This window comes from Larimichthys crocea, chromosome IX, assembly GCF_000972845.2.
Source record: "Larimichthys crocea isolate SSNF chromosome IX, L_crocea_2.0, whole genome shotgun sequence".
Lineage (NCBI taxonomy): Eukaryota > Metazoa > Chordata > Actinopteri > Sciaenidae > Larimichthys > Larimichthys crocea.
The window spans coordinates 1,385,312-1,507,207 of record NC_040019.1 but is presented as its reverse complement, the minus strand read 5'-3'; the positions used below and the strand labels follow the sequence as shown (position 1 = coordinate 1,507,207).

Below are 121,896 nucleotides of genomic sequence, written 5' to 3'. Positions count from 1 at the left end.
GCTGAAATAAACATGTTCAGATTATATTAAGGTTTAAAATTAGGCAGGATTAAGAGCGTGGACGCTTTGATTGACAGGTATGTGTCGTTACAGGTGGTTTATTTTAGCACCCAGGCGTCGTTCAGGAAAGATTGGGATCCGCAACACGTAAATATGAGGAGGTAAACGGCACTGTGCTTTCAGCTGACCTTTGACGAGCAATGCAAGTATCTAGACACGAAGTTTAATTAAGACGTCTGAATCATGCTCTGTAACCCCACGTGGAGGTCAAAGCGGCACGATGTTCCATTAAATCAAACAACACAGTCGTTACTCTGGTTGTTTAGTCTGAGGCAGGCCGCTGGCATCAGAGTGTGGACGCTTTGATTGACATGGTTAGATTTAAGCAACCAGGCGTCATCCAGCTCGCCTCAGGTTCGCTGATATTTGCCGATTTCTTTAGAAAAGGCAGGACTACCAAGAAGGCGGCGGCCAGTTTAAAACAGTTCTTCGGAAACCTGTGGGTGACGTCACGGATACGCCGTCCATTGGCCAAGATTTTATTTTATTCAAACCAGACACAAAAACAAATTAAATTAAAGACTTAATCATGCTTTAGACTTTTTTTCCATGATTAATTTGGACAATTAGAACCACATGAATGAATTTATTGACATTTATCTGTACTTCTCATCTGTATATCACATTCTTACTATCTGACCCAACTTTTCTGGACACGTGGACACAAACTGTATCATTTTTGTAGTTTTCAGATATTTAAACCCGATCCGAAGATTATTTGGGGTTTCTCCTTTCTCTACCAAACCACAGAAAGCGAATAAAGACTCTTGAAGTGCCATCCACGTCTCACTGTTCAATACCTGTACTGGTGATGCAGCAGTGTATTTAAATATTCTCTTTAAACATGCCCTGTGACGTGACCTCGATCCAGATAAGTAGCTATAAATGAATGGATGTATTAACCAATTAAAAATAACTTTTGAGTCAACTCTTTGAGTCAAAGAGCTTCCTTAGCAACAGTAGCAACAGTTTTTATTCCAGGTTTGACGTTGCAGACTTAAAAAGTGAACTAAATTCAAAGCTGAAGACTTTTTAACACCTTTAATAATCAACATTTTTTATATTTACTGTGAGTTTCTTTGTAAAAAATCTGCTCCTGGGTAGTAAAAGACGTCAACAATAACACACAGTCCTTTGTGATTGCAGAGTATACGCTGCCATCTGCTGGAGCAGAGGTGGAACTCGCACAAAAAGAAGTTCTCACACACTTTTTTTATCAAACTAACATTTTTTATTTGTATTGAAGGTTGCACAGCATCAGATCCTGTTTTATTTTCTATCAAAATAAGTAAAGCAACATTTAAATATGAACTCAGTGGCATTAGTGGCCTCCAAATGTGATTGGTTGTACAGTAAATATAACGTATATTCATTAGGATGTATCATTTTATATAATTTAATCTGGTCGATAACTCGGTTTAAGATGGAGGAGTTGAATTCAACATTACTTTGAGCGGCCTGATGCCTTCTATGTGCCTTTGACGTGTTAGATTAATTCTCATGATGTTGATGATACAGATGTTTACAGATGTTTGGTCCCTTTAACACTTGTAACTGTGTGTTTGTTTACGCTCGTCTGGAAATATAATCACACGTGTGTCAAACTGGGACGACTACACACACACACACACAAAGAAAAAAGACGGCTAATTGTTTCTTTGGTGTAATGTAAAGTTTGTTTCTGAATCACCTTCAGCGTGATTGTCTTTGTGTGTGTGTTTTTTTGTGTTTTTTTAGTGATTAGAGGATGAACAACGAGAAGTTCACGACTGATGACGAGACTGGAGGTGGGGTGGAGGGCGGAGGAGATGAGGTGTAGACGAGGACAGGTTCACCGGTCTATGATCGCTTTTTTCTGCTCTCGAAGTTTCTGAAGTTGGCCGGCCTGATTTTCATCTCTGCAAATCCGATCGAGTGTTCGTGGCCCCTCCAGTGGAACCAGTTGATCCCCTGTGGAAAGAAAATAAACTGAAAAACACAGATCATCTTTCCCCACACACACCAAACATCTGACGATTCACAGAGACCGAGGGTGATGGAAACATCTGATTTGTTTCTTTATTACAGCGAAAGGTGACGAGTCAGCAGTTACATAATGCTGGAGGGAGAGAGTGGGAAACATTTGATGTTGATCACTCGCTTTGTGTTTTGGAAAATATTACAACAGATTCCGAGATATAAAAGATCCCCGTGGGTCGCACGTTTATCTCTGAAGTAAGCGTGATGGGACGTGTCAAATATTTGGTTAAAATACTGTTGAAGTGTCAGAAAGCTTCACGGAAAATATGAAACATTTCTTGAGAGTACGAGAAGCACGACTAGAAGATATAAAACCCTACAAATAAAACAAAAAAACGCTGAAAAGTTCTCAAGTGTACATACCTTACTGTGACTGCTGTCGCCGTATTTCCCCATGAGGTTGACACGATGACAGTTTTTATACCAGAAGGCGCCTTTGTAAGACAGGGCGCAGTTTGTGACGGCGATGTCGTTGTCGTTGTCGTAGGTGGAGAAGGGTCGGCCCTGGTGGTAAATCATGGAGTCACCTGGTGGAGAAAACACACCACGTGTTCATGCAGGTAAAACATGTGAGCGGTTAGATTAAGTGAAGCTGCCGTAGGAGTTCAAATCTCATTTTCTTGGCAAAAGTTCGATGAGACGAATCAGCGTAGCTTAGCACAAAGACTGGAAACAGAGGGAGCACCTAGCATGGCTTTAAAGACTCTAAATCTCGCAAATTATCAGATTATGTCTCGTTAATTTAACACAGAAAATGACAACACTTGGTTTTGTTTTAACAAAAGGCTTCGGTGCCAGACTGTTTCTTGGCCAGGAGCAGTTAAATTCCTGGAGTCTCTGTGAATTAGAAAAGTCACTGCACCCCGCCAAGAACCCCCTGACTTGGTGTTTTTTTTCCACTTTGGTTGTTATACAGATTAAACAAACTACATATAAAGTGTTAATCAATGAGCTTCAGAGGTGGGTTTTGTTACTTTTGGACGGAGTCGGTCTTCATGCTAAGCTAAGACAGACGTGAGCGATTGTTTTTCTCATTTATCGGTCAAATGTCAAACTATTCCGATGAAAGCCTGGACGGCATCTAATCAAAGCTTGTATTTCAAAAAGTACATGCCCCTTAGCAAATAAGATTTATTGTAATCTATGCACATACATGACTTGTATGTTACGTTCATTAATGTATACGCTGCAGTAAGGAGCTTTGAACCCAGACGTCCAGATGGCAGGTTGATGTCGAACTAGCCCTTTAAAAATAATACCGACCTGCTGTTCCACTGTACGCTCCGACGTAGACTTTGTAGCGTGATCTTGGCTCTGCGATCGTAAACTTGTCGTACTGAGCGTAGGCCGATTCTGTGTTGTCTCTCAAGTCCACTCGTAGCTCATAATGGCCAGAATTTGTGATTTTATGGAGGTTGGAGAGACCTGAAATAATTTAATACGTGTGAGTCGGAAAGGGAGTGAGTGAGAGAGAGAGAGAGAGGCGAATAAGACGAGAAGACGAGCGATCTTACCCAGCCAGAACTCATCATTCATGTTACCGAAGCCAGCGGTGTAGTTCTTCCAGTTCCTGTAGAATTCCAGCTTTCCATTCTGGCGTCTGAGGAAAACCTGAAGAGGACTGACTGTCATGAGTGTCACGACAGCTTCACGATAATCATAACAAGCGCAAGGCCGTTAGAAAAACCAGCCGTTGCGTAACCGTTTGCGATCGCATCCCATTTATAATGGGCCTTTAATTGGATTCCAAGCAGGTCGATTTACTCACCATCCACCCTCCTCCATCTGTGGTCATGTCACAGTAAACCTGGAGGGGCTGGCTCTCCTCTCCGCCCACGTAGATGGTGTACAGACCAGAGGTCGTCTCTCCATTCAGCAAAATCTGAGCACAGTCCTTGGGCCGTTTGTACAACTGTCCAACTGGAAAGCACACATTAAAAAGAGATCATCCGTTTGTTCTCTCTCTTCATTTACGTTATATAAGAAAAGAAGCATATAGAGTGTGCGGCGTCGTGCGAGAGTAAAGACCTTGGAAGGAAAAAGGAGGTTTTGAAAAGAGCGAAAGGGAAAATAAAATCCTCCGGGAGCAGCGCCGACAGAATGAAAAATAAGCACAGGTGATCTAACTGGAATATCAGATTAACCGAAAGGAATTTGCATCAGAAGCAGTCATATATTTCTAACGTGCATCTGGACCGACTGTCACGGCTAAGAAGAGTTTAGAGTTACTAATCGGATGCAAACGTCGCGCGCTCGCAGGTGTTTTTGTCCTTACTCGTAGTGAAGACGGTGTTGACGGGACGACTCCTCTGGGCTCCGGCGATGGCCTGAAGTTTGACGCTGTACTCCGTCGAGCCAGTGAGCTGAGCCATGTTATAAGAGGACGCCGTCGAGCTTAGCATCACCTCCTGAAGCCATGGACACACATAAACACAAAGTATTTACAAAGAGTGAGAGCATGCTGGAGGTTTAACCACATTACACTTTCCAAATGTCCATATTCATTGGAAAACAGGCTTGACACGAGTAATTAAAAAGTTAATTAATCTATTTTTACTTCTATTAATGATACACAGGACATAACTGAACAGTTAGTGCCCAAAAAAAGAGAGTTTACTGTTGACTGCAGTTCAGAATCAGAGCTCAGCTGGTAGAAGAGTTGTACTTCTAAAACTGCACTTCCTAATATTTACCATCTTATGTCGCGTTTAACTAATCCTGGAGGCACATTACCTGCCTAAATGTGACTGTATCAGACGGATAGTGACACAAAAAGAAAAACTTTAATGTATTATTTGGATTATTTCAGAGATTTGACACTTTGAGAATCAGTGAATTGTAGCGTACTTTGGTTTTCCATGTTTAACCCCTGAAAGCTGCAGGTTGCATGAACTAAAATCATTACTGATGACCATTTTCCAGTGTCAGTGTGATGTGAGGATTACTTTGACAAGCATTTTAGATTTGATATTAGTCTCCAGCTGAAAATGCTTGTTAGTCATTTTTATCTTTCATAGATTTAGTCAGCTTCTACTCAAACTGTGCATTTAGTTTTCCTTCCTGCCGAAATATAAATAGTGTCTACAGCTCTCCATGAGGCTGATCCCTGCTGAGACCAGCTAGACTCTCTCTTTTCTTGGACTGTACATACCCTGATTATACCATCAGCAGAGGAGAAGGTGAGCGTGTAACCGGTGATGGCAGCCTGTGGAGGCCTCCACGTGAGAGTCGCGCTGTCGGTTTGAATGTTAATAGCTGCGAGATCACGAGGGGGATCGACGTCTGAAAAGACAAAATTTATCTTTCTTTAAAAAAACTGCAGCTACAAAACAAGAATCGACACGACTTCAGCTTCAGGTCGCCTCTCTGAGCTCACCTGTGGTGAATTCAGTAACAGCAGAGTCGCTCTTTTGAGTTTCTTTCACAGCGTGTACTCCGACCGTGTAGTGAGTTCCTGGAACCAGAGAGCCCATCTCGAACTCCACTATGTTCCCAGAAACATGCTCCACCATGGGGGACGCTGTAAGGCAAAGCACACACACCCCATCAATAAATCAAAGTCGCTCACACACACTTTGTGGAAGCAAAGCAGGACAAATGACTTTCAGAGGTGAGCTGCTTCTTGTTTAAATGAATGAATAAACACACCTGAATCAGCGCTGTAGGTGATCACGTATCTGTCGACGGTGGCCACAGACGGTTGCCACAACAACAGGGCTGAGGCATCCGTGACATTAACTGCAGTCAGGCCCTGAGGTCTGTCCAGAGCTGAAAGGCAGAGACGGGAACACGGCGTCAAGAGAAGCAGCTTCGATTCAATTTTCTAGGAACTGTTGCATAAGAGAAGAAGAAGGAGGAAGCCAACCTGTGGTTACGGTGTCGGTGCTGGGGTCGCTTTCCTCCAGACCCTTCACAGAGCTCACAGTCACCTGGTATGTTTTGCCGGGGACCATGCTGGGCAGCAAAGCCTCAAACACGCTGCCGTCCACAGTCACCATCAGTGGGTTTCCTGCGGGGAACATTAAAAGTTCAGTCTCTACAAGTTAACTTTGTGATTGGCGTTGGTTTTACAGGTATTTTGAACTCCTGGTGGCGCTACAAGTGAAGAGTTATTGGAATTCATCCTCTGGGGATTGCGAATGTCGCCAAAAACACTCTCACAATCACAATTCGCCTGATATTTGTTGGATATTTTAGTCTTGACTAAAGTAGTAAACCCAAGCAGCAACTTCTGCAGCTGTGCAGAAGTGACAAAACTGCAGTTCCTCCAACGGCCACTTGATGCTCGCTCAATCTCCATAAGTGTCTATATTAAAATGTCCCAACTTCACAGCAGAAATAAGAATATTTACATAAACAGTTTCAGTTACAGATGGATTGTTTGAGCACCCTGTGGTCATTCGACCTGTCTCAGGTCCGGCAAGGCAATTTTTCTTAGCCAGGAGGCGGAAGAGGCACGACAGTCAACATGGTGGCGACCAAAGCGAGATTCTTTGTGCGGTCAGTGGTTGGACCGAATGACCACAGGACAAATGTTTGCATCCATAGAGGTCAAAATTAATTAAATTAAACCATAACTGAAATATTAATTTAATCATAAACCAACCAAAACTCAATTTAAATGTAAATACAAACAGCAGTAAACAACTCTGACGGAGCGCTTACCTCCTTCAAAGGGCACGTAGGTGATTCTGTAGTGATCCACCGGAGAGCGAGGCATGGACCAGTGAACTACAGCCGAGGAGTCAGTCACTTCCGAGAAGTGAAGTCCCCGAGGAGTGCTCAGGCCTAGCAGAGTGCAAATGGATATGCGCAGACAGGAAAAACAGGAGGAGGAGGAGAAAAAAAGAAGAAGGTGAATTAGAGTGAAGAAAATATGGCCAATAATAAGAGAAAAAAAGAAAACTATGAGCTCGGAGGATCCAAATTAAACTCCAGAAATTATGCTTCCCAAAAGACCATTTTCCATTAGAGTCAGAGATGGAGTTAAGCCTAAAGCAGACAAATAAAGATGATTAGTGGGACTGTGGGTTCCCTGAAAACAGACGTCGCACCAGAAATCAGAAAGTTTAGTAGTTAGTAGTACTTTGTTTGTTTTTTTATATACCTGTCTGAACAACGCCAGTAATAGGTTGGGAGCGTTGGTCCAATGTGACACCATAAAGCTCGATTTCATACTCAGTGCCACTCATGAGTCCAGTTAAAACCTTGGTTCGTTCGTCGCCGCGGACGCTGAACTCGTGAGGGTGAGCTAGTCTTTTGCTGTCTCTTATTTTGATCACAAATCTGTCAAACATGTCTTCATCAGAAGTCCACGACAGACGGAAACCGTCGGCCGTGATGTCCGAGAGAAAGAGATGCTCCACCTCCGGTTCGGCCTCTGGTTAGACAATAGAGACATAACGTTGCAGTAGATTTGGTGGTTTTCCCAGCAATTCATTCATCAACTTCTGAGAGATGGCCAAAGAGTTTGGAAGTAATCAGCAATCAGGCAAGAAGGTTTCCAGGTGGTAGACAGGGTTAGATTCCAGCCTGAAGGCCTTTTTTTTTTGTCCACCACCTCTGATCTGACATGCTCAGGCGTCCGTTAGTGTAAATCACGGGATATTAAGGCATAAGTCTGGAGGGAATTAAAGAAGACAAGATGCTTTTTGTAAATGTTTATTTATGTCGGTCAACAGGGTCACACTCCACTCCAACGGATCTGTTGGATTTGAGCAAACACCGGTTGAGACGAGGTCCCCATGCGTCTTCGATGCATTCAGTGCATTCAAAAAGGTAATGAAACAAATGAGATCAACTGACATTTCATGCTCAGAATGTCTCGTTGATCTATCAGTGTTTTCCCATCATCTGTAGTTTTTTTTTTTTAGCCAGATCAATGAAGATAGCAGCATGATAACTTTAAAAAGATGTCCGTAGACATGATACGGTAATCGTATAACGTCCACGAACATCCGTGTAGCACCAATCAGACATCTGAAGGAAAACACATTTTAAAATATGAAAACAAACATATGTTCGCTCATATTTTGGGAGGTAAGAAGAAACAAGACGGGAGCTCCACATCTCTTCCTCCCGGTGACGAAGCTGCATACAGAGAAAAGTGAGATCGTTCTGGAAAAGAGTTGTTATAAATCTGAGTTAGGGTTAGGTCACAATACTGAGCTGAAGCCTCACCGTCCAAACATGGCGTTAACCAAAATTTGTCAATTCTCAAGCTCATTTCTAAGATATATTAAGACGTCTGTGAGTGTTCTCAGTCGTCCGTTTCTTGAGAAGAGTTAAATCTGGGGCAACAGGACTTTGTGAAGACATTTCATCTCTTATCCAAGAGACTGGCGGGGACATCCAGGTGTTTAGCCTTGGTGAGATGGTTAACCAGGCCATTGTTCACATCTGGTTTGTTCGGGCTCCTCGTTGTTACGACTGTCGTCCATGTCGTTAAGGTAACCTAAGGTATGGTTCAACGACGGTCGTAAAAGTCATCTGAGTACAGAAGGACAACAGTCGTTTAGGTCACCCTAGGTCAGGTTGAACGACGGTCGTTTAGGTCACCTAAGGTCAGGTTGACGACGGTCGTTAAGGTCATCTGAGGGCTGACTTTAAAGACGGTCGTTAAGGTCACCTAAGGTCACCTAAGGTCAGGTTGAACAACGCTCGTTAAGGTGATCTAAGGACTGATGTCAAAGACAGTCGTTAAACGAAGGTCTGTTTAAACGAAGGTCGTTAAGGTCACCTAATGTCAGGTTGAAAGCGGTCTTGAAGGTCACCTGGGGTCATGTTGAACACCTGTTGTTATGGTCACCTGAACTCCAGGGGTGGACGGCAGTCGTTGTCAAAATCGTGTTGCCTCTTCTAAAGAAACATGGAGACAACTTCTATAATTCGATGCATGAATATCAAAGATCTGCCATGTTTGGATGGTGAAACTTCAGAATCGGATCATAAAGTTTAATGATCATATATGTACAGTAGTTGCAACAACAACAAAACAAAAAAAAAAGGAATTGCACTTTTAGTACGACGAGGGGCCTTGCAGCGCACTGTGAGTGGTACCTGTCACAGCCACTGTAGTCAGAGGCCGAGAGAGAAGCCCTGACTCTGACACCCCGGTCAGCCTGACCTCATAGCCTATGCCGGTGATGAGGCCCCAGATGTCCAGGTGACTTTGGTTTCCTGGCACAGTGAACTCCTGAGGCTCCAACAGCCAGCCAGAGTCTGTCACCACTATGTGAAACTGGCTGAAGCCGCCGCTAGAGGGGGCTAATTCCTCCTGCTGCTGCAGCTGCTGCTTCACCTCCCACGACACACGGAAGCCGTAGGGGGTTATGTTGGAAATGGTCAAGTTTTCCACTTTGGGCAAAGAAGCTAGAGGGGGTTGGAGGGGGGGTTTGATTTTTTTTGTGTGTGTGTGGGGAAGGGAACACATGTGGGAGGGGGGAACAAGAGTAAACAACCAAGTGTGCAATTATTGCAAAAGCAAATCATAAGATCTGTTCTTCCTGTGAGGTGAGTTAGATATTTAAACATGTTTAAAAGAACATTTGATCTGAATATCTCCAAAATATTTAAATTTAAAAGGCCAACACACACCAAAAGCAAATGTGGCATGCATCATGGTGCTTTATATTCTTCTACCGCAGACAGAAATTGATGCAACCTCTCTTTCCTCACCCAAAGGTTTTTATAAAGTTTGAAGCTTCAGGTCAGCAGCCACAAAACCAAAACAATACAGAGGTAGTATTTCCAACAATACGGCAAAGATGCTAGAAGACTACATCACAAGAAGTGGAGACAAGAACCTGACGTAGTAACCACCATTCTTTAAATATAAATCATCTAGTGCCCGTTAGTCGCACTGAACCTTAATTCTACAATGACGTTAGTCCAAAATTATCACCGGATGTCTTCTACAGACATTCCTATGGGTGAATGTCAAAAAAAAGCTTATAAATAATGGCATCTCTTCATCCAGTGGTGGAAAGTAACTAAATACATTTACTCAAATACTGTACTTAAAGGACCAGTGTGTAGGATTTAGTGGCGTAGTTGCTGATTTGTAAACCAGTCGCCTCACACTCGCCTTCCAAGTCTGTTAAGAGATCCTAAATCTGACACACTGGACTTTTAACTGAGGTACTTTACTTGAATATTTCTACTACTTCAGTCAGAATGTAGTCAAATAAACTGCCATGTATTGCAGACTAAAGACATTCAGGTATATATAAAGTACTTAAAGTGAGCTACACTTTTACATGCTGCATCATTAAAGTGATGCATCCTGCAAAATGTGTACTTTTACTTTTGGTACTTTTTTTGAATGCAGGACTTTTGCTTCTATTCTTATAGTGTACTACTTCTACTTTACCTAAGTAAAAGATCTGAATACTTCTTCCACTACTGTCTTTATTAGACTTGGAAAAGTCAAAAGTCATGAGATAAAATAAATCTACAACCTAAAATTTGATGCTTCAGACCTGATACATCCCAAACAGGTAAATCGTGTTGCGATATTCTGCCAAATTCACGATAACTCTAACAGGACAAAATCTAAAAATTAAAAAACCTAACTCGGTCTGACCTCTTTGGGGACTCAAAGTGTTTCATGCACCAGACTGTGAAAACTGTAGCCGCTAATGATGCATGTCAAATTTGCTCTTAATGCGTTTCAGACCTGCAGAGAACATTATTGTTTGGAGTTGCAGGACATTTTGAGTCAAGGTTTCCCTAAAGTACTTTAAAACTGATGCAGAACTTTACAGCTACAAGTGAAGAGAGTTTAAGACATGAGTAAAATACGTAGTACCTGTGACAGCGTGGGCTAACAGAGAGGGTGTGTGGCGCCCGTGAGAGATACCGTACAGTTCAATATCATAGCCTGTCGCATCCATCAGGTTAGAGATCGTAATGTTACGGGCTTCACCGGGCAGTCTGAACTCCAGCGTGTCAGACTGCTGCTCAGGGTCACTGACCCGGATAACAAAGCCATCAAAGTGGCCCGACACTGTGCTCCAGGACAAGCTGAGGTTATGTGGGCTCACAGATGAAGCGGTTATGGGCCCCAACTGTGGGACATCCTCTGAACAGAAAAAGAAGATGGCTTTTCAGTTATGTTGTGCTGATAAATCACAAAGAGTTTGCTACATGCAGTGTCAAAAAATGCATGTAATGAGATACCTGTTGTAGCTACATCAAACAGGGGCTGTGTGTTCTGGCCACCAGCGCTGGCGTACAGCTTTATGTTGTACCTTGTGCTCGCTTTGAGCCCGGCCATGACTGTGGAGCGCACGTCTCCTGGCAGAGCGCGCCCCATTGCCTGCGAGGGCAAAGCAGACTCTCTGACTTCTACTATAAAGTTATCAAAAGACCTCTCTCCTGTCCGCCACGACAGAGAGAATCTGTCTGAGGTAATGTTAGAAACAACTAGCCTGGACAAATCAGGCTCTTCAGCTACAGGGGGGAGAGAAAAATATAAAATATATTCATTTATGGAAGTAGAAAGCATGTATTTGTCCAGTGTATGCAGACATGCCGAGGTTAGCTTTACAGTGCAAATAATGACCTTTTCTACACTGCGCGCACAATTAAAGGCAAAGAGTATCTTGACCTCATCGTCATTTTCATGCATATTTTCCAACTGCAAGCTTTATAAACTTAAATCCTGATTGGATAATGAGGGAGGGTCTAAAGCGATCAACAATCAAGCTGTGCGTAATTATTAGGCAGCTTCTTTACCTCAAACAAACAAACTGGGCCAAAAAAAAAGAGATTTAACAGGTTCTGAAAAGTCAAAAATTGCAATGGGATGCAGCAGTCTTGAAGAAGCTGAGGTGTGCAAATACGGTTGCAAGAAATGTGTGGAAGATGCAAGTTAACGACTAAAGACTCGAGAATGAATTTGACGTGAAGCTACCATTAACCTCCAGTGCACAAGGTGTTCATGGTCCATGTAAGGAAAACTGAAAAAACACGACCACCACTGAACAAAACTCACAAGTTGAAACGTCAAGATTTGACCAAGAAATATCTGAAGACAGATTTTTCAAAGGTTTTCTTGATGGACCAGATGGAGGCTCATGGTTGGAGCACTAATATTATAATAAGTATATGGATCATTTGAGGTTGAAGAAGGACTTAAAATCAACTCCCAAACATACTGCCAGTTTTTAGAAGACACTTTCTTCAAGCAGCGGTACAGGACAAAGTCTACGTCATTCAAGAAGGCATTTATTTTAACGCAAGACGTCACATGCATCCAAGTACTCCACTCCTCACCTGAGCTAAACAGGTTGATATTCTCCAGAGAGAGCCAAAACTCACTTTTCCTTTGTTATTAACTTTCTAGAAATTAATTAATTAAATGAATCGTCAGGAATACGACTCGCCTAATAATTGTGCACGCAGCGTACGCAAGACTAAAAGACAAATACACAAAATCAAAAGTACCTGTTGATGCAACAATACTGACAGCACTTGTTCTGGATCCCTTGTATGTCCCATAGAGGTAGGCTACATAGTCAGTGCTGGGCCTGAGCCCTGTGATGTGATGGGACTTTACATTGCGGGATATGTTATATTCCTTTGGCTCCATCAGCCAATCAGAATCAATTATCTCCAGGATAAAACCATCAAATTCTCCTTCAGTGCCGTTCCAGAAGATTGAAAAGCTCTCTGGCGTTAAGTTTGAGATATATAGTTTGCCAACCACTGGTTGATTCACTAAAGAGAGAAACCATTATTAGATTATCATCAGAAACCATCTTGCAGAACACAAACGGATAGATGTCATGTGTAAAAAGAAGCTGCTCGGTTGAATTTATCATAAAAATGTGTATAATGTTACGGGGCACTCACCACCACCCACTTGCAATTCCTGATAGTCTGAGTAGCTCAATAAAAGGTGAATTACATGCATATATTTGCATAAAAACGCACAATTTCTAAACAATCACACCTATTTCTTTTAGCAGAAACATGATATATAGATGGGAAAATACACCTTTATAATAAATACGGCTGCAAGTTTAAATGATTTAAACTCTGAGAGTTGATTTAAATGTGAAAATGTGGCGACGGAAAGAACAAAACAGGACTTTTAAAAAAAAAAGTCTCTTTCATGCTCGTTTCTATGTCTGGATATTGTTGCGTTTCAAAGCAGGATAGAAAAGAGCTACGGAGGAAGTTTAACTTCAATTTTATTTTTTTCCATGCGCTGATCAGTTTGCATGCAAACATGCAGCAGACAATTTAGGCATCATCCAGATGTAAAAACAAGTTGGCGTTAACTGTCAAACCTCAGATTGTATTATTAGCGTTTTACCTTGATTATGACAAGAAGATTTAATCATTTGCCACCTAGCAGTTCAGAAGGGAAATGAGGAATATTTACTTTGGTGTTCTGTTGCAAGTAAAACGTATGAAACTATCACAGACTAACACTTTTAAAAACGCATCCATCGGCAAATGATCCCCCTCGAGGTTAATCGATTATGCGCTGGATGAGTGTTGTGATGGGATGAAAATGAGATGCTGTCACGCTGTCATGGTGTGACGGGCGTGTGAGGGTGAAAAAGTTATTGGTTTGCTTTTGCAATCACTGCAGCACATCAGCGTCAAACCTCTCACCGCGATGCAGGGGATGGTAGAGGAGGCGGGAGGGGGAAGGGAAGGGAAGGGAAGGGGGAGGCTTCATGCATGTTTGGTAACTGGGATGGAGGTAGTTTGAGGGGAGGAGGAGGAGGAGGAGGTGAACATTTGAGGGGGCGTTTGCTCGGCTCAGTGATGCGACACGGGCGCCCATCACCCTGCCCTCTCTCAGCTAGACAGAAACAGTGGCTGGAGGGTAAGGAATGGTTCATGACATGTTGGTTAAGATGAAGCAGTGACCCCGTGGGGTCAGGGGGTGTTGGACAGTGATGACAAAACAAGAAATTAGGGTTATTATGTTGGTCTCGTTTCATGCAGCGAAGAGGCGTGGACGCTCGACAGAGAGTCTAGTATGTGTCTGTGTCTGCTACACAGATACCGACTGAAACAGAAAGTTAAAAACCAAAAAAAAAGGAAGGAAGGAAAGTTTAGAGGACAAAAACGCTGCAACGCTGCAGGTCGCAGGTACCTGTGGTGGCTTCAGTGTACACGGGTTCAAGGAAGGAGCCCTGATACATCCCAAACAGGCCCACCATGTAGCTGGTGTTGGGATTCAGCCCGGAGATGACCAGGCTGAGAGCGCCTCCCGACAGAGTGAGGTTCTGGCTCTCTGCGAAATTCTCCAAGTTTGTTACCTCAATGACAAAGCTGTCAAATTCCCCACCCGAGGGGCTCCAGGACGCAGTGAAGCCATCCCATGTAATGTCAGAGGTGGTGAGGTTCATCACCATGGGCTTCAGCTCCTCTGGTAGATAGACAGATCAGAGTGGGGTCAACTGAATGGCAAGATGGATTGTAAAAATTACTCTCACAGAACTTAAAAAAAAATAAAAATAAAAAAAGCACACATGAATATTCATCAACATAAAAAGAGCAGAGTGTTTGAGCCAAACTAATTATCCGATATTTGAGGATTGAAGTCAGAAAAACACGAAATAATTCAAGAGATTTATGAGAAAAAAAAAAGGCAGAATATTTTGAGGGAGAAAGTTTAAAACTTTAAATTACTAAAAATCTCTTTTTACCGTTTTTTTAATGACTATGAAACTATAATAATTACAATTTTATTCTAACTTAATTTTATTTAATATTTTTAAATATTAAAACTTGTTAGAATGTTATTCATCTTATAACTTTAAAAAAATATATTATATGTTATAAAAAGACGATTTAAAAAAAATAAACTAAATCTTAAAAATCTTGAAATATTGACTTTTTTAAAAATAGTGACTTTAAAAAAATATGACAATACACTATATATATTTTAAGATTTTATGACTTTTTACTCATAATAATACACAAATATAACTTTAACCTGAAAATATATTATATTATTATGTTTTTTGCATAAATATATGATTTTATTCTTACTTATTCTGACTTTGATTGATATGAGTTTTTATTTTGAAATATATATTTTTAAACAGAATGAGCATACATACATTTTCTCTGTTTTCTGGTGATAAGTTAATTTGTTGACTCAAGATCTCACATTTATTACGTTATCTGCTAATCCCGTTATCGTCAGATTTGTTATTTAGACATAAATAACTCAAGAATTTATTAATGTATGATCTCTTAGGTCTTCCGTAATTTTATATTTATTTATTTATTTATTTGTGGCCCTAACACTCTGCTGTAAATCAGAAAATATGGGATGAAAGATGTTAAATAAAACATCAACCGTCTGTTTTGTATTTGAACATGCAGCCATACTGAAACATACAGATGAAGATGTGAAGATGATGATGGATGCCTACAAAAAGAAATACTTGCTCCATGTACCTGCAGTAGGAAAAACTTTGAGAGGTAAAGATCGGTTCCCTTCCACCAGCCCATGTAACGTAACATTATATTGTGTCGAGGGGGACAAACCCTCCGTTTCCTCCCTCACACTTCCTGGCGGTGTGGTCACGTGAGGCTGTGACTCCCCTGACGGAGTACTGACCTCCACCAAAAACAGGCTTACATTAGTGGAGGTAAAATTGACCGTGAGGTCGCCCAATTCATCCAGACTCGAGCTTTCGGGCTCAGCGCCAGAGCTCATCGGGCCAGTGTCAGAGCTGGAAGGCGCCTCAGTGTTTAGAGGACGGAGGGGATCTGGGGTTTGTGCTGCTTCAATATCCAGAGCAGAGTGTGGGGTTGTTGGGGCAGCTTTGATGCTCAGCGTAAGCACATCTGGAGAGGTAGGCGTTGGTGCTACAGTGAATAAAAGCAGGTTAAAGAGTGAATTTGTTACCGGCTCTGCGGACGACTGAAAAAAACAAAGAACCTGTGGAGAAGAAGCTGGGTTAAAAACAACAAACAATCTGCACAAACTTCTGTCTTTGTCTCATTCCTGTGAAGATTTCATCATTTTCTCAGCCCCGTTTTTTTTCCAGGATCACGGTTTAAAATCATCAAGCAACAGCTACGAAATTAATGACACTCGAGTCGGTGCCATTAATATTTGAAGTTTCTGCGTAGTCCACCAGAAGTGGAAGTACACAGTCGTCTTCAAATAGACGTTGAAGCCATGCACAGCCACTTTGTTCTCTAAAAAGAGGCCGCTGAGTCACTTGTTTGACATGCGAGTGACGTATGTTTTTATAATTCTCTCCGACTGCTAGAGACTCATTTAATTGTGAAGATTGGATTAAGGATGATGAATGATGTGGATGGAATTAGTGGGCGCAGGCTTTTAGGGAGCAAAAATGGATTCACTGAAAAAAAAAAATCAAATGCAGGAAGAAAATCAGGACAGCAGACGCCGAGGTTCGTATCTCAAAGTGTTGAAGAAGCGCCGCCGTATGAAGTCAGTGTGTTCGCTACAGTACACGGCAGCAGGTAAACCTAAAAACTAAATTAAAACAGTGCAAATGTTCGCTATATTTAGAATATTTCCACCGCTTTACTTTGAAACCAGAGAGACTGAAACGTTAATATCGATCTAAAGCGACTAGACAAAAACATTAAGTTTAACTCCCTCGATCACTTTCCTCAAACGTCCACCTGAGGCTGGCTCCAGAAGTGAGTCAGTCTCCATAAGTTCCCATGTTAGACAGCAGAAATAAACATGTTTACAGCCTGGTACAAAAAACAGTTTTGGTCTCTGTAGCTAATTTCCCCGTTCATGACAACTGTACTGAGGGTGAATTTATATACAACTCACCTGTTCACATTATATTAAGGCTTAAAGTTATGCAGGATTAAGAGCGTGGACGCTTTGATTGACAGGTGGGTGCCGTTACAGGTGGCTTGTTTGAGCAACCAGGCGTCTGCTGATCTTTGCGTCAGAGGTAAAATTACTGTTACTGCCGATATATATTCAGCTTCCCGGCAAAAAGGGCACTCTGACGGCAAGTTAGAGCGGCGAAAATATTCTTAATATAACTCACACGTGAGCCGATGATTGATTTTTTTATTATTTGGTCCATAGCGGTGCTTAGCTTCGAGTTTCTTCTGTCTGTTTCTCCAAACTGGGGACGAGCCCAACAGCCGTCGACTGCAGGTAACACACTAACTATGGAAAAGTACGTCATACGACCCCGCTTCAATAAATCTGAAGCCTTTAATGGCTCATGGAGGACTTGGATTTCTTCTTGCATTTGAAATTCAGAAAGCAACATTCTGCCACAGCCTTGTATTGATGACAGGTGGGATGAGGTGAATATACAATCATCTCTGTTGGGCTCCATTCGTCATGCCAAAGTTTTAAAAAGTGAAAAATATTCTTTGCTGGATTGGACTCGATGAATAAAATAACCAGCATGCAAATCACATCGAACTCGACCTTGATGAAACAGAACAGATTTCCACATTTCCAGTGGGAGTCTTATACCTGTGACTGCAACAGCTTCAAGTAGCGCAGATCTCTGGCTACTCGTTACTCCGTAAAGTATTATCTGATACTCAGTCGATGCCTTCAGGCCTTCGACTCTGGAGCCAGTGGCATCTCCAGGAAGTCGGACCTCACTCGCATCCCCCGACCGCTGAGCGTCTTTATATTCTACGGCTAAACTATCATAGACACTGTGAGCCTTTAGTCTCCACGAGAGGTCAAATCCATCGGGCGTGACGCCCGAGACAGTCAGCGATCCAAGCTCATCCTCAGGCTCCGTCCCACCAGAGGGCTGGGACCCAGAGTGGGGCTCTAAATGCACAAAGCTAATGACATTGTCCTCCGAGCCTGCGGGAGTCGTTAGATCGCGGTCGTCTGTGTCAGCTAAATAAAACGTGAAAGAGGCTACGAGAAAAAACAAAAAGAAAAAATAAACAAAAAAAAAAATCAAGAACATTTAGGTGGAAGTGCATCTCAGTTTGTTGGCTGCAGATTTATTTCTAAGCCTCAGATCTCTCTTAATAATAAATCTAAAATTCAACGTTACAATGAAGAATATAAATACTTAACTCTCATCTTACGTGTCATATTGTGTTTTATCCTCCTGAAGACGAGTTTAATAAAGATCATATTGTGGTGAAATAGTTCCCTACCCACCTGTGGAAGCAGAAAGGGCGACATGTGCGCTCCTCTTGTGACCCCTCTCTGCAGTCAGAGTGATCATGTAGCTCATCCCAGGACTCAGGTTGGACAGGACATGAGTAGTCGCCGTCTCCGGGATCACCACCTCCTCGTACCGGCCGTCTTTGGAGTAGTACGTCAGCCTGTAGGCGCCGACCTTAGCCTGGGGCTTCTCCCACCTCAAGGTGAGGGAGGTCTCCGAGGAGTCGACCTCTTTGAGGTCTCTCGGTGGGTCGATATCTGACGGGAGACGGTGAATTTCACACTCTGCTGTTTGTAAAAAAAAACCCTCTCCTCGCTTCTGCTGCACGCTCAACACAGACCGTAAATCACTTTCCACCCCGTTAGTTTCACTTCGTCACCCGATTTCTATCAACAAACTCGAGCCTGTGTACATTTATGAAGGGGGTGTTAAGGATGAGTGTTTGGACAGCTGCTGCTCGGCTGCGTCGCTCACCGGTGGCTGCATTTGTAGTAGCAGGCAGACTCTCTCTCTCATTCTTCACGGCCGTCACGCCGATCCCGTACTCCGTCCCCGGCTTCAGCCCTGCCGCAAAGAAGGAGAGAAGGAAACTCACCACATGGTACGACTGACACAAGCTGTGTGTGGTCGCATTTGTTTGTCCCGTACCGGTGATAGTAGCCGTTGTGGAGACTCCTGGTCCTCTCGGGACCAGTTCTTCACCGTGAGTCGCTCCAGAGATGGGACTGTACTTCACCAGGTAGCTCTCGACATCAGCTTGACTGTTGGTCCACTCCAGAGTGATGCTGTCGTCGGTCTGGGACATGGCCTGCAGGTCCGTGGGGGCATCCAGGGCTACGGTAAACACATTATTTACAATAAAAACACACACTGCATTGATTATTTCAGCTGAATCTGCATGCACTGCTATCAGACGACTACCTGTAGTGAATGTGGTGGTGACGGGGTCACTGGTGGCGTCTCCACTCTTGGAGATGAGCGACACTTTGTACTCTGTGTCCGGCTTCAGGCCGCCAACGCTGTACTGCTTGTCTGGGGGGAAAACGTCCACGCTGGTTTGGTTTGACGGGTCGGACGCGGGCCCGTAAGACATGGTGACTTTGTCCATAGGAGCCACCGGCTGAGACCAGCCAATCAGAGCGGAGGAGGCCGTCACATCCTTCACCTCCACCTGGCGGGGGCCGTCGATCTCTGGGGGTGGGAATTCAGGCAAGAGAGGAAAGGGTGAGTCGTAGTTAAAAGTGCTGACGTCATGTCGTCTGCATCAAATGCTGGACTATGAAAGAGTAAATGTTCACAAATATTAAAAATATGAACATTTATGTCCCTCCCAGGATAAATCTGGTGAACCTGTAACTTTTTATTCAGCATCTTTGCATCATTGGTTGGAACCAAAGCCAATCGATGAGCCGGGCTCTCTTTCTTCCTAGTCAGTGCTTGTTTTGGGCAATACCGCCCCCCAAACGAGCAGCTGTGCTACCTGCATGCCGTCCAGCCTGCTTTCAAAAGTCGGACCCGGACTATCCTGGTGTGAAAGCAACATTACGGGGCTATGCAGGACCATTTCTTCACAGATCAATCTAAATTTTCAGCAACCAGAATGTTGCATTGGTCCTTTTTGAAGCAGAGAAAGCGTCTGGAAAAGTCGTCCTCAACTAAATCAAAGATTTAATAGTGAAAGGATCAGTGTGTAGGATTTATTGACATCTAGCATTGCTGTAGTCATCAGTATTTAGTGGAAACTCCGTGGAGACTGTAGATATAAAAGTCTCATTCTGAGGTAACAAAAACACAAAGATTCTTATTTTCAGGTGATTAAACACGAACAAAAACAGTTATGAATATTATATTTCTGTCATAAACTCTAGCTCGAGTCCCCTAAATCTGGACCTTTAAACTCACAGAGCCAGTATCGGTGTTTTTTTAGTCCTTTGTACTGTACATAAAACAGTCCTCACAAGACAAAGCTCTCACTTACATGATATAAAACGTGATTCCCTTTCACTCCGACATCGCGTTTACTACCTGTGACGAATCTCCCACGTCCACATGTGGAGGAGACATCCATCGTTTCTCCGTGTTAAAAGGACCTCAGGGTATAAAAGGGTACGAAAGGTTTAACCTCACTTATATCGTTCATTTCTGGGAGCTGTGTCTACTTTCAGCCTACAGAAATAAATGACATCAGCGCTGTGGTGTGATACCCCCGGGAGTCTATCGGCTTGTAAATGCCTTTTCCATGCACGGTGAAAGTTGTTTGGCCTGGGAAGTATTTCACCACGTAACGTATGGACTAACACGGCAATAAAAGTTTGAGTCAGCAGAGGAGAAGAGCTAAGTGCTGCGAGATTTAGTAAAAAGTGAAAAAACTATTAGATAGTCATGCTCGGCCGAGGTTCAGCGTGTCTGAGTCATTACTCTTTAGGTAAGCTCTGTTGTGGAAAGCCGGCAGGGATTTCCTGCCGTTACTTTTCTTTTTCATTATGGAATTTCTCTTCTCGACTTTATTTGTACTTAGAGCCCAAGTTAAGTTTTGTTTCTATCCTAACAAACTAATCGCTGCCAGACAGAGCAAGGAAAATGACACGCCATCTGAAATGGATACTGAATGTTTTTAAGACATTTATGATCTCACAGCTTTAAACTCACTGGTAGTGACTTTCTTGGATGTTTGGGGTCCTCTGGTGTTGTTTTTGATAATGTTGATGGAGACTTCATACTCTTGTCCTGGTCCAAGGCCCGACTGGAGAAACTGGTTTTGACTGGATGGCAGGGTGCTCATGACTTTTCCATTTTCTTCTTTCTGCAAGGACACATAAAGCACAAACTGAATAAATGTCAGACCATCCTGTTTAACATCTGCACAAAAGAGGTTGTAGAGTACTGAGTGGATAGATCACAAACACGGTTAAGCAAAGTCCTGCGTGTCTCTGATTTGTGCTGGATCGCTACGGCTCGGCATAAAGACTGGAAACCGAGGTTTGTACAAAGTTTTTTAAAAATCTGTCTGAAGCTCTCGCAAAATGAGATGTAAAAACCGAAAAGTTAGTTATTTAGTCGTGAGATTATGTACCAGATTATTTATTGACAAACTTCTCATCGAACTCTTGGCAAGAAAACAAATAAATGTGTACTGACTTATCTTCTCACTGCGTATGCACGTATTTGAATTAAAGAAGCTGTCCGATTATTTTAACGTGAAGTTATTATTTGTGTAAATAATCAGGTTTCTCCTGCAGAAAGTTAATCTTCTGCTACTGATAAAATAAAACACAAGCTGTGTTTCTGATTTCCATGACACACACACACACACACACACACACACACTTATGACGTGTGTGAGAGCTGTTGTGCACGCCCGATTATTACAGAATTAACATGGAGGTCAGGAGAGGACGGCGTTTTTAAAAACTCTGCAGTAGCTGCAGAAGCCTCTGACTTATCAGCTGGCACAGTCATTTCCTCTCAGAAGAATTATTGGCTCGGAGTCTGAGCAGCATTTTCACCCGCACGCCTGACATCCAGACTTGCCCTCGCTGAGATTTTCCATATGTCAAAGCAATTTTAATGGTTAGCACTGAAATAAATCCATGTTTTGCTGAGGCTTCCAGTAAGCTGGCATTCCTTATCGCCTCCCACTTTTTCCGCCCGGTCGGTTAACAAAATCCCGGGCAAGGCTTCAGAGGAGATGGGCAGACTGACCGTGTTGCGGAAATAGATCTCCCAGCCGTCAAAGGTGATATCCAGCTGGTCCCACATCACCTCCACCGAGGTCTCTCTCACCGATTTGAATATTAAACCTTCTGGTTGTGGAAGATCTGCAGGAAAAATAATCAAAAATCAGTTATCGCCATTCGTTAGCAACGTTATAAACAAGCATTCGGACGACCGTGAAGCACCTGTGGCCACCCTCGCGCTGACAGGAACACTCCTCTTGTTGCTCAGCACAGCGTACACATTGATCAGGTACTCCATGCCAGGTTCAAGCTCCTTGACGGTGGCAAGCGTTTTGTCTCCCGTCACGGTGAACTCCTGAAGAAGTCCACCGGGAATGGTGGGCACGTACGTGATGAGGTACTCCGTTACCAACATCTCGTTTTTCCAGGACAGGTCCACTTTGTCACTGGTGACCTCGCCAACCGTGAGATCCTTTGGAGGAGACACTGGAAAAAAAAAAAAAAGAAAGAGAGAAACATTTGCCGAGGGTGTTGTCTTGGAGAGTTTCTCATACCCTCAATGACTGGAGTGTTCACCACGCAGAGCTAATGCAAACTCCAGAGACACATCTGGTCGTGGTGTGAAGAACTGCCAGAAAAGTGCGAACAAATCACAAACCGAACCTCTTTTATATTCACCAAAATAGTTTCTCTGGAGATGAGTGGTGAGTGGAGCTCGAGAATAGAAGGGAATGACATCACCCTGGACGTGCTTTTATCTAGTTAACACATGGAAAATGTCAGAATCGGTGAAAGTCATTTTTTCTCTTCTTACCTTCTGAGCAGTCCTCTCCGATGTACCCCTCATCGCAGACGCACCGGCCGTCCACGCAGCGTCCTTTGTCGTGGCAGTCGTTGAGACAGCTCAGCTCTGCGCAGCTTTCCCCTTCGTACCCGCTCTGACACGAGCACCTCCCATTGATGCAGCGGCCCCTGTTGTTGCAGTTGTTTGGACAGGCGACCACAGAGCAGTCGTCTCCAGAGTAGCCCTCCTGACAGACGCACTTGCCGTCGACGCAGTGACCCCGAGTGAGGCAGTCATTGGGACAAGCTTTCCGACCGCAGTCTTCGCCGGCGAAGCCTTCGTCGCAGACGCACTGCCCGTCCACGCACCGGCCCTGGTTTTGGCAGTTGTTGGGGCAGCTCAGCTCGCTGCAGTCCTCGCCGGTGAAGCCCGCGTGACACACGCAACGTCCTTCAATGCACTCGCCACGGCCGTAGCAGTTTGAGGGACAGGTCCTGATGCGGCAGTCCTCGCCGGCGAAGCCTTCCTCGCACACACATTGCCCGTTAACGCAGCGTCCCCTATGGAGGCAATCGTTCGGACAGGAAAGCTCCGCGCAGTCGTCTCCCTGGAAGCCGACATCGCAGGCGCACTGTCCGTTGATGCACTGGCCTCTGTTGTTGCAGTTGTTCAGGCACGCCAACTGGCTGCAGTCCTCGCCTTGGTACCCCGTCTCACAGATACACATCCCGTTGAAGCACGAGCCTCTGCCGTTACAGTCGTTGAGGCAGGTGAGCTGGGAGCAGTCTTCTCCGCTGAAGCCAGCGATGCAGGCGCACTTTCCATCCACGCAGAAACCCTTCCCGTGACAGTTGTTGGGACAGGTGCGATCTCCACAGTCGTCCCCGGTGAACCCTTCGTCGCAGAAGCAGGTCCCATTCTCGCAGCGTCCGCGGTCGTAGCAGTCTTTGGGGCAGATGATTTCATCGCAGTCTAAACCGGTCCAGGGTTCATCGCACACGCAGTACCCGTCGTCACAGCGGCCGCGGCCTCTGCAGTTGTTGAGGCATGTGGTTTCAGAGCAGTCATCGCCGAAGAAACCATCGGAGCAGACGCAGACGCCGGCCACACACTGACCGTGAACCCCACAGTCCACGGGGCAGTCCTCCAGCGCGCAGTCGTCTCCGGTGAAACCTTTAGAGCACTCACACTTTCCGTCGACGCAGCGGCCTCGGTCGTGACAGTTCTTGGGACACGCCGGTTCAGAGCAGTTGGGACCTTTCCAGCCGGGCTCACACACACAGCCGCACGTTTCAGCGCTGTAGTTTCCGTGACCGTTGCAGTAAGGTTTAGTTCCCACCTCACCTTTGATAGGAGAGTAAAGACAGAGAGTTTTGTTATAAAAATCAACAATAACACACAGATTATATTCCACAAAGCTTTCTAACGGAGACGACGAAGGCGTGGGAGAGTATTTAGTTGGTTGCAATCTGCAACTTCACCTCTAGGTGCCACTAAATCCTACACACCGGATCATTTTAAAATAAAGTAACCGGTTCAAGACCAAAGCATGGAGGGTGGAGTGATAGCTGTTCACCTCCTGGGAGCTGCCGAGCTGAGCAAGGTACCGAAAACATCACTCCACATTTGTATGTCTATAAGCCCTTTGTGTGTCTGTGTGGTAGTTTTGTAAAAAACATGAATTTCCCCATCGTTCGTCCTTCCTCTTAATCAAAGTTTAATTTTTAGTTGCCTTTCCTGGAGGTGATGTGCCAATATTTCTTCTCCTCTTTTCAAATCTTAAAGCTGAGCTGAGCTAATCAGCTGCTGGCTTCATCCTTTGTTTTGCCTTCAAGTTCGGTTACAGAGCCAACTTGGGTTTGTCTCTTGGAAAGAATAAACTCTATTACATAAACGCTGTTCAAGCCCAGAGATTCTTTTTTTGAATTTCTTTTATTTATTTTTTGGACCTTCTGAGTCTCCAGTAGCTCTTCACCTTTTGTTGTAGTTACATCCAGATTTATAATCTGGCCTCGGACTTCCAGACCTCCGACAAATATCCCAAAATATACATCTGTTCCTTTGAGTGCATCCTCCGGTAACGGTTCGAGTCTTACTCTTACTGACATTCAGGGACTGAATGGGGCTTTGTTTGGCTCAAATGACATGCCATGACAGAGTATCACACCCCCGCAATGAATTCCAAAGAAGCCCTCAACAGATGAATGGAACAGATTATACTGAAGCAGACTGACAGATGTAGTTAGTGTAGCACTTAGAAATAACAGATTAATTACCATACTGGCTATAATATACATACCTATAAACGACACCTACCTGTGACCTGTGACCTGTGACCGTTGCACTGATTTCTCAAAGCTGAAACTTCTCCCTCGAGCATCTCCAGCCGGCTCATGAGGGCCTTCAGGCCAGGCAGGTCTTCGGTGCAGCCACACGCCTGCCGTGGTATGTTGATGCGGTGTGTGAAGACGATCTGGTTCTCTCCGTTGACGGTGTGCTCGCTGGCGCGATGGCCCGCGGAGACGGCAGCGTCTTTGGGCTGCAGCTCCGTGCTCTCTGCGGCGTCCAGGTTCACCGAGCAGAGGCCGCTGGCGGGAACATTGATGTTATAGACGTGGTTGAAAACCACCGGTTGTCCCTCACTGGGCAGGGTGATGTTATGTTCTTCGGGGGTCGACGGAATCTGTCGTCGGTGCCGTAGGATTTTCTTCACGAGCCCGGCGTTTGATAAGCTGAGCAAAGCAGTCAGGAGGAGGCAGCCCAGAAGGCCTCGTGTGCCCATGCTCGACGTGGGACGAGGACTTGAAATAAATAAAATGTTTGAACCTTTGACTGAAGGCCGATCCTGATTAATGATGAAGGTTCTGGAAAGAAGAGAGAAAATGTATCACACAGATGAAGGTTTATTGTAGAGAGAATTGACTGGCAACGGTTTTAATAATCAAACAAAAATTCGAAACATTTCGTGGCTCCTGATTCTCATTCGCTGCTTTTTTTTGTAGTCTGACATTGAGATTCACGCTCATTTACTTTACCACTCTCTTGTCTGTATGGTAAACACTAAGACGACCACTTTACTAAAGGCTGGAAATGGAAAGAAAAAGCCAACGGTAACAAAATTTATAAAACATCATCAGTGCAAAACCCAAAGAGTGAAAATAAGTTGGTGATTTTACAGCACTTATGACTGTTTCTTGGCCAGGAGACAGTGACTTATTGTATTAATATTCAAGAGAAGGAGACATGGCAGTTTGAAAGAAAGCAAAAAATATTAAATATCAAATTATTCTTAAAGATGTTTTGAAAAGAATCTTATATCTGACCAACAAACTCACCCAGAAAACCAGGAATAGAACGGCATAAAACTCTGAGAATCAAACATGAATACATACATTACATCCGGAGAACAAATTCTGCTAAAATATGCTGGTGTTGATGTGTTTTATGACTTTATAAGCCAAAAAAACAAAGCTATTGTATGTATTACATGTACAATGTATTATTGTTATGTTGAAATTGTGATTTTTCTATTGTCATGTGCACTGTATACTGCCTCATATTCTAACATGTGCATTGTAGACTTAAATAAACGAGTATTAAACTGACCGTTTACGTCATTCCATCGGGGATATTTCCAATTACCAGCCCACACAGTAGAAAACGAAGTTTCCGTGTGTTTTTAGGCTACAAACTCGTGTTTACTCAGAAAACATTAAGCCAATAAAGAAGAGAGTCTCATTAATATATTCATGAGATAAATCACTCTGTACTTTGTAGAGCTGCAGACAGAAACATGAGGAGACGCAATATTATATTGTGATGGATGAATGTGTCTTCTCATGAATATCAAAACATGAAATAAAACACCTGAAACAACATGTGGTAAAGTCTTACCTGCAGTGCGCCTTACTAAACAGACCTGTTTTGGAGATTTGACTACATTTTCACTTGATTTGAATTCCCTTTGTTGCTGCGAACCTTCGCCGGCGGTAGACCACGGACATTCAAATGACAACAACAATCAGGAGCCTCCAGGATCACTTCATCACTTCATTACTCAAACTGACTTCAGGCTTGTTTGTGAGTCAGGGGGATTTATTCGTCATTCGTGCTGCATTAATACTCGAGTCACTGCAACCTGCAGGAGTCTACACTACAGAGATTTATGTACTGATGCAGCGGTAAACAGAAAAAACTACTGCTGTACTAATTATCCTGACATTCGTAGAAGGTCAGAAACTGTAGCCTTGATTCATCGCTGCCTAAACTTTAAACTTTCATGTGGAGTTAACTAAAGACAGAGCGTATGTGAACTGCAGTGTAGAGAAGGCAAAGGATCACCAGTTGTGCTGGCACGTCAAGCTCTTGCGTGGTGTTCATGCACATATTCGAAAAGTTTCAGCTGTTTTGCATGAAATTGTGTATATAACAATACAACAGCGGAATATATTCCATACTCGGGACACCGTCTCACCCACGGATCTCTCCGATGAACTGGACACTAAGAACTCTGTTATTTGTGGGAGTCAAACTAGAACTAATGACTAGCTTCTTCCTCAGGCGTGGGAAAGCCTCGCCGAGATTACTCAGTGAGTGTTGAGTTTCCAAAAGATCCGAGTGAGCTGACGTACTGTATCTGTGGAAACATCTCCGCTACGTCTGGGAGGCAGAAAACTACACCGCTATCAAGGGGGGCTTGCGTCTCTGCCAGTGGTGGAGGATCTTGTCCAGACTCTTTGATTGGTAGCGGCTGACACAGCTCGCACATGCGAACCAATGAAAAATGACTTCCAGAAGGCGATTGTTCGTCCAGAGAGACGGAGACAGTGCACCTGGATTTAGGTGATCATGAAGACTTCTGGAAACTATTTATTGAGAGACAATGCTGATACTCAGTTATCAAGTGGCCCAGTAGATGGTCAACTAAAGTTCAGCTGTATTTGTTGCATCTCAGTGGAGCCATTCATTTATTTTTCTTTATTTTGTGGATGGGACATATTTTCATCCACCAGAGATACGAAGGCAAAACAGAGCAGAACATCTGCACATGAATCAAAAGCGTCCTTTTCAACCCATGCCCACAAAAATTACATGTGAAAAACATGGAGGGCAAAAGGACGGAGAGGAAAACAAGGCAGAATCTGAAGAAAAGGTGCATAGAAATCGGCATAAATACTCCCAACAAAGTGCCTCCTACTGGGTCTGTTGACCCCAAACCACAAAATGAATGTTGCGCTAAGGCCAATGACAGGATAAAGAATGGACAGCGTATCCGTGACGTCACCCACAGGTTTCTGAACAGCAGTTTTGAAGATCAAAACAGAAATCCTGCCTCTTTCACCTCCTAACTAATCTAAAAGACGTGGATCATCGGCAGACCTGAGGCCTGGTTGCTCATATAAACCATCTGTAACCACACCCACCTGTCAATCAAAGCATCCACGCTCTTAATCCTGCATAACTTTAAACCTTAATATGATATGAACAGGTGAGTTCTCTAAAAATTCTCCCTTAGGTGGCAGTAGCTCAATCCATAGGGACTTGGCTTGGGAACTGGAGGGTGGCCGGTTCAAGTCCAGCATGGACTTAAGTTTCTTCTTCTTCTTCATGCACAGAGAAATTAGCTATAGAGACCAAAACTGACATTTGAACATGGGGACTTATGGAGACTGACTCACTTCTGCAGCCAGCCTCAAGTGGATGTTTGAGGAAACTGCAGTTGATGGCTTCTTTGGTTATGAGCATCCAGACAACTTAAAAATGGAGTAATTGCAGTAATAAACTGGAAAATTTACTCCAAAACAAAAACATGTCGGCTTTCTTTTCTGTTTTTTAAGAGTTAAATCTTCTGCAGCCAGCCTCAAGTGGACGTTGGAGGAACTGCAGGTTTTGGCACTTCCGCTTTGGCTTCACTTCACAGCCGCTTGGTTAAGGCAATTACTGCAAAGTTTCCGAGCCGGTACATTCTCACATAACTTGGAACCGAACAAATGTCTCCCATCATTCAATATAAATAAACCCAAACATCATCGATATAAGTCAATCAATCCACAGTCACGTCACCAACCCATGACGTGGATGCTCGCTCATTGTTGCCAGGAGACTCTTTCCCATCTCCATCTGTCATGACGTCTCCAATATCAGAATGTCAGTCGACTTTGGAGATTGGAATTATTGACAGGTCGTCCGTGATTGATGGGCGGGTTGGTCCCGCGTGTATTCGCCGTTATTCCAAAGTATCGAGAGCTCAACACAGGTTGTGATGACTTTTCCTGTACGGAGAGCCGAAGATTTACGTTTGTGGAAAGCCAATAAAACAGATTAAAGAAGCAGGAATCTACAAAACCGTGATGTGACAAGTTGAGGGCTGTTGGCCAACGGACTTTGAATACGCTGAGCATCCTGCAAGATGACAGGAAACAAAGAATGTGAAGTGGAGGACAACACTCAGCCGCCGTGGTGTTCCCTGGCTGAATGTTTCAACTTCATATTCTCTGGATTACATATCTGACTGTCCATTACTGCCACCACGGTGCCTTTAAAAGTGTTTGCACTGATCTCATCAATCCTCTTCCCTTCCCCTTTATTGCCCCGACCTCTGACCTCCCTTACTTCGGGTGCCCCTCACAAGTATTTTTGCACCCTTCGTCTAATCTGTTAAAGACACAGATATAAACCTGAGCTTGAGTTTCACGACTTCTTGCACATCTGGTGAGTGGCAGAATAAAAGGCGGGCTGTAAATCTGAAAACTCGGCCTGTCAATATGAACTCTTTACGAGACTCAAAGAGTGATAATTTGAGGTGGTGCGGGTGAAGAATGAATCCTTTAAAATCCTCAACACGACTCCAACTGCTCATGTTTCCGCTAAGGAAGCTCTTCATAACTTCAAATGTGGCTATTAAATATTCATAAAAAGCCCCTGTTGTGATTTTTATTCAAAGGGGATTAAATATTGTGACCATTTATCTACACTCACAGACAAACTAGATGAGTCTAATAGCGCTTTGCTGTTTAAAGCCAAGAATACGTCATTCAAAGCAGAGCAGGGGTTGACCAAGGACATTTCATTGGACTACGGGACATGGGAAGACAATTTGGACTGAAAAACTGAAATAAATATAACCTGTTCACTAAGCTATAATCCAGAATTGCTGTAGCTTTAGTATTCTTCCCCCATGCTGGCAAAGAGAAGGGAACTTTCCCGCGTGGAAAAGACAAACTGGGAATGTTGGCCCTGAAGTGGCGACATCTGTTTTGCCTAGTCAAAGAAAGAAAAAAAAAAGAGAGAGAGAGAGAGGCAGTGAAGTGGTCGTCTTGTGTCCACACAAGCGGCTCTGTTACTTCGACTTTTAGTGAAACTGAAAGCGGCACTTCATGCATTGTTTATCTTCAATTTATTTCTCTATCTGAGTGGACCGTTTCTGGCGTCTTCACACGCTGATTCGCGTCCACGGGAACACAAGTGCAGCGTGTCTGGACGCTCTGCTCATGGAAAACATTCGCAGCTGACAGCAGCGTGTCAGGACGCCGGTTGGCAGCGAATATTAAAATCCAGTGCATCTGCTTATTTGTGATATTTTAGCTGGGTTTTTTTTTTTTTTCATGGCATCTGGAACAGCTGGAAATCCTCTCGAGTGACTTAATTGGGCTGGTAACTGTAGTCGATGCAACAGCGACAGAAAATGCAACACCTCATTAGCAGATTACAAATTTCCCCCGCTGCCTGCACAGTCGATCCTGAAGGAGTCCTTTAAGAATAATAAACCTGGGCTTTATGCGCTCCCAGCTGAGCCTGAACAGGACGCACATTTCACTTTCAATTTGCATCGACTGGACTGCCGCCACACTCGGGAAGAAAGAAAGGTTTAAAGGTCTGCATGTGAGAGTGGAGCTTGGACTCTGTTGTAGATCTGTGAAACTCTTCTCAAAGACAACTGAGACTTGTAATAAGAGACTTTCTGCTGCTTCCAGCTTCTCAAATGTGATGATCTGTTGCTTTGCCCTCTCGTATATGTTTAATAAACTGAATATATTTGTTTGGTTTTGGACTGTTCTCCCTTTTAAAACAAACAAACGTTATGTTTACATCGAGTCTTATTCGCCACTTCAGTGTGAATCCTCGAGGTCTAACAAACATGTGGAGTGGATTTCCTCCACTGCCAAATTTTTTAATCCACTGTTGTTTACTAGCTTGTAGTCGTCTTTGTTTTGTTGGCAAGTCGCAGCAGCGTATCTGGGCGCGTTACCACCACCTGTTGAAACAATATGACACAATTGGTAGGACAGGATAAACAAAACACGGACCCCACTCGTGCAAAAGCAGCTCCACAGCACTACTAGAGGTGTAAACCTCCACAGAACACTGCAAAGCAAACCACAAACTGACAGACGGCATCATGCTGTGCAGGATATCTGAATGTTTTATTCCTCCACTGGTGAATACGAGCAGATTTTAATTAGCAGCAACCATCTGTGCACGAACACACCTGATTATCACACAGACCCTGCACGGTCATATAACCATGCACATGTGATGTTCTCAAGTCAACCCTGACTTAATTCAGACCCGACACGATGCCCTCGCTGACTCTCCGTGTCCCTGGAAAATTAGGGCACTGAAAAAATAAAAAAATCCAAACATTTTACATAAAAAGGCAGAGGCAGCGTGGTGCTGAGTTATGATCAACCCCTGGCTCTTTGTGTTGAGGTCACGCAGAGGGGAAAACATTGTAGGAAGAGCCCTGGAGGGGAAAAGCTCCAGCTACTAAACCAGCTGTGCCCCCCTCTCTCTTGTCCTCTGACAGAGAAGACACCTTCCTCACTTTGCTGCACGGACACATCCCAGGTCACCCGACACATAGCAGAGAGAGAGAGAGGGCTGTAAAACATCTCGGGCTGAGCATGATGTGCATTTAAAAGGACTGAAACCAAAAGAAGAGGGGAGCTGAGTGACTCTGATCTTGAGCCAGAGCTAATGGACTGAATGGACAAATCCTGACACCCACTCTTCCCTTAATTTAATCTGCATGATGGAAAAATGAAAACTGTATTGCATCGCCCCGAGGTAATGTGATGAATCATCCGGCTGCACAGAAGGAAGGACATACACACACACACTCTTATTTTTGCAGGACTGATCTACAACCTGAGCGAGCTGGCTGCAAAGACTCAAAGAGATCAAAAGGTGTGGATAACTCTTCCACATGTTCACTCCCTCAGCAGCCACTCATCACCTCTGATCCTGCACAGGAAGAAGTTGCAGTATACGGCAAGAATGCACTTCCAATAAAGTCTAATCGATGCCTTTCCGTTGCCGTGTGCAAACCTGCAAACGACTAAGGATGTGTGAAACTACTCCAAAAGTCTCGATTTAGTGCATCAATTTCATTTATTTACACATAAAATCCACAGAAATGTCTAATTTCCTACCTGTTGAGTGGAATCTTCTCGTGCAGGTAAAGCCTCCGACTCTTCAAACATTCACTGAAGCCCAAAAAAAAAAAAGAAAAAAGAAATGATGCTCTGTCGCGTCACTGCTCTTGCAGCCTCGAGTCTTGCAGCCTCTCCAGCAGCAAGGTGGCAGCTCTGTCAGTCCTCCCCTCAGCCAGTTCCTTATCTTTCCTCACCGTTCACAGCTCAGGCTGAGGTCCAGCTCCTGCACTGACAGGAGAGAGGGAGTGAGTCAAAAAGCTGTAAGCAAAGAGGGGGAGAGAGAGAGAGAGAGAGAGAGAGAGTGGGAGTAAATGTCTTTTAAAGTGTGAGGAGTGTTTAGGTCAGACCCCCATTGCTTAAACTCCAACCCTTAAATAGCCGTCATTCTCCCTCCCTGCCTGCCTCCCTCTCGTCTTCCCTCCCCTCCCATCGTAACTAATGGATGCAGAGTCGGAGCTGCTGCCTTTTTAAATGAGATGCCAGTGTTACTGGGAGTCATGACAGAGCGAGCAGCTCTTGTGGTCGTGCAGGAAAATTAGAGGGGAAAGCCGGGAACGAGAGGAAAGTGAAGTCAGACTGTGCGGACGGACGTTTCCCTTCGACCATATTAACTTTGCGATGGTGATTTAGGATTTTCTCCTGCACGATTAAAGCTGCAGAAATAAAGAATAATTCCCAATCATCCGTCACCGCACGTCTTGTTTCCGTACCTTAAACTAATCCACCTGTGAATCTGTGACTGATGGATAGCTACAGCAGTGGAAATTATATTTTATTAAAACACGCGAGGACTCTAGATGGAATAAATCTGTACTGATTGAATATTTCCGCTCATTATCTACTTGATGATAATTAATAAAAGCGTCAGGGGAAACACTTCAATCTGCCCCTGATCCCTGGAGGAAATGTTTCCTTGCTCGGACACAGTTGTATCTTCCACGGACACGGTTATATTTTCATACATTTAACAGATGGGATGAGCAGGAAGCAGACACATTCTTCACCGCAGCGTCCAGCCGTGTTGGATCAAAATGAAAGAAAGCTGTGAAGGGTAGAAAAATAAAAAATAAATCTGATATCACTTGTTGTCGGACCTGAGAGCGTTTCGATAAGACTACGCGAAGCTCAGCAGCAGACAACAAAGTTTAGATGAAGGTAAATCATCTGTTACATCTGAGCTCGTGCGGGGAAAAGGAAGCAACATAAACCATGAGAGATGAAATTTACATCAATTATACAACAACAAAGAGAGGTGAGGTAAACCAGAAGAGACAAAGGTTTAACTAACTAAATAAAGTCAATCTATCATCTAATAAACAAAAGAACAAAGAGAAGCCCTTAATCTTGTGACCTTAACAACAATATATCTGAATGAGTGTAGTCAGGAACATCTTGCCTGGTCCACAAGTTCAACACAAAAACACAGGCCGCCACGACTGTCTTTAAATAATCTTTAGATTGGGATTGGTCGGTCGGGGCAGGTCGTGGTCTTCCAGGTCTCCAGGGTGGCGACACCTGGTCAGCTTGGACCAATCAGAGCAAGGCAATCATCCTCTATCCTCGCATATATGTGTCGAGAGCAACACTTTCAGATAAAGTAGGCAACTCAGAGTTGTAATTAATAGATGACCTTTCAAGTTTTAGTCCCAGACATAAAGACGATCAATTTATTGTCACATAAAGTTGAAGAAAAGTAGAATCTGTGCTTGAAAAATGACTCGACTGATGAATAATCGCCTATTTAAAAAACTGACTGCAGCCATGGAAACAAACCGATATAAACTTATAAATAAATTGAGGGAAAACAAGCTTAAAAATAGAGCAATGAATGACAGTGGTACTGGTACAAGCAGACAACTGCTGCTCAACAGTCACCAGGGTTATTCTGGTGATTATCTTCTGGATTATTTCAACGAAGTGACTTCTTTAAATTAGCCCAACTAGTAATTCAAAAGACAGCTAGTTTACGATGACATAAGACAAACGAAAATCAGCAAATGCAGCCACAACCTCCATGGCTGTGAAGTCAAGTTCGCCAATGAATGATTTTTAGATTAGCCAAGAGGCGCAAAAGGCAGGACTACCAAGATAGTGGCGTCCAAAGCTTCGTAGACCTATGGGTCGCCACATGACACAAAGACAAGAAGGAGTAGCACCAAAGTTACTGACTAAACCAATAAATCCAGACTACCTGAACAGAGCTAAGTATATCTGACACTTTACATTGAGGGTTGGTTGGGTCGCCACACGATACAAAGACAAGTGTCTGTACTTCAGGATCTTGTAATGCAAAACAGCTGATATTTGCATGTCATGAGTTCACGTGAGCGCTGAAGAGGGTCGACTAACAAGCTGGGGGATAACCTCATAAAATCTGCCACCACTCATTAAATCAAATCTTCTGCTCAGCTTCAGAAGACCCCAGGGATCTGGGCTGAAGGGGAACCCTTAAAGAATGAGAGAATGTGTGGAACCAACAGAATAGGTCACACCGCCCACCCCCTCATTTAATTTAAGACACCACATGTGTTTCACTACACTACACACTGCATTACAGCCGACGTGGCTCGGGCACAAAGCAGAGAACATTTGCAAGCTGTTGCTACTGCAGCTGTAAACAACCTGATGGATGTCTGCTAGAACAAAAACACTTAGGCAACCACGTCTGCTTTCTTAGTTTATCTTGTTAGCTGACGGTTTCAGACGTCCTTCGCGACAGCAACACATTCCAGCTCCTCGTGGAGGATCTCCAAAGTCTTCCCAGGCTAGCTGGGCTATGTAGTCCCTCCAGCAGGTTCTGGGTCTGCCCCTGGGTCTTCTACTAGTTAGACAGTAAATAGTTTTCAGTATTGGACTTGTTTGGATAGTGTGCGTACATTTCGATCATCTTATGTGAGAATAAACTGATTATCTTTGGGTTTTGGACTGGATTTGGTCGAAAAAAACAAGCAACTTCATGATGTTCTTTTGGACTTTTTGTGACTGTGCCTGGAACATCTCCAAAGGAAGGCGCCCAGGAGGCCCAAACCACCTCAGATGGCTCCTTTCGACACAAAGGAACAGCGCCTCTTCTCCAAATGCTTTTAGGTTGTCCAAGCTCCTTGCCCTATATCTAAGGCTGAGCCCTGAATCACCCTGTGGAGGAAGCTCGTTTTGGTCACTACCCAAACCTCACGACCATAGGTGAGGGTTGGGACGTAGATGGACTGGGAAATCAAGAGTTTTGCCTTCCAGGTTCAGCTCTCTCTTTCCCACAATGGCCTGGTAAAGCTGGTCCATCTCCAGCTCCATTTTCCATCCAAGAGTCATGGACCAAATTTACCAAATTTCATGGCAATCCGTTTGATATTTCTTGGGACATTTTACTCAAAACTACAAATGTACCGCATGCTGGTGCTACGGGAAAAAAAGTATAAACCCATCATCCGTCAGCCCCAATAAAACTCACTGATATCCACAATATATAGGAGGTCAGACAACAGTAGTAAAAAGGTCTAACAGTCTCACACATTCATGAGTAAATCTGCCAAGCAGATGGCTCCGTGAGGAGACTCGGACCAGATCAAAACCATCCCATGTTAAAACAACACAGGTGTGTTACGTTGGAGATTAAAGTAGGTGTTACACATAGTCTGTGGATCTTTCTCAACTTCTGAGCTTTGATTCAACATGTGGTCATAACAAGATACAGAGTCCAGTGAAGTAATAACGCTGACTATGGCAAGAACACGGTTTTAGCTTCAACGTAGCAGAAAGAAGCTGAGATTTCAGAACTTAACTGAACAAAAGTTCATAAAATGGTGAAAACTTTGTGGCTACGGTTGAGTATAAACCATAAGTTGATTGAGAGACAAGTTTTCTAATCGTTTGTGTCGTCTTTGTAGGCAAAAAATTCCAGAGTTTAACTCATTACATCTCCTCAAAGTTGAGTATTTGTTGGCTTTCTTAAGTCTCATATGATATGAAGCTGAATAGTTTTCAGTATTGGACTTGTTTGGACAGTGTGCGACCCATTTCGATCATCTTATGTGAGAATAAACTTCTTCTCTTCTTCATCTTTGGGTTTTGGGAATGAAAACAAGCAACTTCATGATGTTCTCTTGGACTTTTTGTGACTGTGATGGCCATTTTTCAGCATTTTGTAACCTTTTCATTGATAAATTATATATTGCATCTTCCAACTTAGGACTGTTAGACTCCATCTGAAACATAGCCTCCATTGGATTATTTTAATACATTTGAAGAAAGGTTGTCTTGTTTCATGCACTGAAATAAATTTTACTTGCTTGCTTTGAGTTGCCCAAGACTAAACATTTATTGGTAGTTTACACAGCGGCATTCTTTCCTAGAAATTATGGTTGGTTCATCCAATCCATACAGTTACAGTTGACATGCTACTTGGTCCAGTCCTCTATAATCTTAACAGGCTGAAACTGGCACAAAGAAAAGCAAAGTGTCTCCAGTCTGACCTTTACAACCCTGACAGTTGTAATCATAGAGGCTCAATGAGTTATGAGTAATCGAGGCTCGACTGTTCACCTAAAATGAACTATGAGGTCAGTAAACGTAGCAGGTTTATTTTATCAAACATGAATGAACAATGTTATCAGTTTATATCTGTGTGTGACGACTCCCTGCCTGCCGTTTGGTAATTTAAGATCTTAATTACATTGACTCTGTTGTACAATTAAAGAGTTGTCGTGTTTCTGAGAGAGGCTTTAAGTAAGAGGTGTATATGCCGTTTGATGTATTCTAGTTAGAGAGTGCAAAACTAAGCAAGAAGAAGGAAAGTTTGACTTGAAAGGGGGAAGACGCTGTGGAAATGTTCGGTGTTGTAGAAGTAGTGTTTTCTCTCAACACTCCACTGGTTCTTGCTTGGTTGCATGGTGTTGATTTAATCTTTCCATTTAATAACAACTGTACTCACAGGGATGTTAACCAACTAGAAAATGTTCTTGGATCATTTTTCTTGGAGTTTCTTGTTCTTTATTCTTAATGGTGAAGGGTTTTGCCACATTGCTGACTCACCAAAGTTTGGATCTCCCAGATACAAATGTTTTTATACTAGAGTATAAATAGAGTCATTTATACTAGAGTTTCTTGATTAATGCTCATTTCCATCCACTAAGAGTTATGTGGTTACTAGAAAGTTGGTTCGTTTGCGAAGAAGTAGGCGCAACAAGATGACATGAGTATCAATCAAACTTTAAACAACATAAAACATGATGGAAATGTTACATTTGTTTGTTTTATGTATTAATTTGAAAGACAATTAACAGAAGTTTAACTGACAAGCTTCATGCATGTCTGTTTCTACTGCACTCTCCACGCTTTTAGATTTTTAAAGTCGAGAAACCAACAAAACCTTTTTTGCAATACTTTTTATCCATTTCCACTCAGAGTGCAAAGCCCAGTGTGTAAGATTTGTGGGGCTATATGCAGAATATTGCAGAAATGTTTTATAAAAATGAATAACTATGTTTTCTTTAGTGTATAAATACCTGAAAATAATAATTCTTGTGTTTTAGTTATCTGAAAAGAGTCCTCCATGTTTCTACAGTAGCCCAGAAGAGACAAACATTGATTCTAGATCGGGCATTTTTCGATTTTTTTCTGAGGGGCTGCAATCAGCAACTAAACCACTAGACGTCACGAAATCCTCCAGACTGCTCCTTTAATGTGCATAAAAACAAGTGGATGGAAGTGATTCAAGTGTGTCCCATTAAAGGGAGGTAATAATATAAACTGAACGCAACATAACAATCAGATCTTACTGTATTTAACATAGTTGTCTCTGTAGACTTTTAGATTTTCCAGTGGGGGTCCGCAGATTTATTATCGACAAACTGTCACTAACTCATAAACACGGTAACATAGAGAAGCTACCTCTGAGATGACCTCATTAGTTTTAACGACTCGCTATAACTCATGCAAATCCATGACTCTTACGAGACGCTTGTAAGAAACTCTATCTGCCAAGAACTTGTTTCATGATTACAGCTGGACAGACGCTGGAAAATATCAGAAGAATGCTGGGAGACCGTGGCTGGTAATGTAAGATGTATTAATGGCAGCGAGTTCGTGATTTAACCGTATAATAAATAAAATCCTCTCGAACGACACGAGTGAACTGTGTTTTTGAAAACCTCAAAAATTCTGCTGAACATCTGAACTGACAGAAAATATTAATATTGGCGAGCTGAGTGACAAAACAACTGTGGTGCAGACAAAAAGATGAAGATGTGGTGCTCCATCCTCATCAATCTGAGTCAGCTACAGGCCATGTGCAGACACTGAGCAGACCAGAGATGTCACAGCTCACACAAACATGAACTAATATGGCTCTGAAGGCATGACAAATCCCTCTCAGGACGCTTTGTAATGCTTTGCCAGCACATCTGCTGAGAGCGTCGGATCGCAGCTACGACCAAAAATCTACAGACGACAAACTCTGCATGGAAATCTTCTTCTTTGTTGTCTCGGTGCTGCAGCTCTAATGAGCTTGTGCTTTTTACCGATTAGAGGATCTGATTCCCAGGCTTTAGTTTAACGGATTAAGCGTGACACTCGTGAACGATCTGGACTGAATGTGACATTTGTTAACAGCTATGTTTGTTTGGGTTAGAGCTTAAAATCAACCACAAGCTGGATGTTCTTAATAAGATCAGCGATCAGTCACTGGTCGCTGCGTTTATTGGGCTTGACACCAATCAGAGAAACTGAAGCTATCTAAACTCTGATGCTCTATCTATTGTGTTCTTTGTTTATTTCATGAAGCAGCTCCTAAATCTGAGTTTCATTTGGTTTGTGTGTCCGACGGTTTGAGACAGAGGGAACGAGCAGTGGTTGAGTGACACAGACAGTGAATTAGAGTGAGCGAGCGCCGGCCTCGATAAAGCCGGTTAAATCAGCAAAATAAAAAGCTATTTTCTGATTATTTCACAGCGGTTATGGTCAACACAAAACAGACACACCTCAGCAGAGGAAGCAGCTCTGTAAAGCTGCACTCATCATCTTATTTTAAGCACTAAACAGATGTACATCTGAGGCTAATGGAAAGGTTAGTTAGTAGTTAGTTTGACCTGATGATGGTGCTAGATGAAAAGTCGAGGGATCACCAAAGTTATTACAATTTATCCATGAATGTCTGAGACAAATTTCATGGCAATCCACCCAAATATTTATCATTTATTCAAACGTCGACCTTGCGGTGGCACCACGGGTTCAGGTGGTCCATCCTCTGGTGACTACGATTAATTTCATGATCTATTGAGGACTTGTCTGGACAGCTGAAGCGGTGGACTCCAGAAATACAGTCTATTATAATTCATACAAGATAAGAAGTTCCACATATAACTGCTCAGATATTCATTATTTGAACTGTCCAAACATTGAAACTATAAAAGGGAAAATATCTAAATCTGAAGTGTTTTATTCTCTCCTTTTGATCGGTTAATTTGCTGAAGTAACGGTTCTTATTGAGCCGGGAGAGAAATTATCACCGTCAATTAAAACAGACAAAGAAATGTAAGACATGCGTCGACTTCATGAGGAGAGTCTTTTGTCAGTGCTGCATGCCTCGGTGAATTCAAAGTTCAAAGATGTTCCCGAAAGAGGATTTTAAAATAAACCCATTACTTTAACTGCATTTTCTATGATTACCTAATCATCTCAGAATAAGTAATGCAAACTGTCCCAGAATGTGTCGACTCATATATCATGTTTAACACTTGTGCAGAGATGTTTACGTCGCAGCTTTAGTCTGTAATCCTCTCTGGTGTTGAAGACGTTCATGCCAGCAACAATCCTGCTGCTTTGTTTCTGTGTTCTGTTTGAGCAATATTCAATTATCTTTGAATGTATTAATCAAGTGTTTCAGCACCTTTAAGAGTCTTTAAGACGTAACACACAAAGTATTTTAAAACAAAAAGAGAGAAAGGTCCAGAAAAATAATGTGCAGTGAAGTGTTTTTAAATATTTTTCGTGGACAGATGAATCTTCTTTCTAGCCCTGATATTTATCTTGTTTAGGAATGCTTCATTGCATCTTGGTCTTCATGATCTCTAAAGAGACTTCCTCTGATCTTTATGTTCTTTTACATAAACACACACAACAAGTCCTGCAAATCTTCCTGGACTTCTAACGTTTTATAGTAGCGGAGCACGCAAACGAGATCAGGTGTCAACTTGCAGATCATAAAATGACGTCGAGCTACAGCGACAAATCAGCAAATATCAGATTATTACAGCTCTATCTGCATTGTGTATATGTTGGCAGGCCACTGACAGGAAAAAGAATGTACAGAGTATGTGTGACGTCGCCCACAGGTTTCTAAGATCCGTTTTGAAGCAGCCATGTGGGCAATCACTCTTTCACCTCCCAACCAATCCAAAAATGGATCATTGGTGGACCTGAGGCGGGCTGAATGAAGCCCGGTTGCTCAAAAAAGCCATTTGTAACGACACCTACCTGTCAATCAACGCGTCCACGCTCTTAATCCTGCATAACTTTAAGCCTTAATATAATGTGAACAGGTGAGTTGTATATAAATTCACCCTCAGTACAGTTGTCATGAACGGGGAAATTAGCTACAGAGACCAAAACTGTTTTTTGTACCAGGCTGTTAACATGTTTATTTCTGCTGTGAAACATGGGGACTTATGGAGACTGACTCACTTCTGGAGCCAGCCTCAAGTGGACGTTTGAGGAAACTGCAGTTTTTGACACTTCACAGCCTTTGTGGCACAGTACCAATCACAATTGTTGCCTGCCGTCAGGATATATCAATTATTTCCAATCATTTCTATGTGGCTGCGTCTGTAAGTAACAATAACCTGATTAACAATATGAGCCTCAAAAATCAAGCATCAGATTTGCTATGAAATAAATATTTTTGGACTTAACAAGAATCATTAAAATCATTTGTGGTCGTCTGTCTAAAATCCTTCACATGAGAGATTCAGTTTATTGTTGAATCTACTGTGTTGGCAGCTGCCTGTTGTGGTTCTTAACATATGATTTTGTTCCTTTTCAAAGTCATGGCATACAGCTGAAAAACCGTCCCGGCTAAAGCTATAACACTGGTGCTCTCTGCTGAGCGGCGGGGCCCTACTCGCTTTCCAGGCCTGCCTCATTCCATCCAGCTGACATTTCCCCACTGTGGGAGATGGCTGGTCTTCACAGAGGCGACTCAGTCTGGCCTTAGTTAGCAGCTACTCAGCGCATTCATGCACACAGCTGCAGGAACTCTGCGGCCTCCGCTTGGACAAACACATATGGAAAATGTGTGGGTGCACGAAATGATCGTTCTCACTCGCTGCCGAGAGGTCCGTGGTTCTTCATCAATATGAGAAACAGTCTAATAAAAAAATCTCTGTGGTGACTCTATGAAGAAATTCAAAGTGATAAAAACTGTTTATCTGAGAGTAAATTCAACTTCAACTCGCTCGAGCACAAATCTATCAGTACAGACAAGCTGTATTTTTGTTATTAAATGAAATAGGCTGTGACTGTCCTGAGTGAAATACGCCAGCGCGAACATACAACAACAACAGAGAGAGGGAAATTGTTTCCTCTAAAGCTGTCTTGTTGCTGACTGACGTGCAGATGAGCCGGCTGGCTATCAATAACTGTCAACGCTGGCTCTGCAGCATAAAGGGCACGACGCGTACGCCCGGCAGAAAATAAATAACGTCACGTAGATGCAGTGTAATTCAAACTGCTTCTTGTCAGGCGACATAACGCAACATTTTTTCTCTGCAGTTGACGTGAAGGACGGAGGTGTCTGCAACCGATCATTATGTTTTCAAGATTTCCTTTGTGCCTCTTAAAAAGAAGGTCGGGGTACGGAGATGTGTTCTGTCAGTTCAGAAAGACGTAGTTTGGCTCACGTGTGATCAACAGTGGAAACTAAACCTCTGCACAATGCAGCAAATACTAGACAGAGATGATATTTTGCAGCGGTCGTGTATCTGCAGGAAACACGGCAACACGTCTAAGATTTTTAATCTTATATTTTTAGTTTGTTGTGCACCAATAACACCTAGACAAACTCCTGGTATTCAGAAACTTACTTGGCAATAAACTTTTTCTGATTCCTGCATTATTTTAAATTAATTTATTCAAAATTTAAAAAGAAGGCCGATTTCTCCGCGTACTTGCACCGTTTTAGAGTCACTGCTCGAGGTCACTCAACCCCCACTGACGATATCACTTATTGTATTACTTTAATTTTTCCTGGACAGTATTTCTGATAGTAAACAGACTGTGGACAGAGTTTCTTTACCCGACCAGAGCTTGCTGGGAGGTTAAAGTGTTGCAGTGAGATCACTGGAGTCTGGCGCTCCACTAAACCAACAATAGCTGGTCTGTGGGTGATAAAATGCTTCACTTTCATCACGCAAAGTTAATCATTAATGCATTCAATATGCAAAATGCTGTTTTTGAAGATCAACAAGGTAAAAGAGCATCCAGGTGCAGCTTCGTACAGGCCGAGGTATGACAGAGAAGGCTGCAGTCTAATTGAATCAAAGCCCGCAACTAACTTTGCACGAAAGGTACAACCAAATATTTACCACATGAGGTCACGCCAGAGTTTTGCAGACACACTTAGAAAAGGGAGAAAAAGGAACCTAAGTGCCAATCAGAAGAGGGCATTTCCCCGACAACCCTGTGAAACTGTCCAGAAAACGAGTTCCACATGTCGGAGTCGCCATCGTCGTAGGAACAAGTGAGTCAGCAGAAAGGAGCAATAAAACTCAATATGAAAACATATCCAGCTATCCGTCAAGCAAATCTGCAGAAGAAGGCTCGATGTTATTGTTCCAAACAGCTTCTGTTTATATCTTTTCATTGCGGGGGAGATCTTTCGAATACCAAACTGAGACAACTCTAATAATTTCCAGCGGACAGCCGTCGACCGTGGGTGAGGAGTATGAGCGAAGATGACGGTCGGGTCGGGTTCAAACAGAGAAGTTTATTAAGACGCAGCTGCTTTGTGTTTTAAACACAACAAAGTCTGCACACACACACACACACACAAGCGGGAAGAGAAGAGGTGATGTCATGCTTATCAAACTACTGGATAAACATGTCTACGTTAAGTTAAACATCACAGTGACAAGTGTCCGTTCGTTTGATTACTGGAGCTGATGGAATGTAATCAGAAGAACTGATATCACTCTGCTGAGGTTTGCAAAAAGATAAAAAAAGCTTAAAAAAGGATCTGCGATGTTATTGTAACCACTTCGACATTTGATTTTTGGTGAAATGTCGCAAACTATAGGATGGATTGCCATGGCGCCGCGTTGTTGTTAGCTCTGAACACTTTTCAACACCAATCTTCATCAGTTTTGTCTGCAAACACTAACTTAGAGCTATTGAGGTGAGTGATTTGCCCTTTTCCTGGTGATGGGGATGGGTATGCACAGCTGGATCTAAGTGCCAGGAGCTGAGAAGACAGTACAAACCATGAGTACTGTCTGTAATCACAGGCAATGCAAGATCTCTCCCCGAGGAGAGTGTAGCATCACAGAGACGTGGCTGAATGAACTCGCTGTTAACTCTGGATGACCAACTCGTGAGAGTGGACAGCTGAAGACAGAGTGAAGGCCGGAGTTAGAACCGGGTCGCTAAGCCTTTCGGACCAAACACCTGCTTTAACTATTGTCTCAAGTCAAGATGACAAAAAGAGACCATGCTCGCATCAAATCAGGCTTTGTGGAGACTAGCTGCAGTTTAATGTTTAATCTCTGTGAAACAATCAGACAATAACGTTTATTTCTCTGATTCACCAGCTTTCTTGCAGCCACTGCTCCCTCTCACACTTCACTCTCTCGGTCACTCAACCACCGAACGAAGACATCACATGTTACGTTACTTTAAATTTCAAAAGATCTGCACCTGGACAGATGGAGTACAGTCTTACAGAGCTGCTAGCATTCTTTATGTGCCTCCTCGTCTCCTCTCTCTCTCCTGCATCCTCCTACCTGTGACCTTGAAATCGATCTCAGCGCTCCACCTTGAAGCATATCTCAATTCCTAAGATGCATTTGGAGGAGCGAGGATGCTCAGCTGCATCCTTTCCTGAAGTCTTTTCAGCATCCGCGACGTATAAAAGAGGCGTGACGATGGACAGGAGATGCAGCTGTGCCACGCGTCGTATTTATTTGGCTTTATAAAATGACAGCTCCTGAGTCAGGATGTCTCATTTTGTTCTCTCTCTCTCCTTGTGTGTCCTCCCTGCCTCCTCCAGGTCTAAGAAGAGGAGGCGAGGAAAGGAATCGAGGTTGTACAAACTGAGAAATAAGAAGAGAGGTTTCTCTGTTAGCACGAAATTCCCCCTTTTTATTTTTACTGTGGCTCCTCTGTGGCTCGGCGAGGTCTGGGGACGCAGAGAGAGGGAAGTTTGCCCTCAAATGACTGTAATTGTAGAGGATAATATGCCCACTTAATTTATTTAACTGAGACTTCTCAGGCCTCGTATCAGCTTCAGCTCAGCTTAACATAAAACGAGGCCTGTGGATTTCGTCCCCTCGTCTTCTACATTGTAAAAACATTAGGAAGTTGATTACAGCGACCGAAATCTACTTCGACGTACATGTGTGGAAGTGATTTTGCATGAAAAGATCTTTAAAGCATTAAGGAGCTTTAATGTTCCAATTTATATATTTCTCAGGGTGAAATCAAGCCTCCGCTGAAAGCAGGAAAATGCGCTCAACCACGCACAGCGATCATGCTGTAGACTGTGGGAAGCACCAAAACCACCCCAGTCGTCCTGCTGCAGCCGACTGAAGCGGCTCCAAATGTGAATGTGGTTTTGAAGACCTTGTGGAGACGATCTGTGCCTCGAAACCTCTGCAGAAAAAGAAAGAGCCGCCGCCGTCTGACGAACTGCAGTGAGATCTAACGTTCAAGCAGGAAATAAGAAATATCGAAATCTGTGAGAATCAGGAGAGGTGACGCTCACCACAGCAGATGAGCTCAACATGTGGTGATGGGTGATTAATTTCCTGTTTGAAAAAAAACCTGCGACCTGCTTCACTGTTCGGCAACAATCACTTCAAGTCTTTTGTTTTATTTTATTCCGCTCGGCGTTGCCAGGAAAATGTTACACGATTTTAATGAGTTTATGAGTTTTAATGAGACTTCAGTTCACCCAAACGACACAAAGACTATTACAGAGATTAAATTCGACCTTTCCAACACGTTCTGTTTAATGTCGTTCTCTGGATGATACGCAGGTTTTTACTGGAGCTACTTTATAACGAACAAACAGTGATAAAACGTGTCTTTTTCTGTTAGTGTTGAACTGACAGCAAACAACAGATCAATCGGCAGCGTGACTTTATGTTTAGATGCTCAACAGAAAAGTAATCAACAACTTTAATTAACAAAATTAAAATCATTCATCAGTCCACTTGAGGCTGGCTCCAGAAGTGAGTCAGTCTCCATAAGTCCCCATGTTTCACAGCAGAAATAAACATGTTTACAGCCTGGTACAAAAAACAGTTTTGGTCTCTGTAGCTAATTTCCCCGTTCATGACAACTGTACTGAGGGTGAATTTATATACAACTCACCTGTTCAGGTTATATTAAGGCTTAAAGTTATGCAGGATTAAGAGCGGGGACGACCAATGATCCACAACTTTGCCCATTTTTGGATTGGTTGGGAGGTGAAAGAGTCATGATTGCCAACGTGGCGGCTTCAAAACGGATCTTCAGGAACCTGTGGGCGACGTCACACATACTCTGTACATTCTTTTTACTGTCAGTGGCCTGCCAACATATACACAATACAGATAGAGCTGTAATAATCTGATATTTCCTAATTTATCGCTGTAGCTCGACGTCATTTTATGATCTGCAAGTTGACACCTGATCTCGTTTGCGTGATCCACTACTATAAAACGTTGGAAGTCCAGGAAGATTTGCAGGACTTGTTGTGTGTGTTTATGTAAAAGAACATAAAGATCAGAGAAAGTCTCTTTAGAGATCATGAAGACCAGAATGCAATGAAGCATTCCTAAACAAGATAAATATCAGGGATAGAAAGAAGATTCATCCGTCTATGAAAAATATTTAAAAACACTTCACTGCACATTATTTTTCTGGACCTTTCTCTCTTTTTGTTTTAAAATACTTTGTGTGTTACGTCTTAAAGACTATACTGAGAGTAAATTTATATAAAACTCACCTGTTCAGATTATATTAAGGCTTAAAGTTATGCAGGATTAAGAGCGTGGATTGACAGGTAGATGCCGTTACAGCAACCAGGCTTCATTTGGCCTGACTCAGCTCCACCAAAGATCCACATCTTTGCCGACTTAGCTGAGAGGAGGACGAAGCAGGACTACCAACATGGCGATGACCAGAGCTTTAAAAACAGCTCGTCATGAAACCCGTGCGTGACCTCACCGGTATGGTGTCCATTTCTTTTTACGGTCACTGGTTCCAACTTGGCAGGATTTCCCTGCATCTCTGTCACGCATCATTGTGAAGTCTCACTTGAAGATGTCACCTTGTAAGGTCAGTGTGTAAGTAAGTAAACTCGTGTTTAAAAGGCATTAATATCTGCTGTTTTATTAACGTGTGAAGTGTATCATGGCACGAGTTGAAGACAAGGTTCTTAAAATAAAATTCAAACTGCTGGAAATCTGAGCTATTGCACTACACACTCATAATTCATCACCCACGGTTAAATAACTTCATTAGGTTTCATTACAGGACGACTGCCAAGTGACACAACAAGCTCCGTTCAGCCTCTAGAATAAAACATATCTGATGAGTAAGTGGAGAAGAGCCCCTCATCGCTAAAAGCCCCGGGCTCGCTCGACCAAAACCGACCAAAACAATCTGGCGTTACCGTGACGACCGCACCACTTTCCTTCTGATGTGGGCGACCGTGGGAGGTGGAACATTTCCGTGGAGGTTACTCATGGATGATTTTCTCATGGCACACACTGTATGGACGCAGTCATTCAGGGAGACTCTGTGGTAAACTTAATGCATGTTGTGGACGACCGGCCCAAACGTTACATGACAACGAGGTTAGCCTAAATAAAATAAAAAAATAAAATAAACAGTAAGTAGGATTTAGTGGCATCTAGTGGTGAGGTTGCAGAGTGCAACCACCTCGCCTCACCATCCACTTCTTTAACTCGTAGGAGAAACTTTGCTGGCCACAAAACTTATGAAAAACTCTAGACCAGGGGTCCCCAAACTTTTTTCGGTGCAGGCCACATCAACTTGCCTTTCTGTGTCAGTCTATAACCGGAACTGATATCAGTCCCACCAGGATTTCATGGGCCTTTTTTGAAATAGTTGCGGCCTAAAATGCCTGATGTTGCATCAGGTTTTCAAAAAAATTGCGGTTAAAGTTGCGGTGCTTTTTACATTTTTGTTGCGATTTTGTTGCGGGAGGAAGTGAAAGTTGCGATAAGTTGCGATTCGACAGTCGCGGAGAGGGCGCAGCGAGCACTAAAGTCACGTCAGAATATACTATTGTGTGAGGGGATTAGCTAGTACTGTAAATAGTTCAGAAATAAGGTAGATTTTAATTAGAATGCCAAGCTTAATCATTAAGTGTGGATGTTTAGAGGGATTGTTTGGGAGCGTTAAGTGGGCCACTCCAATTGTTTAGGGGGGCCGGATGTGGCCCGTGGGCCATAGTTTGGAGACCCCTGCTCTATAGGCTCCATCTAGAGAGTGTTTGGTTTGTCTGTTTGGGCTCCGTGGAAGAGGACTCGCTCTTCAAGGTAACAAAAACAGAAAAAAATCATACTTTTCGGTGATTATACACTAATAAAAGCATCATTATTCCTCCCAATAGATGCTCCTAAATGTTACACACTGGACCCTTAAAGAAGTTATAGTGACTATTGGTATTTTTTACACTTTTGACATGGACTTAAAAAAAAGGTCCAGTGCGTAATATTTCTGGTGCTCTAGTTACAGAAAATGGAAAATAATATGCTCAACTATGTTTTCATCAGTGTGTAATCAAATCATCAAAATCAAGGGTCAAACGAGAGGGTTGCGATCCATAACTACACCCCTAGATGCCAGTAAGTCCTTTAACAATCAGTCGATTGACTCCAGCACTTCTTTTGAGCTAGGTAAGGTTTAGCAGGGATCTTGTTTACCTCGTTCACCATCTCAGTCTGGCGTGCTTGCATGAACAAACAAAGTGCAGCTAAAGGCAGATGGGATTCTTTCGTTTTACAGGTATTTGGTCATAAACCAAATATTTGGACAAACAGAGACGCGACATGAAAGGAAAAAGCCATGACTTATGTTGGTGCGAGTCATCCTCTGGAAAACCGTAAACGTCTGCAACAAATTTCATGACAATACGTCAAATATTTGTTTAGATATTTGAGTCGGGGACCAACTGAGCGACCTCCTAAAGCTAAGAGAAAGGTATACTAGTAATATTGTTTGTACTGCTGCCGAACTATATAAGCTGTCATGATGACAAACTGCCTTGCCAAAGTATTTCGGATGCTGCTCCCCCGAGGATATCCGAGATGCGACCCCCCCACAGTCTGCACTCCGACATACTTTGGTGGGTTTATATTTATTATTTGTTTCTGTTTCTCGAACTGTCATCCATCTCCTGAAAGTCGTGTCTCCTAAAACCATGGTGAGGAGAACACAAACATCTCTAACAGTGAGAGTGATAGGGGGAAAGCTCAGTGAAGCAGGGAGCCTGCACGGTGGATGTCGTCTGTCTAAACCAGATGTGCTGACAAATGAGCCAGCAGCTGCCTTCCAAAAAAAAAAAAAAAAAAAAGACTCCTAAACAATAGAGAAAGTTACATCGCAGCTGTGGGCTTCATCCCATGTTGTCTTATACTGCGGAAAAACTAGAATACAGCAACAGTGCCTTTGTTTTCTATAATCCTACTCCCTGAAAACGAACTGTTTTCTCTCTAAACATGGTAACTAGCTGAGACAGCAAAACAAGATTTATACTGTGTGTAAAATAAGAAATGCTGGACGATAAAATAGACTTTGAAAAAGGGAACACAACTGGATATCATACTTTACTACAATACTGCAAATACTGCAGAGATTATACACTGTGAGAAAAAGCCCAATGGAAACGGTCCTCCCAGACAAACTTCTATACACCATCAACATCTGTTGCCAGAGTAGCTAAAAACTTAGGAGTCATGACCGATGACTAACCAACCATCTCTGATCACGTTGGTTGCACCTGACTCAACATGCTACCCAGCTCGAGATACAGGCTGTGGTCATCTCCCAGCCTGCACAGCAAAACCCTTTCAGATGATCCAGAACGTGGTGGCACGCCCGGTCTTCAATCAACCCAAACGGTCACATGTTACCGTGTCACTCACGTTAAATTCAAATCTCTAACGCGGACTACAAAGTAGTCTCCGGTTCTTGAACCTCCAATGAATGACGCCTTGCTCTGCCACCAAACAAACTTTTCTCGTCTGTTGTTCCCCGTTGGTGGAACGTCCTACCAGATCAAAGACCTCCTGAAGACCTCCAGCTCTTCAGAGAGGACCTCCTCTCCAACACTACCAACACCTGGACATGATACATCTATCCTCCCTCTACAACTGGACCTTGTTGCACTGTACCTTGATTGTTTCCCCAAGTAAAAAAACAAAACAACTTACAGTACGAGAAGTTTTGTCCACTTCAGCTCTGCTTCCTCTGCCGCAGATGAAATTAAGTCGTGTAAGCTGACCGCACAAAGCCAAAAACACACGCACGGTTAAAATCCAAGAGCATCTCCACATGATCCAGCATCACCACAGGGGGTGTTTTATCCCATTACTGCAGTCTGTTGTCTGAGTTTTCTTCATAAAAACAAAAAAATATATATATAGAAGTAAAAACAATTAACTTATCTTGAGTCAAACAAGATGTTTGTCGGCGTTGTCGGAGGCCAACAGTAGCTGATATGTGCACGGGTCATCTGCCTCGCTGCAGGAAGTCTGTAAAAAAAAATAATAAAGGAGCCAAAATCAATACCGGTAATAAGCCATCAACCGAACAGAAAGAGGTCAGTGCTTCCAGACAGACGGATTAGAGCCAGCGTGCTCGTCTGGATGGAAGTTTAACGACCAAACATCATTTTTATTAGATGTACTGTATAATCTACTGTCTCTGTGACTTTATGAAGATGAGATTGACTCATTTGGTTTATTGTTTAATAGTTAGTTTTTTTTAAAAGACACGAGAGCTCGACGTCAGCGCTCGTTTTGTTTTAAAATTGATTTTATTAAATCTGAAACGATTCCCACTTGCCATGTTTTATTTTTACAACAAAACAACTTTTAAAAATATTTCAGTGACATTTTTCTGCTCGTAGCTGCACGACATGTTATTCCGTTTAAAAAGAAAATGTGTTTGATCATTTTATTTTGCTATTTCATGATTATTCCACAAATTACAACATCACACATCTGTTTGTGCTCGATATTCATTTACAATCTAATCAGACACCAAATCCAAACACAATAATTACACATAAACAAACAAAAACAGCTCGCAGCCATAACACAGAAAACATCCTCCAATATTGTTTTGTTTTTTATGACAGCTGCAGTGTCACTTAAATATAATATGTAAATAATGAGGACAATCTCTTGTTATGTTAAGATGCTTAAGGTCTTTGTTATGACAGCAGCGTCATGTCAATACCGGCTGTGATCTTTTCTTTGAAGGCCTCAGATGAATGATGTACTTCACCAAAAAGCTCTATCTTAGTCTCCTCTGTCCACAGGACATTCACCCTGAAGGTTTTTTGGCTTCCTCGGGTAAGTTTTGGCAAACTCCGATCAGTTTATGTTTCTGTGGGAGCAGTGGGGTCTGCTGCCTTCAGAGAAAGTCAAACATGGTGCAGGTCCATTGATGTTTTGGGGTTTCTTTGCTGCTTCAGGTGCTGGATGTCTTGACTGTGTGCACGGCGTTATAAAATCTAAAAGGCTACCAAAGAATGTGTCAGAAAGGTCTGAGGTCACAGGTCTAACAGCAGGACAATGACCCAAAGAATACTTCAAAAAGGCGCCTAAAAGTGCTGGAGAGCTCTGAAGTCCAGATATAAATCCCAGAGTGGAGAGATCTCAGACAATAAACTGGACTGGCCGGACAACATCAGAGGTCTCCAACCACCGGGGCAAGATGCAAGACGTGTGTCGGTCCCAAAAATGAAGCCCACAAACTACAAAAATTAATAACTTCTTTGGAAAAACCCAAGACAATATTACAGGTCCATGGCCCCCAAAAAGTTTGAGGGGCCGCTGCTGTACAAGAAGGGTCAAAGTCAAGTGAATTTCCCCGGCTGTGAAATCGTTAAAGTCCATTTTATTTTATCTTAAAACAGCGTTTGAGAGAAGGAACCCATCAAATCTGGAAGACTCGGAGCAGTCGGCAAAAGAAAGGTGGACTAAGATCCAAGTACAGGAGTGTAGGAAACTCACTGATGGCTTCAGGAAACTCTTGATTTCGGTTATTTTTTCCAGAAGGGTGTGCTGCTAAAAATTAAGTTGAGGGTGCCAATACTTTGTCCAGTCAGATTTGGCTTTTTGTTCACGTTACTCCATTGCAAACAAAGTAAATAAACATGAGAATAGCAGAGAGATTAATGATTGCAACAGAGAGAAGTATCGCCCATATTTTTGTCTCTAGATATATTCTCGTTGCATTGCACATTGAACACAACATACCGCAGGCTAAAGAGTGAACGAGGTGAAGGCTGGAGTTAAAGGTCAGCCCATAAGAGAGGTGGCCTCAGAAAAAATGTTTTTACAACCCGCAGCTGACCTTACAACCCGCCGAACATTAAAGCACATAACTCACGTTTTTAAAGCAAAGAGAGTTAAATGAATGTATATGAGTTCCTGTGTTAAATCTGCCGTAAACATTCTGTTAGCAGGTCAGAGGTAACGCTGACATGGATACTCTCTCTCTTGGCGTCTTTGATCTGTTTCCTCAGGAAACTGTCCTCGAGGTATTCTTACAAAAAAAAAAAACCATTGGCTCGTTGATTTATGTCATTCCTGACAAAACAAAAAGAATAAAAATAAAAAAAAGGCTTTGGGAAATCCTCCGCACTGTGGTAACGCTTATGTAATTTCCAGGACCAAAATAAGAATTTCCCTCTTTCGCTGCAAATGTTGGATTTTATTCCACCTCCGGGGTTATCTGGAAACGGGGCGGTGACGAGTAAATCAGGACTTTTTCCCTTTTTCCCAGTTTTCCTTTCTGCTGGAATCTGAGGATGTTAAATGTTACCTCCGAGTGTCATCAGTTGACTTCATGTTCCTAAGAAAGGAGCACTCGGGCTGATTTTTAAAGCTTATTTCCGAACATCACTCATGTGGAGATGTCTAACGCCCACCAGAGTTCCCAGAGATTTCTTTATCACTGCAGCTATCAGAGTAAAGTAATACAGAGGATATGACAAACGATTCATCGATTTGTTGATCAACAGAAATTAAATCAGCGCAGTCTGAACGTGGGAAACTGTGACAGACATTTTTCACTGTTTTATCTTTCAGCTTTATCAGAGTCAACTCCAACACAGCCAAACCAGACCAATCTGTAACAGCAACAACGCTGCTTGAAGAAGACCAATAAGAAGAAACAAAATGCAACAATTGACAGTATAAATAATGGACAGAGTATCAGGGATGTCACCCACCATAAGTTTCTGAAGAGCTGCTTTGAAGCTGGAAATATGTGGCTGTGCCACTTCTTCAGCCTCCAAGCTAAACTAAAAATCAGCAAAGACGTGGACGTGTCAGTGGACCTGAGGCCAAATGACGCCTGGTTGCTCAAACAAGCCTCTGTAACGGCAACTACCTGTCAATCAAAGCGGTCACGCTCTTAATCCTGCATAACTTTAAGCCTTAATATAATGTGAACAGGTGAGTTGTATATAAATTCACCCTCAGTACAGTTGTCATGAACGGGGAAATTAGCTACAGAGACCAAAACTGTTTTTTGTACCAGGCTGTAAACATGTTTATTTCTGCTGTGAACATGGGGACTTATGGAGACTGACTCACTTCTGGAGCCAGACTCAAGTGGACGTTAGAGGAACTGCAGTTTTTGGCTTCACTTGACAGGCATGGAAGTTACCACTTGGGTTCGATGCATTGCTCAGGCTGCAGACTGAGCTACTCATGCCCCAATAACTACTATAGTAATACACACTATTGTCTTATTTAAATATGTTCTATGCAGTGAAAAATCTGCCACAGTCAGCTATATTTTGTATTTATACTTGGAGAGACAGCATGCATGTTGATCCATCAGTATTTCGTAACTCCAGCAGCGTCCAGGCCTGCGTGTAACGTTGCTGCCAAGAGCTTCAAGATTCTCCCCCTCTGAGAGCAAAGTCATGGAAAAGCCTCTACTGGTTATGCTGGTCTTGTTTTTGGAGTGATGCCGTCATGAACAACTGGAGACTGAATGCACAATTTATGCTCAAGTCTCCCATTTCACGGTCTCATTGAACATTGCTTTACATACAATGATGTTTCCATTTTATTTAAATATTTAGTTTCCAGGGTAACCTCTGTTTGTACACGTTTGGCTCATCCGTAAACTCACTAACAATCATCATCATCATCGTGCTGCATGTTTCAAATGAGATTCACAACACTGTAGCGGATGATGCTGAGCTCTCTGCACTGACTCAAATAAGTCATCCATGGCTGGATGCCGTCAGTAGCACAGTTTGCTCCCAATCATTCCCCGTCCCACATGCAGGATTCACCGGTATTGTCTTGCAGATGTGTGTTTTGGAACTGAAATCAACGAGTGTGATTTACAGAGGCAATAAACTAGGACAAAGACAAAGTCCACGTGTGAGCAAAGTTAAACCGAGGCCAAAATCGCCCTCGTGATGAAAACAATCTGATGAGTCAGGTCACTGCCTGAGACTAGATCACCTCTACAGGAAGCTGAGACACTGATGGACTGTTGGGTCAGCAGAATAAATTAAACTAGTCTACTACCTCATTTAAAATGGGTTAACACTGTAGTTAACATTCACAATCAAGTCAAGGTAAAAGCCCGGCTGTTGGGCATCTTCTAATTGGATGGTCGATACAGGTGGCGCTCCAATCAGCATTCTTCAGGAAGCCGTGACGGCCGCACCTCCTCAACTGGAGCCAATCAGGGCCATGCAACCACACACCTAGCTTTGCCTATACGATGAAACACTACAAGCAAAGCTAGACAAGGCACATTGGCACAACTGGCAAGACTTTACGTTCAAATAAAAAGATGGAACTACTTTCTGATGAGGCACGACTCCATAAAGGAGGTTTAAGTTGTAATTAATGGCTTTAGATATAAAACATCTGTTATAAACCATTAATTAAACCAACCTTTGGGTTGCCAGGTTGTGAAAAAATCCCTTTGATGTTCATGCTTTCATTCAAAGTCAAATTGTGAGAAATGTAAGAGAGGCGAGGCTTCCAGATGTCCTACTGGAAAAACACTGGAAAAGACATTTTCCAAAACCTCATCTTTCATCTTAATCTTGAACTAGAGCCCAACCCTGGATGATATGCATCAAACTTCAAGCAAAGTTTCTGCTGATAATACTGATAATACTACGCTCGGAGGTTACGTCCCGTCTCGATCTTGAAAAGATCAAGAACAAGAAGTTTCACAAAGTCTGGGGACATTTCCTGAAATACTTTGAGAATCAAAGTCAAATTGAATGATCTAAATCAGTTTTTTTGTCTGGCAGTTGTACAGTCAATTTCTAAAAGCACCTCTCTTTTATTTATTTCACTTTTATTTTTATTGCTCTTCTTAAATTTACCTTGTCATTCAAAACCTGACCGACTCCAGGAATTATGGCTTGCAGACGTGTCTGAGGTAAAGTTGTATTAGATTCCCCTTTTTTTTCCAGAAATATCTACTCTGTAAAACGATTCTATACGTTTCACACTCTGCAAAAAGTTTGTACGTTTTACGAATGTTTGTGTATACGTGATTCAAATTTAATACGAGAGAAGAAACTCGTTGGTAAACCTTTAACAATTAAAAGATCTCTCACTTCCTAGGCCGTCATAAATATTAAAAAGTCGTCCATAAACATGACTTTGGTTCACATCGTCATTATTAACATATTCCCATAAATAAAGTCGTCAAACAGTAGAGACTGTAGAGATCTTCTCTCCTGCTGCTGAGCGAAACACCAGCCAATCTGGCAACCTAAAAATTGTTGTTGTTCGCGCAGCGCGAATAAATCATTCACTGATATTAAAACAGTTTGTTACAACATAAACACTATAAAGGGTGTCTTATTTTGAAAGTACACAAACTTAATTTGGCGATTAATTATCAGCATCTTTATAAATACGCTGCAGTCCAAACACTGTAAGTTGTTGCACTTGGTCCGGTAGGTAACTAATGTTTCCCAGCTGTTTGTACAACGTTATGAGCTCCTCAGTCTGGAATCTTAAAAAACAGCCCCAGAGGTTAAAACAGAAGGAATGAAACCGTATAGACGCACTAATTCAAACTATCTGACTACTGCAAGACCAGGACAGAAGGTTTCTAACCCGACATTCATCAGGCTACCAATCTCTCTCCTTCTGTCTGGACGTCCTGTTGCGACCTCATTAATTGTGTAATGGATATAAAAGCTCAAACTATAAACACTGTCCCTCTTTTCTCCAGGACTCTTTCCAAAAAGTACAAGTCCCCAGGAGGCCCTGGAAGATCTCAGATTCTGTCAGGAAGTTGTTGAACAAGGCGACTTGATCCAAGAACACCAATAAAACACACTCCTGCCCCAGAGGCCCGTTTGTTTTAGTGGACGACTGCTACGGTATTTGATGGACGGATACGTGAATTCCACAGGCGGCTGTTTGAGACGTAAAGTTCAGGTTATCGCTCGCTCACGTCGTACTGAAAAATGAAATGGAAACTCTTTTCATATTTAAAGTCCTCCATCGTGTGAACAGTATCGATCAGAGGCTCGTCTCACTCAGCACGGTGGTTAACACATTAGTTTGCACACGACTGTTAACAGGGTGGGAAATTAAAAACAAGAGCAACAACGAGTTCAAGCAGAGGTAGAGGCAACCACACCGGCACACTTTAAATGGTTTCATCTCCGTATGATGAAATAAACACGTTTACAGCCTGGTACAAAAAACTGTTTTGGTCTCTGAGGGTGAATTTATATACAACTCACCTGTTCAGATTATATTAAGGCTTAAAGTTATGCAGGATTATGCTTTGATTGACAGGTGGGTGTTGTTACAGATGGCTGGTTTGAGCACCCAGGTGTGATTCAGCCCGCCTCAGGTCCACGTCTTTGACGTCGGGAGCTTCAAAACAGCTCTTCAGAAACCCGAAACTATCTGATGGCAACGTCACTTTACATTGAAAGTTAACTCCGACAGCTTTATGGAAAAAATGTTGTGGACGAGATCGACGTTCACCTAACTGAAGCAAAAACATATCAAATATATTCAGTTTGTACAATCTATACATGCTTACATTTAGAGCTATGCCGTCATTTATGAATAAAACACACTTTAACTGTGTGTTTCCACAATTTTTATAGTCCTGTTGTTAAAAGTTGCCTCCCTAAACTAAAATTTGATAGAAAACGGTGAAATATGTCAAAAAAAGAAAGAACCCTCCCTAAAGTGATGAAACAGATCCGAGCTTTAGACACAGTTTGTGTATTTCCTGATATAAACATCCCTACTGTGTAGTGTAAAAATGTCCAAGGTCAGGTTTAACAAGCAAATCCATTTCATAAGTTATATTTCACAGCGAGGCAGAGAGGGAGACTAAAAGGACAGAGTGTTTGGTGAGTGAGCTCACTGCTGCCCAGGTGGAGGATGAATCAGCTCCAGACGAGTTACCCGCTGGTCACGTAAACGCCGCGACCTCGACGGCGAACCATCCAGCCTTTATCCTCGAGATCTGATGAGTCATCTGATGGACTGAATGTCTCAGATTTTTAAATGGGAGAAAATGTGAGTAAGTACATCTGTCCTAAAAATGTGAGACAATGCATTCCACTGTGTGCACGCCGACACATCACAGCGGGTCATTCTGTGCCCTGAGTGTCAGAGAAGCGTGTCTGCATCCTGTGTTTTAATTATGTATTGACGAGACCCCGGGGAGTGACCTAATTTCACCGCTAACCAGCGATTAGTCAGCCGATGTGGGACATGACTGCAGCGTCCGAGAACATGAGACAATACTGCGTGAAGATAAACCTCTCTGAGGAGGGTTTATGGCTTAAAGTCAAGTGTTTCGGATGAACTGCTTCATTAGTTGTCAACTCAAAACGTGGAAAAAATACTGTTTAGCAATTAAGTACTTCATGGACTTAAAGTATTAAACGTAAAGACATTACTGAATTATAATTAATGCATTATTGTGTACAGGAACCACTTTAATGTTGCAGATGTTGGCTTACTTCTACTTTAAATACATCATGATTTATTAGTTGATTATATTTTGTATTAAGTCGTAAATGGACTGTACTTACAGCTTCTTTTTAGACATTCAGACACAGGTTTTCCTCCCCATTCATTTCAATGGATTTAGTCCATTTTGGCTGTACCAGCAAAGAAGTTGAGCCGGATCCAACTTTTGGATAAACGTAGCCCAATGTCACGCTGCAGCCGCCAATCAGACTCAGTTTGGTCGAACCTCCCGCATTCAGCCTGAAACTGAGACTAAACTCTGTTGTTGTTGTTCCGGCTTTGTTTATCTCATGAAGCAGTTTCTAAATCTGAGTCTGACTAAAACTTACTGTGCAAAAAAGTGACAAGAAGAAGTCTGATTTGCTTTACGCACGAGAGTTTAAGAAACAGAGAGCGAGCAAGTGGTTGAGTGACTTCGACAGCGAATGAGAGTGAGCGAGCGCTGGCATCGATAAAGTCGGTTAATCAGACAAATAAAAAGTTATTTCATGATTGTTTCACAGCCGTTGCGTTCAGCACAAACAGACAAACACCCGGCAGTGATTCTAATCCTGAAGAAACTCTCGGCACAGTCAGTCAGAGCGATTTGGGGTTCAGTATCTTGCCCAAGGACACTTCGACAGCCAGACCAGACGACTGAAGGGATCGAAACGCCTGGACGAACCGTTCTACCTCCTGAGTCATCGTCTGCAAAGTCAGTGAAGTATCAGATAACTGCAGCGAAGTCAAAAGTACAATATTACACTGAGAAATGAAGGAGTAGAAGTATAAAGCAGCATGAAAGGTAATTACTCAAGTTAATTACAAGTACCTCAAAATGATACTAAAGTACAGTATTATAGGAAATGTATTTTACGACAGGAGGAAGACAAGCTGAGCTGCCTTATTTAGAGGCCTGTTAACGGTCGACAGCAGCAGGCTTAAATCTGTAAAACTACAAAATAAAATATTTCCTCTTGCTCTGTAGTTACTCTTGTGCAGCGGCGGCTCGAGACGCCGGCTATCGGAGAACGTGTAAACATTCCCGAGGATAAAAAATGATGTAATGTGCTGCAGCTCGTGTGAGCGGCCTGAGATGTGCGGGATGGTGAAAATATCCTCAGCGCTATAAAGAGCGTGGCAATAAACAGTAGCAGGTTTATGAAGTGTTCTTATGGAGGACGACTGTGGGTGCTCAAAGGGATTCAAGACAGCTCAGAAAGATTGAATACAAACTAATGTCGGTGGTTTAAACCAGAGAAGTTCAACTATCTTTGTCTGGTTCAGTCCGTTCTCAGAGTTGTAGGTTTCCAGTTAGCCGTGAGAAGAGCCATAAAGATTTACGAGTGGATGTTTTCACTTACTGACCATTAAAAAATCACACTCACGACTTTTAGCATCGTCATCGAGAACACATGTGGTGTAAAAGGTTTCTATAAAGCTGCAAATGATTATTATTTTCATCATCAGTTAATCGTTTTTCTTCAAATAACATCTTTAAAATCAGTCCTAAGAGAGGAACAGCAGTAAATCCTCACGACGGAGAACCGATTAGTCGAATATAATCCGCCAAGCAATCAATTAATTGACTGTTAATTTAAGTATTGGTTGATTTTTAGACGTAGACAACGAGCACGACAGCCAAAGCGTATTTTATTGTCTGTAATCGTGCTACAAAACTCTAACCATGGCTCACTTGGCTGAAGCACAAGCAGTAAAACAGCATCCAGGACACGGGAATGGAAACTTTGGCTGCCGTAAACATCGATGCCATCACCACGTTGGCACACACTTCATCTTCTACTCCCGACGTGGTTGATTATTTGTCAACTCTGCTGCGTTAGTTGTTGTCTTTACGATATTCAGGCTGTTTTCAGTCGACCGCAGCGCTTCTTGGAAACAACTCGGTGTCCCGTGCTTTAAAGCTGATGTGACTTTTAAAAGTATGAAGACTAAATAAACAGAAGATCTGCAGGTGCTTCTTCTAATCCCGTCTGACTAACGGCCAACAAACATTCGCAACCCGGGGCATGTCATCACGACACCGTTAAGAAAATACGGACGAGGGCGGCATACATCAGCCGTGACAGCACGAGTAAATGTTTAGACACTTTATACCGTAAGACAGGACGATTTTTCAATAATTCATCGATGCTTGAGTGAGATTACAGCCAACTAGCAGCTCTGTGAGGATGAACTTCAGCACAGCGTTGCTCGCTGACAGGATAAAGAATGGACGTCGTATCTGTGACGTCGTTTTAAAAAGTGTGGCGGCTCTGGCCCAACGGCATGTTGCCTGTACGGCTTCTTCAAACTCCTGGCTAAGATAAAATCTGCAAAGACGTGGATCATCAGAAGTCCTGCTTCTGGTCATCACCGACATTCCTCACCTAAAAAAACCTCCGTCACTGTTCCTTCCTGCAGAACACGTCATTAACCTCAGCGGTACTCTGCAGCCACAGTGACACATATCTGGGAAACGAGCTGTGTGCTCTGGCTTCTTGTCTGGTTAAATCAGACATCAGCTGTTGCTACTGTATATGACTGTGATCGGTTAACTCCCGCCGTCTGAACACTGTGGAGACAAAAAAAAAAAAAACACTACAGGAAGACACAGAGACCCGAGTTTTGCCTGTTTTTTATCATCATTGTTTAAAAAAACAACGTCAGAACGCTTCCACATAAAATCAACAAACTCTCGCCACCGAAGCCACGAGAAACGACACAGACCGACAAGTGTGCAGCATTTAAAACCACACACTGCCACTCAACCAGCTCTGTTAGGGGGCTCGCTGTGAAATGCATGAATTTAATTGTGCAAATACCCAAAATTGAAATTCACATAAATTCCAAAGTAAAAACCGTAATTATGTTGATGAAAACTCGCTTTATTTTGTGAGAACGAAAAGTTTCCCTGTGTGAGTTTAAATGTTTTGGTATAATTAATCCCAGCTCATGTGTGTGTGTGTGGTTTGTGGATTTCGGGTGAAATTCATGTAAAAACTTGAGCGAAAAAAGAATTTCCCTTCGAGGGATCAATAAAGTATTTATTCTATAATCATGTCCACATATTAAATTATTGATAATCACACTTTTTAAGTCTGTATTGAAGAATTTAATCAGATTTTAGTCGATGCAAACAAACCAAATTAAACTTCTTCGATAAACGATTAATCATATATCAAGCAAAAATTCCAAACTTTTTCTGTGTCTGTTAAGTGAAACCAGAATCTGCAGTTCCTCAAACGTCCACTTGAGGCTGGCTCCAGAAGTGAGTCAGTCTCCATAAGTCCCCATGTCCAAATGTCCAACTTCACAGCAGAAATAAACATGTTTACAGCCTGGTACAAAAAACAGTTTTGGTCTCTGTAGCTAATTTCCCCGTTCATGACAACTGTACTGAGGGTGAATTTATATACAACTCATCTGTTCACATTATATTAAGGCTTAAAGTTATGCAGGATTAAGAGCGTGGACGCTACGAAGTGACTCAGGCCCGAAGTTAAACCTGGCATCCGCAACACGTAAATAAAACGAGGTAAACGGCACCGTGCTTTCAGCTGAGCTTTGACAAGCAATGCAAGTATCTACAAACAAAGTTTAATTAAGACAGTTCTGTAACCCCACGTGGAGGTCAAAGCTGCACGATGTTCCATGAAACCAAACAACACATTCGTTACTCTGGTTGTTTAGTCTGAGGCACGCCGCTGGCATCAGTGCTTAATGTCTGACTTAAAAATAGAGCAATCCAACAGTGGTGAGGTCTTCCAAATACGCCGACGTCTGGTTTGTGTACGGATTACTGCTCGTTTGTCCAACGCTTGGCGGCGTCCGTCTCAACTGTTCTGTGTCTCCAGAGACAACTCTCATGCAGAGAGGACAACAGACGCTGGATTTAACACGTGTCAGGATACTTTAGCTACAGAGACCAAAACTGTTTTTTGTACCAGGCTGTAAACATGTTTATTTCTGCTGTGAAGTTGGACATTTGAACATGGGGACTTATGGAGACACTTCTGGAGCCAGCCTCAAGTGGACGTTTGAGGAACTGCAGTTTTTATGACCTCTGTTGAATCCAGTTTAGGGTTCTACAAGTACTGCAATTAAGTACAAATTTTAGGTATCTGTACTAATTTTACTCAGTAGTTACTCTATAATATTGAATTGTAGGATTTATTGGCATCTAGCGGTGAGTTTGAAGATTGCAACCAACTGAATTATCTTCCCTCTCCAAGCTTATATGAGAAACTTGAGTGAAAATCTGAAATCCATGGAGAGGACCTGCAGCATCTGTAGATATAAACATCTCACTGTAAGGCCATAATCTGTAAATAGTGCCCCTTGAATCTGACACACTGGACCTTTAAGATTACAGATTATAGATTCAGGATTCACATATAACCATGAATGAGCGAGTGGGAGATTCATAGCAGTTATGGTCATCACAAATAACCCACACCCTCAGCACGCCGCTCAAACCCTCCAGCTTAACGACCGCAACACCTGATTTGGTCTAAACACAGCCTGAAGAACGTCAAACAGCTGTTTTCTCTCCGCCCGTGAGGCAGCTGTCCACTGATGACAGGTCACCGCCACGCCACTCCATCCACTCAAAGTATATTTATTACACCAACTTTCACCGGCTGCCCCCCCGTAAATCAACACACAAATCCAAATGTTAAACTACCGCTGTCAACGGTGGCCAGACTGTGAACCTACAAACATCTTTTACCTTATAGGTACGACAGAATATAGTGAATTTAAGACAGTTACAATAAAGAGAAAAATGCAGAAATGTGTTTAATATAAGCTCTAATTTTCCAGAGAGATTATCTAGGATCTATTAGATGACCTATTAACTTTAAACCAGCCCATCCTTTGTTGTGTTTCCTACTTATTGGATATTGGTGGAATAGACAGAGCTGCAACGAGGCAGAGATGTTTGTAGATTTGTTTCCACGTTACAAATGGAAGAATAAATAACATTTGTCATTTTAAACATCGTACTGACCCTGTGCATCCGTGGTAAGACATGATAGCACTGTATCCCCTGTGGAGCGGAGACGACAGGGTGGAAATTCCTCTTCAGGACTCGTGGACCTGTGATATAAGTTGTCCTCGTCTGCTTCATGGGGGGGTTCGACTGCTGACAGGAAAACAGACGGAAAATTAATGAACTCTTCTCAGAATTCAGGGACTTCTGCTGTTCCCCGTCAGGTGAAACCTGGGGCGTAGCACGGTACAGTATGTCCTCCGGTAATGCATGAAAATATGTTTGGACGTGATGGAGATGAGCTGAGAAGACATGGGTTAGCCTCAAATAGCTAGAGAGTAATAAAAACACTTTAATATCAAACCAGTTTCCACCAGGCGAAGCCGACTTTCCACCATCGACGCAACACAGGTGTCAACTATTCCACGCTACGAAGCCAAATAAGAGGAACACACACACACATCTGGTCCAGGTGTTCCAAAAAGTACAGTAAGTCTAAAGTGATTTATCAACAACGAACGTAACACACAGGAAACGAGACCGAGCCAAACATCCGTCAGCCTCCTCGAAGCCGAGAGGACAACACGGGAACATTCAGCAGAAACAGATAGACGTTAAAAAGGTAAAGACAGCGTGTCAGCTCTCCCACTCAGCGGCCGTCTGTTTGTTACAAATGTTTATCCCCTCTCTGCTTCGCTGTCAGAGTAGCCGTGGACATCGCTCGCTCCAAAATAAACTACAACACATCATTTGTCAGGAGCTCTTAAAACCAAAACTCTACGAGTGCATAACTTATTTAGAGCTTACCAAATGAGTTCAGCAGCTAACGTGATCCATGAACTCATGTATTGCCCGGCTCCGGTTCTAGCACGACACCGGCTCCGCTCCAACTCTGTAAATCACAGAGAGCCTCATTGTGAAACACCTGGACTATTTTTGTAAACAACTACTGATTATTTTCACTATTATTGATTAATTTGCTGGTTAATTTCTCTGTTAAAAATTTGATTGATTTATTTATAAAATTTATAAATAAATATAATATTTACAAATGTTTGTCTCAACAGCCTAAAACCTCAAAATTATTAAAAAGAAAGTGCAAGAAAAAGCATCAAATATTCACATTTCAGAACCATAAAAAGGATTTAAATTAAAATTAGGATTATCTGAATAGTTGCTAATTAATTTTATGTCAATAATCAACTATTTGATTAATCGACTAATCAATCAACTACTCGACAAATCGATTAATTGATTAATCAACTAATCAAACAATCGACCACTCGATTAATTGACTAATCAACTACTCAATTAATAGAATAATCAACTACCCCCTTAATCAAATAATCGACTACTCGACCAATCAAGTACTCGATTACTCGACCAATCGATTACCCAATTAATCGACCACTCAGTTAATCTACTACTCGACCAATCGACTACTCAATTACTTGACCAATACTCGACCAATCAATTACTCAATCAATCACTTGACCAATCAACTACTCGAATAATCGACTACTTGAATAATCGACTACTCGACTAGCTGCACTTATACACATTTTGTATGTAAAAACACTTATATACATATCATATAATCATACATATACATTGTAAAAGCACAATACTTTTATCTGAAATGTGTAGAGTTCAAACAGAAAGCAGCGTTACAGTTAAATACTCGAATATTCAAACGTGAAGTAACGTTACAGTTCAGCTCAGGTAACGGTTACTTAGCAGCCGTTAGCGTGTGAAGCTCAAAACGCAGCTCCCAACATTTGGAAAAGACTTAACTCGGTTATAAATCCGTCTCCAGAGCTCTTCATCAGGGGTGTTACAAAGCCCAAAGCTGGGTCTGCTTTCCTTACGGAGCAATGAATGAATACACACCGTACAGGTGAGCGGGGAGCCTGCTAACAGGTAACAGGTGAGACAGGTGAGGCGCCATTGATGAAGGGTGCGTTAGATTTATACACCGGCCTGTGGAGGTTGTCATGCGTGAGTAGCTTTGTTTACAAGTTTAATAATAATAATAATAATAATAATAATAATAATAATAATAATAATAATCAAAAAATAAATAATAATAATAATAACAATCATAATAATAGTGATAATAATAACGATTAAAAAATAAATAATAATAATAATAATAATAATAATAAGCTGCATGTGTATCAGTATCAGAGCTAAAGAAACACTGATTTTATTCCATTTCAAATGTTTAAATGTTTAGAGAAACAACATTCATACAATGTTTTCTTGTTTCTTTTATATCTTTGGGAAACAGTGGTCACCATTTTCATTTTATGGACAAAATAACTAATCAATTCATTGTTTTGATGCATTTTTTAAGGAGGAAAATGTCCAATTTCTCTGATTTCAGCTTCTGAAATGTGAATATTTTCTAGTTTCTTTAGTCTATGGACAAAACAAGACATTTGAGGACATCAAAATCAAAAATGTTCAACATTTTCTAGACCAAATAACTTGATGATTAATGGAGAAAATGATCCTGATTACACTTGATACACACAGCCGACTTCTCTGGGTTCATCTTATGTCTGAAGCAGAAACTTGTGATTCCTTCTTAACACAAGGATATGTTATCAGCATGCTCCTATTCATATATCTAACGGTCTTGACCCCACGTTTGCATAATTATATAGTTGACCTTACTGGACTTGTGTTTGGTAAAGTAGTTGCTCGGTTGGAGACATTTCCTGAATACATTTACCCCAAGTTTGGTTCTGGATGTAGCTTCCATTCAAATATTTGAAGCGAGCATTCATATTTTGTTTAAAAGTCAGCTGTTTAAAGGTTTATTAAATCAAAGTATAGACTCAAAAAAATAACTATCTGCAGAGACTGTACTGTCTCTACATATAACAGCACGTGGTTGCAGAAAGGAGAGTTACTTTTGCTGTCATCATCAAAATAAAGAGGTCATGAGAAAAAAAAAAACAGTTTCCATTAGTCCTCATCTCCTCACCTGACCACATCCTGCACAGGTAACCACTGTTCTGTCAGTTCACTTCCTCTGCACTCACCCAGAAAGTTCAGCAGCACAGCAGCTCTGTCTTTGTGCCTTTACAGTCAGAAACCAATTATTACTTCTTTTTTTTGCCTTCTTGAGCTTTATTTGACAGAGACAGCTTGAAGAGTGGCAGGAAATGTGGGGAGAAAGAGCCACAGGTCAGATTCGAACCCTGGGCTGCCGTTTGCAAGGACTGAGCCATGGTGCGGATGCTCTCAATTATTACTTTTAAATTAGTATCCGGTCGACAGTCAAAGCAGATCTTTGTTCTGAGGGTCAAACTGTCCTGAGTGTCCACTCTGTTCTTTTTATAAGAAGACTTCCAGTAAGAGAAGCTCTGCAGTTAATTTGTCTGGAAATTAAACTGCTCACAAAAGTACAATGATTCCTGTTTTTCCTGGATTTTTATTTTTTAATATAAAACACTGAAAACATTCAGAGCAAAGGTCTGACACATTTATTAAGAGACTCATAGTGCCCTCTAGTGAACAGAGGTGGGTATTAACTGAATACATTTATGTATCTATGTCAGATAAGAAATATATGATCATAACTGCCTTCATTAGTGTGTAAACAACTTTAATTTTGTTACCTTAGAATGACGTTGTAGTGTGGATTCAGGATTAGGACTGACCTGAGCACAGTTTCCATCCAGGGTGAGGTGCAGGTGGTGGAGGACAGACTGGACTGGAGGTGCTACACTGCACAGGAAGGGATAGAGCAGACTCCTTTAATGTGTGCAGCAGGATGTTACAGATGTTTTATCAGTCGGCTTTTCTTCCTCGCAGCCATCTGTTGGGGCAGCGACACTTAAAAAAATCTGAACAAACTGACTCTGTGCTGCTGGTTGTAGAGAGAAGGACGCTCTACAAACTTCACAGCATCGTGGACAATAACTCACACCCACTACACTCTATAGTCCACGAATTTGTCACTTCTAGGCCGGACTATTGTAACTCTTAGTTATCAGGTTGCTCCAATAAGTCTCTTAGGACGTGTTCTGACAGGAACCAAGATCAGAGATCACGTCTCTCCCATTCTGGCTTCTTTGCACTGGCTACCTGTTAAATCCAGAATAGAATTTAAAACTCTTCTTCTCACACACAAAGCTTGTCATGGTCAGGAACCATCTTATCTAAAAGAGCTCATAGAACATTACTACCCCTCTAGAACACTGCGCTCTCAGCATGTTCCTTGTGGTTCCTTATAGTCTCCAAAAGTAGATTGGGAGCCAGAGGTTTCAGCTATCAGGCTCCTCTTCTGTGGAACAAACCTGACACAGTCAACATTGACAGTTAGGGCTGGCTCAGGCCATCCCTTAGTTATGCCTTTATAGGACTACACTTCCCATGATGCACTGAGCTCTCCTCTCCATCCGTAAACATACATGTCTCATTAATGCATGTTACTAACTAAACTTCTTTCCTCCGGAGTTTCTGTGCTCTCTTGTCCAGCAGGTTCTCGTGGATCGTGGCTGCAGCTGTGGTCCTGCACGACGTCCACTACAAATATTACTACTGTCATTATTGCAACCATATCTCCATTACAGCTGCTGCTGTCTCTCTCTATCTCACTGTCAGAGACATACAGGTATGAGCACACGACTTCTAGTTGAAACCAGCAAACTTTATTACATACTGCATGTCCTTTTTTTGTTTGTTTGTTTTGTTTTTTTTATAAGCATAATACATCAATTATCAACATCAGAATATATATATTTATATATATATATATATATGGCTCTGATTTATTTCAAGGTACATAAATCACTCGACAAGATACCCTGTTTGGACAACCGACCGATACAAAGTGCACAAACAAAGTTCAAGTCACGTTACAGAAATGCTGAATTAAAGCGTGTACATTCAAATAAAACCTCAGGAGGGTTTCGATGAAGTGACTAATGCATCATATTAAAATGGCACACACACACACACACACACACTCTTAATTATAAACATATTTGGCACCATATTTTAGCATAGAACATAAAATACAACTTGCAATACAACATTGTTTATATATATATACATATACATATATATATATATATATAAATGTATATATGGAGGTAATACTTGATTTTGGCACATTACAAGAACACTGTAAAAGCTCATGTACTCGTCGTTACATGCTCCGTCTTCGGTGAAAGAACAGAAACTCACTCATGGCGTGAACTCTGAACTGTTTTTGTTTTCGTAAAAATCAGTTAAGACGACTAGAGACCGGTGACGTATGCTTAATGACAAGGAAAGCCCTCCGAGAAGTTTGCCGCAGTTGAGTCATGTAAACAAATAAGTCGAGTGTGACCTCTGTAAACCGCTTAACGCTTAAAGGTGTCGTCGAAATCTAACAGACGTAATCGTTTATTATTATATTGCACTCTAAGAAGTCCTTACTGCACAAAAAACTGGGGGAGGGGGTCGTCCTGGCCTGTTCAAACCATCTTGACAAAGAAAAAGTTGGTATATAGATATAGAATTAATAAGGTATTCAGTAATACTATGTTTATTATAACATCTCCTGTATATTAACATTGATATATAGATTATTTCAACATTATGATATGAAAGATACATATTTATAAATTGCTATGAATATAGGCGAACGCGTCCGTTTGAACAGACGCGGACGCCAGTTATAACATAATAACTATTCTATGATTATTTCATCCAAACGAATACAAATAAACACTTCCACACGTGGCTCACGCCGGGGAGGGTAAACCAATGTGAAACTCCATAGTAGTGAATATGAATTGAAGCCTCCCATGCACAGAGAGGTTTCAATACAGGTCGAGACTGGTTTTGCAAAAACAGGCCAGCGTGAACCTTTTTTTTGAAAAAAAACCTCAGCATGCATGCTAAGTGAGTAAACGACAGCGACCACTAGCGGACGCGAAATGTCACGTGTCGCGTGTTTAAATCAGCGAGAGCGCGTTTTAAAAGTTTAAATCTGCACGCGCCACGAACCTCCAACAAAAGTGTAACAATCCCCTCGGTTTTCATCTCCCCTCCGCACACACGTATTATATTTGCACCAACATATATAATAAGATTCACATCGTTATCTATCTCAAGAGCAGCAGAAACACATTGACTGTATACTGTATGGACAGGAAACAAAGGAACGGACAATTCCAATTTCATTTCGTGGAATCTGTGCGAAGCCTCGATCTGTGGTGGGGCACGGTACTATGTGTTGAGATGTGTTGAGAGCTAGTGAGCATATCTCCATCCAGCTGTGTTATTGTGTGTCAGAGAGACGCCTCAGGCTTGACTTGGCAAGCTGCCCTGACTCCTTGGTAACTCCACTGTTATCTTCCACAGATGTACCAAACCACCAATCAGAACCAACGAACCCCTAATAGGAACAAATACGCGACACTAACTTCACATGTTAATAAATAGCCTGGTTCCAAAGACATGCAGGCAATGTCCACCATCACGGATGGCTAATTCACTAACAACAAACCTTCGTAAAAATTCGAAATAAGGATTTTTTTTTTTTAATACGTGAAAAAACGCCGGCGGCATGCACTTTGCGCGGAAATAATAAATGCCTGTAATCTTATTCATAACATAACTCCACGTTTGTCTATGCAAATTCACTCGACACTGGAATTGAGAAGCTCACAATATCCACAATCTGCAAGAAAAAAAGCAGCATCAAGCCATGCTCTAATAACTCTATTATAAGTCTACAGCCAGCTTTCTACAGATCACATCGAACTATCTGTAATCTAACACAGTCTGCATGTTCCGCACGACCCGAAACCGTTAAAGAAACGCCGTCGCCGCCACCTGCTTCTACTCGACGCGCCGCGCTGACTGGTGCTCGCCCCTCAACTGAAAACTCATGTGCAAGAACTCAAGTGACATGTTTGCACCATGGGAGTGGTGCCGTGATGTCAAAAGATTTAAAAACTAAAAGTTTTGCACCTCGAAAATGTACAGCAATGACGGCGGTTCTCGCTCAAGAGAGACCCGCCCCGGGTATGACAATGCCGGCGCCCGTCTGAACTGCCGCCACATGCAGCGTACAGTTGCAAGCATGTTTGTCACCCTAAAGCAGCAGGGGACAGTAAGATGCCTGAACGGAGCCCTAAAGGGACCAAGACTGAGCCAAAATGAAACTTTTAATGGTCACAGAGCTGCCTGGTTTGCCAAACTGTAGCACCCCCAACATGTTGAGCCGCCTAGAGGCCGGTGAGGTCCACGATCGCCTTGATGAAGATGGTGTCGTCGCGGATGTAAGAGTTCTTGGCGTCGAGCTTGGAGAGCGGGCAGAAGAGCGGACAGCCGCTGGCGATGTTCATCTCGCTCACGGGTCTCTGGAAGGAAGAGGAAGTGACGTCAGGGCGAAAGGCGTCGATGATGTGCTCCCTGTTGCTCTGGTCCAGCAGCATCAGAGTCACCTGGAAAAAAGACAAGGATGTGTCAGTGCAGCAATAATTCGTAGAATGAAGGTCCAGTTGTAGAGGGGGGATAGATGTAGCATGTCCAGTTGTTGGTAGTGTTGGAGAGGAGGTCCTCTCTGAAGAGCTGGAGGTCTTCAGGAGGTCTTTGAAGGTAGAGAGGGACGCCTGATCTGGTAGGAACTGGTAGGACGTTCCACCAACATGGGAACAACAGACGAGAAAAGGTGTACGGATGGAAGAGCTGAGCGTCGTTCATTGGAGGAGGTAACATCCAAGTAGGTGGGTGCAGAACCGGAGACTATTTTGTGGGTTTGCCTGACCTTCACCTAAAAAGGAGCCACAATCTGTTAATTTAACATGTCTGCAGGTCAGTTACCTTCTGGTTAAAAGGCCATTTGAGCAGAGCGTCACTCAGTCCCCTCATCACCACAAAGAACAAGGACAAGTGGCTGCCACGCCCTGTCCCATCTCCATTCAGGTAGATCCGCAGACACATCTTATAGCCGTATTTACTGGTGTAGAAGGCTGCAAGGGAGGAAAAATTCAGATTTAGTCCTGTGCAGATAATGAGGTTTAACCCACGACCTTTAATCTGTAATAACTGACTGTTGCTACCTGGTGAAAACATGGCGGGGGCTCGACCTGCGATGGCGTCTTGTCTCTTTTTGGCGAAGTCAGAAATCCTCCACACAAAGACGCCGTCAAACGTAGTGGCAGACATTTCCCTCAGCCGACCCTCCATCTCAGCAACCGTCAGGTCCTTCAGCCCGACTGTCCGCTCCAGCTGTCGCACCTGAGAAACAAAACACACGCCGAGCTTTAACGAGATCAGGTCAGATCAGCACAAGTCGTTGCATTCAGAAATACACTCAGAGCAAACACTCATACTGTACTTTTAGGCTACTTATTAGTTAGTAATTGATTGATCTAGGCCTCCAGTTTTGAGGTTAGTAGTTGATGTTTGCCGTGTCTTTGTGGATGTGCAGACAAATATCAGTTGATAACTTTGACACTGAATATAAACCTAAAATTTTATGATTCTCAGGCAAGTTCTGGAGTTATAAGAAGCGTCTTTTTGTAAATTTATGGACATTAATAGTGATGGAAACTGATGATAATTCTATCTCATTAGAACGGAAAGTTAATCTGAATATAAAAACACGTGTCTCATGTCTGTGCCTTCAGTCGTACCTTATTACTCAGAGCCTCGATCTTGTCCTGGTCCAGTTTGTGCTGACGGTTGCTGGCCTCCATGGTGGTGGCAAACCTCTCCACCTCTCTGTTCAGAACACACACCACATTTTCAAACGTGCCGGATTTCACTTCGAGCTCCGTGCACCTGCGACCCAGCTCGGCCACCTTCGTCTTCTCGCTGTGGAGCTGGAGCTCCAGCGCCGCTCCCACCGAGCTGGGCAGAGGTGTGAAGGAGGTAGACACAGACAGAGTGGGAGCCAAGGTGGGCGGTGGAGGGAGTGGAGCTGAAGCGGGTGGACCGGAGCTGGAGGATGAGGAGGAGGCGACGGCGGCGGCGGCGGCTCCCTGCACGGGAGGCCCAGAGGAGGTGGTGCTAAGCTGGGAGACTCTGGCCTCGAGCTCCCTGAGGGACTGTTGGAGCTCCACCAGTTTGTGTCCGGCTAGTTCCAGTCCCTGGGGCTGCAGGCCCTCCATGCTTACTTTCATGCCCATGATGTAGTGCAGCAACAGATTGAGGTGCTCGTAGGCATAGGCACGCTCGTGGTCATGAATCTTTTCCTTTTCCACCTGCAAGACAGGAGGCGACAGGAGGAAGACAGAAACAATAAATACACAAACTGATCAGCCGTACGAGGGACTGTATGAACATTACTGGGGTTGGGAGGGAGGTTAAATGTTATATTTAAGCTTCCAAAGATCACAGCATTAAATATCAAAATGAAAGGCATGCTTATGATGTAACTATTTGACCTTTTTTAAAATCTTTTTGACCATAAATCTCACAAAGAAAGAAATAATCTGGGTCGAGAGAAGACGACCTTTCCCTCTCTTCCAATCATAACTTTCACACGGTCCTTAATGTGAAAGTGTGCAAATGCAAAAGTACTTACAGACATGTCACATCCCACGACATGAAATCGACATGGAGTTCTGAATTTGCTGCAGAACTTGATATGATCCACATACTGAAAGAAACAAACAGTAACAAAGTATTATACCTGGTGATCTTTGAAGAATACAGAACATGCTTAGATAGAAGAGTTCAAGAATCCTAAAATACTGAAAAAATACTCCTGTCACTCTTCAGCTGTGTCTATCAAAATAAAGCTTGAAAAGGCCAAAAAAATAAAAATTCCATCTGCACAATACATTTTAACCATTTTGGTTCTACTGCTCTGCGTGGTTGCAATACAGTGTTGAAGAAAAATGTCAAATGAAAGTTAAACGCTGACAATCGTCATCTGCGACAAGTGCCATACTCGAATTGAGACAACGAAATTAGTGTCAGTACAGTTGTCATGAACGGGGAAATTAGCTACAGAGACCAAAACTGTTTTTTGTACCAGGCTGTAAACATGTTTATTTCTGCTGTGAAGTTGGACATTTGAACATGGGGACTTATGGAGACTGACTCACTTCTGGAGTCACGGATGTTGCTGCTTGTACTAAGAGAAGTATCCAGATTGAAACACAGCGTATAAGAACACCTCTAAGTGTTTGCCAGGTTTGTATTTTGTAGGAAAAACATGCTCAGCTGTTTGACTTGTACGTAATAACATCACACAAGAGGCACAAACTGACGGATAAACGCCTTCCTCTTGCTACAAAATGTTTCCATCTCGTCTGCATGTCGTTTTCACACATTCACCTTTTCTCTGGGTATTTTCTTCTTGGCACAGCCTTCACAGATCATCGGGTACTTGGGACAGATCTCATCATGTGCCTGAGAAAAACACAAAGATTCACAAAGTGATGTGCTACACCAGCCCGGACAAGCCTCTTAGCGTCACATAAGTCTAAATAAATGATGTCTAACCTTGATGTTTTTGAAGTGAAATGGCTCCTTGCAGTACTTGCAGTTCAGTGTTCTCTCCGGGCACTCTCGCTCGTTGTGGCGCTCCTGTTCGTTGAAGCGAATTCGTTCTTTGCAGGAGGGGCAGGGGATGATCATGAACTCACACTTCCCCTCGTGGTTCAGCTGTGGAAAAAGAAGAATTTAAGTCATCCTCTGTGGTGTGCTGGAACACTTCACTGTCTTTACACATTCACAACAAAGAAATCATAAACGTAGGTCAAAGGTTAACTCACCTCGTAGTCTTTAATACTGCCTTTCCAAGTGCAATTTTCATTGATACAAACAGCTGAAAGATGCTCAACTTCCCTTCGAACTGCGTTGTCAGGAAAAGCCTGATAAAACAACAAAACATTATATAGATCATTTATGCTTTTTGTCATTTTGTTTTGCGTAATGAGAAGAGCTAAAGTCGTGTAAGCGCCAACATTTTTCCTGCATGTCTGCTTACAAATAAAGCATGAGGCAGCTGAACAAGCCCTCAAAGGCAGAACGGTGACTGCAGGTCAGTGAGCTGTGAATGTACGTCTGCAGGCAACTTCACTCTCATACATTATTACAAAGACTAAAAGACATTTCTTGTCCACTTTGTACGTGTTTATAGAAGAGTGGCAAACATCTGAAATTATTAGAAACAGATACTACAGCATGTCTAAAGACGTAAAATGAAACTGAGACTGGTTAAAACCATTCAAAACTAGACTGAGACTGGGTAGAACTGGTCAAGATGAAACTGAAATTGGTTAATACTGGTCAGAAACGGGTTAATATTGCATATTAACTGGTAGAAATTAAGCTGAAAATGGTCAAAATTTGATTGAAATTGCTTAATATTGGGTAAAACTGTTCAAATCGAAGCTAAAACTGGTTAAAATTGGTCAAAATTGGTCAAAATTAAGCTGAAACTGGTTAAAAATGGACTGAAATTGCTTAATATTGGGTAAAACTGGTCAAAATGAAACTGACATTGTTAGTCTTCATTGCAACATTAAACCGTCAAGTTGAATAAACCGTGTTTTTAGACCCTGGAGCCATTTACAACTACTCCTGTTTACTTTTGTACTTAGTATGAAGTATATGTACAACAATGCAAACAAGTTGGTTCAAACTGGATTTGCTGGATTCATTTTTGAGCGTTCTGTGAAGAACACAACAGCTTCTCTACTTACAACTGTAGTGAATGCTTTGATTAAAATACTACTGGAATTGCCATGGTACCGATGATGCGAACAAATCTTGTCAAAAAAATCTTTTAAATTTAACAAATTCTTGATAAAAATGCATCAATACTCACACATCCTTGTTTCAAAATCGATGTCGGCTCCTCGAAGATATCCTCTTTAATGCAGGCGTTACATTTCTGGGGTCCATTACTGCATTAAAAACAACAACATTATTATACGTATACGCTGCTCTGCTGATTTATTCAAACATCTTATTTCAACTCAACAAACTCAACCGGTCATAGTAGGTGTCCGTCCACTAATGAGCTTCAGCTGCTTAAAGGAAGTTTTTCCATGCTACTGTCACCAAGTGCTTACTCGTGGTGGGAATTGTTGAGTCTCTGTAAATAATAATATAAAATTTACAGTCTAGACCTGCTCTACATGGAAAGGATCATAGAATATATAAATCTGCTCAAGGTTTTTACCTCTTAAAGAAAGTTTTTCCTTGCCACTGTTGCCTATTGCTTGCTCATGGTGGGAATTGTTGGGTCTGTGTAAACAATATAGTCCTCATCTCGCTCTCTAAACTCAACTGGTCATAGTAGATGGTTATCCACCATGACCCGGGTTCTGCTCGAGGTTTCTGCCTCTTAAAGGACGTTTTTCCTTGCTACTGTTGTTAAGTCCCTGTTCATGGTGGGAATTGATCATCAGGTCAAAGTTTTAATTTGTGGGTACTTGAGTTAGGTATCGATTGTGGCAGGGATGATGAACCTAGAAGTTAGCATCACCCTGATTCCCACTACAAAATAAAGTTTTTCCTCGCCACTGTCGCCAAGTGCGTGCTCATGGTGGGAATTGTTGAGTCTCTGCGAATAATATTATAAAGTTTACAGCCTACTCTATATGGAAAGTGTGATGAGCTACATAAATCTGCTTAAGTTTTCTACCTCTTAAAGGACGTTTATCCTTGCTACTGTCACCAAGTGCTTGATCATGGTGGGAATTGTTGGGTCACTGTAAACAATATTGTCCTCCCCCTCTCGCTCTCTAAACTCAACCGGTCCTGGCAGATGCCTGCCAACCATGAGCCTGGTTCTGCTTGAGGTTTCTGCCTCTTAAAGGGGTTTTATCCTTGCTACTGTCACCAAGTGCTTGATCATGGTGGGAATTGTTGGGTCTCTGTAAATAACACTGTCCTCCCCATCTCCCTCTCTTAGTTCACCATGAGCCTGGTTCTGCTTGAGGTTTCTGCCTCTTAAAGGAAGTTTTTCCTTGCTACCATCTCTGTGTGTTTGCCCATGGTGGGAATTGTTGGGTCTCTATAAACAGTATTATAAAGAAAACAGTCTAAACCTGCTCGATATGGTGTATAAATATCATGAGATACATATAAATAATCTTTAACTGAATTAACGCATTGATAATCCAATAATATACTGTATCACTCTGCATATTGGGTACTTTTACTTTTACTTTCAGTATATTTTTAAGCTCATGTGTACTTCATTTATGTGTGCATGACTTTTCCACTTTCGTTTTTTTCGTCCTCTCACCTCACGGTCCTGTTGAAACAGTAGGAACAGAAGCGATGTCCACACTGGGCTTGAAACGGTCGTCTCAGTATGTTGTGACAGCAGTTGCACAGGTGTTTGTCCTCCAGCTTATTGCCCAGGATCTTCTTGGGGAAGCCGGGTTTATTGCTCTCCATGGACGAAGGAGGGGACGGTTCCTGCGTGGCCATGGTGTCTGTTCACACGTCACACCTGTGAAAAAAAAAGATGCAACAGTTAAAAACATGTGTGTGACATCTTTAATGAGCAGCAGTAATGGTTCCTCTCTCTATGAAAAAAAGGCCCACACCCTTTGTTTACATTTCTGCATTCATGGCTGCTTGTGGTTGACTTGTGGCACAAACCTCCCCCTCTCTCTCTCTCTATCAGCTGATCCTACCCAGTTACGATGCTGACAAATCGCGCATCCATTGTCTCTCCTCCTTGCTTCCTTTTTATCCTCTTCCTTGTCGCTGTTGCTAAGCTATCAGCATCCTTTTAGTCAGAAGTGGTACCCAGCACGCCGCCACGCCCCTTTGAAATCTGAATCACAACCATTTACTGGAAAAAAATATATATTTAATTATTTATTTTTTCCAGAGATGCTTTTGCAATCACCAGAGTTTGCACTTACCTTTTTTTTTTTTTTTTTTTTTTTTTTTTATTCTTAAGCTGTCATCTCGTGCACAGGGCTGTGGTATCACCTTCTTCTCCTGGTCGCGGGTCGTCGCTCGTCGCACCGATGCAGGATGTTGGACGTGGTTTTGCAGCCGACTGGAGGTGTTTTCTTTAACGTTAGCCACATAATCCAGACGTGGTGCCCAAAAGGAGATGGCTGTTATTGTCCAATATCGCCATTGCACTTTCCAGACTGGGTGTTACGTCATTCAGGGAGGGGGGGCTGTGCACGGGTTGATAGGCAGACGAGGTGTGGATGCACGCACCTGATTGGTTGGAAGCCGAAGAGTGGGCGGGACGCTTTGTGTTGTGGAAGCACAATAAACATCCAGATGATAATAAATGCACTTTATTACATGTGTCTGTTTTTTTTCTGTTAAACACATCATCACTGTGGAGTCTGCTGATATATTTTAGTTATTTATAAAGAGATTATACAGTATTTAGATATTTTACTCAAGTAAAAGTAGAAATATCACAGTGTAGAAATACTCCTTTGTGAGTCCTGAATTCAAAACATACTTAAATTCAATTTAAAAAAAAAAACAAAAAAACATTTATAGTCAAGTAAAGTGGGTTTTATTAAGTGTCCATACCTTTTTTTCTTAGATGCCCGGGGGCTAAAACTAACATTTAAAAAGTGAAAAACAATAAAAGTAGAAACACAAATGCACTTTCTCTTCTGAACATATTGTTTTTATGCCCTGACCACTCCCTGTTACTTTTATCTCTGGTTATTCTCTGTACAGGTCCTATCTACTAAACACATCATCACTGTGGAGTCTGCTGATATATTTATACACGTTTAGTTATTTATCAAGAGATTATACAGTATTTAGATAGTTTATTCAAGTGAATATAGAAATATCACAGTGTAGAAATACTCAAAACATATTTAAATTCTAGTTTTTTAATACATTTATAGTCAAGTAAAGTGGGTTTTATTAAGTGTCCATACTTTTTTTTTTTTAGATGCCCGGGGGCTAAAACTACTATTTAAAAGGTGAAAAACAATAAAAGTAGAAAGACAAATGCACTTTCTCTTCTGAACATATTGAAACATGTTTTTTATGTCCTGACCACTCCCTGTTACTTTTATCTCTGGTTATTCTCTGTACAGGTCCTATCTACTAAACACATCATCACTGTGGAGTCTGCTGATATATTTATACACGTTTAGTTATTTATAAAGAGATTATACAGTATTTAGATATTTTATTCAAGTAAATATAGAAATATCACAGTGTAGAAATACTCCTCTGTGAGTCCTGAATTTTAAAAAATATTTAAATTCTAGTTTTTTAATACATTTATAGTCAAGTAAAGTGGGTTTTATTAAGTGTCCATACTTTTTTTTTTAGATGCCCCGGGGGCTAAAACTAACATTTAAAAAGTGAAAAACAATAAAAGTAGAAAGACAAATGCACTTTCTCTTCTGAACATATTAAAACATTTTTATCTCTGGTTATTCTCTGTACCGGTCTTATCTACTTTTACTGCAACTGTTCTTAAATTATGCTTTTTGCCTTACAGGTCTTAATTTTTCTTCTTATTTGTTTCATTGTTGTAGTTATATGTTTTTTCACTTTTCTTCTAATCTCTAGTTTTTCATGCAACTGCTCTCTTACCTTAAGAACTGTTAGTTTTTGTCTATGTCTGTTTTTACTCTGCTCTGTGAAGCACTTTGGGCTACAGTTCTGTATGAAAGGTGCTATAGAAATAAATAAAGTTGAAGTTGAAACAGTTACTTGTTTATTTTGGCACTGCCCCTTTGTCCAAAGTCTGTGGATTGATATCTGTAACTTTATTGCTAAAAATGTTGATAAAGATTTTAAGTTGTTATTTGGGCTCTTTGACTTTGGAAAAATTAAACGAAACATTTATTATCGATCTCATCATACTGATGGCGAAATTTACATACAAATGCACCAGTTCTTCTTTTCTTTCATATCTGAAGTCAGATAACACAGAACAAACCGCGTGGAAGTCATTAAACTTGCATGAAGTTGATACAAATTTGAACCTCGTGTTTATTATAAACATGACTCATGATTAATGCAAAGTCTGTTAACATTTAAGTTTAAAACGTCTCACTCTTGCTCTTGTCTTTAACAAAATCATTCAGAAAGTCATATTTAGTGTCACATCTACAGATATATAACAGCAGCAGTTATGTTCTTAAAGGTTCAAATGCTTCGTTATGTCAACAAAAAAAAGCCAGATCTTCCAGCCATTTCATTTTAGTAAATTGACTTAGTTACTTCAGCAGCAGGTAGCATCAAATATGTGTAGTACCACAGTGTATAAGTACGCTTTTATATGTTATTTAATTTCTGAGTAACAGGATAGAAATATGAGCATCAAAATAAACATTTATAATTTACTTAAGGCATCTTTATAATAATTTCCCCGCACCTCGTCCTCTAGTAAATAAATTATATATATACATTGGAATAAGTTCTTATTTAACTACTTGTTATTGTGTCCTCTCCATGTACTCTGACTTGTAACAACAAACGCCGTATTTCATCATTTTAAGAAAAATACACAACAAACGTGTGTGTTGATCTGTTTTTATTCCAGATGGATTTAACGTGTCACATAAGACACAGATATTTTCAAAAAGCTGAAAAACATAAAAATAAAAAAATGAGTCACAGCAGAGTGGGAGTGAAGAGGAAAGAGGACTGAATCATGACAGAGACCGTGTTTATGTTTGGAAGCAGAAAGTATTTGCACACTATACTCGAGTCACATTTCTGAGGGAAATATTGTACTTTTTACTCATAAAGTAACTAATAAAATGCAGTAACTACGGCTGTCACATGAATGCAGTGAAGTACAGTAGAGTGGCCGCTTTGTTTGACAGGTAAGTGCCGTTACAGATGACTTGTTTGAGCAACTGGGCGTCTTTCAGCCCCGCCGATGATCCACATCTGCATAAAACGTCCATTCTTTATAGCGTCATTTGGCGTTGCTGTCCCGCAAGCTCATAAAAACAGTTTTCAGCTGCATTTTCCAGCTAATCTAAGAGAGTTTATTTAACTTAGGAAGTAGGACACATAGAGGAACACTTCATCCTTCAATTTATCAGAAGAAAAATCCCCAAATTTGGAGATATTAAGACAGGAATGATGAAAACTAGTCAACAGAAGAGCTGTCAGATAAATAAGTACAATATTTCCGTCAGAGATAGTAGTACAAGTACCTCAAAGTTGGTGTTTGTGGAGAGTTTTTTTGCATGCATTTGTTTACGCTTTGCAGGTGTGTCACCTGACCGCGAAGTGGGCCTTATGTAAGAAAGAAAAACACGGTGAACAAATAAGCAAAGTTCAGCAGACGCTGTCACGAGAGAGAGAGAGAGACGTTTATTTCAGGACGACGATCGATCAAACAGTCAGACACACAAACACGAGCTCGGTCTCTGCTAATATTGGTCCTGAAATGATTGACTGCTCTTCTAAAAAAAAACCACAAACACTCAACAGCAAATGTTTTCGGACATTGATTTGGGTAAAAAAAACTAAACACATAAGACAAATTTGAAATTAAGATGAGCTGAGAAGCTCTTCAGTTGTAGAAATGAACAATTTGGGACACACTTACAATAAAACATCTGTTAAACTCTCTTCTATCTTTAGATAAGACATACTGGAAGAAGCAGTTGCCTATAAATGTAATCAAAATATATAGTACAAGCATCCCCAGCTGAGTGATTTATATACATTACATAAATATAATTAATTCCGACTATAAAACATGAGCAAAAAACACAAGTTGACCTTTTAAGAAATGTTTTGAAGCAGGACCTTTGGGCCTTAAAAATCCCACTATTGTGAAATGCAAAATAAAAGCTCTCAGATAAATATAACATATACGCTCGCATCACTAACACTGGCACACTAACACGCTGCTGCTGCTGCTTCAGTTCAACCTCCGACATTTTGTTCAGAAAAGAGTCCTGAGTGGGGAAAAAAAGGCAGGAAGGAAATAAGCTCTTATTGCACAATTTAAAAGTTCACAGAAGAAATAAAGCGTTCTGTACGAGCTGTCAAGCTTCTGTCCGGACAGGCCAACAGACGACAGTCTTCATTTTAAGTCTCTTCAAGCAGCTTCTGGAGGTTTCTTTGAATCTGTGATTTAAGACATGAACAAATCACATTAACTAAAATAATCAGGTGTCTCTGTCATTCGTACGTCTGTTCTCACACTATGTAACTTTGGGCTCCGGGTCGGGAGAAGTGCGTAACGCTTTACGGCACTAAGTCACACAGCAGCAACTATTTCACTGATTCTGGTGAAACTGGATCATATTTTATGGAGGAAATGTTTTCTGGTTTTCCCTCTGATGTCCTCCGGCTGCTCCGCCTCAACTCTCTGTGATTTACAGAGTTTATGATGGACAGTGAAGTAAACTGCTGACAGCTGTAGCTGCTGTTAGCTCATGTTAGCTCAGTCTGTTAGCTGCTGTTAGCTCATGTTAGCTCAGTTTGTGAGCTGCTGTTAGCTCATGTTAGCTCAGTCTGTTAGCTGCTATTTGCTAATGTTAGCTCAGTCTGTTAGCTGCTGTTAGCTAATATTAGCTCAGTCTGTTAGTTAATGTTAGCTCAGTCTGTTAGCTGCTGTTAGCTCATGTTAGCTCAGTTTGTTAGCTGCTATTTGCTAATGTTAGCTCATGTTAGCTCAGTCTGTTAGCTGGTGTTAGCTAATGTTAGCTCAGTCTGTTAGCTACTGTTTGCTAATGTTAGCTCAGTCTGTTAGCTGCTGTTAGCTAATGTTAGCTCAGTCTGTTAGCTGGTGTTAACTAATGTTAGCTCAGTCTGTTAGCTACTGTTAGCTAATGTTAGCTCAGTCTGTTAGCTACTGTTTGCTAATGTTAGCTCAGTCTGTTAGCTGGTGTTAGCTAATGTTAGCTCAGTCTGTTAGCTACTGTTTGCTAATGTTAGCTCAGTCTGTTAGCTGCTGTTAGCTAATATTAGCTCAGTCTGTTAGTTAATGTTAGCTCAGTATGTTAGCTCCATTTGTTAGCTGCTGTTCACGAATGTAAGCCCAGTTTGTTAGCTACTGTTAGCTGCTGTTAGCTCAGTTTGTTAGCATGCTCTTAATTAATGTTAGCCCAGTTTGTTAGCATGCTGTTAGCTAATGTTAGCTCAGTTTGTTAGCATGCTCTTAGTTAATGTTAGCCCAGTTTGTTAGCCGGGCTGCCCGGCCTGTGAGCTCAGAGCACAGAGGGTGTTAGTGTTTGGACCACCTGGAAGAAGAAGAGGAGGTTTACAGGGAATGCGAAAAGGAATTGGAGCCAGTGTCGTGCCAGAACAGGAGCTGAGCAAGTGGGCAATATATTTATAGACATAACAGCCGCCAGCCAAGAGTAAATGTGGGACTGACTTTTAGTGTTTGGTGAAATAAAAGGCTGAAAGACAGACGCTGAGCTGGGCTGACTGCTGTTGGACTAGTCAGGGATATCAGCTGCTGCTACGTCTGCTGTTGTTGACCTTGCTTGTTTGCAAAGTTGTCGACTCGCTAGTTTGTAATGTCATCAGAACAAATACACGTGTACAACAACCACTGCCAATTAGCAGCATAGCTCAGCAAAAAGAATGGAACCGTCCAAGATTAACTAAATCTGCCAACCAGCACCTCTAAAGCTCAACGTGTGCCACCTTCAGTTGTTTGAAAACCACAAAAGAAAAGTCATTCAAGCATCATCAGGTTCGAGATAATTGAGGCATTTCTGAGATTTGATGACGGGACAGTCTGCTCAGGTGACGCACTTTGCTGGAAAACCTCGAGCTTAAGCTGCTGCGGTCATCAACATCTGCGTCTTTAGACGTACAAAGAGGTGCCTGGACTCCCAAAAGCTGTGATGTATCCTCTGAATGTTTGTGCTTTTCTCCAGAAATAGAAACAACGCTCATGATGAAGAAAACTGACAAAAACTGAAACATTAAAAGCGTCGTAAAAGTCGAATTAATGGCGGAGTTGTCGGAAAACCACCCATGTATTTAAGGGTTCATTTTTACAAAAAAACAAAGTTGTGGTTGTATTTGGGGGTTTTATGTGAAACTATTGTGAACTAAAGTGTCGTCTTGTTGCCGAAAACTTGCAAAATTGATATAATATGTTAACTAGTGAGCTTCATGTGTGTCTGTAGACTAATTGATGATTTAGAATTTTGGTCAGTAGCTTCTCTTTAGTCAAACATCACACCCTCCTTTGACAGACAGGTGTGTTAAGGTGTTTTCCCATATGCAAATCATTTCATACATGATATGTAACAGACGGCACGATAAAATAAAAACAGAGACAAACCTTTTCTAGCCTGAACAAGTTGGTAGACAGTTCTCCATAGATCTCAGCATTTATTTCATTCTGGGCCCTGGAGCTCACAGCATCTCTGCAACAAGACGTTGTACACTAATATCAACCAAACAAAGTGTGTGTGTGATGTCGCACTGTAAAAACAAACAAAACATTATTCACGACTCTTACTCATTATGAATGTGCTCGCCCATCGACACCAAGGAGTTCAAACGATGCTCGAGAGCGACAATCTTGAAAGCCATGTAACAGGAGGACAGGACGAGCACGCTAACTCTGTGAAGACACACAAACACAGCGATGAACAATCGCCCCAACACGCCCAAATAATGGAAACTAATTTAGTCGGACTATTGTCTTGTCAAGAGCGCTGCGGCTTCTCGTGTTCCACATAATGAAAGGTAACTCACAGAAACAAATAGATGAGAAGGATGGCGTGTAACGACACGGGCTGTGCGGATTTGTCTTTGACTGCGACTCCCCGGGTTGGTTTAGTCGACCCTACGATGGAAAAGCAAAGAGAGATTTAATGACTGGGTTAGATGCCAACAATAGACACATGATGGGAATGTTTGTTTTGCCATGCGTTAGACGAGATGATTGGCGCCACTTTCGTGTTTGTAGGGTATATATGAAGCAGGAGGCTTAGCTTAGCATAAAGACTGGAAACAAGGGGGAAAGCTAGCCTAGCCTTGTCCAAAGTTATGAGCGTGATTTTACAGGTGGGTTATACACATTTCAACAGAGTCAGGTGGTGGCAGTAGCTACATTTTTACAATCTATATAGTTAATACTTCCACTGACTAAAACCTCAAACTTTGGAGGTATTAACAAATATTTTTTACTCCAAGAGATCCAGTATTTAAACTACCGTTCTTCAGAGCGGCGCCGTGTTTTTGGCTCGGCGTCTGGAGGTGGATGTCAGCGTGGACTGAAACCTCTCCGCTCTTCACTGCATTTAGAAATGTCCCTGGCAGGCCGGTGAAGTCTGCTCAAATAAACAAAGAGAACGAACCAGTGACTCCCTACAGAGTAAATATTAATAACAGAAGCACAAACATCCTTACGGATCACTGTGTGCTTGACGGTGGAAGATTAAAAAAACAACATACGGGACATAAACAATAAGATAAAGATGTCATTCATCATTCAACAGGATCATCGCTGTTTTCGTGCCAACTGCCTCAATGGGTCACGTTTCACTTGGCTTAACTCCAGCTATTTGCAAACCAAAGACTGTATGAGCCACAGTGACACATGACACGTTAAGCACATTTGCAGAGAATAATAAACTCTGCACAGAGCGCACACAGTGCATTAGATAGAGTAAGTCTATGAAGAAGCAACACACCAGTTATTTTGTCATAATCTGGAGTTTGAGACCCGGAGCTGCTGCTCTCCATCATCTCCTGTCGTCTCTGCTGCACAACCCCGTCGAGGTCGGAGAAGTCTCTGGAAAAGTCCTGCAGTGCACATACAGGAAAGGTTTACAATAGACACCGCATACAGAGAGAGGGTGTTGTATAACATGAGAACAAGGCATTTCTATAGATCTTTTTTTCATCAACAATGGAAAATATAAAAAGTAAATAAATACACCCTGTACAAAAACATCAAACAGACCACTGACTGACCAGAGGAAGAGACGATGGACATTTCACTCTGAAGCTGTTTTCACAGGAGGATGTAATGGTGCTGTTACAAGTCTTATCCACCTACAAAAAAAAAAAACAAAGCAGCATAAATACTTCGCCTTATGAAGTTGTTACGGCTAACAAACGTTGCCTATTTAGACACCAAACAATTAGAGAGAAACATTAGCATTCATTTGTTCATGTTTCAGGTCACCTGGTGACTGTAAGACTACTATTAACTTTTATTTTAGCTCTGTTTTGGTCTCCACCACCGCCTGAGTTAAGATATCTGGCTCAATAGAAGCTAAATACTCAATGCTTCACAAGCCAGGTGCGACTTTATCGGCCATTTGATACCAGGCTTGTTATGTTTTTACAGCTACAACCACAACAATGATATATTATAAGGTTGTTACGGCTCATGTGTCAGCAAACAGTTGCCTATTTCGACACCCAACAGTTACAGGGAAACATTAGGATTCATTTGGTCATGTTTCTGGTCACTTAGTCACTGTAGATCTATGATTAACTCCCATTTTTAGCTCTGTTTTGGTCTCCACCACCTCCTGAGTTAGATATCTGGCTCAATAGAAGCTAAATACTAAATGCTTCACTAGCTAGGTGTGACTTTATCGGCCATTTGATATCAGGCTTATTATGTTTTTAGAGCTACAACCACAACAATGATATATTATAAAGGCTGTTACGGCTAATGTGTTAGCAAAAGGTTGCCCCGTTTCAACACTGAGCATTTTGGTGCCAGTCTAATTAATATAAGCTCATGTTTTAGCTCTGGTTTGGTCTCCACCACTTTCCTGAGCTAAATATCTGGCTCAATAGAAGCTAACTGTGTTCACTAGCTAGTTGCTAGTTCCTCTGTTTTGCCATTTGATGCCAGGCTAGCTGTTTCCCCCTTTATGCTAAGCTATATAAATATATATATATATATATATATATAATTAGTATAATATATATATATAATTACAGCAAGCAGAACAAGCTACAAACACAACAATGAAATATTACAAAGTCATTATGGCTAATGTGTTACAGTATTAGTTTAATGTGTTAAACGTAGTAGCTGTTTCCAGTCTTTATGCTAAGCTAAGCTAACCAGCTGCTGGCTGCAACTTTCTTATCATGTTTACAGCTAACATGTTGTTGTTTAGACTGCAAATTGTCATAAAATAATGATAACAGTGTTTAGTTTGTGTCTTCTGGGGGCTACTGTAGAAACATGGAAGCTCATGGCGGACCCCGCCACCTAAATCTGACACACTGGACCTTTAAATAGAAACAAATGTTTTTATTTACCTCCAAATGAACGCAGATGGACTTCAAAAGTTTGTAGGTGGTGTTCCGGGAGAGGAAGGACACGAACACGTGCTGGAAAACAAAAATTTAAAATGACTTTCACGTTTACGTTAAAGCGGACAAACAAACTGATTATATAAACAGTCTTCTTACCGGATAACTCGTAGTTTCAATCACAAGAGCGTTTGGCACCAATAAAGCAGTCTTAGTTTTTTTGATGAACGTCACAGAGACCACGGGGATTGAAATCTGCAGACGAGTAAAACGAAATCCTTAAAAACACACGGCATCGAAGTCAAATAACGTCTTCATTACGGGATCATACCTTGGTATCTCTGCCAAAAACTTTGGAGTGGAAACAGATCCAGTTATCAGAGACAAACATTTTGCCCTGATATAAAATGTCTCTCTGCAGGGCACAAGTGTAACCTGTCGGGCACAAACAGTAAGTCACGTTTAGATTAACAAAGAGACATTTCTTAGAAACGAAACGAGAAACGAGAAACTTACTTTGTTTCAGTAACTCATCTTTGCTGACCTCCTTGAATAACTTGTGATACTGAGCGTTTGTCTTCGATAACTAACAAAAGAACAAAAGATTTTTGTTATTAAGAAACCACAAACGGTTACACAAAGTTTGCCGTAAAATGAGATTAGATTGTGTTCCCTACATGGCTGGGCTGCGATTTCTTCCTTTCAAACTTTGTCTCATAGTCGCTCGGAGTCAGCAACGGTGAAAGCTGCTCCACAGGTTTCAACCTGACAAATAAAAGGTCAGTGTTTAGGTAGCAAAGTAACACCTGACAGGTAAGATTTATCAGATGTTGTAAGTTGACAGTGTTATAACTTGTAATAAAAACACAATTTGTTTGCTTATGTCTACGAATACACACACACACGACATATTGGTCAGTAAGTCAAAAGTAAACATCCCCTGTGTGGCTTTGCATGCAGTCAGTTGTGGTTATATAAGAGCTGCTTACACAGCAACAGCAAAAAAAAAATCTGTAAACAGCACTTTGGTCATGCAGGTGTGCTGTTAATCTGGACTGACAACTTTAAAGAAATGAATCCAGTTTAAGCTTTAATAAGGTGAGAGAAACTACAAGGTTTAGATTCAGTAAGAATAAAGAAGCTACATTAAGTTCAGTTGTCTTAACACCTCGAAATATTTAGATTTAGTAGTCTTAAATTTAAGTGTAGAAGCACTGACAGTATAAAGAATGGACGTGGACAAGTCCTGCCTCTTGATGTGGATCATCTGAGGACGAGCTGAATGACGCCTGGTTACTCAAACAAGCCACCTGTATCGACAACGACAACCACCGTGGCTGTGAACGTGCCAAAAACTGCAGTTCCTCAAACGTCCACTTGAGGCTGACTCCAGAAGTGAGTCAGTCTCCATAAGTCCCCATGTTTCACAGCAGAAATAAACATGTTTACAGCCTGGTACAAAAAACAGTTTTGGTCTCTGTAGATAATTTCCCCGTTCATGACAACTGTACTGAGGGTGAATTTATATACAACTCACCTGTTCATATTATATTAAGGTTTAAAGTTATGCAGGATTAAGAGCGTGGACCCTTTAATTGACAGGTGAGTGTTGTTACAGATGGCATGTTTGAGCAACCAGGTGTCACTCAGCCCGCCTCAGGTCTGCAAATGATCCACATCTGCTCTTCAGATACGACGTCCATTCTTTATACTGTCAGTGGTTATTCTCTCAATGAAACAGTAAAAATATATAATCTACCAACTATTTTCTTGTTTTAATGTTAGAAAGTAGCAAAGAGAAGTTCATGATAGCTTCTAAGGATTCAAAGTGACATCTTCAAATGTCTTGTTTTGATTTTGTTTTGTCCAATCAATGGGCCAAAACTCTACAAATATTCTACTTAAAGTGATATGAAATAGAGGAAATCAGCAAATCCAACATCAGAGAAGCAGAAACTGGAGGATTTTAGAGTTTTTCTGACTTAAACAATAAGAAATTTGCTGTCAAACCCACCGACCCTTCCAGCTACAGTTGTAATATTATGTTTATTAAACAAGCAGCCACAAAGAGGACACTTTAACCTTCATCACCTCATGCTGGCTGGTTTCCTCCGGCCCTCTGAGGTGTCCAACTCTGTGTCCAGACACAGGTGGAGGTCTGCAGGTGACCGTCCGGGCCTCTTCTGTTTCTTCTCTCCCCCATTCTCAACCTCAGACCTACACACACCATTGACAGTATTCACTCTTTAACTTTCACCACCAAACGTGCCATAACACATTCATGGACTCAGAATATCACATCTCATGCAAATTGAACCCTGTCTGCTCCCTTTCTGTGCCACGTACGCGCCTCCTGGAACAACTAAAAGTCTTAAATTCATGCAAAAAACAAACAAACACACACACACAATGCATTAGGCCTGAAGCACTGGAAAGCAAACCAGGCCCTTCCTCTCCATCTCATCCAGACTTACGTCGACCGAGTCCCTCGGGAGTCCTTATTGAAAACTTGTTCCGGTGTGGATAACGGGGTCAGGGGTCTGTCCGCCTGCTCGGTCATCAGTACCATAGTTTAGATCTCATATCTTAAACACGGCTCCCTCCATCCAACAGCTCCAACTGTCGCCTTCGTGCCACATATAACAGAGAAGCTACAGGAAAGCTTTTGGCACGGGAAGTTTTTTTGGAAAGCTCCGCTCGATGAAGCCCGACAGAGGAGGAGCCGGGAAAGGGGGGGAGGGAGCAGCGGGAGGAACAACAGGGAAGGAGGAGAGGCAAGCCGACTCCTGCTGAGGGCAGAGGACTGTTTGAATCGTGGGATAAACCTCACAGAAAGTTGGGAAATAAAACAGTTTATACGCGCGTAACTGTTAAAAATAACGTGCGTAAACTGTGCGTAAAATGTGCGTAATTGCCCTTAAATCCTAAAACAGCAGCTTCCTGATATTCTCATTGTTGTTAGTCAACTTCCTGAGAGTTTTTCCCAAACTTTAGTGTTACAGCAGAGTGTAAGTGAGAGAGACTTCCAGCAGGGGGCAACAGAGTCTAGCTGATCACACATTAAGGTGTGTTTTTATCCTCAGGTGATCCTGAGTGTTCAAAACATTTAAAACAAGCAGCAACACGCCAGAGAAAGGCCTGAATTATGAGAATATGACACAGTGAAATGTAAAAATTGTGACGTTTAATTATCAGTTCAGAAAAACCTTTATTGGTCCACGCTTACCAGCTGCAACTTCACAGTGGTGATCACATGAATGCATCAATAATTATAACCCTGTAATATCATTTCTATCATTCTAACACGAGACCTTCTGCTTTTCTGATCCGTCTCACACCTGGAAAACATTGAAAGCACCGTGAGGATCATCTGTGTTGTGCTTTCAACACAACACAGCCATCGCTGTATTGTGGGGAGGCGAGAAGGAGCTGGTGTAGACTGACAGATGGCTCTTTGGACTGCCAACTACGTCACCAACAGACCACAGTATGTGAGGCTTCATGACTGATGTGGTAATTTCGTCACAGGATGCATATCAATTTGCACACATCAGAGTTCAGAAACTGACAGCTGTCACCTCCAGAAGTTGAAGAAAAAGAGCAGGAGTACATGGGGGGGTCATCACTCAATCAACTTCATATCAAGGCCAGCAAAACTAAGGAGATGTGTCAGACCACACATTGGACATCAAACTGGTCACATTTCACCACGGCCTGCCAACATGCACTGATATACAGCTTTGCATGGCACTTTAATTATTCCAAAGTTGAAGACAAATCCCGATCCTGGCTTGTTTTTGATCACTGGAAGATCTTTAAAGTTTGAGCAATGTTTGTCATCAGCGAATTAAAAGGTTTAATCTCTGAACTTATATCTTTAGCACACACATTATATTTTTTCTGTGACGTCTACAGCAGATGTCGAGCATGCCGAGACTTTTACAGCCTTAAAGAGGTCAAAATTGACTGAATCTATAATTAGCATTGAATGTTGAAATGTTGAATGTTGATAGCTGCACGCTAAAGCAGTAAAAGTCATGAAACATTCACACCTGTGTCCACTTTATTAGGTACACCTGTACAGTATAATCACACATAACAGTTCTTTATGACGCCTTTAATGTTGACTTTTTGTAGGACACAGTTATAGAAGTGTTATTTAGATAAGTAAAGGCATATTTAGTGACAGCGCTGTACTGGAGTGACGCAGGCATGCATGCATGATATACGACACCACCTTTAACTATAGTGTCAATAAAACATGAAACATGACGTCTATATATTCAATAGCTGCTTCATTGGGCTGCATTATTGAGGCCACTGGGTGTATTTGATATCATAGATTCCCTTCATCGACCTCCAGGCGTCACTGTTGCAGCATTTAATGGAAACGTCAGTTCAGCGAGGGCAAAAGACTTGTCAGAGTTCATTAAGTATCCAGGAGACAATGACACCGCTGACAATGCGAGCTAGCAGCTAGTTAGACTGTCATTAATCACGGCTGACAGCGAACATGGGGTTAAAGGTTGGAAAGCTGCCAGAGGAAGGAGAGAAAATACTCTGTTACAAGTGCAAGTCATACATTTACTCAAGTAAACGTACAAAAGTATTAAGGTGCTTCACAGAGTTATGTTATTATATGTAAAATACTGAAGTAAAGAGCCTTAAAATTGTACTTAAGTACAGTAAATACAGTAAAGTACAGTACTCAAATTTCACCACAGGCAACTAAATGAGATCAGCGTTGATGTGCAGTGACTGTAATTTACCAACTATAGTTACATTCAAAACAGAAAGATTTGAATGAAATATGAAAGTCTTGTACTTGATCATGATAAATGCCCCATAAACAAATTACCCCACAGTGCTTTGCATGAAACTAGGATGCTAGTTAGATCCCCAGACTTTAAAGTCAAAGAAATAATTCAGTTCTAATTCAAAAACAGTTTTTTGCTTCCTTGTCTTGACAGATTTAATTTTGAGAATGATGTCACATCTGACCACAGACATGTCAGCCAGCTAACCCTACCAATTAACATGCAAAACCTAAAGAGTAAACAACAGTGCTGGTGGAAGTAGTACTTAGTAGTAGCAATCATTTAGTAGCAATACTACTAAATCCAAAATACACAAAAACTGACCTCTTTCAGTCGTTTGTATAATATAATAAATGATTAATATTATTATACATAATTTTGATGAGCTTGAGAGCATCGTTTATATATATTTATTATGTTATATAGTAGCATTATTGTCTGTAACACTGTTTGAAATTGTCTACAGGCCATCACAGATCAACAAATATGAGGGAATCAAATATTCCAGTAAGAAAATTAAAAAAGTAATAATAACTCTATCTTAATTAGAACCACATTCCTATGAAATTATTCATAAAATAAAGTATTAACAAACATTATAATCTGTAATTATAGCTGTTAAATAAACATTAAATATACAAGAACTTATACACTCTATTATATAAAGTAACTAAAGGGTTCAAATAAATCTAGTGGAGTAAAAAAAAGATATGTAAGAGCTTTATAGGAGATAACCTCTGTAACCTCTGGACAGGGCGAGGCTAGCTGTTTCCCTTTGCTTCCAGTCATTATGCTAAGCTAAGGTAATCCCCTTCGTATTTAGCCTATAAACATGAGCGTTTTATCGTTTTTCTTGTCTAACTCCCTGCAAGAAAGCATATTTCTCCAAGTATTCCCGGTGAAAAGGTTCGATTATTAGATTAAATCGAACATTAGCCGATGCCCTCGGGCCAATTTGTGTGCGTATGAAAGATGCCTTTGCCTTCTTGGAAACATCTCCTTTGGTAGGCAGAAACCTTTTCAGTGCCTGTCAGATATTCCACCACAGAAAGACAGAGAACAAGGAAGGCACAGAGAAAGGAGGGTGCTGTGTGAGAGAGTGCAAAAATGGTACTTGTGACGGGGGAAGATTGAAGTCCTGTTAAGTGCTCTGCTTGAAAGCATGTCTGGCCTCATTAGCTGTCAGTTGTAACAATACTGAGCTGGCAGTGAAGACAGGTTGGAGTCTAGTGGTCATAAATCACTCCTCGACAGCTGCCTGACAAGCTGGGAACCGGTACAACGGCATGGGCACCCTCTCAGCCTCGACACTGCACAGGCACAGAGCCGTGCACACAGTAATCTAAGAAATCATCGCTCTCGCCCTGAAATTACATACAGCCTGGAAAAGTGGTATTTTGTAAGAGGGGAAATTGCTTTCATTTCACATGTACGCGCACTCGAATGTAACCCCTTCGACTCCTGCGCCTGTCTGTCCATGCCTGTGTCCATTAACTAAATGAGCAGTGGCTGTAGTGACTTCTGTGGTGCGGAGATGGAGGGCGGGGGGAGTAAAGAGCAAGGCCTGTAGGTCATTAATCACGGCCCCTGACATGCAGAGCAGGAGGCCAAGGCTCCCCTATGCATACAGCTGCTGGGCCACACTCAATGCACAGGCGATGTGTTGACCCTCATACGCCCCCCCCCCCCCGCCTCCGAACTCTCCAGCGCCTGTGGCTCTCATCTGTCCAACTCCCTCACTGTTTGTGTCAGTCATTTGTGCTGTCAGAAACCGCCTCCTCCTGACCAACCGCAACATTCTTCACGCTGACTCCTGTTACCGGCGAAACCCCATGTGTCCACGGGTTTTTTATGTTTCACGGGACCCTGATTAGACAGTGAATACAACTAGTCTGATGTTTATAACATAAGTAGGCACTGGAGAGATGGTTCCTGAGGCCGTGGTTCTCAGCCGGAAAACGGTGGAATACTCCCTCCGGGTTGGGAGCGAATTGCGAAGGAGTTCAAGTAAATCGGGGTCTTGTTCACATGTGAGTGACCTGAACTAGAAGGCAAAGCTCATTTTCCAGTCCATCTACTTTCCAACTCTCACCTATGGTCATCAGCATTGGGTAGTGACCAAAAGAATGGGGTCAGAGATACAAGTCAAAGGCTCTCGGGGTGTTGGGACAATGGAGCGGCGGGTTTCCAACTTTCCAACCCTCACCTATGGTCATCAGCATTGGGTAGTGGAAAAACAATGAGATTGCGGATACAAGTGGCCGAAATGATCTTCCTCCAGTGGGTGGCCGGGCTCAGCCTTAGAGATAGGACGAGGAGCTTGGACATCCAAAGGGAGCTTGGAGTAGGGCTAAAGGATCTTGGGGTCTTGTACACAAGTGATGGGATGCTGTGCAGTCCATCTACGTTCCAGCCCTCACTTGTGGTCATCAGCTTTGGGTAATGACCAAAGAATCAGATTGCGCATATAAACAGCCAAAATGAGCATCCTCTGCTTGGTGGCTGGGCTGAACCTTAGAGATAGCGTAAGGAGCTTGGACCTCCAGAGGGAGCCCAGAGTAGAGCTCCGTCTAGAGATTCTTTAGGTCAAAAGCCAGCCGAGGAGGTTCTTAAACATTCTGTGCACCTTCATTTGAAGGTGTTCTGAGCATGTCCAATTAGGAGGAGACCTTGGGGAAGAACCAGAATACATAGCCCATCTAGCCTGGAACCTAGGTACAGCCTACCTGCTGCTACTGCGACCAACCCAGGACAAGTGGATCAAAAATGGATGGATCTACCCTCCTTAGCGACGTGGCTCTCAACATTTTGGTTCGAATAATGAGAAATAGATTGCCATAACATTTGGTAGAGATATTCATGTTCATGGGGAAGAACACCAACAGCAAGTAATATCTTAACAACTACTAAACAGATTGGAACAAACAGCAAATGTTTCTGGGCTTCTGGTGTAGTCATTGGATATCCGGAAAACAGATAAACGGGCCAAGACTTCCTCTCTAGTCCGATTTGCAACTTGATATGCAAGAACAACAAGAAAACACATTTCTTATGAATGCAGATAAAGAAAAATAAATGTCTAGTACTAGCTTCTCCCTCGAGCTTTCGACTGGATCTTGCGCAAATCTTGGAAACCATCAGCTATTGTCTGACAGCAATTTAGCCTTTGGGGGGCAACAGTCAATGTTTCTGGGAAAACAGAAAATGGGCCAAGATTTCCTCTAAAGTCTGATTAGCAAATCTCTATAAACAGATATCAGCATATGAATGCATATAACTCATTGTCAGACAATAGTCTTTGGGTTTCAAGATTGCATTTCAGCCAATGTTCTTTGCCTCTTTGCAACCGTTGACCACTTGTTTGCCTACTGTAGGTAATACACAATGTATCTCATACAACCCAGCTTCAAAATACCTAAACTATCAAGTATAATCAAGATTTACTACTAGCTTTTTCCCAGAAGCTTTCAACTGGACCTCAATGTCCAGAAAAAGCTAATTTAGTGGCCCTTGAGGTAAGATTATTCCAAGGTCAGGAATGAACTTTCACCCTCACAATAATAGTTTAGTCGCCTGCAGCCCTCCGACTTCTTTCCTGCTTCATTTCCACATTCCACTGATTGCATGTCATGCCTTAGCAAACACATCCAAATCCATCAAATATGCGAAGACACAAAAAATTTAAAAACTAATTCACCATCTCATTCTCCTTCCCATCCGCTGACATGACGTCAACCAGATCTGCAGCTGCTTGTCTAATGATTAAAGCCAGGCAGGCTTGTGAGACACTGAAACACTGTTTCATCATTCACAGCTACTAAATCACGGAGTCTAGGCACAAGACATCTGTTGAAAGCTGATTCCTTATCGGCCTTCCAGCGTGATTTGGGGAACATCTGGAGTTTCTGACGACTTTTGGCACGGTTCAGGCTGGAAAAATCACAGCGAAGGCTAATTTTGTTGGATATTTGTGAAACCTGCACACCAGGTGATCAGTGACAGAATAAAATTTATTTTAAATAAATGTGGTACGCGTGAGAGAGAAACCAGAAAAACAACATGTCTTAGGCTGCTCAGAAACTGACATATATTTAAAATTACAGGAAACACTTGCCATTTTTAACCTAACTTTATATAGTTTACTAAACCCCAGTATGATATATGATATATATGATATATGGTGACAGTTTCACCACATAAATTCTTATATTTGAATATTTAAATCCTTGATTCCTTGATTTCTAGCTGTAGCTAGATGAACTAATTAAGCTTACCTGAAAGACTGAAGCTAAAACTACATTTTCCAGGCAAAAGTCAGCATGTTAACTAGTTATGATTTATGAAAAAGACATGGGAATAAAGAAACATTATAATATTTTAAGTATGTCTGATTGACTGCTTAACGTTAGCTTACATGCTTGGAACAAGCAAGACAGAGGTTAGATTTATGCTTTAATATTTGTATTTTTTTTTTAACATCAGTTTCCATTTCAATGTTTTAAGAGAAAAAGGGTTTGGATGAGGACAAAGGAATGTGTTTGGCAAGTGTACAGATGTCTCGGGTAATGAATTTGACTGGAGTTAGCCATCTTACAGCAGGACAGAGCTGCTAACGTTAGCATAAAGTGGGAAACACTACACAGTGGCATAACCTGTATCCACAAAAAACTATATTAATAGATATAGAGAAATAAGACATTTAGCCTGTTAACCAGACATGCTAACTAGCTTGCTACCTAAGCTGGGACGTGGCGTGTGGTTACTACTGATAGTAAGCTAACAGTGCTAACTGCTAATTGCTAAGTGCTAGCTATAATTTTGAGTTTTTTGTGCTACCTAAGCCAGGAAGTGGCTCTTGGTTACTAACTAAGCAGATAAAAAGTAGTAGTTAATCTATTATTTACACTTTTAATATTTGATTTTTTGATTTAGGAAATGTAAGCTAGTTAGCCAGACATGCTAACTAGCTTGCTACCAAGCTAGGAAATGAAGTGTGGTTACTACTGTGGGTAAACCAGTTAGCCAGAGAAGCTAACAAGCTCACCAAGCTAGAAACCAACATGTGGTTACTACTGTAGGTAGTAAGCTAGTTAGCCAGACATGCTAACAAGCTCACCAAGGTAGGAAATGAAGCGTATTTACTACTGTGGGTAGTGAACCTTTTAGCCAGAGAAGCTAACAAGCTCAACAAGCTAGAAAATGAAGTGTGGTTAATACTGTAGGTAGTAAGCTAGTTAGCCAGACATGCTAACTAGCTTACAACCTAAACTAGAAAGTGACATGTGGTTACTACTATAGGCAGTGAGCTAGTTAGTCAGACATGCTAACTAGCGCACTACCTAAGCTAGGAAGTGACGCGTGGTTACTATTTTAGTAGTTAGCTCTACATGCTAATTAGCTTGCTCCCAGGCTAGGAAATGAAGCGTGGTTACTACTGTGGGTATTAAGCTAGTTAGCCAGACATGCTAGCAACCTAAGCTAGGAAGTTATGAGTGGTTAATACTGTAGCTAGTAAGCTAGTTAGCCAGTCATGCTAACTAGCTTACTACCTTAGCTAGGAAATGAAGCGTGGTTACTAATGTAGGTAGTAAACCAACTAGCCAGGCATGATAACTAGCTTACTAAGCTAGGAAATGAGCTTAGGTAGTTAGCCAGAGAAGCTAACAAGCTACACCCTGAGCTAGTTAGCCAGGCATGCTAACAATGACAGCTTATGTTATAGCATATAAACACACTAGTTTTAACGTATTATTTACACTTTTGGGGGCTAGTCTTGGTCTCTTAATTAATTATTACTAATTATCACTTGAATGACACACAGTAATCAGTTCAGGCTACAACACAATCATAGCACCTTACTCAGCTTTCCCTTGTAACTTTTTTTTTCTTTTTAGCTTTCGACACTTTTTACTGATTCAACACACACACACACACACACACACACACACACACACACACACACACACACACACATCCTGTCTGTTCTACGTTAGTGGCAGAGATCAGGTCCGCTGGTTAGACTAAACAACAGCGTTTGAGTGGATTTGCTGTCCCTCATTAATCATCCTGACAGCCTGAAAAACAACATTTCCTCCTTAATGACTGTATTTGAGTAATCATGTCTGCTTATTTCCATACGAGCATCTCTTTTCTCTCTCTTTTCTCTCTCTCTCTCCGCTCTGCTTTGTACTTTTTTCTTTTTCTTTGTGTGTGTGTGTGTGTATTTTGGATTTCTCTCTCTCGTCTTTGACCTCCCAAGTCTGTGGCGTGGCGTGGCGTCTGCTCTGGGGTCACGCTGGCCAATTACGGCGGTTACATTCATGAAGAGGGTGAAAGAAACCGCGAGGAATGAGAGAATGTGACCGTGAGGATCCAGATGCGGAAGGCAGGGGATGATGGTGGTGGAGGTGGTGGAGGTGGAGGTGGTGGTGTCACCCCGCTCTCTCCCCCCGCCCTCATGCATGTGGCTAACCCACCAGCACCCGCTGGCCTCCGGGCCTCTCCGATGGTCGCTGCCAAAGCACGTTTTTCCTTTAAGCACCGGGTCTGTGATGCATGAGAGCTGACAACCGAGCTTAGGAGCCCTCAGAGCGCCGCCAGATCAAAACCAGCTGGGGCCATGCACATTAGCAAAGAAACCATAATTGCGTTTGCCCTCTTGTACACCACTAAACTCCCTCCGTCGACGGTTTGGACGAGGTGGGATCTGTTTTTTTATTTCTTTTTTTTAAATATAAAAATACCTGCAGCTCAAGTGCAGACTTAATTTATTGTTGGATGAGGGTAATTTAACATAGAAGCACCGTGAATAAAGTGTGCAGCGCTGATTTTTGTGAAAGTTTTCGTGTGTTTCGCTCTCTCCCCGTGGTCTGTGGGTGGATGTAAGTTATGGGTTTATGGCGGTTTAGAAACATCAGTATTGCATGGCTTGACATCTGTGTCCTCTTTATTTTTGGACCACTTGAAAAGCCCACATAGTCGGATGATGGATGAAGTGATAAAGTTGGAGAGAAGACAAAATGAAAAAGTCTATTTCTGGGAAGCGCGCAAGTCTGCTATCTGTAACCCGCAGACAATCCGGGAGGAGGAAGAAGAAGAAGAAGAAGCATCGAGGCAGATGTTCGCGATTTGTGAGCGGCTTAATGATTTTAGCGACGATCTCGCCGCCTCTTCTTCTCTCGCGCTGATTTCAGGTTAAAACGTCGTCGTGTCATCATTCATCATCCAGGCTGTCAAAGCTGCACCCTGAGCTAGTTAGCCAGACAGGCTAACAATTTCAGTTTAGTTAAAGCAGATAAACACACTTTAATTTATTATTTACACTTTTTAATCCTGTGTTTTTGAGTGAGGAAACATAAGCTACAAAGCCAGACATTCTAACTAGTTCGCTACCTAAGCTACAAAGTGACGTGTCGTTACTATTGTAGCTAGTAAGCTAGTTAGCCAGACATGCTAACTAGCTCGCTAGACATGCTAACTAGCTCGCTAGACATGCTAACTAGCTCACTACCTAAGCTACAAAGTGACGTGTCGTTACTACTGTAGCTAGTAAGCTAGTTAGCCAAACATGCTAACTAGCTTGCTACCTAAGCTACAAAGTGACGTGTGGTTACTACTGTAGGTAGTGAGCTAGTTAGCCAGACATGCTAACTAGCTTGCTACCTAAGCTAGGAAGTGATACGTGGTTACTACTGCAGCTAGTAAGCTAGTTAGCCAGACATGCTAACTAGCTTACTACCTGAACAAGAAAGTGACATGTGATTAATACTAAAGGCAGTGAGCTAGTTAGCCAGACATGCTAACTAGCTTGCTACCTAAGCTAGGAAGTGATACATGGTTACCATTGTAGCTAGTAAGCTAGTTAGCCAGACATAACAACCTAAGCCAGGAAGTTATGAGTGGTTAATACTGTAGCTAGTAAGCTAGTTAGCCAGACATGTTAACTAGCTCGCTACCTAAGCTACAAAGTGACGTGTGGTTACTATTGTAGCTAGTAAGCTAGTTAGCAGACATGCTATGCTATGCTATCTAAGCTAGGAAGTGGTACATGGTTACCATTGTAGCTAGTTAGCCAGACATGCTAACTAGCTCACTACCTGAGCTAGAAACACGTGGTTACTAAGCTAGTTAGCCAGACATAACAACCTAAGCTAGGAAGTTTTGAGTGGTTAATGCTGTAGGCAGTGAGCTAGTTAGCCAGACATGCTAACTAGCTTACTACCTAAGCTACAAAGTGACATGTGGTTAATACTATAGGCAGTGAGCTAGTTAGCCAGACATGCTAACTAGCTTGCTACCTAAGCTAGGAAGTGATACATGGTTACCATTGTAGCTAGTAAGCTAGTTAGCCAGACATGCTAACTAGCTCGCTACCTAAGCTACAAAGCGACGTGTGGTTACTATTTTAATAAGCTAGTTAGCCAGACATGCTAACTAGCTCAGTACCAAAGCTAGGAAGTGATACATGGTTGCTAAGCTAGTTAGCCAGACATAACAACCTAAGCTAGGAAGTTATGAGTGGTTAATGCTGTAGACAGTGAGCTAGTTAGCTAGGTTTCTACTGTAGGTTGTCAACTCGTTAGCCAGACCTGCTAACGAGTTCACTACCTAAGCTACAAAGTGACATGTGGTTACTACTGTAGGTAGTGAGCTAGTTAGCCAGACATGCTAACTAGCTCACTACCTAAACAAGAAAGTGGCGTGTGGTTACTACTACAGGCAGTGAGCTAGTTAGCCAGACACGCATGTTGTTTCTTTTCTCGCACTGATTTCAGGCTAACAGAGGTTAAAACCTTGTCGTGTGATGAAGGAGCAGCTCCGCAGTCTGTCATCATTAATCACCCGGGCTGTCAAGCGGCACCCTGGACTCACTCAGACCAACCAGGGAGGCGAGCCCTCATCTCCAAGAACAATACCCAGAGAAAACATGTCCTCCACTCTAAAAAAAAAAAAAAAGGAGCTGTGGCAACCAAAGATATTAGGAAAGTTGTTCTGTGAAGTGAAGGATGAATCCTCTGGTTGACTTTAAGGGGGTGGAACGTGGGTGGGAATGGTGAGTAAGTCGTCTTTGAGGAGGACATTTTGTCCCTCAGTTTTGTTCATCGGGTGCGTTGGGGCCTCTATGAAGTGTGAAGCTAATATAACGGATGGAAAACAGCATGACTTCAGCTGAACTGTTTCATAAGAAGGAGGGAAAAGACCAGAATTGCATCACAATAATCAAACAACATCTCAAAATAACAACATCACTGAATTTGTGCAATTAATGGCTCAATTTAAACCTAAACAATGTAGAAATGTGCGTCCAAAACAAGCGGCAACCTCCGTGGAAGTGTTCCTCAAGCAACCACTGGCTCCAAAAGTGAGTCTCCAAATGTCCCCATGTTAAAGTAGCATTAAATAAACCTATGGAGATGGAGAGTTAAAGTCTGGATGTTTCCTTGCTGCATCCGTTGGTCTTTTATTTTAAAATGAGACTTCGGAAACACTCCGTTAAAAGTCAGTCAACATTTCACCAAATGTGTTTTTAGTTTACTACGATATCTGTAGTTTACCACTCAAAATATGTAGTAATATTTAAACCAGCAGGTCATAATAAACAAAAGCATACTGAAATTACGCAGTTCCCTCAAACGTCCACTTGAGGCTGGCTCCAGAAGTGAGTCAGTCTCCATAAGTCCCCATGTCCAAATGTCCAACTTCACAGCAGAAATAAACATGTTTACAGCCTGGTACAAAAAACAGTTTTGGTCTCTGTAGCTAATTTCCCCGTTCATGACAACTGTACTGAGGGTGAATTTATATACAACTCACCTGTTCAGATTATATTAAGGCTTAAAGTTATGCAGGATTAAGAGCGTGGACGCTTTGATTGACAGGTGGTGGTATTCATTAAACTATGGATTATTTCACATGGAAATAATAAAATTAAATTAAATGTTAAAAACATTCCCTAAATATCACTTTAATTTATTAAACTTTATCAGGACAAACCACGTGAATAAACTCCCTCTTCATTAAACTGGTTTCAGTGATCACCAATAGGTGGCATCCCAGTCCAACACTACTCACCCTCCCCCCTGCTGCACTTTTGTCACAGTAAACAACATCTGACTGGAAATACTTGAAAAGCAAAAGTGCAGTGAAATCCATCCAGGAAATGTGGAAAACCATCTCTCCCGCACAGATTTTTATTCTCAAAGACTTGTGAGCACGAGCAGCCAACTAATTTTACTTAGACTTAATAAAGTTAAAGTGTGTCTCTCTTTTCTGGGACATATCTGGCAACGTGAAACCTCCTTCCTCGAGAGGGATCTCGTGCCCTCCCGCCGAACTCAGACGGGGGCCCATAACATCATCTCAGAGCTCTGAAACAGGAGCGCTTGCTCTTGTTACAGCGAGGACAGGCTGTTTTTGACCCCGGTGGGTCCCCTTGTCAGAGCTGTGAGTGACCAGCATGGGTCATCTATACTTCGCCGAGGGGTGTCACAGTGTCATGTTGCTAGGAAATGGCATATTATCGCCGCCGATCACGCGGCAGTCCGTGGTAACTCGAGCGACTTGTCAGGGCTTCCTCTTGAACACACATGTGGGAAGCGGCTGTGATGCTTATCAGCATTGTACAGTGTGTATAGAGTACAATCTGATCTGCCCATCCATTTTTTTGAGCTTTTAGAAAAACAGGACGCTTTAACGGAGACAGAAATAATCTCACTGGCTTTCTGGCGGGAGGTGATTAGCTTAGCTTAGCATAAAGACTGTAAACAGGGGGAAACTGCTAGCCTGGCTCTGTTGAAAACAACAACAAGATCTCTCTAACACACTATATCATGTTTGTTTATTATGAGGTGTTTTTGGTTGGTATGTTTCTTGGCTGGGAGCTATAACTTCGGAAATCTTTGTTGCCTGGAAACTGGCTAGCTGTTTCCCCCTGTTTCCAGCATTTGTGCTAAGCTAAGCTAAGCTAAGCTGGAGTGTGGTCAGTCTATTTTTAAAATATGCTTATTGGCTTTTTGGTGGTGAGTTAGATGGGGGAAAAAAAACACCACTTTTTTTATGTGTCTGTTATATTAAAAGGCTAAGGGCGGGAGGCGATTAGCTTAGCTTAGCACAAACACTGGAAACAGAGGGAAACTGCTAGCCTGGCTCCATCCAACGTCAACAAGATCTGCCGACCACTACCCCAACATGTTATATAATGTTTGTTTAATATGTAGTTGGTGAGGTGAGGTGTTACGGGCTGGTATATTTCTTGGCTGGGAGCTACAACTGGTTAGCGGTTTCCCCCGGTTTCCAGCATTTTTGCTAAGCTAAGCTAAGAGAGTGTGTACTCAGTCTATTTTTAAAATATGCTTACTGGCTTTCTGGCGGTGAGTTAGATGAGGGGGGGAAAAATATCACTTTTGTAACTGTGTGTTAAATTTGAAGGCTGCAGGCGGGAGGTGATTAGCTTAGCTTAGCACAAAGACTGGAAACTATGGGAAACAGCTAGCCTGGCTCCGTCCAATGGCAACAAGCCATGTTATACCATGTTTGTTTAAAATGTAGCTGGTGAGGTGAAGTGTTATGGGCCGGTATATTTCTTGGCTGGCAGTTACGACTTCTGAAATTGTTGCCTTGAAACTAGCTAGCAGTTTCCCCCTGTTTGCAGTCTTTGTGCTAAGCTAAGCTAAGCTAAGCTAGGCTAAGCTAAGCTAGAGTATGGACAGTCTATTTTCAAAATATGCATTTTGGTTTTCTGGTGGTGAGTTAGATGAGAAAATGTGTGTTGAATTTAAAGGCTACAGGCGGGAGGTTATTAGCTTAGCTTAGCACAAAGACTGGAAATGGGGGGAAACAGCTAGCCTGGCTCCGTCCAACGGCAAAAAGCCATGTTATACCATGTTTGTTTAAAATGTAGCTGGTGAGGTGAAGTGTTATGGGCCGGTATATTTCTTGGCTGGGAGCTACGACTTCCTAAATCTTGTTGCCTTGAAACTAGCTAGCAGTTTCCACCTGTTTCCAGTCTTTGTGCTAAGCTAAGCTAAGCTAAGCTAAGCTAGAGTGTGAGTCTATTTTCAAAATATGCATATTGGTTTTCTGGTGGTGAGTTAGATGAGAAAATGTGTGTTGAATTTAATGGCTACAGGCAGGAGGCAATTAGCTTAGCTTAGCACAAAGACTGGAAATGGGGGGAAACAGCTAGCCTGGCTCCGTCCAACGGCAACAAGCCATGTTATACCATGTTTGTTTAATATGTAGCTGGTGAGGTGAAGTGTTATGGGCCAGTATATTTCTTGGCTGGCAGCTACGACTTCCGAAATTGTTGCCTTGAAACTAGCTAGCAGTTTCCACCTGTTTCCAGTCTTTGTGCTAAGCTAAGCTAAGCTAAGCTAGAGTATGAACGGTATATTTTCAAAATATGCATATTGGTTTTCTGGTGGTGAGTTAGATGAGAAAATGTGTGTTTAATTTAAAGGCTACAGGCGGGAGGTTATTAGCTTAGCTTAGCACAAAGACTGGAAATGGGGGGAAACAGCTAGCCTGGCTCCATCCAACGGCAACAAGCCATGTTATACCATGTTTGTTTAATATGTAGCTGGTGAGGTGAAGTGTTATGGGCCAGTATATTTCTTGGCTGGCAGCTACGACTTCCGAAATTGTTGCCTTGAAACTAGCTAGCAGTTTCCCCCTGTTTCCAGTCTTTGTGCTAAGCTAAGCTAAGCTAAGCTAGGCTAAGCTAGAGTATGGACGGTCTATTTTCAAAATATGCATATTGGTTTTCTGGTGGTGAGTTAGATGAGAAAATGTGTGTTGAATTTAAAGGCTACAGGCGGGAGGTTATTAGGCTAAGCTAGAGTATGGACGGTCTATTTTCAAAATATGCATATTGGTTTTCTGGTGGTGAGTTAGATGAGAAAATGTGTGTTGAATTTAAAGGCTACAGGCGGGAGGTTATTAGCTTAGCTTAGCACAAAGACTGGAAATGGGGGGAAACAGCTAGCCTGGCTCCGTCCAAGGGCAACAAGATCTCTCAACCATATTATATCATGTTTGTTTAATATGTAGCCGGTGGGGTGAGGTGTTACTTTTCTTGGCTGGGTGCTACAACCTCCTAAATCTTGTCAAGGCTTCATCTACATACAGGAAGCGGCTCGGACGCTTATTATCGTTGAGCTGTTAAAAAACAGGATGCTGTTGCTTTAAGGTGACACTGCGTTTTACTGCAGGACGGAGGAATGTGAGCTGTTTCCCTGTGGTCTGCTCGTAAGCTGCTGTCGACACCGTGAAAAATTAGAGGAAGTAAAGCACACCTCAAAGTCATCAATCATGTGATTCTTTCGCAGTAAAAATAGCCACTGGTACAAATCCACTCAGCATCAAAAAGCCAGGCTGACACAAGTTTACATCTTTCTTTCAATACTTCACTTCTTTTTCCCACCCCGAGGGGCCGAGATATACTCCATCAGAACGAGTTTGTACGTCGTTGAAAAGTGTTTATAGATGGCCACACTTGAAGGTGGAGTGAAAACAGGCCTTCGTAGACGCGATGCGGTTTAAATAGTTTGTCCTGGAAGACGTTTGAAGTGGTTTGTTCATGCGGAAAGCAACAGAAAGAGAGCTGACAGAGAAGTTAACACCCTAAACAGTGATCCATACATCCATTTTTAATAACCAGGGTGGCGGAGTGGCTCGGGCTTGAGTCGATCCCAGCTGACACTGGGTAAAAGGTGGGATACACCCTGAATAAGTCCAAATAGCCCATGCAAACTTTATACAGAAAGGCCCCAAGCCTTTGGGATTCAAACTAGGAACCCCCCTCCCCATGCTTGTGAGGCAATGCATCACGTGTCACCGCTATATTTAGGTGATAGTTCTTGTAATTTCCCATAAGAGTGTACGTACCATGTCCATATGAGGACATTCAAGTAGATGGGTGCAGGAGCGGAGACCACTTTGTAGGCAAACATTCAGGATTTCAATTTAATGTGTGTAGCTACAGGTAGAGCCAGATGAGTCGCCACGTTTTGGATCATCTCATACTACCTACAGGTAATTTAGAGTCACCAATTAACCTGCATGTCTTTGAACTGTGGGAGGAACTAACAGGAGAACATGCAAACTGCACACCAAAGACCCCAACTGAACCAAGAAGAACCAGAAACCTTCTCCATGCTTGTGAGGCACACATGTTGCCCCTATATTTAGGTGATATTTTTTCGGGTTGAGAGTTTATACACCGTGTTTTAAAACCCTAAAGGTATATCAGAAAACATTTAGGCGATCCATTCATCCATTTTCAATAAGCAGGGTCACTCAACGGTGCTGTAAGATGCACGTCTTTGGAGAAAACCCATCAAAGTCAACACCAAAAGGTCCCAAAGTCAGGGGATTGGAACCAGGAACCTTTACCATGTTAGTTGCCCCTATATGTAGGTGATATTTTCTGACATGGGCGTGTACATACCATGTTTTTTTATTGTTGTTGTAAGTGCATCAGATTGTGTCCTCTCCACTGATTTCAATGAGAAAAGGTCAAATAAAGTGCAAGAGATTAACCTCCACGAATCTGTGTTAATCATTCAACCCAAAGAAAGACCGACCGGAACCAGAGAAATGAAGACAACAGGATAAACATCTTCAGTGTGATTTATTTTAACAAAATATGACCTCCACTTTTAACTGGACACCACCACAGGGTAATCCAATTTTTACAAAAAATATCACATCTCATTTCTTTTCTTTTTCTTTTCTTTATTATTATTATTATTGATTTGCTGTGGAAATTAAAAAAAGAAGAAAAAAAAAATCAAAAAAGCTGACGAGTTCAAAGAGAAAGAGAGAGATGTGATCTTCAACATTCATCGTTCTCCAACATCTGTCATCTGGCTTCCCACATGTCTGCTCAGAGAGGATTGTAAAATGAGAATAGATTTATATGGAAAAACATGAAAGCCAGATTCCCCGGGTTTAAAAAATAAATACAACTTTCTCAGTAGGAATAAACAGAACATAAGGATCCAAAAACAAATCATCACAAACTGATGGGGCTGAATAAACAGTTAAGCGTGTACGCTGTGTCAAGCTTACATGCATCTCTTGCAAGGGGCCCGATTTTTACCTCTATCAGTCCACAGCGGCAGCTTATTGCCATCCCTGCCGCACCACTACAGATATTTCCTGCACTTAAATCATCGTCATTCGCAGAGAGAGAACCCTGAACATCCCAAGTGCTATCACACAGCGTCCAAAACCGTCAATGTTTGCCGAGCCCATGGGGCGGCAACAAGTCACCAAAGGGGGGGCAGTCATGTCTGCTGTTGCAAGAAAAAAAAAAAAAAAAAGTATCCAATGGGGACAATGTGCAGACATGCAAGATGCCACATGTGTCCTCTGATCTTTAGCGGAGTGGAGCCTGATTAGAAAATCTCAAATATAATGTGGAAAGAAAAAAAAGTGTGAAGATGCACTCAAGTCAAAATCCAGGACTTGCACTTCCGTCGTAGTTCCCACGTGAACCCAGTTTAAAGTTAGAGGGGAGCAGCAACTTGCCGCAATTAAGTACAAACTTAAAGTTATGGATCGATATTTTGGGGGTGGGAAAAATAAGCTCACTGGCTTTCTGGCGGGAGGTGATTAGCTTAGCTTAGCATAAAGACTGTAAACAGGGGGAAACTGCTAGCCTGGCTCTGTTGAAAACAAACAACAAGATCTCTCGACCACACTATATCATGTTTGTTGAATATGTAGCTGGTTTTGGGTTGGTATGTTTCTTGGCTGGCGAAATCTTTGTTGCCTGGAAACTGGCTAGCTGTTTCCCCCTGTTTCCAGCATTTGTGCTAAGCTAAGCTAAGCTAAGCTAAGCTAAGCTAAGCAGAGCTGGAGTGTGGTCAGTCTGTTTTTAAAATATGCTTATTGGCTTTCTGGTGGTGAGTTAGGTGAGAAAAAACCCCCACCACTTTTTAATGTTTCTGTTATATTAAAAGGCTAAGGGCGGGAGGCGATTAGCTTAGCTTAGCACAAACACTGGAAACAGAGGGAAACTGCTAGCCTGGTTCTGTCTAGGAGCAACAAGATCTGCAGACCAGTACCTCAACACATTGTTTAATATATAGCTGGTGAGGTGAGGTATATTTCTTGGCTAGGACTTCCAACTTGCTAAATCTTGTTGCCTGAAAACTGGCTAGCAGTTTCCATTGGTTTCCAGTGTTTGTGCTAAGCTAAGCTAAGCGTCTTAACCCCGGGCCAGAAAGCGACTGAGCCTACTTCCCAAAATGTCGACCCATTCCTTTAAACATAGGAGTAGATGGTGTATCACTGGTAGCCCAGAGCGGATGCAGATCCGAGTCTTTGACTGTAGAGGGCGTAATGAGGGTAGTACGGGCCTGTGGTGGGCAGAGAGTGCAGGGACAGGGAGGACGGTCCAGGGGGAAGGTGGACTTTACTGTAGGGGTGATAGCGAGCTAAACCCAGGCTGGGGGGAGCCCTGAGGGAGAGGGAGCTGGGCATGGAGCCTGGACTGCTCTGGTGTGGGAGGTGAAGGTGGCAGGAGGCTGGTCCAGAGGAGGAAAGCTTACTGTCCATCCCCACGGGGAGCGCCGTGTGCGTGCGGAGGTGAGCCAGGAGCTCCTCTGACGTGGTGAAACGTTTGTCGCAGGGCCCGCCGGCGGACACCCAGTTACAGGCGTGGGGCAGGGGGTCGTTGGGGAGCATGAAGCCGTACGTGTAGAGGGGATGTGAGAGGGAGGAGGTCACGCTGGACGATAGGGAGCTTTGGTGGAGGGAGTGGAGCGGGTGGGATGGATACACCAAGGGGAAATTTGATTTGAGGGTGGAAGAGGGGTCGTGGATGCAGGAGTTGCAGTTGCTTCCGCCCAGATGGGACACACTCGGATAGCTAAGACAGTAGGGGTCCCTGCATAAGCCTTGCATGAAGGAGGGAGGGGAGGCACCCGTGAGAGGGCTGGAGCTCGGGTGCTTTCCGGGAACTCCCATACCTCCGACGCCGAGGCTCGATTTTGTCGGATCCAGCCCGGGGACGAACTGAGACGGGTAGCCGGCGTAAGCCCCAACTACAGATCCGTGGTAGCCCATGTTAGAGGAGGGCAGAGGGAAGAGTGGCTGGCTCGTCTTGTAAGGAGAAATGGGCGTAATGCGTCCGGGTCCGAGGCTCGGCTGGGCGGACTCTGAAGCTTTACCTCCGTCGTCGGAGCTGCCGTTGCTGCAGTTTGTGCTGGCGCGGACGTGGCTGGAGTTTGCGTCGTGAGGACTGTCCGAGTTGATCTTGTCAGCGTCCTTTTTGGGGTGACTGTTATTGCTGGTGGTGCTGGTAGGACTTCCCTGCTCGTGTGCAGAGTCTCCATTCGGGAGAGTCTGGGAGTGTGACGTGGACTGTCCACCTGAAGACTGGCTCTGTTTGTGAGGCGGCTGCTGCTGAGTGTGTCCTGGTGGGGTGCTGCTGCTCGCCCTGGAGCTGGGTGAAGCGGCGTGGGGCGGATAGGCGGACTGCTGGCCAGTAGTTGAACTCCCGTTAGAGGTGACATTATTGCTGGGTACCCTGAACCCGACTTTATCACTGCTGCTGCTGCTGCTGTTGGAGCTGGTCACTCCATCTCTGCGACAGTCTCCGCTGCCTTTGTTGTACGGCTTGAAGCTACACTTGTCCTCCAGGGAGGGGCGGTGCTCCCCGAGCTTCAAGCTGGAGGCGGATGACCGACTGCTGGGCTCCTTGTCCCCCTGACTGCTGCAAGAGGAGCCCAGCTTGGAGGAGGAGGAGGAGGAGGAGGACGGAGGATCTGGTTTACCGATCTGAGAGCAGGTCTGTGCCAGCAGGGCCAGCGGACTCTTCTTGGCATCCAGCTACAAACAAAATATAGATTCTGATTAGCTCTGTGATTTTTATTCTGCCCAGAGACATTTTAGCTTTAATGCAACAAAAAAATATGCCTCTGTGGTCATCTGTAGGCCTGTAAACCACTCATATTTACCTAATCTAAACTGTATAAATTAACATAATTAGCAATTATTACCTAGATTAATCACTTTGTTTGCAAAATAACAGAAAATATGAACCCCAGCTGCTTTTTTTAACAACTGATTAATCATTTCAGCCATTTTCTATGCAAAAAAAAAAAAAATACAAAATACTCTCCAGTTTCAGCTTCTTAAATAAGAAAATTCACATTTTTCTTTGTCTCACATTGTTGTGACAAAGTATTTAAGGTGTTTTGAGGCTTTTTAGTTGAACAAAAGAAGAAGTTTAAGCTTTAATGCAACAAAAATATGCCTCTGTGGTCATCTGTAGGCCTGTAAACCACTCACACTCACCTGATCTGCAACTGAATTTTAATTTAATTAGCAGTTATTAACCAGATTAATCACAATAAGTGAAAATATGAATCCACAGCATCCAAATGGAGGCACTAAAACTGCTTTTTTTTAAACAAGTGATTCACAATTTCAGCAATTTTTTGAGCAAAAAACTTGTTTTTCTTTGTCTTGCACTGTTATGACATCATATTTGAGATGTTCTGGACTTTTTAGTCGAACAAAATGAGACATTTAAAGACATTACGTTGCTCTGAGTGCTGTTTTGTTTTGAGACATTTCAGGTATAAATGATTAATTGTGAAAATCAGCTGCAGCCCTGCATCTTTAGTCCAGATAAAGTTGCTCATTCACTGAATGTTGGACTTAAACATGATTTATCATAACTTCAGTGCGTAAAGATGATAAAAAAATGATGCAATCTGTCTGACCCATATATTTTTTTAATCTAAATGACATTTTACATGTCCAGCACCCTGCAGGCTGAGGTAAACCCTCTGTATGCGACATTAAAATCATGTTTCACATACCTCTATGCTCACTGGTGCGGACGTCAAAGGCTGTAAATATTCCGGGTGTAGCAAGTGTCCTGTGTGCGCAGTCAACATCTTGATGACTCGGATAGGAAGCCGCTTTGCTTGGCGAAGTGGATCCAAAGGGGTCAACAAAGAGACCACAGCACCGGGACGGGTACTGGTTTGTCGGCTGGTCTCACTGAGCTCGATCCGCTTACTTAGTCGATCCGCAACGGGGAGATATTTCATTGGAGAGAGGGCGCTGCGCCTTTTTTTTGTTGTTGTTTGTTTGTTTTTTTGGAGAGGTGGATGCGCGTTACTTTAAGTCCAGGTGGTGTTTAGTTTAATCCATGCACACAGCAGTTATGTCCCCATTAAACAAATAAAAATAATAAAAAACAGCTGGACGTCCTTAAATGTCCCAGAGGACGGAGTCAGTCCGTTTGAAGCATCTTCATCTCCGACATACTCCAAACACCTCCATAAAAAGTCCACAGAGTGTGTGTGTGAGAGTGTGTGTGTGTGTGCGTAAAAGCACCACAGTGTTTACACTTTATAGATCCAAAGTGTGTGTGTGTGTGTGTGTGAGAGAGGAGGAAGCGTCCTCACTTTGCTGCTGCTGCTGCTGCGTGTGCGTGTCTCCGCTCCGGACTTCAGCAGCTCACTGATCACATCAGGCAGACTTCAAAGTGTCCGCTGGGTGGCCGCATCAGTAATGAGGAGGGCGGAGGAGGAGGTGGAGGAGGAGGAGCCCGGAGGAGGAGCAACGGCAGCCTCCGAGTGACAAACCCTGAACTGCTTTGACATAACAGCAGAGGAAATTTAAAATGTTGATGCATTTTACGGAGCAACACTGCAGAATAAAAATCACACGTTTAAAACAACATAAACTCAGCTGACCTGTGATCAGGTGAATGTCTGTCATTCGTACTAGTGGTGTGCCATACTGCATATTTTGGTATCGATCCAATACTAAGTAAATACAGGCCAGTATCGATGAAACCGATTCTTTTCAATAAATAAGGTGGATGCGTCATTGAATAATGATGATGATGTTTCCTTTTTTATTTTTACATAGTTAAAGCCCAGGACAGAATTAGGACAAACAGGGTTCCCACACCTTTTTCATGAACAATTTCAAGCACTTTTCAAGCACCTTCAAGCATTCAAGGGAAGCGCAGCGGTGCCACTGTATGGCATAATAATATGGGTCTAATTAGCATTATTTCATATGGTGGTAGATTGACTGTTTTGATTTTTAACTAATTGTGAATTGGCTTGTATTCTCAGCTTGTGAGTGGTGTATTTCTCAGCAGAACACCAAGCGAGTATGATAACTGAGTTCTGCATGTAAAGGCATCGGATCAAGCGCGTAGCCGCTTAGGAAACATTTTAGTTTTCTCTTGGTTTATTGAGATAGACATCACACAAATTTCAAGCATTTTCAAGCACTTCACAAAAAATTCAAGCATTTTCACAACCTTGAAAACACTGAATTGAAATTCAAGCATTTTCAAGGAATTAAAGCACCCGTGGGAACCTTGGACAAAGTTTATAAATAAATAAAAAAAATGCTTTATTATCAATTCTTTCAGAAAAATCTTAAATAAAAACCAGTGAACAAATTAAAACAAACAAGTACTGTTGAGAAACTACTCTCTTTGTTTTTGTAGCTCCATTGTTTTCTTCTGGATGTTTTTTTAAATGTTTCCACTATACCTGACTAGCTTTTTTACAAATCCCACATTTTGCTGCTGTCTTGTTTTCGGCTTGAAATCACAGCGCTCCTCTTCCTCTCTGCCATTCTTCTGTTGAAAACATGTACGTACTGCGTGTGCTTGTTTGTTTGCTCTGCGCTGACACAGGAGCGACGAGTCCGGCGACCTGGCTGTTTCTTCTTTGCCGCAGCATTGCAAACAAGAGCGGAACTTAAAGTAAAGAATCCAACACCAGGCTAGTATCGATCCGATACCGACTTGGTATCGATACTATCGATATTTGGATCGATCCGCTGTAACGCTTTACACGGCACTAAGTCACACACCACCAACTATTTCACTGATTTTGGTGAAACTGGATCATGTTTTATGGAGAAAATGTTTTTCTGGTTTTCCCTCTTATGTCCTCCCAGCTGCCAGGGATTGGAGCCAGTGTTGTGCTAGAACAGGAGCTAAGCAAGACGACAGTGTAATAGAGCTTACTGGGCTTTCGTCCATTCTCCACACGACTTCAAACCCCACCAGGAGCGTTTTTGCCCACCAGACTTTGTTAACTTGCTCCGATTTGGTCTTTTTTTCTTTATTTGTTTATGTGCTTCTAAATATGTAAATATACTACGTAGTTAAATCACTAACTACTGTAACTACAGTAAACTGCTACCAACTGTAGCTGCTGTTAGCTCAGTTTGTTAGCTGGGCCGCCCGGACTGTGAGCTCAAAGCACCGGGAGTGTTAATGTTTGCACCACAGGTGTTTTGGACCACAGGTAAAGAGGTGAGTAGAGCCAGTGTCATGCCAGAACAGGAGCTGGAGCTTCTATGGACATAATGGCAGAGAAAGAAGCTAAGAAGAGAAAATGAGAGTGAGTGAGAGTAAATGTGGGACTGTCTTTTAGTGGTTGGTGAGAGCTTGGTGAAATAGCTGGGCTAGTCAGTAATATTAGCTGTGGGTTATTTTCCTGAAAAGCTCATGCATCAACAGCAGGGTCAAAAATGTAAACAATTTAATGAAAACATTAAAAATGCTCTAACATACTGTGTTTTGGGAGCGTCGTTGTGTCACGAATAATGTGACATTCTTTCACTTGTGTTTGCGTGTAATGATTTTAAACGTGGAGAGAACAGGAAGACTCGCTGAGCTTTAGGCCACAGCTGATGTGGATCCAAACAAATAAACAAATTATAAATGATTGTGAATCTGTTTTCTGTTATTTGATGAGCTCAGGTCGCTTCGGGGCATCTTCACACAGAAACAGACACGCTTGTTTATCTTCACTTACTAAACCCTCCCAAAAAACTTTATCATTTAAATTTAATTTTTACAAGAATTCCAACAAATAAAGTATTTATATCTGTGGGAGAAACAGTCAACTTAGATGTTTTTTGTGTATTTATAAACCGGAAAATGACACGGGTTAAACTTCTGGACAGATTATCTGCTTGATGAGGAGATGCACAAACAAAACTGTCGGGTTGTTTGGCTCGAAAAGTGTTGTCAACCATGACTAAGAGAAGAGATTTTATCTCACGGCGCAACATCAAACGTTCTGACATATGACTGTGCAGCATTTAAACTTAACGGTTTGTCTAAATGAAACCACACAATCATGAACATGTGGAAAACTCTGCTCGAAATGTCAGCTGGAATCGTATAATTTTCAGCTCGTGGAAAACGTAGATCTGAAGCACGAAGCAAGAAGAGTCCGCTGACGACTTCACAGAGAGAGAGAGAGAGAGGGATACCAATGAGTGTGCTGGTATGCGGTGCATAAACCCCCTTATTAAAACTAAAAATGCACTTTTGTGAGTGTAATGATGCAGAGAACAAAGTCAGCGAGCAGTGGAAATAAGTCATATGGTCACATGAGTCATCCTTCACTCTGTTGTCAACAAGCAGATGAGCAGACGCAGGACAAAACACCAAACGGGGTTTACTAGTCCAGATGCCGGTTTCTAAAGGGGTCACGGTGGATCTGTTATTGCTTTAGGGTGCAGAGGGAAGCGAGGCGTGAGCCGCAACGTGCCTCAAAATTTGTTGGCTTTCTCTGAGTCATGACATATTTTTAGATTCAGAGTGACTCGTACTTCAGGAGGATTTTCGGTATCTCAAATATCCACGAATATACGTCCATGAATCTGGCCCAACTGCTAATAGGTAATTCAGCATATTTTTAAAGCAACACTGCAATATTTCTCTCCTAAACTAACAGACTTTAACTCCTGGTGAACAGTGTCTCTGTCATTCGTACGTCTGTTCTCACACTATGTAACTTTGGGCTCCGGGTCGGGAGAAGTACGTAACGCTTTACGGCACTAAGTCACACAGCACCAACTATTTCACTGATTCTGGTGAAACTGGATCATATTTTATGGAGGAAATGTTTTCTGGTTTTCCCTCTGATGTCCTCCGGCTGCTCCGCCTCAACTCTCTGTGATTTACAGAGTTTATGATGGACAGTGAAGTAAACTGCTGACAGCTGTAGCTGCTGTTAGCTCAGTTTGTTAGCCAGGGCTGCCCGGACTGTGAGCTCAGAGCGCCGGTGGACCACAGGTAAAGAGGTGAGTAGAGCCAGTGTCGTGCCAGAACAGGAGCTGGAGCCTCTATGGACATAATGGAAGAGGAGAAAGACTGAAGAGGACGCTGACGGGGGAAGCTAAGAAGAGAAAACGAGAGAGTGAGTGAGCAAGAAGCTGCCGGACAAGAGTAAATGTGTTTCCTGATGGACAGTGAAGTAAACTGCTGCCAACTGTAGCTGCTGTTAGCTCATGTTAGCTCAGTTTGTAAGCTGAGGGCTGCCCCAGACTTTGAGCTCAGAGCAGTGTTGGCCGTTTTGGAGGTGAGTGGAGCCAGGGTCGTGCCAGAACAGGAGCTTGGGCAAGCAGGCAATGTAACCAGGCTCATAATACATAATGGCAGAGGAGAAAGACTGAAGAGGACGTTGACGGAGGAAGCTAAGAAGAGAAAATGAGAGAGTGAGCAAACAATAAGACAGACCCGAGCTGGGCTGACTGCTGCTGGACTAGTCAGTAATTTTATCTGGCTGCTACGTCTTGTGTTGTTGACTTTGTTGATGTTTGGCTGTTAGCAAAGTTGTCAGCTCACTAGTTTTTTATCGTATTTGCCCTCGTGGATTTCAGTCGAATATGCGGTCATATGAAATATTGATAAGACTCGTGCACTCATAGCTGTGGAAACTGCTTATTCCTACATGATTCAAGTAACGTTTGTTTACACGTTCATAATAAGTCCTTCTGGGAGTTTTCTAGTCGTCCATATTGCAATGAATCACGGCTTATTAAATCAATTAATTCTGGTAAAGTCTGCACCCCAAGCGGATGATCTAGAAGTCTGGAGAAAGTCCGCTCGAGGCCCCTCATGAACTGGATGAATTGTGGGTTTGGACATCCCCCCTCAGCACTCGTAGACTTCTTGGGAACTTGCCCACAAAGTTCTTTGTATTCAGCCTCACTCCACGGTAACATTACTTCCTATTTACAACCCCCAGAGACACAAAATTACGAGAACTATAGTTCCAAAAAATTTAAAGCATAATTATACCCCCCAAATTAAAAATGACAATCAAAGGCAGTCCATTAATTTGACCAAAGTCATTAGGATTCGTCCTCGGGGGACTATGTCTGGGGGACAACGACTGCGCCAAGTTTAATGGCAATCAATCAAACAAAGTATTTAAGTCTAGACCAAAGTGACCAACATTTCCATCCCTGGAGCCACGCTGCTAACGTGGCTGAAAATACCAATATCTCGTGATCTTTAGCGTCTCTTTGGCAAAAATCGAAAGTACTAACTGAACTCAAGCTTGAGTTGAACTATTTTCTACGTGTTACAGGTGATTTAAACCGTTCACAAGGTGTGTGCTTCTTGTTGAAATGCTGCTTAACACTTTGAAAGCCGTCCAGAGTTACCAGCGAGCCCGAAATGAGTTCATTCAGCTTCGTCTCTGTCACGCTACACTCTCCATACTCCCTCTGTAGCCTGGTTAGCTCCTCCATCTTATTGTGAAGAGATCTTATGTTCCCCCTGATAACAGATGGTTGCATGGTTTGTACCATCTGAGATCCAGCTCTGCATCCCTGTCTTCATCTCCTCACTTTCAGCAGGGATCTTCAGTCTTTCTCAATGACAGGATGGACAGTGTATCCAGGACGTCACTTCTTCCACGTCCTCGCTTATCTAAAAAATCGGATGTGAATTATCTGAGGGGCTGAATGGTGCTGAGTCAAGTTCAAGGATGTAGTAGCTAAATCTGTGCATAGAGAAACGATCTTTTTCGTCACCACATTCTTAATTAGCAAAGCAGTTTAGTGTTTATATGACTTCTACTTCTACTTCACAAACGTTAGCTGGCTGGGACTAGAAATCATCCCTGTTAGAGGTTGTTACTAAAGTAAACTGGGTTCAATCACATACAGTCTACTGTTGTGACTGATTGTTTTCCAGGCGTTAATCAGACCCTGTGCAATTCCATGTAAATGGAGATAATGCATGCAAAGAAATGTTTATTTTGGCCCCAAAATAGGAGTAATATTTGATCTTATATTGGTAACTGGTTGGTAACTCTCATGTAACGTTAAGTACTAAAGTGGGTTATTTCCCAAAATGTCAAACAACACTGTAACGTCCAACAATGAGCAAAAACTGTTAATTTTGAGGACAAATTGCCCCAAAACATGAAAGTCATTTGATTCTATATTTTATTTAAGTTGGTAATTGTTGTTATAATCACAATATTACATTCAAAGGTGAGCTTTAACTTATAATCGGCACCAAAGCACACCCGCTCATGTAATGTTGCTTCACTGGTAATAAATTTACCCCTCACCTCTCTTGCCCTACGTTTCCTACAACATACTACTGTCACATTAAATGCACGTAAAGTATGTACAGTATGTTGTTCTGTCGTTAAGCTGCAGAGCAAACGGAACAGGTCACATATTTCCTAAATCTAAATTTGAGTTCACACGCCTGTTTGTAAGGTGTTGCATCGCCACTGAGACAATTTGTCAAGCGGCTTTTCACGTGTTTGTCATCGAGATGTGAAAATATTGTTGTGTTATGACACAAAAGTTCGATCCGCTGTTTATTAACCGCTTTCTACAGTTCAGGTTTTAATTTTGACACGTGGAGTGACAGATCGTTTGTCTTCTGGCGTTTAATCTGAGAATAAAAATCAATAAAGTACACAAAGACGTGTCACTCGAGTCTCTTTTCTTTTATTAATTCACACCATTTTTTAAACCAGGGGAGAAAAATGTGATAAAGACAGATCACCTCTACATTAACGCGTCTATAAATCTGGAATGTTAATAACTTTATTGCATTACCGCCTGCTGACTGACTTTGCAATGAGCTAATTTTGTTAACCTAATTATACAATGAATTGGTTAAAGTACTTAAAAATTACGGCTGACAAGAACTATTAGCAGCAGCAGCCCGAAATAGTCTCAGTCTGAAGGAAGCTTTGAATCCTTTGCAGCCTCAATTGAGTGCGAAATCACTCCTAATCCCTCATAACCTGTGGGCATAACGGCTGCATAATGTGAATTAGCTGACGGATATTTGTATCTTGCAGGGACCTCCTTAATCTTCAGAAGCAATGGTTTACATTAGAGTATAAAGAAAGGGTAATACATTTATTCCATCCATCCATCCATCCATCCTCTTGATCGGGTCGTGGTGCAACATATCCCAGCTCCTCCTGGAGGATCCAGAGGCGTTCCTAGACGGGGTATCTAGTCCCTCCAGTCGGTTCTGGGTTTGCCACAGTATAAAGAATGGACGTCACCCAAGAGCTACCACCATCTTGGTAGTCCTGCCTCTTCCACCTCCTGGCTAATCCAAAAATGGGCAAACACGTGGATCATCGTTGGACCTGAGGCGGGCTGAATGAAGCCTAGTTGCTCAAACAGGCCTGTAACAACACTCACCTGTCAATCAAAGCGTCCACACTCTTAATCCTGCATAACTTTAAGCCTTAATATAATGTGAACAGGTGAGTTGTATATAAATTCACCCTCAGTACAGTTGTCATGAACGGGGAAATTAGCTACAGAGACCAAAACTGTTTTTTGTACCAGGCTGTAAACATGTTTATTTCCGCTGTGAAGTTGGACATTTGGACATGGGGACTTATGGAGACTGACTCACTTCTGCAGCCAGCCTCAAGTGGATGTTTGAGGAACTGCAGTTTTTTTTGGCACTTCAGCATTGGCATTACCTCACAACCATGGAGGTTGCTGCTTGAGTTGGACGTGCCCAAAACATCTCCAAAGGATCCAAACCACCTGGATTCTTTTGAAGCAAAGAAACGCTGCACGGATTCGCCATGCCTTCCCATCACAAACAAGTAGGTAACAAGTAGGGTCGAAGTCCTCACCCTATCTCTAAGGTTGAACCCAACCACCGTGCAAAGAAATCTCCTTTCAGTCACTACCTAAAGCTCACGACCATAGGTAAGAGTTGGAACATAAATGGACTGGAAAATCGAGAGCTTTGTCTTCTGGGCTCAGCCTCCGTCTTCCCCACAATGGTCCAGTAAAACATCTGCAGTCCCACCAAAGCACCGGTCCATCTCACACTCCATTTGCCCATCACTTGTGAAGAAGACCATGAGATCTTTCGGCTCTCCTTTATTCTGAACTCCCTTTAGATCTCGGAGTTCCTCACCCTATCTCTAAGTTTGAGCCCATGATCTCATTCTGTTGGTCACTAACCAAAGCTCATGACCATAGGTGAGGGTTGGAACTGGAAGATCAAGAGCTTTGTTGGTACAACGTCCACAATACTGCCAACGCTGAACCAACCCACCGGTCCATCTGGTGCTCCATTTTTCCCATCACTGGTGAACAAAACCCCCAAAAACATGTATTTTCTTTTTCTTACAGGATTTTGTTAATCTCAAAATCAACACTCAAACATTTGGCTAAAGTAACTGTCGCCTTGACCTCCCGGCCTGAACAAGCAAACCAGCTACTCTCAGCCATCCATCAATGTCTCATTTGTGATAAGAAGCAGAGAGCGGGAGCGCCATCTCATCAGGAAACAAGGTCACCGTCTGCACTGCTGTAGAGGAGAGAGCACTTGTGTGGCTTTGGGAGGGGGATAACAGAAACAGCAGGAGCTTCGGTTCGCCTTATCAAGCGTTGGCACTGTACAGTTAGTATCTACAAAATGCATTAAATCTAAAGAAATACATAACCAATATGTCTGCCTCTGTAAGTTACAGTTTTTACACGAGAAGACTGTTTCTCTTGCTGGTGTGTGTAGTCAAAGCCAGTATCTGTCAACCCAGCATTAAAACATGAATAAACTGATATGATCCAGCAGTAATTTGTTGCTAAATGCAGCGTGTAAACTTTAATAACCTCACATGGAGACCAGTCATTCTTGATACCGATCATTAAAGCTGAGTAGTTGGCAAACTGTAGATCTTTAAATCAGCTTTTATTGATTTTTTTTGGCCACTTGGGGGCAGCGCAACAAGCTGTAAATATAACTTATTATCGCCTTATGAATGGCAAACGTTAAACACGATTAACTGTACAGTTTTATATTACAGGCACCTCTTCTTCCTTGTCAACAACAAGCAGCAACTTCCATGGCCATGAATAAAAATGCTAAAAACTGCAGTTCCTTTAACGTCCACTTGAGGCTGGGTTCAACCTTAGAGATAGGGTGAGGACTTCGACCCTACTTGTTACCTACCTACTTGTTTGTGATGGGAAGGCATGGCAAATCCGTGCAGCGTTTCTTTGCGTCAAAAGAATCCAGGTGGTTTGGATCCTTTGGAGATGTTTTGGGCACGTCCAACTCAAGCAGCAACCTTCATGGTTGTGAGGTAATGCCAATGCTGAAGTGCCAAAAAAAACTGCAAACATCCACTTGAGGCTGGCTGCAGAAGTGAATCAGTCTCCATAAGTCCCCATGTTCAAATGTCCAACTTCACAGCAGAAATAAACATGTTTACAGCCTGGTACAAAAAACAGTTTTGGTCTCTGTAGCTAATTTCCCAGTTCATGACAACTGTACTGAGGGTGAATTTATATACAACTCACCTCAGATTATATTAAGGCTTAAAGTTATGCAGGATTAAGAGCGTGGACGCTTTGGTTCGCCGTTACAGGTGGCTTGTTTGAGCAACTAGCTAGAAGACGGCGGAGGCAGGACTGTCAAAATGGTCCATGTCTATGATCAACACCTTATGACTACATGATCCACAATGCAACTCAACACCAACACTTCAGTTGCAGATTGTGTTATGCTAGTAGATAGAGATGAGGAGCGGCCTACAGAGGTCTCTAATTGTGTTTGATTGATCGTTTTATATTAGTCCGGTGGTTCCTCGTCACTGCCAAACCACTTTGATTTACTGAAAAACCTGCTTATCAGCATTAGAGAAACTCTTCCCTGCAGGTGTGGATCTCTAAGCAGGAGAAAGAGAGACGAGAGGAAAGGCCGTTGACAAAAAGGAGGAGAGAGCAGAAAAGAAGCCAAAGAAGGTCAAACACTGAGAACGAAGCCACGATAAACAATAGAGCTCTTCTCTTTAACTTCTCGTGACTTGCCTTGAAGTCGGTCATTAACGAGCAGCGACTCAGTGCTCAGTGAGTGATTACCATTTCCTGTTGTTGCTTAATTTGAGACGGGTTTCCTCTTGTTCCCTTATCTTAAAAACATAATCAAAGCGGCAACCCATGGCGAAACAATGGAAACTAAATTTGAGAAATGGAGCGAAGCGGACCTTAAAGACTCCCACTACGACAACACAACACAAACGGTGTTTGCATTGAGTGATTGATAATTTACCTCTTTGAAGTGGCGTTTAATAAACCTATGGAGATGGAGAGTTAAAGTCTGGATGTTTCCTTGCTGCATCCATTGGGCTTTTATTTTAAAATGAGACTTCGGAAACACACCAATTTAAAGTAAGTGTCCTATATGATACCATATTATGTACGTTGCTTGTTTTATTGGTTTCCACGTGTACCAAGAAAAACATATATCGATAAACCACAATGACGTTGGTGATGAATAAACATGATAGTACCTCAGGTAACAGGTGTGGCTTTGTTGCTGTTGGAGGACAGAGTCTTTTAGTTGCATAAAAATCTAAATATACTTCCACACATTTCACATCCAGTACAGTCAGAAATATTTAAATGCTCTGTTAAACACCGGCTCATCTCATTTACTATTGTGTCAGTCAATTAATGCACTCATCAAAATGCTTAATGCATGCAATGATTAAATCTGTCTACCTGTCTAATCAAGTTTCCCTCAGATATTTAAATCATCAGCACACACACACACACAGATTAAAACACACACTTTCTCGGCAGCACAGATGTACTTTTCATGTCCTGTGGGTGGAACGATCCACAGGGATCAGGCTGCCAGAGGACGCCAGCCTGCAATCAGATTGTACTGTGCTGTTCAGTGAAATTTCATCTGACATCAAAGATGCTTTTTTATTTTTTTTCACACCCTCGTCTCCAGATCTGGCTTCTATTTTTTTTTTGCAGAATATTTTATTCCAAAAACTCAAACTGTCTGCTGCCTATCATGTACTAAAGAAATACGTATATTAAGTCTAAATGTGCAATATTTTAATGCAGCTTGCATTCAAATAAAACGCTTTTTATACCTACCTAATAGTGTAGGTTACAAATTGGGATTGTCTGCACTCACGTAAGAAGAAACATTACTTGAACCAAAAAGCTTATGTGAGCGCAATTATAACCATTTTCCAACATATAAATTATATTTTACTATAAATTAAGTCAACGCCACGCGTAACTCAATGAGCGTATTAGCTAGGGAAATAAGAAACTGTATTGACTTGACTGGTAGCTTCGACCTTTAGCCTCAAAACCTCCCGTCTCATCTCAATCCTTTAATTTACTCTTTATTAGGCTGGACTTGACCAACCTTCAAACTTTAGTGAGACTATCATGCGCGTCTTTTGATTAGTTTTCAATAAAGATGTGTCGAAATTGCCCCTTTCATAAACTCTTTTATCCCAAACCATGTGAGTAAGACGGACGTCAGCTTTAGATAAATCGGTGGTATAAGCCCTGACAAATGTGATAAGCCTGGCCTCCTCTTTGCATCTGTTGAAGTGCTTCAAACAGAAGGGAAATCAATGGTAAATGATTGCCTAGCTACTGTGTGGAGTGAAGGCTACAGGGAGCAAATGGAAAGGTTTGTTTAGCGCCTCCAGGGCTGTGCAGTCACAATCAATTTCCCTGCAGCAGCCAAGAAAAGGTCCACTAGATCTCTAAAATACCCTGAAAAGTAAAAGTAATCAGTAATTCTTGTAAGAAGTGGATGTCAAACGTGTATACTTGCAAGGGAAGCATTGTAATATACAGTACATTGAAACCTGGTGCGTTTGGATGTTAATCTAAAAGAGATAAGCTTTCTTTCTATCTGGCATGGCACAAATATGCAGTACACAATGCTAACGTGGCAGATTTGTTGCTCAAAACTCGTTCTAAACGATGGGTTCTTGACTTCAAACAAAAGCAGAGCAGGCTCCTTATTTTTCTAACCAACAACTGTCGATTTTTCTGGCTGAAACGATGACTGTCGTAGCCTCTGGCTGTTTTTTAAAATGAGAACCTAATAAAGTGTCTTAAAAATCAAACTTGATTGACCAAAATATTGGAAAATATATCACAATATTGGGTAAATTCGAAGTCTGCGTCAACCCGAGACACTAACATTCCTCTAAACTCTACCATCTCAGCTAACGCAACGCTTTACAGCTTAACAAAGTCATACGCCACCAACTAATTTCACTGATTTTGGTGAAACTG

The 121,896-nt window shown here is 42.2% G+C and overlaps 4 protein-coding genes across 7 annotated transcripts; all 4 read right to left on the bottom strand.

Annotated features, from left to right (window-relative positions):
* Positions 1–1,788: 1,788 nt before the first annotated feature.
* Positions 1,789–64,480, bottom strand: LOC104930937 (tenascin). 2 transcript variants are annotated; one of them, XM_027282227.1, is made up of 33 exons: positions 64,334–64,480; positions 62,558–62,692; positions 49,759–50,079; positions 32,302–32,330; positions 32,105–32,158; positions 24,990–25,537; positions 22,704–24,017; positions 22,112–22,375; positions 21,915–22,030; positions 20,862–21,015; positions 19,134–19,403; positions 18,861–19,046; positions 18,687–18,776; positions 18,206–18,469; positions 17,549–17,953; positions 15,514–15,927; positions 14,198–14,473; positions 12,529–12,801; positions 11,260–11,532; positions 10,889–11,161; positions 9,139–9,450; positions 7,187–7,459; positions 6,745–6,867; positions 5,945–6,088; positions 5,728–5,847; positions 5,456–5,599; positions 5,231–5,361; positions 4,355–4,487; positions 3,848–3,999; positions 3,594–3,690; positions 3,343–3,504; positions 2,443–2,606; positions 1,789–2,010 (listed from the first exon to the last, which is right to left on the bottom strand). In XM_027282227.1, exons 3-33 carry the CDS (start codon positions 49,879–49,881, stop codon positions 1,900–1,902), a joined length of 7,392 nt encoding a protein of 2,463 aa, XP_027138028.1. In that variant the 5' UTR covers positions 49,882–50,079; positions 62,558–62,692; positions 64,334–64,480; the 3' UTR covers positions 1,789–1,899. The 2 variants fall into 2 exon arrangements, with proteins under 2 accessions (XP_027138028.1, XP_027138029.1); XM_027282228.1 differs by lacking the exons at positions 7,187–7,459; positions 9,139–9,450; positions 10,889–11,161; ... (3 more) ...; positions 15,514–15,927; positions 17,549–17,953 and having other exon boundaries at positions 62,558–62,689.
* Positions 64,481–67,221: 2,741 nt separating this feature from the next.
* On the bottom strand, positions 67,222–76,406 carry LOC104939546 (TNF receptor-associated factor 2-like). Of its 2 annotated transcripts, none has more exons than XM_019264763.2 (11): positions 76,072–76,406; positions 75,765–75,974; positions 74,337–74,415; positions 73,279–73,377; positions 73,007–73,168; positions 72,839–72,913; positions 72,081–72,155; positions 71,188–71,757; positions 70,612–70,789; positions 70,373–70,521; positions 67,222–69,993 (listed from the first exon to the last, which is right to left on the bottom strand). In XM_019264763.2, the coding sequence occupies exons 2-11, from the start codon at positions 75,950–75,952 to the stop codon at positions 69,775–69,777; spliced, it is 1,794 nt and encodes a 597-aa protein (XP_019120308.1). In that variant the 5' UTR covers positions 75,953–75,974; positions 76,072–76,406; the 3' UTR covers positions 67,222–69,774. The 2 variants fall into 2 exon arrangements, with proteins under 2 accessions (XP_019120308.1, XP_019120314.1); XM_019264769.2 differs by having other exon boundaries at positions 76,162–76,406.
* A 2,592-nt stretch (positions 76,407–78,998) lies between these two features.
* LOC104939343 (GRAM domain-containing protein 2B-like) lies at positions 78,999–88,435 on the bottom strand. 2 transcript variants are annotated; one of them, XM_019264700.2, is made up of 14 exons: positions 88,177–88,435; positions 87,794–87,919; positions 86,380–86,467; positions 86,219–86,288; positions 86,034–86,137; positions 85,862–85,957; positions 85,709–85,780; positions 84,395–84,475; positions 84,112–84,223; positions 83,632–83,748; positions 83,171–83,261; positions 82,932–83,036; positions 82,752–82,836; positions 78,999–80,572 (listed from the first exon to the last, which is right to left on the bottom strand). In XM_019264700.2, exons 1-14 carry the CDS (start codon positions 88,269–88,271, stop codon positions 80,534–80,536), a joined length of 1,281 nt encoding a protein of 426 aa, XP_019120245.1. In that variant the 5' UTR covers positions 88,272–88,435; the 3' UTR covers positions 78,999–80,533. The 2 variants fall into 2 exon arrangements, with proteins under 2 accessions (XP_019120245.1, XP_027138077.1); XM_027282276.1 differs by lacking the exon at positions 88,177–88,435 and adding an exon at positions 88,111–88,158.
* A 16,696-nt stretch (positions 88,436–105,131) lies between these two features.
* LOC104939342 (zinc finger protein 703) lies at positions 105,132–110,069 on the bottom strand. The gene is made up of 2 exons (XM_010755870.3): positions 109,356–110,069; positions 105,132–108,357 (listed from the first exon to the last, which is right to left on the bottom strand). Exons 1-2 carry the CDS (start codon positions 109,587–109,589, stop codon positions 106,813–106,815), a joined length of 1,779 nt encoding a protein of 592 aa, XP_010754172.2. The 5' UTR covers positions 109,590–110,069; the 3' UTR covers positions 105,132–106,812.
* Between the last annotated feature and the right edge of the window lie 11,827 nt (positions 110,070–121,896).

Bases quoted from the DNA above. Each gene is read 5' to 3' on its own strand.
- LOC104930937 (XM_027282227.1), bottom strand. From the start codon at position 49,881: ATGTGGAGATGCTCTTGGATTTTAACCGTGCGTGTGTTTTTGGCTTTG. The intron at 14,474-15,513 runs GTACATGGAGCA...TCTATCTACCAG, and splicing joins CAAAGTTTTTCCTACTGCAG to AGGAGCTGAAGCCCATGGTG. The intron at 3,691-3,847 runs GTGAGTAAATCG...AGTCCTCTTCAG, and splicing joins CAGATGGAGGAGGGTGGATG to GTTTTCCTCAGACGCCAGAA.
- LOC104939546 (XM_019264763.2), bottom strand. From the start codon at position 75,952: ATGGCCACGCAGGAACCGTCCCCTCCTTCGTCCATGGAGAGCAATAAA. The intron at 72,914-73,006 runs GTTAGACATCAT...TGTTTTTCTCAG, and splicing joins TTCACTTCAAAAACATCAAG to GCACATGATGAGATCTGTCC. The intron at 70,522-70,611 runs GTAGCAACAGTC...CCTCCCTTGCAG, and splicing joins CCCCGCCATGTTTTCACCAG to CCTTCTACACCAGTAAATAC.
- LOC104939343 (XM_019264700.2), bottom strand. From the start codon at position 88,271: ATGGTACTGATGACCGAGCAGGCGGACAGACCCCTGACCCCGTTATCC. The intron at 83,749-84,111 runs GTGTGTTGCTTC...TTATTTGAGCAG, and splicing joins AGATTATGACAAAATAACTG to ACTTCACCGGCCTGCCAGGG. The intron at 83,037-83,170 runs GTGAGTTACCTT...GTGTCTTCACAG, and splicing joins CTTCTCATCTATTTGTTTCT to AGTTAGCGTGCTCGTCCTGT.
- LOC104939342 (XM_010755870.3), bottom strand. From the start codon at position 109,589: ATGAAATATCTCCCCGTTGCGGATCGACTAAGTAAGCGGATCGAGCTC. The intron at 108,358-109,355 runs GTATGTGAAACA...TTTTGTTTGTAG, and splicing joins CCGCACCAGTGAGCATAGAG to CTGGATGCCAAGAAGAGTCC.